Genomic DNA, 116,780 nt, shown 5'->3' with positions numbered 1-116,780 from the left:
ACCTGACTAATCTGCCAGTCTCGCATGGAGGTGGGCTAGACCATTTTGTCGTACTGACAGTTCACTCATGAGATCTGTGTGGTTGTCTAGGTGCAATGCCAAGGGGCTTCTAGGAACAGCTGCTGCTGTGGCTGTGAGCTCAAGGAGGCTTAGAGTTAGTGCAGGAGTTATCTCCAGGCAGAAGGCACAACTTGCACAGCAACCTGGGGAGAGGAATAAGGGTTGAGGTCAGAAGTAAGGTAAATGACAGATGAGCTTGAGGCTGTCATCAGAAGTCAACAGACTAGGTCTTGTGTCTGCAGGGTGATTTGGCATTGGCTTTGATTTCAGACCTATGGGGCAATAATCGGCTCTGCCCTGACTGATCTTGGGTAGGTCAAACTTCGGGTGCCAATTTTTCATCTATGGAATGAGAGAAATGTATTTGTCGCCAAAGATTGTCATTTGATACACATTAAATTGGATCCTGTGAATGGCAATACCTGACAGTCCTTCGTTTGCATTTACGTATTTAAAATGTTCAACATTTTACAGAGGAGACTGCCATACAGGCCAACTGCCCCGCTCTCCACCTCAGGAACTGCAATGCGCAACCATCCTGAGGATCCCGTCGTCCTTATGCCAAGTGAACAGGGGCACCCTACCCTTGAGTTACACCTCGGCCCTTTTTATTTTGACACGGCCCTCTGAGTTCCTGAGGCTGATCTCGAGCTTAGGAATCTTATGACATAGCCTCCGAGTAGAGGGGATTACAGGCGTGGATTACCACACCGGCCTCCCAGTTGAACCTTGCATTGGTGCTCAAGAACCGCAGGAAGCGGGATGCAGGACTTCATCCCTCCAGCCTCTGCCCAAGTCAGAGTAGAGGCGGGCGGGGCGACAGGGGCCGGAAGTTAGCATTCTTCTATCTGCTAGTTCAGCGTCCACTTCAGCCAATCAGATTAAGAAACGTGAATCAGTTAGCCAATGGTAGGTCGTATCCGGTTGCGGGGCCAGAAAGGAGGCGGAGGGCGGGGCGTCGAGGCGCGGCATGAACGGCGGGCTCACTGGCCAATGAGAGGTAGGTCCACCTCCAGGGTGGGTACTTGCAGACGTGGTGACGTGTGCGCAGGCGCAACGCGTCGTCCCAGACGGCGGGCGGGGCCGGGGCCGCAGTCGCAGTGGGCGGTCGAGGCCAGCGCGGCGGTGGGGCTGCCCCGGGACTTGCGGCCGCGGAGGGTGCGGATGCTCTCGGGCCGAGGCCGACGGGCTGGGGAAGCCGGGGTGGCGCTTCGTGGCCCGGGGAGGCGGCGGGGAGCGAGCGAAGCTTAGAGGCTCTGGGGGTCCCCTTGGCTGTCCGGCCGGGCCTGCGAGGGGCGTGGCGGCCTCGGGATGCTGGAGCAGGAACGTTAGGGCTCGTGGACTTGAGGGCGGGTTTACGAAGGGAGTCGCTGCGGTCCGCCCGGGCCTTTGGGGAGGTTGGGGTGAAGACGGGCGCTGCAGCGGTGGGGGGCTGATGGTGAGGGACGGAGGAGGGCCGGCAGGCAAGAGACCCTGCGGAGCTCGGTGCCTGGGGGATTCGGGACTGGGAGAGGAGGCGACTCTGGGGGCTGCTCTGTTAGGAGGGTGGAGGGGCTTGGGTGAGGAGTGGGTGAGGACGAGGAGGGGTTGGGGTGGTAATTGACGGGGGGCTGGGAAGTCGTCCTCGGAGGAAAGGAGCCCTAGGGCTTGGGGACCTGGAGAGTGTGGGGGCTTCGCATGAGCAGAGGCTGGGGCAGCCTGTGGGAATCAGTTATGCGTCAGGGGGAGTTTTGGAGCAAAGGTCGCCCAGTGGGGCTGATCCCCACACCTATTACAAGGATTAAATGAGGGAGGGGTGGAAAGACTCAGCCACTAAATGCAGGGCAGGGCCTCCCCAGGAGTTTGGAACCTTAGGGTGGAGTGATGTGAGCGCTATATTTGGTGAGCAGGTGTCTCCCTTTATCAGGGAGAGATGACTGCCATCTCACCTCCTGCTTTCCCTCCTTGCCTGTCTCCTCCAGGATCCCGGTTCGGGGACTCCCAGAGGTCCTGTCCTGGGGCCTCAGTGCTTTCAACTGGAGCAGAAGTGGCTGGAAGGCAGGCCAGCCACCATGTCCTCCTTCAGGCAGGAAGATGTGGAGGACCACTATGAGATGGGGGAGGAGCTGGGCAGGTGAGCAGCCCTCTTCGATGGAGTGTTGGAATTTCTGAACAGAAACTCTCCCTTCTTGTCCTTTGTCCCACAAAGGAAGGAGTCATTGTCATTTGCTGGAGGAAAGAGTTTGGGCTCTGAAGCCAGATAGCCCTGGCCTTGAATTTTTTCTCTGAGTTGCCCTGTGTGTTTGCTGTAGGGAGAAACGTCAAGTGCCAGGCCCAGACGTGAAAGTAGAGACAGCTATGTGTGTTCTTGGAGTCTTTTTCTGTAATCCTCTTTTGGGGGTCACTGGAGTTTTCTGTCCTGCTGAGGCCATTGTTTAGCACTTGTGGGGAGAAGTCTTCCCTTCCAGGGAGGCAGCTGATTTCCTGCCTGGGTGGACCTTAGAGGGCAGCCCCAGGCCCCGCCCCCCAGACCAGCCAGGCCCCTCGAGGCCCGCCCCTTTTTCTTTTTTGTGGAGCCTCAAACCTTATTTGGTGAGTTTGCTGCTGGCCAGCCTTCCGGTTCCACTCAGGCCTGCCCCATGATGTCACCAGAAGGGAATGTAAATAACTGAGCGGTGTGTCAGGCAGGGTGTTGTTTGGGCCTTTTGAGATCCTGGAATCCTTCAGGAATTTCCTCCACAAGAGTGGTGGAGAGTGCAGCCCCTGCCTGGAGGGAGAAATCTCTGCTCAGTGTATGAACACCTCCTGCTGGAGTTCAGTTTGACAAAAGTCAGTAAAATTTAATGCATATTGGGTCGTCCCTCTGTTGTGGGGGATGGGTTCCAGACCCCTGAGAATCCCCAGATGTTTTATGTAAAATGATGTAGTACTTTTGTGTCACCTGTGCTTGTCCTTCCATATACGTTGTCTTTTTTTTGGTGCTGGGAGGAACCCAGGACCTCGACTGTGCTAACACTCGCTCTGCTCCTGAGCTGCCCCAGCCCCTGCTCTGCATGTCCTTTGGATGTTTGATTTTTTAACTGCATGTGTCTGTTGACTGTGTGCCCTTGCTTCAACGGTATCAGTCCATTTACTCAGGAGTCGTGTACTGCCTACTGCCTGTGGGCCAAATCGGTGGGGTTTTTTATGTCTATTTTCTTCTTCCTGCCTGGCAGTTTTTTTTTTTTTTTTTTTTTTTTTTTAATTGTAAACAAATGGGATACATGTTGTTTCTGTTGTACATGGAGTAACAGCACACCATTTGCATAATCATACATTTACATAGGGTAATGATGTTTGATTCATTCTGTTATTTTTTCCTTCCCCCCCACCCCTCCCAGCCCTCTTTTCCCTCTATACAGTCCTTCCTTCCTCCATTCTTGTCCCCCCCCCTTAAGTGTCATCATCCGCTTATCAGTGAGATCATTCATCCTTTGGTTTTTTGAGATTGGCTTATCTCACTTAGCATGATATCCTCCAATTTCGTCCATTTGCCTGCAAATGCCATAATTTTATTATTCTTTATAGCTGAGTAATATTCCATTGTATATATATACCACAATTTCTTTATCCATTCATCAATTGAAGGACATCTAGGTTGGTTCCACAATCTGGCTATTGTGAATTGAGCAGCTATGAACATGGAGGTGGCTGTATCTCTGTCGTATGCTGATTTTAAGTCCTTTGGGTATAGGCCGAGGAGCGGGATAGCTGGGTCAAATGGTGGGTCCATTCCAAGTTTTCTAAGGAAACTCCACACTGCTTTCCAGAGTGGCTGCACTTATTTGCAGCCCCACCAGCAATGTATGAGTGTACCTTTTTCCCCACATCCTCTCCAACACCTATTGTTGCTTGTATTCTTGATAATCACCATTCTAATTGGGGTGAGATGGAATCTTAGTGTAGTTTTGATTTGCATTTTTCTTATTACTAAAGATGTTGAACATTTTTTCATATGTTTGTTGATTGCTTGTAGATCTTCTTCTGTGAAGTGTCTATTAATTTCCTTAGCCCATTTGTTGATTGGGTTATTCGTATTCTTCATGTAGAGTTTTTTGAGTTCTTTATATATTCTGGAAATTAGTGCTCTATCTGAAGCATGAGTGGCAAAGGTATTCTCCCACTCTGTAGGCTCTCTCTTTGCATTGCTGATAGTTTCCTTTACTGAGAGAAAGCTATTTAGTTTGAATCTATCCCAGTTATTGATTCTTCCTTCTATTTCTTGAGCTATGGGAGTCCTGTTAAGGAAGTCTGATCCTAAGCCAACAAGTTGAAGATTTGGACCTACTTTTTCTTCTATAAAATGCAGGGTCTCTGGTCTGATTTTGAGGTCCTTGATTCATTGTGAGTTGATTTTCGTGCAGGGTGAGAGGGGTTTAGTTTCATTCTGTTGCATATGGATTTCCAGTTTTCCAAGCACCATTTGTTGAAGAGGCTATCTTTTCTCCATTGCATATTTTTGGCACCTTTGTCTAGTATGAGAAAATTGTATTTCTTTGGGTTTGTGTCCCTGTCCTCTATTCTGTACCATTGATCTACCTATTTTGGTGCCAATACCATGCCGTTTTTGTTACTATTGCTTTGTAGTATAGTTGAAGTTCTGGTATTGCGATACCCCCTGTTTCATTCTTCCTGCTAAGGATTGCTTTAGCCATTCTGGGTTTCTTATTCTTCCAGATGAATTTCATGATTGCTTGCTCTATTTCTGTAAGGTACATCATTGGGATTTTAATTGGAATGGCATTGAATCTGTATAGCACTTTTGGTAGTATGGCAATTTTGACAATATTAATTCTTCCTATCCAAGAACATGGGAGATCTTTCCATCTTCTAAGGTCTTCCTCAATTTCTTTCTTCAGTGTTTTTGTAGTTTTCATTGTAGTTTTCACCTCTTTGGTTAGATTGATTCCAAGTTTTTTTTTTTTTTTTTTTTTTTTTTTTTTGAGGCTATTGCAAATGGAGTTGTTTTCCTCATTTCCCTTTCAGATGTTTCGTCGCTTGCATATAAAAATGCTTTAGATTTATGCGTGTTGATTTTATAGCCTGCTATTTTGCTGAATTCATTGATGAGGTCTATAAGTTTTCTGGAGGAGTTTTTTGGATCCTATAAATATAGAATCATGTCATCAGCAAATAGCAACATCTTAAGTTCCTCTTTTCCTATTCATATCCCTTTAATTTCTTTAGTCTGCCTAATTGCTCTGGCTAGAGTTTCAAGGACAATGTTGAATACAAGTGGTGAAAGAGGACATTCCTGTCTTGTTCCCGTTTTTAAAGGGAATGGTTTCAGTTTTTCTCCATTAAGAATGATGTTGGCCATGGGCTTAGCATAAATAGCCTTTACAATGTTCAGGTATGTTCCTACTTTTCCTATTTTTTCTAGTGTTTTGAGCATGAAGGGGTGTTGTATTTTGTCGAACGCTTTTTCTGCGTCAATTGATATAACCATATGATTCTTATCCTTAAGTCTATTGACATGATTTATTGATTTACGGATGTTAAACCATCCTTGCATTCCAGGGATGAACCCCACTTGATTGTGGGGCACAATTTTCTTAATATGTTTTTGGGTATGGTTTGCCAATATTTTGTTAAGGATCTTTGCATCTATATTCATCAAGGATATTGGTTTAAAATTTTCTTTCTTTTAAAAATTTTCTTTTCTTTCCTTGATGTGTCTTTTCCTGGTTTGGGTATAAGGGTGATATTAGCTTCATAGAATGAGTTTGGTAGGTTTCCCTCCTTTTCCGTTTCCTGAAATACTTTGAGAAGTATTGGAATGAGTTCTTCTTTGAAGTTCATGTAGAACTCGGCTGAGAATCCGTCTGGTGCTGGGCTTTTTTTGGATGGTAGGTTTTTAATGGCTTCTATTTCATTGATTGATATTGATCTGTTTAAATTGTGTATGTCCTCCTGGTTCAGTTTGGGAGGAGCATATGTCTCTAGAAATTTGTCAATGTCTTCGGTAGTTTCTATTTTGTTGGAATATAGATTTTCAAAGTAGCTTCTCATTATGTTATGTATCTCAGTGGTGTCTGTCGTGATACTTCCTTTTTCAACACAAATTTTAGTAATTGGAGTTTTCTCCTTCTCTTTGTTAGTGTGGCTAAGGGTTTGTCTATTTTGTTTACTTTTTCAAAGAACCAACTTTTTGTTTTGTCAATTTTTTGAATTGTTTCTTTTGTTTCAATTTCATTGATTTCAGCTCTGATTTTAATTATATCCTATCTTCTACTACTTTTGCTGATATTCTGTTCTTTTTCTAGGACTTTGAGCTGTAATGTTAGGTCATTTAGTTGTTGACTTTTCATTCTTTTCTGGAATGCACTCCATGCAATGAATTTTCCTCTTAGTCCCGCTTTCATCATGTCCCAGAGATTTTGATATGTTGTATCGTCATTCTCATTGACCTCTAAGAATTTTTTTTATCTCCTTCCTGATGTTTTCTCTTATCCATGTTTCATTCAATAGCATATTATTTAGTCTCCAAGTGTTGGAGTAATTTCTCTTTTTTATTTTGTCATTGATTTCTACTCTCAGTCCATTATGATCTGATAGAACACAAGGCAGAATCTCTATTTTTTTACATTTCCTTAGGGCTGCTTTGTGGCAACATATGGTCTATTTTCGAGAAGGTTCCATGTGCTGCTCAGAAGAAAGTGAATCCGCTCGTTGATGGATGGAATATTCTATATATGTCTATTAAGTCTAGGTTATTGATTGTGTTATTGAGTTCTATGGTTTCTTTGGTTGGTTTTTGTTTGGAAGATCTATCTAGTGGTGACAGCACTGCGTTAAAGTCACCCAGAATTATTGTGTTGTGTCTATGTGATTCTTGAAATTGAGAAGGATTTGTTTGATGTACAGGGATGCACCATTGTTTGGGGCATAAATACTTACTATTGTTATGTCTTCTTGATTTATGGTTCCTTTAAGCAATATGAAATGTCCGTCTTTATCCCTTCTGACTAACTTTGGCTTGAAGTCCATTTTATCTGATATAAGGATGGAAACCCCTGCTTTTTTACTGAGTCCATGTGCGTGGTAGGTTTTTTCCATCCTTTCACCTTTAGTCTGTGGATGTCTTTTTCTATGAGATGAGTCTCTTGCAGGCAGCATATTGTTGGGTCTTTCTTTTTAATCCATTCTGCCAGTCTATGTCTTTTGATTGATGAATTTAGGCCATTAACGTTCAGGGGTATTATTGAGAAATGATTTGTATTTCCAGTCATTTGGGCTTATTTTTGGTTTTTAAGTTTGCTTGGTGTCTCCTTTGAGTATCTCTAAGGTAGTTCCTCCCTTTGCTGACCTACATTGTTGTTTTCATTTCCTCCTCATGGAATATTTTGTTGAGAACATTCTGTAGTGCAGGCTTTCTATTTGTAAATTCTTTTAACTTTTGTTTATCATGGAAGGATTTCATTTCATCTTCAAATCTGAAGGTTAGTTTTGCTGGGTATAGGATTCTTGGTTGGCATCCATGTTCTTTCAGAGCTCGAAATACGTCGTTCCAGGCCCTTCTAGCTTTTAGAGTCTGGGTTGAGAAGTCGGCTGCTATCCGTATTGGTCTCCCCCTATATGTAATCTGATGCTTTTCTCTCGCGACCTTCAAAATCCTATCTTTATTTTGAATGTTAGGCATTTTCATTATAATGTGCCTTGGTGTGGATCTGTCGTGATTTTGTGCATTTGGTGTTCTGTAAGCCTCTTGTATTTGATTTTCCATTTCATTCTTCAGGTTTGGGAAATTTTCTGATATTATTTCATTGAATAGGTTGTTCATTCCTTTGGTTTGTATCTCTGTGCCTTCCTCAATCCCAGTAATTCTTAAATTTGGTCTTTTCATGATGTCCCATAATTGTTGGAGATTCTGTTCATGATTCCTTACCATCTTCTCTGTTTGGGCAACTTTATTTTCAAGATTAAATATTTTGTCTTCATTGTCTGAGGTTCTGTCTTCCAAGTGGTGTAGTCTTTTGGTGATGCTTTCCATTGAGTTTTTTATTTGGTTTATTGTTTCCTTCATTTCAAGGATTTCCATTTGGTTTTTTGAGAATCTCTATCTCTTTGTTGAAATGATCTTTTGCTTCCTGCAGTTGCTCTTTCAGCTTATTGGTATTATCATTCATTGACTGCATTTGCTCTCTTATCTCATCCTTTGCTTCATGAATCATCTTAATCATGTATAATCTGAAGTCCTTTTCTGACATTTCTTCTATCATACTGTCATTGGATTCTATTAATATAGAATCTAGATTTGTTTGGATCATTTTCTTCCCTTGTTTTTTCATGTTGTTCATGTATCTTCCCCTCTTGCAGTACAGATCTGGGGTATTGCAGATTTCCCCCTATAGGCTTATAGTGGCCCTATAGGTTTCCAAAACCTTTTCTTCAAGGGGAGATCAATATTAGCAGTGCCCAATTCAGACACTATGCAATCCTAGACCAAATAGCCCCTATGAGGACAATAACAAAATTGTCATAATAAACAGAACGAGTTCAAATATTATCTTCAGTAAAACAAACAGATTTGCAATAAGGTCTGCAGTTTCTAATGGAGGACAAAGAGGATGCAGAGGGATGTAGAATGTGGCTGTTAATGGGATAAGAAAAGAATATATAGAAGTTCTAGATAATAGAAAGGGTGAGAGTGTAATCAAAAGAAATTGGATGTTAGCCTGCAAAAAAGGGAGAAAGAGACTCTGAGGTAACAGGTAAACAAAAGGAAAAGAAAGCAAGAAAAGTAAGGAAATAAAAACTTAAAATTTTTCAATAAGGAGAAAAAAGAAAATCTACACTATAACAGTCATACAGTATTCAAACCTCCCAGTCTTCAGTAGCCTGATGCATGAGAGGTACCTGACAATGAGCTTCCAGTCTCCAGCAGGTGTCTCAGGATGGGATTTGCCCCACCTAAAGATGGGAGCTCCGGCTTCCAGGATTATCCAAGATGGCCGCTCTGGCTTCCAAATGTGTTGGCAAATGGGAAGCTGCAGCTCAGGGTGTGGACGTGGTCGGCTGAAGGTCCTGGAGGCGGGGTGCAGTTGGTCAGGCAGGGGTCCTGGAGTTTGGGTGTGTTGGTGTGGTTGCAGGATCCTGGAGGCCGGGTGCAATCAGTTGGTCTGGGGTCCTGGTGATAGGGCGCAGTCAGTTGTTCTGGGGGTCCTGGCGGCAGGGAGCAGTTGGTTGATATGAGGGTCCCAGAAGCAAGGAGTGATCTGTTGGGCTGAGGGATCCTGGAAATGGGGCTCAGTCTGGCCAGGGGTCCAATGGGACCTGGCTGTTGTCTCAAAATGGCGGCAGCCACGTGTAATCAAACCTGCAGGTACTGTAACAGTGAACTTCCAGGCAACCGCAGGCAGCTGGTTCTCCACTGGTGATCAGCGATCAGTTTGCTGACTGTTGTCGGACGATCGGGAGGTGAACCTCGTGTGTTGGGTGATGGATAGGTGTAAGGCAGGCGATGGACAGGCGAGAGTCAGGCAAATGGCGAATAATAGGCACATGACAGTGAGCAATCTGCACTCAAAAAAGGCATCAATATGCTGGCAGACTGCAGGTGGTCACAGCAGATAAATGGGGTAAATAGCAGGGGATCAGTAAGCAGCAAAAACTGCCTCACCAAGAAACAGATATCCTCTGCTTGAAACCAGAGTTACAGAGCGACAAGGAATGCAGCCTCCCTCTAGTCTGCCATCTTGAATCCCTGGCAGTTGTTTTTGTACAGGCTGCAAACTCAGAATGCTGTGCATATTTTTATTTTTTAATTTATTTTTATTTTATTATTTTTTATTTAATAAATTTTTTTATGCTTGTATATAGGGTGATAATGTCTGACTCATTTTGCTGTCCTTCCTGCCAGCCTACCCCTCCCCTCACTCCCCTCTGCATAATCCAAAGTTTCTTCATTCTTCCCTTCTCACCACCCACTATGGATCAGCATCTGCTTATCAGAGAAAACATTTGACCTTTGTTTTTTTGGGTTTGGTTTATTTCACTTAGCATGATATTCTCTAGTTCCATCCATTTACCTGCAAATGCTATAATTTGATTCTTCTCTAAGGCTGAGTCATATTCCATTGTGTATATATACCACATTTTCTGTATCCATTTATCTGTTGAAGGGCCTCTAGGTTGGTTCCATAGTTGAGCTATTGTTTATTGTGAATTGAACTGCTATGAACGTTGATGTGGCTGCATCACTGTAGTATGTTGATTTTAAGTCCTTTGGGTATAAACAGAGGAGTGGAACAGCTGGGTCAAATGGTGGGTCCATCCAAGCTTTCTTAGGAATGTCCATACTGCTTTCCAAAGTGGTTGCACCAATCTGCAGTCGCACCAGCATCCTTGCCAGCACTTATTATTGCTTGTATTGCTGTGTGTATTTTTAATAGTTCAGGGGGAACAGAGTTGGGTTTCATGACTTGTAACGATGTCAGGAGGTTCTCCTTTCAGTGTTTGCAATAAAACTTAATAATTAGGGGACAGGGTGTGTGGCTTGGTAGGAGGGCTGGCCGGCGTGCACGAGGCCCAGGCTTCGATCCCCAGCATTATCACAGTAAATAAATAGGGCGAACGAGGAGGAGGCTGGGGGCAGCTGTGCTCCTTCTATGATGCTGCTGCGGCGTTTGTCTCTCCGAGTTAAGCAGTGCTCCATGTGGAGACTGGCCCCTTAAAGAACGTGTGCCTGGCCCATGCTCTGGACGTCCCCTTGCTGGCACCCTCTAGCTCCCCCGCTGTTGTGGCCTTGCTGGGCCTCAGCCCCTCCTTCTCACTCTGCTGACGCAGTTTCGAGTCATCTTTGCAGATGCAGCCCAGACTCTCACGAGACCAGAAGCTCCCCGAGTCCTGACAGCCTCAGGTGTCCCTGGACGTGGCCCAGTGTGGCCTGGGGCAGACCCACCTCCGCATGACGCTTGTCAGTTCGGTGCTTTTCATGCTTGTGGTTGGGGGACGTGCTGCTGGGGTCGTTTCTGCCGCAGGGGCTCGCCTGGCCTGCCCATTCACTGTGGCTCTTTCCCATTGGCGTCTGTCCTGGTGCACAGAGGAGCACCCCGTTTTCCCCAGTGGCTGCATACCCAGACAGGAGCTGCCTGTGGGCTTTCCTCTCGGTCCCAGCACTCTGGCATCCCTCTGGTTTGTGGCAGGTCCTTGCATAGCTTCTGTTGGACGGAGGCCTGAAGCCCTGGTCTTGGGCCTCCTGTGGGAGTTACAGGGAAGGGGAGCATGTGGGCTGGGTCTCTTGCAGTTGGGGCAATCAGATGTGGGGAGATCACACGCCCTTTCAACCAAGAGAGAGGAAAGTGGACCCGGGTGTCAGCAACTCACAGGACAGAGGTTCAGTGTGTTGGAGGAAGTTGGCATGAGGACTGTTCAGTGACAAACCAAAGTCCCAGGGGTATAGCGGGATGGGATTCGTTATGGTAATGAGGAATCCTCAGCTGGATGCTGGGGTGCTCCTGGGTGCCCTGTTTTCCAGAGTGTAGGCTGGCTGCAGCCTGGAGGAGGCTGGGGGAGCTGGGGGAGCTGGAGGAGCAAGTGCTGGGTAGCAGGGTCTGGGCTCGGGAGTACCTGCCCTACTTCTCTGGCCTCCTTAGTTCTCTGCAGGCTTTGGTTCTCAGGTGACCTTGCACCTGGCGGCCTCTGCTCGTCATCCCAAGTCCAAGTCCAACAGAGAGGCAGACCATGTCCTCTCCACCCCATTCCTGGGGAAGGTCTGGCCTTTGGCCAGAGTCCCAGGGTCTGAGAGGGAAAAGGTATGACCATGGAAGGACAAGCAGGTCCATGAGCAGATGTGGTGAGCTGGGTGCTGGGCAGGTGTCCATTCTGGACTCAGTTTCGGGTTGAAGTCAGTGCTACTTAATAGCCTGAGGGCTTTTTCTTTTTCTTTCTTGGTTTTTGTTTGTTTGGGGTGCTGGGATCTGAACTAGGGGCAGTTTGTCCCCAGGTTGCTGAGATCACAGGAGTGCACCACTGCACCTGGCACCCCTTTTCATTTTTTTCTTTCTTTTTTTTTTTTTTTTTTTTGCGGTGCTGGAGATAGAACCCAGGGCCTTGTGCTTGCAAGGCAGGCACTCTACCGACTGAGCTATCTCCCCAGCCCCCCCTTTTCATTTTTGAGACAAGGTTTTTCTAAGTTTTTGAGGCTGACCTTGAACTTGAGATCCTCCTGCCTCAGCCTCCTGAGTCACTGGAGTGACAGGGGTGTGCCACCTGACCTGACTGAATAGTAACACTTTTGAAGTCAGCGACTTTTATTCTTTTTTTCCTGTATTTAAAAAAATAATGACATAATATGCTGTGAACATTCAATCAGGATAGCATTGCATCAAATGGAAGGTAAATCCTCCCCCTTTGCCCCACCTCCTGCAGTCCCCTGCCTCGGGGACTGTTGTGAGCAGTTTGCCCTGCATCTGAGCCCTCTGCTTCTATACAACATGGAAACACACAAATGTAGGGCCAGGGCCGCAGCATAGACCTTTTTTTAAACAAAAAGAATCACATTGTACGTATTTTAGTTTCATGTTACTACAATGAAATACCTGAGGTAATTAACTTAATAGAGAAAAGGTTTATTTAGCTCAGTGTTGGAGGTTCAAGCCCAAGATCAGGTAGTCCATGGCTTTGGGCCTCTGGCGAGGTGGGGGCAGCACATGTGTTGGAAAGACTGCTTGCATTTGGAGCTAGGAGGCAGGGGAGCCTGAGGCTGGGGTCCCCAGGCGCTCAGCAGGCTTGGCTCTGGGACAGAGACTCCTGCCAGGCCTCCCTTCTGTGGGTCCCTTGCACCTGCCGGTAGCAGCACTTGGGAGCAGCCTTCAACACATGTGCTCTGGGGAAATTCAGCATCCAGACGGCAGCAGGGCTGTGGCAGGTCCTCTGAGGGTCGCCCGGGTGTGTCCCGGTGCCCTCTCGGTGCACAGCTGGCTCCTTCCTTCTCCTGCTGTTGCAGCAGCACCTGGCGCACGGGCACAGGGGCTCTGCGCCCACCTGCCGGTGCCCCGTACAGTCCTGGAGAGTTGGCTCCGCCTGCTGTCCCAGAGGGCTGTGGAGGCTGCCTGTCCTTGCAGTGGGCTCTTGTCCCAAGTCCTCATAAGTCCCTTGAGGTGCCAGGTGGAGGGCTGTGCCTGGGGACAGGAAGGGGTCCTGGGCGGCCACCCTGCTCACCTCCCCTCCCTGCCTCCCTCAGCGGCCAGTTCGCCATCGTGCGGAAGTGCCGGCAGAAAGGCACTGGGAAGGAGTATGCGGCCAAGTTCATCAAGAAGCGCCGCCTGGCTTCCAGCCGGCGTGGTGTCAGCCGGGAGGAGATCGAGCGGGAGGTGAGCATCCTGCGGGAGATCCGGCACCCCAACATCATCACTCTGCACGACGTCTTTGAGAACAAGACGGATGTGGTGCTCATTCTGGAGCTGGTCTCGGGTGGGGAGCTTTTTGACTTCCTGGCAGAGAAGGAATCGTTGACTGAGGACGAGGCCACCCAGTTCCTCAAGCAGATCCTGGATGGTGTCCACTACCTTCATTCCAAGCGCATTGCCCATTTCGACCTCAAGGTGAGCTCTGCAGGGCCCTTGGGATGGAGCTGGCCATGTGTCCAGCACCTGGGCTTGTCCCACGTGGGCAGGATGGGGGCCTGAGGAGACCTTGACTTCTGCAGCAGAGTGCAGGTCCTCCAACCCGCTGCTTCCCAGGGGTGAGGGGATGGGACAGCTTAGGCCAGGGGCCCGGGGGTGGGTTAGCCTTCCCGTGTGGCAGAGAGAGGGGAGTGACCCGTGGGTGAGACACAGGAGTAGCAGAGGTCTCCCACTGCAGCCAGAAAACATCATGCTCCTAGACAAGAACGTGCCTGACCCGCGGATCAAGCTCATTGACTTTGGTATTGCCCACAAGATTGAAGCAGGGAATGAGTTCAAGAACATCTTTGGTACCCCAGAGTTTGTGGGTGAGTCTGCATGGGGTCTGCCCAGGACCGACAAGGCGGGCGTTTGAGGGTTCCCACTGTGTGAGGGGTTCACTGGCACAGGCCTCAGGCCACCCTCCTGGGCCCTGACATCTCGGAGACTCAGGTTCAGTCAGGGCCATCACGTCCATCCTTCCTGCTGCCCAGGGCCCAGGGCCTGAGTCGGCCCTGCCTGTGTTCACTCACCACCGAGTACAGTGGGTCTCCTAGTGCTCCCCCGAAGTCCATGTCTTAACTGGATGCCATGACACGCCACTCGGAATGGCTGAGGCATCAACTTAGTGAAGCTCAATCTCAAAATAAGGTAAATAAGGGCTGAGGTGTCAATCTGTGCAGAGCCCCTGGATTCAGTCTTCAGTAATGCAAAAAAAAAGAAATAGTCACGAGCTGCGAGGGCAGGGTGCTGCGTCGTCTGTTGACCACTCTGTCCCCAGCGCCTGACCCCGCGCTCTCTTTTCTGTTCCTGTAGCTCCTGAGATTGTCAACTACGAGCCCCTGGGCCTGGAGGCAGACATGTGGTGAGTGTTGTGGCTGGCGGCTGGGGCCTGGGCCCGTGTGCTCCCTGACGCTCAGGAGCTGCAGTGTCGGCGCCGTGGGGGCATGGACAGACGGCTGCCTTAGGATAGGAGTTGGCACACTGTGGCCCAAAGGCCAGGTCAGGCCCCCTGCCAAGAGTGGTTTCCATGTGTCTTTGTTTTAGGGCACCAGGAATTGACCTCAGGGGCACTCGCCCACTGAGCCGCATCCCCAGCCTTATTTTGTACTTTATTTAGAGACAGGGTCTCCCTGAGTTGCTTAGTGCCTCCCTGTTGCTGAGGCTGGCTTTGAACTCGCAGTCCTCCTGCCTCAGCCTCCCAAGTGCTGGGATGACAGGTGTGGCTGCTGCGCCCGGCCCCATGTTGTTTCTTAAGGGTAGTTCGGAACAAAGCCGACAGTCTGAGCTATCTAGTGTCTGACCCATCCCAAACCACCAGCCCCAGGAGGGCCCCATTGTCAAGGTGGGGTTGGTGTGGGGCCACTGTGCTCTGGACCATCCCCCCGTGACCAATTTGAACTTTGACATTAGTAGGCAGGGATGGCCAGAGGTGCCCAGGTGGGAAATTCCAAGTGCTCCCAGAGTGAAATAGACAGGGACCTAGGGACAGGCTGGAGGCTGTGTGAGGACAGTGTCCACCCCTGAAGTTTGGGACCAAGGGTTGGGGGTGTTACCTTGGCTCAGGGCTTCTGGTTTCCCCAGTGGTTCACTTGGCCTGGCTGTGGACCTCTGCCCTCAGGGAGTGGGGTGTGTCCCAGAGGCCCGGCTGACCCTTGTCCCTTCTGTCTGTCCTCCAGGAGCATTGGCGTCATCACCTACATCCTGTGAGTACTGGTCGCGCTGCACAGCAGGTGACTGCCTGGCCTGTGTTGGAACCAGGGCCGTGTTCCTGGGGACTAGGGGTCCCTGCCACCTCTGCACTTGGGGTGCACAGGGAACCCCGGATGAGGGCAGGAGCAAGTGGAGTAGCACAGGGTTCTCTGTGGGTGCTGTCACGGACTTCTGGAAAGTTCTGAGGCTGAGCCCTGTACCCTCAGTGCCAGGGCAGGTGTGCCAGAGGGGGTGTGCCTCCTCTCCACTGTGGACAACCAGCTGGCTGCCAGAAGCAGAATGGGCCAAATCCTGGCCTTTCCCCGCCACTGCCTGGGTCAGCTCTGCCTGGCCAGGTCTGTGCCGTGTCAGCTCCTGGCCTGGCAGGTGGGCACAGCAGGCAGGCTTGGTCGCTCATGTCCAGGTGACCTCAGGGTTATGGAAGACTTGCAGAAATAGCAGACTCCCTTCTGCAGATGAGAGAATGTGCTGTGGACCTTGGTGTGCCCAGGAGGTTGAGTGCCAGCCTTGGCCAGGCACCCTGATTCCACACTAGTGTCCTCTTTTTGGCTGGGGCCCTGGGAATCGCCTGACACTGGGGACATCTCACCTCCCCTAGTCAGAAAGCTCCTCAGTGTGCTCTTGCCCTACGTGACCTGGCTCTCACAGGGCACTATTGGACACTAGAGTGTGTCCGCTTGGGGTTTGACGTGCTCTGTACACAGCTGGGGTTCTGCATCCCTGCCTGGGCCCTGGGAGCATTGGACCAGGAGCTCAGCCTCCTGAGTCTCCACCCTTGTCCACGGAGCCCTGGGCAAGAACTCCCCTGGAAAGTGGCCACTGCGCCCTCTGGGTTGCTGAGCACTTTGGGAGGAGAAGCTTTGAGACTGTGTCCACCCAGACACCAAGTTTCCAGAGACACACCTCTCGGTGTTTGGGAGGTGATCTTTGTGCAGCTTGGTGGGCGGCCGGGGACGGTGCGCAGGAACCTGTAAGGGGCCCAGGTGCACACAGTGACAGGTGTCCCTGTCAGCCCACCCTCTGGCCCCTCGTGGGCCTGCTGGAGTTGGGAGATGACCAGAACGCAGCAGGGTCTAGGGGCTCCCAGCCAAGCCTGCACCTGCCTCCATCTTCCAGCCTTAGTGGTGCATCCCCATTCCTGGGTGAGACCAAGCAGGAGACCCTGACCAACATCTCGGCTGTGAACTACGACTTTGATGAGGAGTACTTCAGCAACACCAGTGAGCTGGCCAAGGACTTCATCCGCCGGCTGCTTGTCAAAGACCCCAAGTAAGAGCAAGCACTGGGGCCCTAGGGGGACAGTCTCAGCCTCTTCTGCCCGTGCCCCAGCCCTCCAGCCACCCACACCCCACACTCCTCTCAGCAGCTCCTCTCTTTCCACTGCAGTCCACTTGGGGCCCCCATGGCCTTGAGGACTGGCTCCTTAGCCGGGCAGAGGGCTAAGGACTGATCTGGCCACACAATGTTTGTTTTGTTTGGTTTGGTTTTTATTTTTTGTTTTTGGCACTGGGAATTGAACCCAGGGGCTCTTAACCACTGAGCCACATCCCCAGTCCTTTTTTATTTTTTTATTTTGTTTTATGTGCTCTGTGAACAGCTGGGGTTCTGCACAGGGTCTTGCTAGGTTGCTGAGGTGGGCCTTGTACTCACGTTCCTCCTGCCTCAGCCTCCTGAGCTGCTGGGATCATAGGAGTGGCCACCGTGCCCAACCACACCATATTTTCAAAAACCTTGAATTCCTTACCAGCATTGGAGACAGGTTTTGTGTAAAATTCCAGGTTCTAGAAAAACATAGCACTCCTGGCCACCTGGCTCATAGGCGGGCACTCCGTCTGCCACAGTCCTCCCTGTGACCTGGCCCCTGTGGATGCCTGAGTTTGTCTGTAGCGTGAGGTTGTGGTTCTGTTAAAAACTGCAGGGAACACGGCCCAGGCCTGCCTGTCTCAGGTCCCTGTCCCTCGTGGTTGGCAGAGCAGAGGCTCGGGGACACTTTGGGGGCTGGGGGCCCTGGGGTGGTGTGTATGGGGAGCGGCTGGAAGTGGGGTCTGAGGGTTGGTGCTGCGACGGGGACAGCCTGGTCCCCGCTGCTGTGGGTGGATGGTGTGGGACGCTTGTGACGGGGGGTGGTCTTCCAGGAGGAGAATGACCATCGCCCAGAGCCTGGAGCATTCCTGGATCAAGGTAAGGGCCTCCCACTGGAGGCTCATAGGTGGGCAGGCCCTCAGCATGTGGGGCGGGTCCCCAGAGGCCTGGGCCTGGGTGGCCAAGGTCCTTGCACTGCGAGGTGGTGCTGGAGCTCAGACCCCTGAGGCCCCGGCAGAGTCCTGGCCCTGCCATGGTGGTGGGAAGGCTGCCCGAACAGACGCTCCACCAGTGGCCCAGAGGCCACAGCCTGCCCGTGGGCTCCAGGCGCCTCCCTGTCCCCTGCAGGCCATCCGGCGGCGCAACGTCCGCAGCGAGGACAGCAGCAAGAAGCCCGAGCGGCGGCGCCTGAAGACCACCCGGCTCAAGGAGTACACGCTCAAGTCGCACTCGAGCATGCCGCCCAACAACAGCTACGCCAGCTTCGAGCGCTTCTCCAAGGTGCTGGAGGAGGTGGCGGCGGCCGAGGAGGGGCTGCGGGAGCTGGAGCGCGGCCGGCGGCTGTGCCGCGAGGACGTGGAGGCGCTGGTGGCCATCTACGAGGAGAAGGAGGCCTGGTACCGGGAGGAGAGCGACAGCCTCGGCCAGGACCTGCGGCGGCTGCGGCAGGAGCTGCACAGGACGGAGGCGCTGCGGCGGCAGGCGCAGGAGGAGGCGAAGGGCGCGCTGCTGGGGGCCGGCGGGCTCAAGCGCCGCTTCAGCCGCCTGGAGAACCGCTACGAGGCGCTGGCCACGCAGGTGGCCTCCGAGATGCGCTTTGTGCAGGACCTGGTGCGCGCACTGGAGCAGGAGAAGCTGCCGGGCGGGGAGTGCAGTCTGCGCTAGTGCCACCCTGTTGTCCTGCCGCGGCCGCGTGAGGCTGGCGCTGACAGCTGGCGATGGTGGACGGCTCCTGGGTCTTGGAGCACTTCCTGGTGGTGGGGTGGCGGCCAGGCCCCAGGACTGCCTCAGGCCCCCGGGCAGGCAGGCAGGAGCCGAAAGCCTCCAGTGGGATCTGCCCGACGGACTTGGGGCAGCAGGCCCACCCTCTCTGTCCAGCAGGAGCCCCTTGAGCCCCACCCAGCCCCGTCCACAAGTGCTTGCCCCACTGTGTGACGCCCCTGGCCTGTGCTGGGTCCCAGTGATCAAACTAAGCTGGTGATGCCCTTAGGGCTGCTCTGGCCGGGCACAGCCCCACACGCCTATAACCCCAGCGACCCGGGAGGCCGAGGCAGGAAGACGTGAGTTCAAAGCCAGCCTCAGCAATGTTGCAAGACCCTGTGTCCAAATAAAAGGGGCTGGGGATGTGGCTCAGTGGTCAAGCACCTCTGGGCTCAGTCCCCAGTGCAAAAAAAAAACCAAAACGTTGGTCTGGGGAATGTGTCAGCACAGGAACTGTTGGTGATGCTGGTCTCGTGTCGCTTTGGGGCCCAGGGAGCCGCCCGGTGCTGGCTGAGGGGTCATTGAGGAGCTGGGCAGGGGCTATAAAGTGGCCACCACCCTCTTGGCCCCCAGAAGCACCTGAGGGGCCCCCTGGTGCCAGGCACACCTGCTCTAAGCCCCAGGGTCCCCACTGTCCCTGGCTGCAGTGCCTGTTGGCCCTCAGGTGGTTCTCGCTCCCGTCTCACTTGCTGCCTTTGACGCTTGGGACTCGGGCTGTGGGTGAGCCCGCAGGGCTGCCTGCAAGGGGCTGGTGAGCCACTTTGGTCTGGAAAGTGTGACTGTACCCCAAGCTGGTGTCCCCAGACAGCCCTCCAGGAGCCTGCTAGGTGGCAGGCGTCGGCTTGGACTGAGGGCTGGGTGGGCAGTATCTCGGGGTGCTGCTAGGTGCCACCTCAGTCCAGCAGGAGGTCGTGGGTGTGGGGGGATCCCCCAGTGTGCAGGCCGAGGCCAGGCCCAAGCCGAAGCCCTCCATGGTCGGGAGCCACCCCTGGGCATGTGGCCCCAGGGTGACTCCTGTGAGCCCTGAGGCTTTTGCAAAGGACCTCCCCAGACAGGGCTGTGCAGAAGGTGCCTGGGCCAGGGGCCCAAGCCTGCATGGTGTGTCCTCTCCCTGCTCCAGGCCACCCTGCCAGGGAAGAGCAGATGCAGCAGCCATGAACTGCACTTACGCTCTGCCTGTCACAGGGGCACGTGGTCCAGCTGGGTGCCCCGGGGAGGGGCCCTCTGGCCTCCACCCCTCCACGCACTGAGGGCAAGCTCTTCCTTAGAAAGGCTTTTTTTTTGCCAGGCGCAGAAGCCACGCCTGTCATCCCAGTAGCTTGGGAGGCTGTGGCAGGAGGATTGAGAGTTCAAAGCCAGCCTCAGCAATGGCAAGGCCCTAAGCAACTCAGTGAGTGAGACCCCGACTTGAAATAAAACACAAAACAGGGCTGGGGATGTGGCTCAGGGGTCAAGTGCCCCCAAGTTCAATACCCAGTATCAAAAAAAAAAAAAACAAAACAACTTTTGTGGGGACTGGGGATATAGCCCAGTTGGTAGAGCGTTGGCCTCTTATGCACAAGACCTGGGTTCAATCCCCAGAGCACCACAAAAAAAAGGGGGGGGGTACTGGGGATTGAACTTGGGGGCACTCTGCCCCTGAGCCACATCCCCAGCCCTGCTTGGCATTTTACTTAGAGACGGGGTCTCGCTGAGTTGCTTAGCACCTCACTGTTACTGAGGCCGGCTCTGGACTCCAGATTCATCCTGCCTCAGCCTCCTGAGCTACTGGGGTGACGTGTGGCCACCGCGTTCAGCCTGAAAGCCACTTCTCGCTGGGAGATTGGACACCATGGGCTGGCCCACGTGCAGTGCTGTTCAGTGGGGGCCCTCACCTTGGCAGTGGCAGCGGCTGGAGGGAAGTGCCGCCCGTCGCCTGGTGGACCGACCCCATGCCCTTCCCAGCTGAGCGTCCCTCGTCACCTGCAGAAGCTAGGTGGCAGCTGCAGTGCTGGTGGACCTGAGGACCCCGTGCCCACTGGGCACTAGACGTGCAAGGCCAGTGTGTTTCCAGGACAGGAGAGTCCAGAGGTAGGGCATGCATTGGTGGTGCAAGCCTGGGCTGGTTGCTTTTGCATTGAGGTGACAGTGAATGTGTCACAGGTGGAATCTGTCACCTGTTTTTTACCATATAGAAAGCATCAAATCAGTTGTGGTCATCCAACTACTTGGGAGGCTGAGGCAGGAGGATCACGAACCCAGGAATTTGAGGCCAACCTGGGAGCATAGCGAGAACCCATCCCAAACAGCAAAGCTAAGAAGCCAGGCTGGCCCTTGTGCCCGCCATGCCAGCCATGCACACCAGGTGCACTGCCTCTGCTGACCCTTCCCCTCCTGCATCTTCTGTCAGGTGGAGGAGGGGCCTGGTGCTCCCTGCCGCCTCCTGCCTTCATGGTCCTGTTAACGGTCCTCCGTGAGGCTTCCAACTTGGTGCAGCCCGAGTGCATGGGAAGGAGCCGGTGGCCACTGCCAGGTTTTTGTGTCCCATTGTCAAAGTTGCCAACAAGTGAAACCCTCAGAGACCAGACCACCCTGAGGCCTGGAGCTAAACCACCGTAGCCACGTCCGTCAGCCACTCTGGCGATGGGTGAGGTAGGCCCTACGGTGCAGTCCGGAGCAGAAACCGGCTCAGACTAGGCCTGGGGGCTCAGCGAGGCTACAGCCTAGGGCACTGGCAGGAGACTGGAGGCCAGGTGGGCTCTCTGGGGGCTACTCCATCATCATAGTGCCAAACCTGCATAGGGAGTATGTAAATGAATGACCCTGACTGAATGCTAATAAAACTTTATTTAAAAAAGGGCCCTGGGGCTGGGGTTGTGGCTCAGTGGTGGAGCACCTGCCTCACACATGTGAGGCACAGGGTTTGATCCTCAGCACCACATAAATAAGAAAGACATTGTGTACATCTACAACTAAAAAATATTAAGACAACAACAAACGGACAGGCCCTGGCTCTATTTGACCTGAGGGCTGGAGTTGGCTGACTTCTGTTCTATAGCCTCCAGCTCCCCAACAGGAACCATGTGAACACACAACCACCAGGGGGCAGCAAGAGACCGGACCTGTCTAGGTGATAGTCCTGTGGCCAGCAGTGGACCCACCAGCTGCCAGAATAAGTACCTCTGCCTGGGACACACGTGTCTGCTGTGTTCACAGTGGCAGGATGACCCACAGCCCAAGGTGGAAGCAGCTCGTGTCCTCACGCAGATGGAAGGATAAATGAAATGCGGAATGTGATTTGGCCAGCTGCTGCCACGTGGGTGGACCTGCTGACACATCGCGGAGTCCACTCACAGGAGTCCCTGGAGTCCTCAGACCCACAGACCTGGGAAGCAGCATGGTGGGCTCAGGGCTGGACGCTGAGGTTCAGTGGTCAGAGGGCCCCTGGGGAGGCGGAGTACTGCAGCTGGGCAGGAGTAAGTCCGGGCACCCTTGCCCCGCACTTGGGCTGGAGTTGGGACCCCTCGTGGTGGAGTTTGAAGACTGGGGTGGCCCTGTCATGGGGGGATAGTGCCTCACAAAGGAAGCCAAGCAAGTGGGCCACATCTGCCACCGCAGCCATGCAAGCCAAAGCAAGAGGCGGCAAGCCCCAGGCCAGCCCGGGCACGTGGCGAGACCGTCCTGGGAAGGAAAGGGCTCCATCCCCAGCACCGGGAAACGCACCTGCCCTCCACATGGCCCCAGGACCCTCAGGGTCAACTCCGGCCTCTCAGAGGCCCCTGGGATTCCAGGGACGAGGACTATCGCTGCACCCCTGGGGTCACTCTGTCTTGGCAGATGTGGCAGGACAGGCCCACACAGGCTCCTCCCAGGCCTGGCCCTGGAGCCAGCAGGAAACACACCACTCGGGTCAAGCGACTCCGTCCAGAAGCCGGGCCCAGGACACGCTGTGGAGGCTGCGTCTTGAGCCCTCCGTGCTCCCTCTGGTCTTCCTCCAGGCTTCTCTGAGAGGGGGCCGAGGCTCCCGTTGCCTATTCTCGTAAAGGACACACTAAGCAGGGGCCACATTGGGTGGCAGTGACATGCATCAGCTCTGGGGACCCCCACTTCCACCTGACTCCAACCCAGCAGCTGTGTGAGCTGAGGTCGGGGGGCACCCAAGGCAAGATGGCCGTTGAGGGCCAAATTGGGTCCCTGCCAAAAGTCATCTTGGAAGTCCTGTGTCCCCAGAGCCGGTGAGTGGGGTCTCATTTGGGAATAGAGTCCCTGTAGAAGTCAGTAGTAAAGACGAGGTCATACAGCATTATGGTAGGACCTTGTTAAAATGAGAACCCCATGGGGCAGCAGAGGCAGAGACTGGACAGGGACAAGCCAAGGGTCGCCCAGAGCCCAGATTCCGGGTAGAACAGGAAGGACCCTCCCTGGAGTCTTGGGCAGGCCCTGCTGGTATCTTGGTTTTGGAATTGCGGCCTCCAGGACTGTGAGAGTGAGGGCCCGTCCTCCTGAGACACCCCGTTGTCATTTGTCAAGGCCACTCTGAAGTGAGCGTGGTGGCTCAGGGGCATCCACAGTTGCAAGTGCCTGACATGGAGCTGGCATTTCAGCAAGAGCCCTGTGACTGTGACGAGAGCCAATGCCCACCTCGGCTCCCTCGGGCTGGACCGGCCGTTTTGATTCCTAGGTCAGGAAAATGCCCGCAGCTGGTCCTGTCTGGCTGCCTTAGGAATCTGGCCAGCGGCACAGCAGCAGGTGGCCCTGCCTGCTGGGAAGTTCTGTAGTGGACTGAAGGCTCTTGGCCACAGAGTGGCCAGCAGAGAACAGGGGCCAGAGGGGCAGGACTTGGGGGAGACTGGGAGAGCGAGGGCGGGTAGGGCCCCCTCAGTCTGCTTTGCATGGGTGTATGGCGATACCCAAGGCTGGGGACCTTAAAAGAAAGCAAATCTGTGCTGGTCCAAGGCCAGCGTCCTGCCTGGGGGCGGTCCTCTTGCTGGCCGTCAGTGCGCGACACTCTCCCTCTCGCCTTCCCTCCCCGCTCCCCTTCGTCTTTCTTTCCTTCTTTTGGTGGTGTGGACACAACCCAGGCCTCCTGCATACCAGGCAACTGCTCCACCTGAGCTTCCCCCTCCTTTAGAAAGTCCTTATCTGGAGACGGGCTGGCTGGGTTGCCCAGCTGGCTTTGCCGCCTGCACAGCTGGTCACAGGTGCGCCCCCGTGCCCTGCTCTGTCTCTCCTTATAAAGCCACTGGGCTCCAGTCCCGGGGCCCACTCTGCGACCTGCCTAATCCTAATCGCCTCCCAGGGGCCTCTCTCAGCACCATGGTCGGCTTATGCTTTCAGCCTCTTTACTCCCCTTGCAGGGGATTAGACCTCTACACGTGCACCCCTGGGAAACATGTCCATCTGGTGGGGTGCTGGTGCCATTCAGAGTGCCCCGTTGTGGGTGTTGGTGCTCCTTCCGATGGGCGGAGGCAGAGACGCCCTTGGGAGCAAGGCCGAACCCCCATCCACTCTGGGGCACCCAGGAAGTCCCTCTGCCTCTGCAGCCTAGTGCCTCCTCAGTACATGGCATGAAGTACTGAAGCCAGGCAAACGTGTTTGGCTGGCTGAGCAGGAAGCTGAGGCTGAGCGTGGCACTGGCTGAGCTCCTGGCAGGCATGGAAGGTTCTAGAACTGAGAGCTCCAGGAATGCTAGCAGAACCTGGGCTACGAACTTGGGGGCCTTTGGGTCAGTGTGTATTGTGGTCCTGGGGAGGGATCCCAGCCTGGGGCTGTGTCTCAATGCCGCACTTTGCCTCTAGTGAAGGGGACCCCACTGCAGGGTCACGGGATGGCCCAACCCGTGATGCCTGGTACCAGGTGAATGAGAGCGAGGAGAACGTGCGCTCACCGTCCAGGGGAGGGGTCCTGCATGCCATGCGCCAGGCCGGTCAGCTACACAGGGCCCTCTGGGAGCTGGGCCACCAGGGCTGCGGGAGGCACTTTGTGGCAACGGACAGGGAGGGGCCGCTGGGACCGCTGGTTCCGGCAGAAGAGGCGAGTGCTTGGCTGACTGGTTTGGCGTTTGCAGAACAGAAACCTCTACTCAGGAATGGGCAGGTGTCCCGGGCCTCTGGGGAGGGCCTGCAGGGAGGGGCTCATTCCTGGGACAGCAGGGGCCAGGGGGACCTTCTGGGTCTCACCAGCGTCAGTGCAGCACAGCACAGCGTAACTGGAGGCTCGTGCCAGGGTTGGAGTTGGTTACGCACCTTCCAAACGGGACTGACTGACAGGGTCCACAAACGCTGCCCTTGGCCAGCAGCTGCCCCTCACGCAGGACAGCCATTCTGCTTGGGTGGAAGGAGGGCGTATTGGCGGCTCTCCCTCGTGTTCCTCAGCGCCAGTCTTGTTGGGCATGGGGGCTGAGCAGCCAGGGAGCAGCGCCACCCAGGCTCTCGTAGGTCAGGGGCCGGCTGTGTGCGGGCAGCCCGGTCAGGGCCAGGAACAGGTGCCAGAAGGTCTGGGAAGGCCAGGTTCACAGGGCCCTGCTCTTGACCATACAGGGCAAGATGCGCGGCTGCTATTAATAACCCGGGCCAGTCTGCCTGGGCTCAGGCAGCAGCTACTATAAAGCTAGGCCTGCCAGCCCAAAGCGGCTCCTCCAGCCCCTGAGACCTTTAGCCCCCCTGTTGTGAGACAAAAAGAAAAGTAAGTACCAAAACCATCTGCCCGCGCCCCTGCGCCCAGCCCCACGCAGAACATGGGCCCCACCAGCGGCCCGAACACTCAGACATGGAACAGTGTGGAAACGAGCGTTCCCCTGCAAAGGCCGAGTGAAACACAGACCCGAGGTGCTGCCTCATTGTGCCAGGCGATTTGGTGGCCTCCAGGACGGCCCAGGCCCTTCCCCACCTGAAGACTAGCAGGGGCGATGGGAGGGGAGGGAGAGGAGGCCAGGCGCTGGACGCTGGGGCCAGGCCCTCCCTCCCGCTGCCCAGTCCCACAGGGGCTGCTTGGGACCCACCCAGGCAGGGGCCCAGGAGTGCATGTGCGTCTTGCTGTGGGGCGATCAGCAGGGATGGAGGTTGGGCCTCCGGAGAACCCGGCCTCCTGGGGTCTCCTGGCCCAGGGGTTTCGGATCTTGAAGGTGTCTTCTGGTAGCCCTGTTGGCACTGATGGAATTCGGAAGTGTCCCCTCCAGGAGCTGCCGGGACCCTGCCACTCCGTCCCTGTCCCTCGGAGGGGATGGCCCTCTCCTCCCCGACACCCAGCTTTCCCCAGACCCTGGTGAAGCTGCACAGGAACGGTGAGGACAGGAGGTCAAACTCGGAGGCCCTCAGCGCCCCCACTGAGCACGCTGGCCGGATCTGGGGGCACCCCGGGCTGAGGCTGAGCTCCTGGGGCACCCGAGGCCATGGGTGCTGTCAGCCCCAGCCCGCTCTTCCTCCTGGCCCTGGCCAGACCCCCAGTTGGCCCTAGGGACCCCCTGCTCGGGGGCCTGGTGGCTGGAAGGATGGGGTGCCCAGGCTGGGTAGCCTTTGGAGGTGACCGCTTTGGCCCTGCTGGGGCCCCGGGGTAAAGGAGGGGGTGCCGGCAGAGTAAGTGCTGATTAAGAGGCCTGTTGAGTGCTACTTGATGTGGGTGACAGATGCTGGGGGTGGGGGAGTCCTGAAATAGAGTGGGGAGGGGGAGGGGAGCCTCCACCCGCCTCCCGGCCTCTGCCTCCTGGTCCCGGGGGATTTCTGCTCTCTCTTCTCCTGTGGCTGCTGGGATTTTAGGAAAGGGCAGAGATCTGCCGGGGTGACCATCTTGGGGCTGGGGGACCCCGTGGAGGGCAGTGGGGCAGGGTTGCTGAAGGGGAGAATCTGCCCTGGGGTTGGCTGGTGGGATAGGGACAGATCTGCCAGGAGGGAGAGGGCAGCATATGACTTCATAGCTGGGGGGCCGCAGTCCAGCCGGGCCAGCCTCGGGGCCCAGGGACCCGGAGACAACCTTCCGAAACTGCCCCCGGGGAAGGGGCCTAGGAGCCCCGCCCAAGACTCTGCTCCTGATGTGCCCGTAACCTCCCACGGAGCTCGGAAGGCTGGTTTGGTGTCCCTGCCAGGGCAGCGGCTCGAGTCCCTCTGTCCTCTGCAGGCTGGGCTCCCTGTTGCCCTGGGGCTTCTCAGGGATCAGTAAGCGGGGGCCCCGGGAGGGGCCACAACAGAAACAGGTCAGGCCTGGCCAAGTTCCTCAAGGCCAGGGGAGGACTTGGCCAGAGAGGTGTTGACCACGAGAGGGTGAGGGTGGGATCGGCCTTGGCGTCATCCTGGGCCCTTATCCCCTCCAGGGTCTCGTGGCACAAGGCGTCCCACTCCGAGCACCTTGAGGGACAGGGGACAGGGTTGAGCCCACTTGTTGCCCTTACAACCAGCCTCTGCCCCTCAGTACTGTGGGACTCGGGCTGGAACTTTCTGGGTGGCATCCTGGGCATTGCAGGGTGCTGGGCAGCCTCCCTGCCTCCACATGTTCCAGGGCAGGACACCCCAGTCGTGACGACCACACGTGTCCCCAGACACGGCCCTGAGTCTCCGGGAGGAAGCATCGCCCCTGGTTAAGAGACCCTCCTGTGCTTGTTCTTGATCTTGGGCAGGAAGGGTTCCCGCCTGAGCAGGTGGCTTCCCTTTCAACGGTGCTTTGGATTATCTCACTGTGCGTCAGAAAATTCAAGTTTCCACAATTAATGTTGCCAAGTTTCCTCTTCAAATGAATTTAGTTCAGATGAATCAAGTCAGTGAACCCAAAGGAGAGCCGGCCAGTGCACCCTGCGGGGTCTGGGGCCCTGGCTCCGTCCAGTAGGAGGGAGCCCAGCCTTCAAGAAGGTGAAGCCCAGGGGCGGCTGGGGCCACTGCCTCTGCTGAGGGTGCTCTCTGGGTGAGGGAGGAGGCAGAGGTGACTGCGTCCCCCACTATTCCCAGCACAGGACAGAGGACAGGCCCGTGGCCCAGTCTCAACAACCTGGCCTTGAATCCTGATTCTACCTTTTGTAAGTGGCCTTGGAAAGAGACTCCGTCCCCCTAAGCTCCATGTCCTTGTCTTCAGGAAGGGATCACGTGCAGGCAGCCCATGGAGCCTGGAGCTGGGCCGGGCCAGCCAGCCAAATACCTGGCAGGTGTAAACACCTGCCGGCCTCCTGGGCTACGGGGTGGGGCCCGGCCTGGCTCCCCACCACGAGGACTCCAGCACCCACTGCAAGCCCCAGCTGCCTCCCCGCGTCCGTTCCTGTCCTTGACGGCTACACCTGGGGATGCTAGTGGCAATGGGGGGTCTATCTGTCATGTCTGTGGGATCCTGAGTCCTGGCTCTATCCAAGCAGAGACACAGGTCACGGAGCTGATGTCATCGAGGGGCCTGGGGCCTCCTGTCACGCTCGGGTGACCTCGCAGCAGGCGGTTCTTTGGGCCCTTGTTCCAGCAGATGCACGGGACGACGGGAGGCCAGCTGGGGTGGGCGAGCGGCCTGGCCGGTCACCTTGACGGGGGCAGACATGGGGCTGGCGTTTGGCAGACAGACATTTGTGATCTCCACCCCGCTCGGAGACCTGGGCAAGTCAGTTTCCTTCCAAGTTCTGAACGCGTGGGCCATGGAATAATCTGGACTCATGACACAGTTGGCCCGTGTTGAAGAGCGACCTCTGGGGACACAGGGCTTGTGGTGAGAACTGGCCAACCTTGTGGAGACCAGGGCAGGTGGTGTCCCAAGCGATTGCTCTGATTCTGGTTTAAAAGCCTGATGACAGGTCCGTAATGTGCAATGCCCCCACGGCCCACCTCCAGAGCTCCCCCTCCTCCCCAGGCGGAAGCTGCGTCCCCTCAACCCGGCCGCCCCGCCCGCCCCTTGCGTGACTCTGAAGCCCTGAGTGGAGCGTCCCTTTGCGTCTGACTCACTCCCCACGCCTCGCCCCAGGCCAGCCATCCGGGCTGCGGGGTGGTCAGATTTGCTTCCTGTCCCCGCTTGCTCTTTGCAGTGCTGGGCATGGGGGCGGCGGCCGGCCTCGGGCACGTCCGGAAGGCCCTGGCTGGCTGCGCCCTTCCTGCCCAGGCTGCTGCTCCCGGCTGTGGATGGGCCCGTCACGGCGATGGTCCTGGTCGTGCCGCTGGGCATCACGTGTGAACGTGGGCCTCCAAACACTCTGTGAGACCCCCGCTTCCCAGGGTTGGGCAAGGCCCCAAATCAGGACTGCAGGGCCACATGGGGACTCCACGTGACGCAGGGTTCTAGGGGCAGGCTGGCCATGGTCCACCTCTCTGAGCTGTCATCCTGTGGCTGCCGCTCCCATTCTCGAAACGATACTGACCAGGCAGGACTCTGGCTGCCCCAGAGTCACCTCTAACTATGTCCCTGTCCCATCCAGTCTATTTTGGGCTTCGTGACCAGCAGATCAGCCTCAGCACCCTGCGTGCCTGTGGCAAAGGGCAAGCCTTGGCAAGTCGTCCGGGTCCCCTCCCCGGCCGCTCCTGCCTGCCTTCCCCCGAGGCTGCCGCCCAGGGCCCTGGGCTCTGGGCCTCACATATACACAGATCAGCAGGTTTTCTGCTGAGGGGCAGATGTCAGTGATTTTGACCCTGTAGACCAGACAATCTGTGTTGTCATGGTAACTCAATCTGCTGCTGACAGCAGGGAGCAGTTGCAGGCTGGCTTGGACTCCAGTGGGTGTGGCTGTGTGCCAATAAAACTTTATTTATAGACTCTGAAATTTGAATTGCATATAATTTGCATGTGTTGGAAAATTTAATTCTTTAAAAAATATTTCCCCTGGTCATTTAAAAATGTAAAACCAGTAGCTCGGTGTTCAAGAACTTGCCCTGCTTGTGTGAAGCCCTGGGTTTGACTCTAGCAGCACACACACAGAATACATAAATAAAAAATAAATAACAAAACTGCATTTAGGTGGGGTGGCCATGCCTGTCATCCCAGCTGTGTGGGAGGCTGAGGCAGGAGGATCACACGTTCAAGGCCAGCCTCTGCAACTTAGCAAGACCCTGTCTCAAAATAAGAACTAAAAAGGGTCGGGGACGTGGCTCAGTGCTAGAGTTCCTGCCCAGCACCCGTGACCTGGCTCCACCCTCAGTCCTGCAAAACCCCCAAACCCACGCACCAACCAAAACCTGTGGGCCCAATTTACTGGTATGACTGTAATGCACTGTAATTTGATTACACTGTGAGCATGGCTTTTGGTTGTCAAGTCCTGAAGGACTTCTTGAAGAGTTGTGTGACGTAGAGTTAGCGCCAGGCACTTTATTCACTGACTGTGTAGACTTCAATTTTTTTTTAGTGTATTCACCAGGTTGTGCCACCATCACCACCACATATTTCCAGAACCTTCTATCACCCCCAAAGGAGACCCTGCCCTCTTGAGCAGTCCCCCGTCCTTCCCCAGCCCTGCACCCATGAATGCACGTCCCGTCTCTGGACACGTATTCCGGACCCTCCTGTCACTGGGTCACACACGGCACTGTGGCCTTGCGTGTCTGGTTCTCACGAGCACGAGGCCCCCAGGTCCATCCACGCTGCAGCTGTCGCCTCGCTCCTGACCAGCTGAGGATGCTGCAGGCGTGCGTGGCCATGCCACTTGTCCGTTTACCCGTGTGGGATATTCGGTTGCTTCTGCCTCAGGCCCATTGAATCTCCTTGCGCGTTTTGGTTGGACACCAGTTTTCAATGTTTTCTTTCTGTGCTGCTGTGGCTGGAGCCCAGGGCCCCGGGCTTGCTGGTGGGCTCTGCCACCAACCCAGTCCCCAGCCCTTCTATTCTCTTGGGTGTATTCAGGAGTGGCACTGGGGGTCCCGAGGTGGTTGGTTCTGTCTGTTCTTAGCCCCGTCATTTCCAGATGTTCTCTGGTTTTGTCCAAATGTATCTGGACTGCAGGGTTTGGGGGGCCCTTCTGCCTGAAACTGCATTTCCACGGGTGGCCACAGGGTGTCACCCTTAGGTCAACCCCAATCCTGGAGTCCCCACCAGTTTAGAGAGCAGGGTTTAAATCCTAGCTCCACAGAGCTGCTCTGGGGCTCAGCCCGACTCCAGGTGGATGGGCCTGGGTGGTTAGGTGCCACAGGAGGGCTCAGGCAGGTGAGTTCCAGGTCCGAGGGGACTGGCTCACGGCCAGGAAGCCGGTGCGGCTGGAGGAAGATTCTGGCCAGTCCTTCACAGTAGGTATCAACTTTAGTCTTGGAGGACAAGGACAGGCAGGAGCAGGCTCAGCCCAGAGAAGGAAACCTCTGGCCGGGCTCTGAGCCCAGCTGCTGATTGAAAGTTCACAGGGGAAGTTTTGCATTTGGGGACACCAGGTCCCCTGGGACCCCCCACACAGCCCACCAGAGCGCACAGGCAGGGCTCCAAACAGGCAGAGACCGTAAGTAGCCAGGGCTCCCAGCACCGCCCCAGGGTCCTCCCTGCCCCTCGAACAGAACACACTGGACCCCGGGGTTATAAAAACAGGACTGAGTTTAATCGTCAGGTTGAGGTGAGGGTGTGAAGGTGTTGGGGCTGGACTCCAGCTGCCACCTCCAAGAGGGTGTCCCTCTCCCAGGTACAGACACCCAAAGGAATCGGCCACGCGGTGCGGGGCCAGGAGGTGCTGGCCTGGCCATCCCGTGCTGCCCCGTGCGCAGTGCCTAGGAGCGGTTCAGGAGCGAGTTCTGAATGTCCTCCAGGGTCCCACGGAGCAGCTCCTCACGGGGCCGCAGGCCGTCCAGGTACACTGACACGGAAGGCCACCGTCAGAGCCTGGCTGGCTGGGGTGGCTGCCAGGAGGAGGTGACTGTGGGGGAAGGGGCAGCGGGACTGCAGATCCAGCCGCGGATTCGTGGCCAGAGGGACTGAGTGGGCTCCGGGGGGGACGTCCAGGTTTCCCAAATGGGAGGGCAGAGGATTGAGGGCTGAAGGACGGGGGCCTTGTCCGGCGCAGGGACTCACCCACTTCCACGCCACTGGCCTCCATCTCTCCTTTGTACTTCTGGTACATGGGCCACACGTGGCCGTCAAAGAGGCCAGGAGGGTCGGGGATGGTGTAGTTGCGGGTGCTGCGGAGTGAGGCCAGCAAGAAAGGGCGACAGCCGGGTCACAGAAGGACGTGCCTGGTACAGACCCAGGCCCAGCAACCCACCCGGGGAGAGCACCCCCCAGGAAGGCCAGGCCCAGCGCAGCTCCTACAGCTCTACCCCGAGGACGTGTGGGCTGCGCTCTCTGGGCCTGGGTTCAGGCCTCTGAGACAGAGCACTGGTCAGCGCCCACTGCCCTCAACCAGCTCGCCTGGGAAGCCTGGGGTCCAGCCGGCGTCCCCTGGCTGGTGACTGTCCCACTCCGGGACCCAGGACTCGGCCCACAGCTCACCTTCTCCTCCACTTGCACTCTTCATACGGGACGGTCAGGAAGTACCTGCGGCTGTACAAGTCCACCAGGGGCCTGGGCAGAAGTGGGGCATGGTCAGCTCCTGTGAGCTTCCCCCACAGCTGTGGCTTCCAGGCACTTTCCTGGTGAGGAAGGCTGGGTTGATCGGAGCCCATTAACTTAGGGGTCAGAGAAGGACCTAGCACTGGCCAGCAGGCCTGCGGCAGGCCCCCGTGATAAATCATCCCACTCCTTCAAGGTAGGTGGGCACAGAGAGGTACACTCTATTGCCCAGGGTCATACAGCAAGGCTGAAGGTCGCTCTGGTGGCTACTCTTCCTGGGAAAGCTGAGATTCTAGATGATTCTCTGGGCCTCTGTGTCCCCCCGCCGCCCGACCTTGGTCTTCTGTCTGTCAAAATAGAATTATGGTGGGACTCAGCCCAGAGGGAAGCGGCGGGCAAGGCACATACTTGTAATTGTATAGCAGGAAGCCTTCCAGGAGGAGGATGTGAATGTCTGGGGCGCCGGGCTGGGTGCTGACCCCGTGGGCGCGGGCGAATTTCTGAGGGTTGCTCAGCCAGGCCTGCACGGTGCTCAGCATGGCCTCCATGTCCAGGGACTCCAGTACTGGGGACGGGAGCACAGGGTCAGGGGGGGCAGGGGCCCAGGGACCGTGGGGGACGTGGGACTGAGGGCAGCGGTGTTCTTACCGTCCCACTGTTTGAAGCCGTCCTCCCCAACTGCTATTTGGTCTTGGGGCTGAAACAGAGGAGCCCAGAGCCAAGGGCTCAGTGCTCGCTCTGCGGGCCCCACCCAGCCCCGGGGCCCGGGTGGAGCCCCTCACCCACCCTCTCCTCAGCCCTCACCCTCCGTGAGGCTGTTTGCAGATGGAATGTGGAGGCGAGGGGTCGGGGCACATCGCAGGAGCCTGCTGATGCTGGACCTGTCTAGCCGCTCTCCATTGGCCTCCTGGGCCCCCACCTGGCAGGTCTGGGCACACAAGGGTCCAGGGCAGCCTCCCTGGCTCTCAGGTTCAGGGTCACCTGGAGGCTGGCAAGACGTGGACCCTGTGTGCAACCTGCATGGGCCCTGGGCAGCAGCGCGTGGGGCTGCGGGGCCTGGCTACCTGCCCCGCGCCCCCTCCAGCCCGGACCACCAGGCAAGGACAGCTACCTTGAAGAAGTCATCCTGGTGGATCACACAGCAGTTGGGCAGTGAGTTGCGGAGGCCATTGGCCAGAGTGGTCTTGCCGCCGTTGGTCATGCTGTGGAGAGAGCGCGGCTGAAGCTGCGGCCCTGTCCCCAAGGAGGCAGGATGGCCCAGAGGCCCTGGGCCTGGGCAGGTGTGCCAGGAAAGAACAGGCACATGCAGCAGGAAAGCTAGAGGCTCACTCCACACCTGGACGAGGCCGAGGACTTGCGAGCCATCCCTGCACCACCTGCCTGTGACCCAAAGGCAGGAAAAGGGAAATGAAAAAGCCTGGTATAAATGGACAGGTGGCCACCTGCCATCCCAAGTCCTTGAGAGCCGAGGCAGGAGGACCCCAAGCTCCAGGCCAGCCCGGGAAGCTAGTGAGACCTCATCTCAAGAGAAAAGAGTGAAGGGCCGGGATGTGGCTCCGCGGCACAGCGCTGGCCGGGCCCGGGCTCCATCCCCAGTGCTGGCGGCGGGCAGCACCAGGGATTGGCACGGTAGGGTGACCTGCTTGTCCTGGTTTGCCCAGGAGTTTCCTGGTTTCAGCACTGAGCATCCCAGGACAGTCCTGCAGGAAACCGGGACAGTGGGTCACCCTGTGGCAAAGAGAAGAGGTCATCTTGATTCCCGGGGCTGACCAGGGACCATTTAGGTGATTTTCAGGACTTCTCTGGAAATCAGTGACACTTTGTACGCTGCCCCTGTTCTGGGGAGTAGGGGTGCAAGGCTGGAAGCGGGGGGCAGAGGGCAGCCCTTGCGGAGGGCTCATGGGAAAGGGGGACCTCTGCATACTTACTACAAGAAAAAGCGAACTAAACACTGCCCACATCCATCAGTCCAGGTGCCGGGGGAGGCACCTTGTGTCTGAGGGCCCCTTGTCCCAAGGCCCCAGGAGTGTCAGAGGGTGACAGCAAAGCCCACAAACCAGGACCAGGCCCTGGAGGGGTGGCGAGGGGAGCCTTCTACAGTAACACTGAGTGGCCAGGGAGCCGGGCTCTTGCCTGGGCTCCTGGCACCACCGGGCTGCCCCTTGGCCTACAAGGCCTTGGCAGCCCTGCGGGACAGTCACCTGTTTTTCTTACTGAATTTTGCTTTTCACCCTGAAAATATTTGGAAAATGAAACCCTGGATCCTGTACCCAGACCCCTGGATGTCCTGCTGAGGGCTCACCCCTCCAAGCAGAGACCCCCCCCCAGGTGCAGAGCTAGGGGGCTGACCTGGGATCCATTCATTCGCAGCCTCCCCGCCTCCCCGCCTGGGTCCCTGCAGGGCCTCTGGCCCTGGCGCTCACCCTCCGATGCCCACGATGAGCTTCATGTCCGCTGGACGGCGGGGACCGCGATGCACCCGCTCCAGGCAGCGCCGCTGGGCAGGAGCGTGCGGGTCCCAGCTTCATTGAGAAAACCCTCCGCCTTTATAGGCCCCGCAGCCCGGAGGCCGCCCCGGGGGAGGCGGCCAGGGCGGGCGCTGCACCTGTCCCCGCAGATGGAAATAGCTCCAAGCTGCCTTTGCCTAAATTAGTCGTGGCCGCTCAGAGCGCGGGGCGAGGCCCCCTCTGCCCCCGGCCGCCTCCCTTCCCAGCTCCTGGCTGGGCAGTCACCCGCCACACTTTCCCTCCCTAAAAATATCACGCCTGTGTGTCCCCTGGCCTGACCCTGACATTAAGCCGGCTTCTCTGGCGCCAAGGAAGGGGAACTGAGCCCGCCTCCCCCCGTCCCCAGCCCAGCCTCCACGGGAGCTTCCTTTCCAGGGGATCAGGATCCGTACTGGTGAATCACGAGACAGTGTCCCTCTGGACACCCGGCCAGCGTGACACCAGGGGCCATTCCTCCCTCATGTGCTCACGGGTGCCCTGACACCCGTGATCCCCCGACACTGGTGAGGGGAGGAGATCGGTCTGGCTCTTCCTAAACAGGCAAGGCCGGGCACAGGGGCCATCCTAGTGACTGGAGGCCAGCCTCAGCATGCCCAGATCCTGCCTCAGAATAAAAAAAAATAAAATAAAGAAGGGCTGGGCGGTAGCTGAGTGCTTAGCATGCCCCCACACCCCCAGGGGAGGCCAGCTCTGTTCAGGGGCCTTTGCGGGAAGGGAGGGGAGGCTCCCTAAATACAGCAGAAGGAAAAGAAACTGGGGATTTAGAGCCCAGGAGGGAGTTGGGGGCAGGAAGTGGTAGGAGCAGAGTATCAGGCCAATGAGAGCCCAGTTGGGGGATGCCCAGGTGGGATCCTGGCTGGGCCTGTCTCACAGGGTCTTGCTGGAACTGAGCCCAAGCCGAGGGCAGGTGGGCACAGGAGCCCTGCAGGGTCTGGTGGAGGGCAGAGAGCTGCAGCCATGGAGCGCCACCAGGTTCAGACAGCCCTGCCCAGCCCAGGCCACAGGGTCTGGAATGTCCCCAAAGGCCTGTGTTGGAAGCCTGGTCCTGGGCTTGGTGCTGTCGGGAGGTGGTGGTGCCTTCCCAGGGCGTGGTGGGAGGTCTTGGGTCACTGGGGGCAAGCCCTCCGGGAGGGTGGAGGGCCTCTGGCTCCCTCCGTTCCCCTTCTGCTGCCTGGTCGGCTGTGAGCTGTTTGTCGGCCAGGAGCTTCCCCTGGGCACTGCCCAGCCGGGCAGGACGCAACTGCAGGATCCCTGAGCCACCGACCTCCCTGTTTCTAAGCCGAGTGCCTCGGGGGTTCATTGCAGTAACAGCCACCAGCTCACACGTGTCTGCTCTGTGTCCCTCGTGACTCCCACGCAGACTCAGTGGGCCTGCGATGCAGTTCAGTGTCCAGAGCTGGCCTGGCGAGCCTGAGGCCTGGCTTCCATCCCCAGGACAGCAAAGAATAACAAGGAGACAAAAACCAAAAGCAAAACTAGACTCAGCAAGCAAGGAACTCTTGTTGAAGTCAGAGTCCTTGGTAATACTGACCACATTCCAAGTTGAAATTGAGAAAAATTTAAAACATTCTTTGATATTTAAAAATAACAACAATCAACCACTACATGTTAACATATATGTGATCTTTTAAATGAAAATATCCATTTCTCATAAAAGTATTTTAAAGATATATATGTGTGTGTGTGTGTTGTGTGTGTATACATACATATGTGTATCTATGTAGAATACTATTATTATTTTGTCCTGGGAATGGAACCCAGGATGCTCCACCACTGAGCCACACCCCAGCCCTTTTTATTTATCTATTTTTTTTGAGACAGGATCTCGCTGAGTTGCTGAAGCTGGCCTTGAACTTGGGATCCTCCTGCCTCAGCCTCCCCAGTAGCTGCGAAGACCACCATGCCTGGCTTGATCTTTTTTAAATGAAAAAAAAAATCCATAGATACAAAGAAGATTCTCGGTTGCCAGGCGCCGGGGAGGGGTGTGGGGCGCTTGGGGAGGTGGAGGAGCCCTGAGGTGGGCCGCAGGTGCCTTGCGCACTGTGAGCCCTGGAGTAGCCCCCAGCGGTTGGCTCTCACATGGTTCAGTGTGCTTTGTGTGCATTTCGGGGCCACTAAACTTTTAAAGGCATAGAACCTTTTCCAGCCGCCGTCAGGAGGGGAGACGTGGAGATGGCAGAAGGGTCAGAATGACTGACTGACCTGCTGATCCGGAACCACAAATCCCGCCATTATGTGCAACGAAAATGCACCAGTTCAAAAAGATGTAGAGGAAAAACTTAAAAAAACAAAGATGCTCCGTTTCCGACTCCGAAGATGAGGAAGGGGACTCTGGATGAGGCGGAGGGACCTGTCGGGAGGGACCGGGACCTGCTGCACCTGGATCCAGCCCAGGGAGGCCGGCATGGAGGGACTGTCACCAAGCAGAAAGGAGCCAGCCCTGCTCTTTTCCTGCAGGAGGGCCCAGGTGACCGCAGGTGCCACCCGGGCTTTCCTGTGCGGAGGCCCCGCGACTTGCGCACAGGCTCAGACCTGCTCTCCGCCTTGGCTTCGCCTCTACCCGCAGGAGCCCGCCTGGGAGCGCCTGGGCGCCTCCCGTCTTCCGCCAGGAAGACAGCCATCTTGCCGCTTGCCCAGTGCTTGGTGTCTGTTACTGACCCCGCGATCCCGGGAAGGGAAAAGGACCTACTTCGGGCTGAGCCCAGGAAGGTTCGCGCACGCGCAGTCCCGGGGTCAAGGGGGCTCTACCAGAGCTGTGCCCCGGCCCCCGCGATCCCTTGTGCAAACCTCTGGCTTCGAGGACAACTGCAGGACTCCCGACCCGCTTCTGCGTTCAGGCTGCTTTCTCTGGTGCGGAGGAGGAAGACACGGCCCCAGACAGATGAGAGGAAGCCGAGTTTCCAGATACCTGCGACCAGGTTTGGGACGCTGGTGTTGGCTTCTGGTCGCTTTTCCCCCTGGTGCTGGGGATGGAACCAGGGCCTCATACCTGCTGGGCACCTGCTCTGCCACTAAGCCACACCCCAGCCCCCTTTTATAAAATTTTGAGACAGGATCTTGCTAAGTTGCCTAGGCTGGCCTTGGCCTTAGGATCCTCCTGTCCCCCGCACCTGAGTCAGCTGGAGGACAGGCATGGCCACCCCCAGGTGATTCTTAAATGTCATCGCAGGGTGCTTTTTAAGAGGAAAAATTGGGGGACAGGTGATGATGGAGGCAGGAACAAGAGTGATGGGTCCAGAAACCAATGGAGGTCATGAGTCCCTGGCAGCGGGGAGGCAAGAAGGACCCTCCCCTGGAGCACTAGGGGGAGAATGACCCCTCTCACCCTGCATTTTGGATTTGTGGCCTCCAGTTGGTGACAGTAGTGCTCTGTGGTTTGCAGCCCTCGTTTCGAGGTCATTTGTCATAGCAATGTTACTGTTGGGGTGTCCAATTTGGGTCCAGGTCCTTGGTGTCCTGAATAAAGGATTGAGCAAGATCTGCCGAAGTGACGGGCAAAGTGCAGATTTACTGACAGTGGAGGCAGAGGTGGCTGGAGAGGCCAGCAGGAGGAGTGGAGGCCGGCCAGTATCTCCTGTTCTAGCGCTGAGCTGCGGGCGTGGAGGGGCTCCTCCCTGAGCGGATCCGGCTCAAGACCTCACCCCACTCGCTTCCCCTTCCCACTTTAGCCTGCCAAACGTGTGGTGGCAGTCATGGGTGGCAGTCATGATTGCCAGTCCTCAATGGCGGGAGTTGTCATGGTAACGGGACTCAATACCTCACCTCCGGGTCCAGTCCTCCACCCTGCCTCCGCCCTCGTGATGACCCTGGACCACAGACACAGCCCGGCTCTCCCGGCCACTCCTTCCTCCGCACAGAGCCCTGCTTCCATCCCCAGCACCACAAAGAAGCAAACGGCGACCAAAACCAACCCCAAGGGCACTGGCCACAGGGACTGGCAGAAGCAGGCTGCTCGCCGGGCGCCGGGGCCGAGGAGCGGGCAGGCTGAGCACACTGACGCTGTGCTGTGCCTGGCACACCAAGCTGTCGCCTGCGCGACCGTGGGGAGTCGAGGGCAGCGTGGAAAGGACGGGTCTCTTGGCCCACTGGACAGGTGCCGTGAGGGGACCAGGTCTCTCTTCTGGGGTAGCGTCCAGAGGGGCGGAGCTGCTGCTCTCCAGCCCTTGCCGCTTTGCATTCCCATAAGCCCGTCCCGGTACCCTCTGCTCCCCGTCCCCGACTCCAGGCGTCTTCCTGGGTCTCGGGTAACCTGCCCACTGCCCCAGCACCACCTGGCCGAGGTGAGCCAGGAGCAGGGCTGCCCACTGGGCAGGTGGAGCTCAGAGGTGACAGACACCTTGCCCAACTGCCACACGGCAAACCAAGGCCCAAAGCACCTTTCAGAGTGATGGGACTGTTCTGGAACGAGATAGCTGCACAGCGTCATGAACATACTCAAGCCACTGGATGTGCTTCCAAAGTGGTTGATTCTGCCAGGTACCCTGGCACATGCCTGTCATCCCAGCCCCTCGGAGGCTGAGGCAGGAGGATCACAAGTTCAAGGCCAGCCTCAGCAACTTAGCGAGGTCCCGTCTCAAAGGAAAAATAAAAAAGGGCTGCGGATGTGGCTCAGCGGTAGAGCTCCCCTGGGCCTCATCCCCAGTACAAAAAAAGAAAGAAGAAAAGGTTAATTTCATGTTAAGCGACTATCACCTCACTTTTAAAAAAGTTTATTTCTGAGCTTGGCTGAAGCTCAGACCCCCAGCCGGACCCTCCAAGCCTTGTCCTGCTCACCCTTTGTGTCCTGCTCGGGCTCCCCCAGCCCCGACCTGCCTTCAGGCCGTGGCCCTGGCTGACCCCTCTGCTGGGACCCTGCCTCTCACTGACCTGGCCCCATTGGGTCTCGAGTCAGAGAGGACTTTCCTCTAGGGACATCTCCTGGGTCCCCAAGGTGAGCTCCCCAGGCAGAATGGGAGCTGCAGGAGGAGCTGGACACCCAGCGTGCTTAAAGAGCCAGCAGGCGAAGGACTTTCAAGAAACTGCCGAGGTACTCAGGCCCGCTGGGGAGGAAACCAGGGCCCCCGCTCAGCCTCGGAGCCATGCAGCCCCCCATGGCCCCAGCTCAGCCCCTCGCTGTCCATGAAGGACCCTCACCCAGTGTCCCAGGAGGACGGTCATCGGGGTGAGCCTGCCCATTCCCACCCCCCACCTGGCAGAGACATGACACAGCTGCCTCGGTGCCTCCGTCACCCCAAAGGCCCCGGGCGTGACGGCAGCATGCCGCGGTTCCGCTCTGACCCTTGGAGTGGCACGGCCCCTGCAGGTGCCCCACCAGGGGAGGGCGGCCCCTGGAGGTGGGCTAGGATCAGGCCTCTGTGTGACCCTGGCCAGCCGCCGCCTCTCCCTGCCTCATTCTTCCTCTTGGTGACGTGGGCATTGTGCCGGGTTGGTCACAGCCGTTATTGGTGTTTCTATTGTATTTATTATTATTTCTGGTGCTAGGGAAGGAACACAGGGTCTCCCACATGCTAGGCGAAGTGCTCCATAACTGAGCTACATCCTCAACCCTTTTTATTTTGAGACAGTGTCTTGCTAAGTTGCTGAGATTGGCCTCCAACTTGCATCCTCCTGCCTCAGCCTCCTCAATAGCTGGGACGATAGGCGTGGCCAGCACACCCAGCCTGTTATTGTTTTATTACCCACTGAATCAGTTTCATTCCAGAGAGGCTTAGGGCCAGAAAGCAACTGGGATCATGGACAGGCAGAGCCAGCGGCCCTGGGGAGCACTTCAGAGGGCCCAAGGCACAAGCCCACGGGAGCCAGGCCTGCTGGGCACCTCCCTCCACATGGTGCCCGCGACTGACCGCTTTCCCTTTAGACACACAAAGGGGCCAGACCTCCTTCTCAGTTAGTTTATTCATGTCACGTAACCCCCCGAGCACATGGAGATGAGGTCTTAACGTCACGACGGCAATCGTGATCGCTCCTGTGGTTAAAAATCACGAAACTTGCCTCTGTAAGGGTGCACGTGCAAACGGCCACTCCGGTAACGAGACAGGGAGTCAACGTCCCCTGGCAAGGAGGCCTCGGGGTTCATTGCCTTTTGGCCATGCTGCTCCCCAGACCCGGATCTATTGCAAAACCCAGGTTTGGACCGTGCGCCCCGGGCAGAGCCGAGGGGACGGAGCTGTCTAAATGACAGGTGGCCCCAGGGGGTGCCCTCTCCTGCCTGGCCCGGGCTTTCTTCCCTCTGGAGGGTCTGCTGTGGCCAGGAGGGGTCGTCGTCCCTCTCGCCTGTCGCCTGTGCTGCTGGTGATCCGAGGAGCGGTGGGTGCGCTGGCAGAGCCCGGGCTCTGGGAGGGCGGGTGGGCCTTCTTCGCCCATCGCCGGCCGCGGTAGGCACTGGGTTGTCGGGTGGGTGGAACGAGCTCGTGCGTCCCTGGCGCCTTGTGTTCCGCTGGGGGAGAACCTGGTCTTCAGTGAAGAGGGGGTCGCTGTCCCTGCTGGGCATGGAAGGTCACCTGGAGGGAGGCTGTGGGGACGTGCCAGGCACTGGGGTGGGCGCAGGGCCTTCCGGGCCTCCTGTGGCTCTCACCCAGCCAGGACCCCTGGCAGAGCCCACTGTGGCCAGGCGCCCATGGCGCCTATGGGAAGAAGAGCTGCCGTCATGGGCAGCAAGGGACAGTCCTGCGCGGCAGGGTCTTGGGGCAGCTGACAGAGGCCCGCCCAGTGGAGCTGCAGCCTCAGGCCCCAGGTGACGCCTCTGACCCCAGGACACCACCGCCGTCCTCGTCTTCTGACATCTAGGAAATGCAACTGTAAAATCTCCACCCCCATGACACATGTTCCAGCGTCCCCAGGACAGGGCTGGGCCCCAGGAATGCCCCGCCCAGAGCAGTGCTGGCGACGCGGCTCACCCACCCATCGCCCACAGAAGCTCCTTCTCAGGTGGGAGCTGCTGGCACAGGGGACCGGAGGCTGAGGTCACCGTCCCGAGCCGCAACTTGTTCTGCAGTCCTACTGTGCAGCCCTGAACGTCACCGCTCCCTGCAACAACGTGGGACTAACTTGGACACGCCTCCGCTGGCCTGGACGTTCCACCTGGCCAAGTCACCCGAACCGCGCTGGCACCTGCTAAGCACCCACTGCAAAGGCGGGAGGCAGGGCCCGAGGAGATGCCCGCTGGGCTTTCTCTTAGATTCATCAGAACAGAGACACAGCCCTGGAGGGACAGCAGGGGCCTGGAGGGCCTGCAGGGGCCACTTTCTGTGGGATGCTGGGGCTTGCGGACGCCTCGTGCAGTCTGGCCCGGCAGGACTGTCCATCTGCCACCCACCAGACCTCGACTCCCTGGAGGAGGCCCACAGGCCCTGGCTGGGAACGCAGGTGGCCGCAGCACTCGCCCCACTGGGCTTCTTCCCTGACCATCTCCGGAGCTCGGTCTGGGACCCTCCTTTTCCCAGGTCTGCATTTCAGAGCCGCTTCTCTGAGGGGAGCCCACGGTGTGTCCCAACCCAGCCTGGAGCCAGGGCCAGGGCCAGGCAGGTGGGCACAGCTCGTCCCCTTGGAAGGAGAGGTACTGGTTGGATTGCCCGGTGGCGTGGCATTGGAGTTAAAGGGACTTGAGAATGTTCTGGATGGGGCAGGGAGGGCTTTGCCACAGTCGGACAAGGCTCATCAGTCGCCATCTCACACAATGAGCTTGAAGTCCCCCAAGGAAAGAGGGTGTCCTTGGAGGTGACGGGGGCGGGGCAAATGCCAACCAGGGTGTGAACGTGGGAAGTGAGGTGGGAGGTCGGGAGTTGCCCCGAGGCCTGGCCTTGCAGGGGACCGAGCTGGGCCTCAGGTCAGGGCTGCAGGGCCAGGCTCCAGAAGGAAAGGCACAGGACAAACCCAGCCCGGTGTCTGTGGGTCCAACCTGGATAGGTCAGGGACAGAGGTACCTGAGCCTATGCCCCGCACTGGCCAGAACCAGCTGGGACAGCAAAGGAGTCCTGCGGCCCAGGGAGCAGGAGCAGAGGTCACCAGGGCCCTCAGTGGAATGGGAAGAGCTTAGAGCCGGGTCTTTGTCCAGAACATGCTAATAATGCGTCGTTTTAAAAAATAATAATAATAAAATAAAATGTTTTGAAGTAGCTGAAAAGACACTGGGTTTCAGCGGTGGATGGAGACGGGCACCTGCAGGAGATTGGGACTCGGGATGAGCAGGTGAGGTCCGGGGCTGGAGGGCGTCTGATGGGTTTCTTGGCATCTGGAATCTTCTGGAGCTCACTCGCTTCAGGACATGCTGGAGGGACACACACAGGCCAGGATAGGAACGTTAGCTTTTTTTTTTTTCCTAACATGGAAAATGCTCTTCCTCATGTGTGCAGTCCAGAGAATGACCTCACCCAGCCCTGAGAGCAGGAGAGGCTGACCACCTGTCACCCACCTACCTATGTGGCTCTGACAGAAGCTTCCCTCCTGGTGTCCTAGAGGAACAGGTCCCAGGGACCGTTGTCCTCATCCAGACTGGAGGGAGGCTTCCATCCACCATCTAGCCACCCATCCACCCTCCCATCCATTCATTTAGCCATCCACCCACCCACCCATCCACCCATCCATCCACCCATCCACCCAACCATCCACCTATCCATCCACCCATCCATCCACCCACCCACCCATCCACCCATCCATCCACCCATCCACCCAACCATCCACCTATCCATCCACCCATCCATCCATCCACCTACCCATCCACCCATCCACCCATTCATCTACCCATCCACCCATCCATCCAACCATCCACCCATCCATCCAACCATCCATCCAACCATCCACCCATCCATCCACCCATCCACCCAACCATCCACCTATCCATCCACCCATCCATCCACCCACCCACCCATCCACCCATCCATCCACCCATCCACCCAACCATCCACCTATCCATCCACCCATCCATCCACCCACCCACCCATCCACCCATCCATCCACCCATCCACCCAACCATCCACCTATCCATCCACCCATCCATCCATCCACCTACCCATCCACCCATCCACCCATTCATCTACCCATCCACCATCCATCCAACCATCCACCCATCCATCCAACCATCCATCCAACCATCCACCCATCCATCCAACCATCCACCCACCCACTCATCCACCCACACATCCGACCATCCGCCCACCCACCCATCCACCCATCCATCCAACTATCCACCCATCCACCCACCCATTCACCTATCAATCCACCCACCCATCCATCCACCTATCCACCCATCTACCCACCCATTCACCTATCTATCCACCCATCCATCCAACCATCCACCCACCCACCCATACACCCATCCATCCAACCATCCACCCATCCATCTATCTACCCATCCACCATCCATCCACCCATCCATCCACCATCCATCCATCCATCCATCCATCCACCATCCATCCACCATCCATCCACCATCCATCCACCATCCATCCACCATCTATCCATCTATCCACCATCCATTCACCCACCCTCTGACCACCCATCTATCCATCTGTCTGTCCATCCTTCCTTCAACATCATCCATCCATCCACCAACAAACAGCAGATTTGACTCTCTCCTGGGGACTTTTAGGTGAAGATGGTAAAAGAAACACATTTAAAAGTATAACAATTCCAAGGAAGAACTTGTAAGGGTGATGGGCTGATGGATGCGACCTGGTCATTGGCAACCTGGCCTGTGTGGCTGCATCCCAGAGTCATACAGGGACAGGCTGAGTGACTCCCCGGGGCAGTACCCCTCGCCCCCCATAAAATCATGATGCAGCTGTCCCAGGGTTAGGCTCCACTTAGAACATTTGGAAAAAGGTCCCAAATCACCCAGTATCACACCCACCTTGTTTCCTGATCTTCTGTGACCAGATCAGACCTGTGGGAGAAAGGACACTCAGTGTCACTTGCCTGTCTGGGGCTTGGTCAGGACGGGGGCCCACAGGGCTGACTCTGCTTGGTCTGGGTCTGGTACAGAGTGTCAGTGCGCACCTGCTGTGTAACAAATGAACCAGGATGGGTGGTGTGAGGAAACAGGCGAGGCCCTTCACTGATGCAAGGAGAGGCCCCTGCAGTGACTTGGGGTTCACAAGCCTTGGGGAGGCTCAATCTGTGCACCAGGACTTTGACAAAGGTCACATTCTGGAACCTTCTTTGAGAGCGAAACTTGATTTCCTGTGCCACGTCTATTTCCCACCTTTCCAGCACATGACACGGTTCTGTTGGAATTGAGGACTCAACATTTGACACGGATCTGTTGAGCAATTATCCTCCCTCTTGGGGGTCCTAGGCATGGCATGTACCTACATGCAGTTGCTAATAATCAATATATCCTTAGATTCAGATTATAGAGAATACTGGAGAGATTTCAAGGTGCTGGGACACAAAATAACATACCATAAAGTTTAATATTAATACTTAGATGAAATCATAAATAAGCAATTATGATTTGCTCAAATTTGTAAGGAGCCTGTGATTTCTTTTAGTATACAAATTCTCTAAAAGTTACATAGGTATATGAGAGTGTATTCCTCTGAGCTTTGATGTGGCGTTTGGTCTTCATTGCTTTCTTGGTGTTTATGATTAAGTTTAAGGGTATTTTTCCTACTTAATAAAAAAGAAATAGGTTAATCATAAGTACAATTTGTATTCTTCCTACGTCTAGTTCTTTAAAGATCAAAATAGAGTTTTAGTCCACCATTGAGTACATGAAATAGAATAAATATTAACTATAAGACAATTCTTCTATTCTCTGTTAGTAATAGCAGAAACTTTCCACTGTTAATAACTAACATTAGAGTTCTTGGAAAGGGTAATTTCTATAGAAACTTAATGATGTATTCTCTCAGGGAAATTAAAACTAAACGGAGCATGGTGCCCTTTACCTTGCTGGGAACTGTTTTTCTTTTTATTTAAGCTATCATACAGTAAGAACATGTTTCTTGAATAAGATCATTAATTATACTCTTTTTTTTTTTTTTTTTTTTTTTGGTGCGGTACTGGGGATCAAACTCAGGGCCTTGTGCTTGTGAGGCAAGCACTCTACCAGCTGAGCTATCTCCCCAGCCCTAATTATACTCTTAAAGATTTTTTACTTAACATTTCCTTGTATGAACCATGAAACGATGTAATCAATACCAAAGAAAAAACATACAAAAAGACTCTGTGAACGGTAAAGATTCAGCCTCAGCCTCAGAACACTGGGCGTCTATCTGTGCTGTTTCTCCACCGCGCCGACGCCTCCCTAGGACCCCCAGCCGCTGCTAGGGCTGGACCCCAGCATTCCTGGCTGATGGAGGGAGAAGGAGGGGACAGTCCCTGGTTAGAGGGGACTGCTTCGCAGGTGACCAAAGAGCTACCTTCACTTACTGTACATTAGTTTAAATTCGAGTGTCCCCCAGAACCTCTAGTGCCTGTCCCTGGTTTGGCTCCTGTGGGTACTGGTGGGACGATCTGGAGAGAGAGCCACTGGGATGGGCCACCCAGTACCGCTGCCCTTGGAGGCCCCACGTGCTCCGGCTGTGATCACCACGTGGGGATCACCTCAGTTGTCATGGAAACCACACCGTGTCCCGCCTGCCCGTAGGCTGGCCCAGGCTCTGGCGACTTGGCAGCCGGGGGTGCGACCTCTCTCCCCGCGGTCACCTGCACACTTACCCGTCCTCCTCTGGTGCTGCCTCTGGCTTCTGCTCAGACCTGGGCACGAGGAACTCTGGCTGGGGCTTTGTGCTGCGGACAGAGAGAGCCGGGTGACGAGCTGGTCAGCCGGGGACAGTTGAGAGGTGGTTGTGCTGTCCCTGGGAAGCATCGGTCCCAGAGGGTGGAGATGGCCGCACTGCCGTCCAGTATGGGAGTCGTGGTCATTTGGCAGCCATGAGAAGTGGGCCTGAGGGGACCCTGGAGGAGGACCCTGGGTCAAGCCCGCAGGGTCTCCAGGACTGGGCAGGCGCTGGTGCCTTTGAGGTCAGTCAGGTTGGTGTGGGTGCCGTGGGCCTGTCCACCTCTCACGTGGGGCCTGGGCCACACAGCTCACGCGGGAAGGACACAGGGAGCGACAGGGAGGGACAGGCTGGGGACCACAGGCACCAGGACCACTGGTGGACCTGACGTCGCTGCTCCTGCACCTAGAAGGCAGTGCCCAGTGAGAACCAGTCACACTGGGGTCTACCCGGAGGTCCCAGAGCCCAGAGCCACCGGCGGCATGGTGGGCGCCGGGCAGGGGGGCCGAGCTGGTGTGGAGGGGACAGAGCTCCAGCCTGGGGAGCCAGGAAGCCTGGGGGCAGTGGGGACGGTGCAGGGCCCTGTGCTGCCCTGTGCCCCGAGCTGTGCTCTTAGACGGGGTGGACGGTCAGGTTCATGTCGTACGTATTTAATCACAACGAAGGCGGGAGGAAAGAGAAAGGGAGGGAGGGAGGAGCCCTGAGCCCTGAGCCATGTCCCCTCCAGCCTCACTGCCCCCACCTGGCCTCCCTGAGGGTCCCACTGCGTCCAGCTGCCGTACTGTCCTTGGGGGGGTTCATCTGCCCAGGGTAGTCTCCACCTGGGATCCTTGTCCTCAGCTACTGAGGCATCTTTCTCTTCTGCTATTTGAGGAAACTTCTGGACCAGGACTCTCTCTTATTTACCTCTGCTTTCCCTGAGCCTACCATTGGGTCCTCGCATGATAAATGCTTTTGACCCACCAACAGCCCCAGCTCATTCACAGACTTGCTGTGTGGCCTCGGGCAGGTGCCTTACCCTCTCTGAGCTGATCCTCAGTAAGATGCTGGTAGGAATCCTCACCCTAGGCAAGTCCTAGGGGTGTGTGGAAGCATCCTGGAGATGGTATAAGAGCTGCATAAGTTGGAAGGGCTGGTCACTCGCCAGTGGAAATGGGGCCCATGGGTGAGCAGGGCCGCGTGCGTGCGTGCGAGCGTGAGTGGCAGGCTCGACACCAGGGCGGCTGCGAGCTCTTTGTCCAGTGTGAGCTCTGGTCACTCTTGCTGTCCAGGGGCTCCTACACTGTTCCTGGTTTCCCAAACAACTTCCAAGGTACTTGTAAATACTTACGTGCTTAATCTCATCCTGCAACTAAGTGGGGGTGCTGGATTCGACCCGGGCTGACTGCAAAGCCCTCTCCAGGAGGGCAGGGTCTCTCCTGAGCCACGGGGGACCTTCCTTGGTCCCCTGAGCCAAAGCCAATGGCAGCCCCGAGCAGCCCCAGCCCCCGCGGCCCTCCTGGAGGCTCTGCACACACCTCTCTCTCCGCGCTCTGAGTCTTTCCTCTTCGTACCTGAAAGAGAGACAGACACTGGCGCAGCGCTGCTTTCCCAGCGGGGTGCCTCCTGGGCATTTCCTTCCCCTTTCTCTCTTTGCTGGGGTGGAGCCCGGGACCCTGCGCAAGCAGGACGATGCTCTGCACCTGAGCCCCACCCCAGGCCCTTCCAGATTTGAGCAGAGAAACAACCTGTGGTTGCATCTGCCCACACCGGGCTGCAGAGCAATAGGGAACCACCCCAGCTGACAGATGGGGGGCCGCCTTGCCTGCATCTAGCCTGCAAGACCCCCAGAGCAGGGAGGGTCTGTTCCGCTGGCCAGTCCAAGCATCTGCATAGACTGGTGCTTGACTGATGTTTCTTTGCACGCACCAGTGATTGGACAGCACCCTCACACCACAAGGTCCCCAGAACTTGACTTAGTGTGCAGGTGCCTGGGTCCTTTATAGTCTTTCTCTGTGAAGGGCCAGGAGTACATATTCTCAGCTTCAAGCCCCTGACAGTCTGTTTCAACTCCTGGACTTGGTCATTGTAGCAGAATGCAGTCAAGAATGATTGGTAAATGAAGGGGTGGGCCCGTGTATCAATAAAACTTTATTTATAAAAACAAGCAGAGGGCTGTGGTTTGCAAACCTCCACCCTGCACTCGATCTTTGTTCTGTCTAGAATTTCTGTTCCCTGACCTCAAATGTGCTTATCTCGCTGTATCTCGGTCTCACCGGGAGCTGGGAAGCCACAGAAGTGACCTTACTAGAATGACACATGCCATAGAGTTGAATATTGTGCAACCATCAAAAATAATATGTGTGGGTGGGGGCTGGGGCTCAGTGATGGAGCGCTGGCCTGGTATGTAGGAGGTACTGGGTTCCATCATCAGCACCGCATATAAATAAATGAATAAAATAAAGGTCTATCAACATCTAAAAAAAAGATTTAAAAAATGATATGTGCATGTGGACCTGTGGAAAGTAATTTGCTTGATTGTTTGCTTTGGGGAGGTAAGCTGAAAAGATTTTATATTTATATTAATATGCATCTGTTTATGGCAAAGAAAAATGCTTTTGTTCATTAAAAATTTTTTTCTGGGCCAAGCATGGTGGCACACGCCTGTCATCCTAGTGGTTGGGGAGGCTGAGGCAGAAGGATTACAAGTTTAAGGCCAGCCTCAGCAACTTAGTGAGGAAGCACTAAGCAACTCAGCAAGAGCCTGTCTCTAAATAAAATATAAAAAAGGGCTGGGATGTGGCTCAGTTATTAAGCACCCCTGGGGTCAATCCCTAGTACTGAAAAAAAATTTTTCTGGCTTATTGTGGATTTTATGTTTACAAATAAGATGAAGCCATGGGAATTCAATAAATATGCATTGCCTTTGAATGAGTAAAATAGATTTAAAGTCACTATATTTTATTTTGGTGTCTATATTTTTGTCTTGTTAAAAAGATCAAATGTCACAGATGCCTTTTTTTGGTGATGGGGATGGAACCCCTGGCCCCCCACATGCCAGGCAGGCTCTGAGCTGCACCCCAAGCCCCAAACCCTTGGTGAATTTTCAATTATCAATGTCTAGGTCACAAAAATATTTTTCGAATAGAGATCAAAATGTGAAATGAGGGTTGGGGAGATAACTCAGCTGGTAACTCACATGCACAAGGCCCTGGGTTCAAGCCCCAGCACTGCAAAATAAAATAAAATAAAAACCTGTGAAAGGAAGGAGATAATGCACACACCACCTGCTCCAGCTAAGCCCGGAGCGAATGGGAACTTCCTTCACATAGGCAGTTTGTCATTGTGCAATCTCAAGTAAGGAAAATAGCGATTTTTTGCAGGGGATTGAACCCAGGAACAAATTGTGGTTTTTAGGAAGTAGCTGGAGACCCTTGTGCGTTGCTGGTGGGAAGGTGCCATGGCACAGCACCCGGGGAAAACAGAACCGTGGTTTCCCAGCAGCTGGAATCGCTACCAAGGCTACCCCGGGCACACCCATGACAGCTGAATGTGGAGTCTCCAGAGAGACGTGCGCGTCCGGGGCCGCGGTGGCCCGGGCTGCAGGCAGCCGCCGCGTCCCCCAGCTTGGGGGTGCTGGAGCATCGCGCGGCCTTGGAGAGGAAGGGTACCCACGGCCTGCTGCCCGTGGGCAGACCTGGGACACAGCGCTGTGATACAGGCCAGACACAAAGGGACATGCTGCAGCCTCCACCCCCAGGAGGTCCCCGGAGTCTCAGAGCCGCAGAGATGGAAGCAGCATGGAGGGAGCTAGGTGGAGGCAGGAGCTGGAGTGGAAGGGGCAGAGCTTCAGCCCGGGGAGCCGGGAAGCTCTGGAGAGGGCGGTGGGGACGGTGCACAGCCCCGTGACTGCACGTGTGGGGGAGCAAGGCCAACTGTGGCTTGCCCTCCCCCGCCCTGGGCGGACCCTGAGAGGGTGGGGGCGGGGCCTGGGGGGCGGGGCGGGGCGGGGCGGGGCGGGGCGGGCGGCACTCACTGCAGCACGCAGTCCGGGATCTGCACATGCTCCAGGGGGATGAGCCGCTCCAGCTCCTCCAGGCTGTGCACGTACTGGATCTTACTCATGAACTTGACGCTGGCGGGAGCAGGAGAGCCGTCTGAGAGCTCCCTCCCTCGCTCAGAGAGCCCAGCAGGCCCTCTGCGGAGTCCCGCCCTCCTCCCGCCAGGCCTGCCCTCAAGGCCCGGGCAAGAGGGGCCAAGCGGAAGGCGAAGGCGGGACCGAGCGTGCAGGTTGGGCTCGCTTCCCCGCCACCTGGACGAACCGCTTCCTTAGGCAGTTTCCCCAAGGATGCTTCTCCTCCCTGCCACTGCCCTGCCCGGAGGGCCTCAGCGGTCACTCGGGCATGGGAAGCTGCAGCCCATTCTGTTTTCTTGTTTCTTTCCACTGCAGGGAGCTGAGCCCCCGCTGAGCCACACCCAGCCCTTTCTGCTCTTTATTCTCATACGGGGCCGGCCTGGCTAAGTCGCCCAGACTGGCCTGGGCCTCGAGTCGCTGGGACTGACTGCAGGTGCAGGTCACCACGCTGGCTGTCACCACCCATCCTTGGGGACAAGGCTTGCTTCCCGTCGGAGCTGGGCTCTGACTGGTAGCACGTCGCTTTAACTCATGGCTTCTTTCTCTCTCTCTCTCTCTCTCTCTTTTTAAATAATTAAGGCTACATTTGATGAAATGCCACGTGAATTCTTTTCAAGGTAAAATAGCAAAGTCAACACTGAGAACTCTGCAGTGAGGGAGGCAGGTGCTGCGAGGCTGCATGTGTAGGCTTCTGTGTTTGGATGTCCGGTGGAAACCGGCTCAACTTTCTGGAGGACAGAAGAGCCCAGGCACGGGCAGAACCAGCCTGTGGAGACATCTCCCCGGATGTGGTTAAGTGGTAGTCCGTGCTGCAGTGAGTGACGGGCACTCCCGTGAACTCGGATGTATCTTGCAGTCAGAAAGCCTCTGGAGCACAGGCCCCAGCAGCTGGCGCCAGAGGGTGAAGGGCCATGGCACAGGGATGGTCTCAGGTGGAAAGGCCATGGCTCTGCCCAGCCACCTTACTGGGCTCTCCCAGCTGCTACTCTGTAGGATGGGCACATGCTACATGATGACAGGGACACAGTGTCACCACTTCATTGCGGGAGCTGACCCTCCATCCCCCGAGGGATGGGGGACAGTTCCACCTGGGGGAGGCACACTCAGCTCAGATCGACTGGAGGGAAGAGCGGTCTCCTCAGCCCCGGGCGCTGGGGGCCACCCAGCAGCTGGCCTTTGGTCTCCTTGACTTCTCCGTGGAAACTCATGCTCCCACACTCTGGAACCAGGTGGGAGAAGAAACCCAAAGTGACAGAATCACCCACATTAAAGGCAAAGGCGAAGCCAAGGCAGCAGGGTGGCCAGCAGTCCCTCCCTGGAGTGTGTGCGCGGGATCTGCGCAACATGCAGAGGACCACACACCATTGGCACGTTATGCCAATACCTGAGCCAGCTGCACGTTATGCATGTACACCGAGCTGTTGGCACAGACAGCAGACAAGCCCCAGGAGCGACTTCACAGGCCCTGCACAGCAGCTGGAGCAGCCCTGACCTGCAGGACGCTCAGGGGCAGGTCCGCCCGCTGGCTCCTCCAGAGCCTTCTCATCACGAGAACAAGGGAACCGAGGGTCTTTGCTTAATTCGGCTTTGGGCTAGCGTGCATTCAGTGTGTGTCACATCGTATCAGGTTGACGGGCATCTAACAGGTAAGAGTCCTTCCACAGGCTGGGGCCACCTAGGTCCCAGACGTCCAGAGGAAGGTGACCTGTGGGCCCCGGAGCCTCCCGTCTCACCACGTGTATTTCTTTACTGGGGGCTGTCCCTGCTAAAGATGGGACGTGCAGGGACCTCGGAGGAGCTGGAGCCTGACCAAGGCCAGCCCCATGGGGGTCCTGCCTTGTGTGCGTGGGCCCCCAGTGAAAGTCCTGGGAGAGTTAGGAGGGTCCCTGAGTCGCCCCAGGAGGGACGCCAGGCCGTGCGGGGGCTCTCCAGGGCTCTCCTGTCCTGGTTTTCGCCTGTGTCTCCTGCTGGGCTGAACCACGACTGAACACAACAGCTCTTCTGTGTTCTCCGTCCTCGACAGTCACAGCCTGAGGGTGGTCCTGGGGCCCCAGGCGTGGATGGGCTGGGGCGGGGACACTGTCTGGGTGACCCAGCAGCCCACACAGATTCTGGAGTTGATGGAGCCAGGCTGGGCTCCTGAGTGCCCTCGCCCGGTGGCTCTGGTGAGTTCTTTGATGCTTCGGGCTGCGGTTTCCTGGTCCCTGAGACTGGTGCAGGGACAGCGGCCCCCGGGGAGTGGGTGTAGCCCTAAGAAGCATGCGGCATTCAGCCTAGAGAGTCGCTTGCTGTTAAGAGCCCCCCACTTGCGGATTGGAGACTGTGCAGACAGGCGTGTGTGGACAGCGCAGTGGAGCCGGGCGCAGTGGCCGCGCCAGACATCCCAGCCGCTTGGGAGGCAGAGGCAGGAGGACAGAGAGTTCAGAGCCAGCCTGGGTGACTTAGTGAGGCCCTAGCAACTAAGCAAGACACAAGGGCTGGGGGTGCGGCTCAGCAGTGGACCCTTGGGTTCCACTCCCAGGGGAGGAAACAAAACAAAAACAACCAAGTGCAAGTTCCAGTGTTCAAACGCCTGGACACTGGCGTGGATATACAAGGGGCTCTTCCCAGGGGCTCCAGACCGCACTCAAAACCCTGGCGCACAGCCCGAACAGAATTCTGTGCATCTACTTCGGGCACCTCTGCAGTGTCACTGCCAACCGTCTGCCCCAGGACAGGGTGGAGCGCTCCGCTCGCAGCCTCCTTCCGCTGGAGTTCAGAGAGCTTCAGATTTGGGGTTTGGGATTTTTGCACTGGGGACGCTCAACGAAAATACAAAACTTAAGGCTGTTTGGGGCAAGGACACGAAGGCGGCCTCGAGAAGCTGGAAAACGCAGCTGGCCCTGCGAAAGCCCCGCTGCGGGTCGCCAACCTACCTGATGAAGGGGCGGGAGATGGCCAGCACGGTGCGAATGAACCAGGAGGGGTGCACGATGATCAGGGATTTCAGGTTCTTCCTCAGTCTGTGTGGAGGCAGAGAGACCAGCTGCCCCGCCAGGCCCACGGTGGCCTGCCCCTGGGGGCCGAGGGTTGGGAGGGACCCACCGTGGGCGCCAGCGGGCCAGGTGCGCAGGGCAGAAGCCGCTGAGGCTTGTCACCACAGGTGCTGGAAGAGGGGCCAGGGCGACCTGGGTGCAGGGGTGCAGGGCTGCCTTGGCGCCAGTCACGCTGGGGCTGTTGGTAGTAACCAAGGGCTGGAGCAGCCCCACCCACTGATGGGCCAACGTTGTCCCACCCTGGAATGCCCCTCGGCTGCGAAGGGGAGGGACGTTCTGACACCTGCTTCGTGTGGATGGACGGGGACGGGGACCGAGGAGGAGCTCTCAGGGGCAGGAGCGCCTACTCAGGCAGGAGGATCCGCCCTGCAGGATCCACCCACAGGAGGCCCCGGACGGGCAGCAGCCGGTGCAAGGTGAGCTCCTTCAGCACCGGGGACGGGGACGGGGAGCGGGCGCGTGGGGGGAATCGTCGGGAAACAGGACGACTGCAGGGGAAACGGCCCCGGCCAGGACCCAGCCGGATGAGCAGCTGTGGGAGCCTCCAGGCTGCTCCCCACGGCAGCCCCGCGAGCCGCCGCCCACCTCGGAGCTCAGGATCCCCGGCTCTAGCACGTCTCCTGCCCCCGAGGGCCACGCCCCTCACCTCCTGTCGATCATCTGGTAGCACTTCTTCAGCCAGCCGATGCCGGGCATCCTCCGCCGCGGGGTGGCGCCGTTCAGGTACACGATCATGTAGTCCTCCGCCACCAAGAGCTCCAGGCTGCTGATGACGTACCTGTCGGGGTGCAGAAGGTGAGCACCCACAGGGAGGCGCCTGCCCTGGCTGGGCTGGCACGGCCACATGCCTGGCCACCGCCCTTGTGTACGAGGGAGATGACCCTGGGCATCATGCAGCAACCACCACTGTTTTATTGAGCATTTACTAGGTGCCAATCACCTCGTGCGCACACTCTCATTTAAGGTTTCCTGAGACCAATCCTGAGAAGGGGTGACGGCCCTGTCCTCCCACAGCTGGGCAACCGCTGCCCACAGAGAGCTGTGGGGGTAGATGTTCCACCTGCTCTGGAAGTTAGCAGGCTGGGGGCCCGTCTCTCCCTGCATGATTTCAGAAGAATGCTCTCCGTTCTCTCAGCCCCAACCTCTCCGCCTGGGGAGACGGGCCGCTTCCTGCTCTGGCCTCCGTGGGCACCTCCGGTCTGAGGCACGCTGCCCAGTCTCGGGGGAGAGTTCGCCAACCCGGCTGGGCAGCAGTTGGGCTGGGAGGAGAGGTGGGAGAAGAAGGGAGGCCAGCTCTGACACCCTGGCCAGGCACCTCTGGGGAGTGGCTGAGTCTCACTTGCCATCATCCCCGTTAGGACCAAGGACACGGAACAGGTGGGGGTGGAGAGAGGGCCGGGTGAGGGAGGAACACCAGAGGGAGGCAGTGAGGTCAGGTCTGCCCGGTCGACGTGGACACTGGGACCAGGTCACTCCCGGGCGGCGTCCTGGGCACTGCAGTGTGTGGAGCAGTGTCCCTGCCCCCCACGCCATTGCACCCTCCAACTGCCCAGGCCACTTTTTTCTTACCAAACCCTGCCTCCTCCTGTCTTGGGCCCAACCTGGCAGCCAAGTCACGCTGTGTGAGGACAAGTCTTAGTAACAGCAGGAATCAGAGCAGCAGTGATTTCCTGCCTCTTCATACCACCTGCCTGTGCCTGCCATGTGCCACCTCTCAGTCACAGTGAAGCTGTGACCATGTGTCCTTAGGTGGCAACATGACCTCTCTGTACCTGGATTCCTCACCTGTAGAATGGTTCCCACCCCTACAGGAAACACCTGCCTGTGTCTGCCACACTGCGGATGCTCAAGAAATGATGCCGATGCTGATGGTGACGATGATGGCTGTGACGGTGGTGGTGGTGACGGTGGTGGTGGTGATGGTGGTGGTGGTGATGGTGATGGTGGTGATGGTGGTGATGGTGGTGATGGTGATGGTGATGGTGATGGTGATAGTGGTGATGGTGGTGGTGGTGGTGATGGTGATGGTGATAGTGGTGATGGTGATGGAGGTGGTGGTGATGGTGATGGAGGTGGTGGTGATGGTGATGGAGGTGGTGGTGATGGTGGTGGTGGTGATGGTGATGGTGATGGAGGTGGTGGTGATGGTGATGGTGATGGTGGTGGTGATGGTGGTGGTGATGGTGATGGTGGTGGTGATGGTGATGGTGCTGGTGGTGGTGATGGTGGTGGTGATGGTGATGGTGGTGGTGATGGTGATGGAGGTGGTGGTGATGGTGGTGGTGATGGTGATGGTGATGGTAATGGTGGTGGTGATGGTGATAGTGGTGATGGTGATGGAGGTGGTGGTGATGGTTATGGTGATGGTGGTGGTGGTGGTGATGGTGATAGTGGTGATGGTGGTGGTGATGGTGGTGATGATGGTGATGGAGGTGGTGGTGATGGTTGTGATGGTGATGGTTGTGATGGTGGTGGTGATGGTGGTGGTGCTGATGGAGGTGGTGGTGATGGAGGTGGTGGTGATGGTGATGGTGATGGTGATAGTGGTGATGGTGGTGGTGGTGGTGATGGTGATGGTGATGGTGATAGTGGTGATGGTTGTGATGGTGGTGGTGGTGATGATGGTGATAGAGGTGGTGGTGATGGTGATGGTGATGGTAGTGGTGATGGTGATGGTGATGGTGATAGTGGTGATGGTGGTGGTGGTGGTGATGGTGATGGTGATAGTGGTGATGGTGGTGGTGATGGTGATGGTGATAGTGGTGATGGTGATGGTGGTGGTGATGGTGATGGTGATAGTGGTGATGGTGGTGGTGGTGGTGATGGTGATGGTGGTGATGGTGATGGTGGTGGTGATGGTGATGGTGATAGTGGTGATGGTGATGGTGGTGGTGATGGTGATGGTGATAGTGGTGGTGGTGGTGGTGGTGGTGGTGATGGTGATAGTGGTGATGGTGGTGGTGGTGGTGATGGTGATGGTGATAGTGGTGATGGTGATGGTGATGGTGATGGTGGTGGTGATGGTGATGGTGATGGTGATGGTGATAGTGGTGATGGTGGTGGTGATGGTGATGGTGATAGTGGTGATGGTGATGGTGATGGTGGTGATGATGGTGAGGACAGGGAGGCTCGGAAAGAAGGCCACAGGATCAGTGGTGACCAGTAGGGGCTGAGGGAGGTCTGCTGGCAGCTATGCCCTTCCCTGGTGCCATGAGGTGCCTCCCAGAGCCTCTAGCTTGGCTCCCTGGTCTGAGCCCCACAGACCTGGGTGTCCCAGCCCCATCAGATGCCGAGGCGGCCCGGCCGGTGGAGACTCACAGGAAGAGGTTCTCCATGACGTAGTGGTAGTCGGGGGAGCTGCTGTCTGGGAGGAAGCAGGCAGCAAAGACGACGATGGCGTTGAGACCTTCGCCGTAGTACCCTGGGGAGAGGCGGTCAGAGTGGCTTCCCAGCCCCAGGCCCAACGGGGCAGTCCTCCCCGAGCTCAGAGCTGCCGTGCCACCTGCTCGGCCCCCATGTCGTCAGCCAGCCCCTTGCCACCCCTGCATGCTCAGGAGGGCGCTGCTCTGAGCCACAGCAGCTGGCATGGAGCTGCAGCCCCGAGCTGTCTCTGCCTTGGGTGGAGAACAGCAGCCACTGTCCTGGGCACCACGTGTGTCTGCCACACCCGCCTTGTCCACAGCCCACCCACCCTTTCCCAGTGAGATGAGGGCTTAGCAATCCCGGGGAGCAGAGGAAAAGTCAGAGGTCCAGAGAGGAACCCTGATGGGCCTCCAGTTGCCCAGCATTCCTGGAGAAACAGGACAGAGGTGGGGTCACGGGTGCCGGCCTCACCTCCATGGGTGACCACCTTCATGTAGGGCCGGATCATATGCAGGTCGATGCGATGCTCTTGCTCCCCAATGATCACTGTCCGCCACAGGCGCCCGTTGGCGGCACTGCCATCCTCTGCTGCGCCATCCCCAAAAAGATCTGCGCTGTCCCCGGGCATGTTCTTGGCTGTGGCCACAGGAGTGTCATCTGGAAGCAGGCCAGGCAGTGGAGGGTGCTGGCGCTGCCGGGGCCATGCGGCCTTTGCTTCTCCGCCTGGCTGCCCTGTACCCATCTACCTCTCCTCCACCCAAGGCCTGGCTCAAACTCTGCCTCCTCCAGGAAGCCTCCCAGGATTGCACCCAGGCACAGGCCGCCCAGGGCCTCCTGCGCCCTGCCAGCCCTGCCCCACCATTTGCTCTTAACAGACGCTTTGTACACATATTTCCTTGACAATTGTAGCAACTGGAAACCAAAGGACACACGTGGGCAGCCCTGTGTCCTCTGGTGTCAGTGTCCAGCTGTCCTCTGGGCATCTCGCTCACTCAGGAAAAATCAAATGTGCTACGTTTTGCTGACTGACCTTGTTAGGTTGGGATTTGGGAGAGAAATGCAGGAATTGGGAATGGAAACGTCAGGTCCGAATACGAATTGACACTAGTTGCTTTTACGCCTCGGAGCGTAGCAGGTGCTCAGTGGATGTCAGGGGAACTGGAGGCAGCCTGGTGCTAGGAAGGCCTTGCTGTGTGACCCTGCACACACGACTTCCCTCTCTGGGCTTCCAAACCGCTCTTAAAACAGCCCCCTCTGTGACACAGTGTGACCCTGTGCCCAACGCTCAGGCCGCACTCCTGGCCGTCACCTTGACCCCTTTTCTCCTTTACACCCCACATGCACCAGCAGGCACTGTGGGCTCCACTTCCAGCGGGGGACCTGAGTCGGCCCGCTCCTCTGCACCAGCAGGGTCAGCACCACACCCTGGACAGCATCCACCCTTCTCTCTGTCCCCACTGCCGCTCCCCGGCTGCGCCAGGAAGCTTTTCCAAACACATGTCAGCAGCTGGCCCTGGACCCTGGCAGGTTTTGACCCCATGGGGGCTCAAAGCCAAACTCCTTGCCAAAGCCACCTGAAGTCGCGCCGCCGCCATGGCCGCGCTGCCCACCCCCGCTCAGCCTCGCTCAGCCCCTCCCCGCGCCAGTCACCACGGTGGCCCGCCAGCCCTTGCTCCTGGCGGGGGTCTCCTCTCAAACGTCCAGCCAGCCAGGCCTGTGCTGGTCCCTGTGAAAGGGACCCCAGCCTGTTGTCCTAGCCTGAGTCACCGCAGGGGTACCGGGGCCCAGGCGGGTCAACGGTCTCTGGGTGGCTCCTGGGGCCAGGAGCTCCCCCTCCTCCAGCGGTGACAGCCATAAGTGTCCCCAGATGAGGCCAAGTGTCCCATGGCAGGGTGGACGTGCCCCTGGGTGAGGGGCCCGGCCACACAGCTTCGCTTCCCGTTCCACTGAGCACCTGCCAGTGCCTGCGGCACGTTTATCTCCTTGCTCAGTGCTCAGCACCCGCTTCCTGCCTTTCTGTCGCCCTCCTCTGGATCCTCAGCACCCCGTCAGGACCCGCCCGGGCAGATGCTCAGAGTCCCCTCAGGGGCGGGCAGGCCTGGGGGGCTTCGCCCTTGGGCACCCGCTGAAAGTCACGTTCCCCAGAAAATCTGAGCCTGCAACAGCTCTGCCCCGGCCACAGGGGCGGGCGGACCTCCCCAGGCTTCCGCCCGGGTCAGCGCCCGTGCAGCCGGCCTCTCTGAGCCGACGGGTGCAGAGCCACCAGCAGGCTGGCGGCCTGATCCGGGGACAGGGTGGGGACCTGGGCGCGAGGCTGTCCCCCCAGAGACCCTCGTGCTCACCTTCCCACTCAAGTTCGTTGCCGTTGCCCAGGAACTCCAGCGAGTCCGTCTCGTCGGGGGTCTCCATGTCGTCCACGTTGATGTCCAGGTCATCAGGGGTGTCCAGGAAGTCGTCGGACAGCAGGGAGCCCTCGCTCTGATCCAGGGAAATGTTGATGTCCGGGGCCACCAGCGTCTTCCTCGTGCGGTGAGCACCGCCGAAATTCAGGGTGTTGGGAGGGGCTGCGGGCAGACAGGGCCCTGTGGCCGCCCTTTCCTTCTCTGCTGCCTCCTGACACGGAGGCTCCGGCCCCTCCCAACAGGGCCAGCTCCACCCCACCAGGTAAAGGGCGGTGCTCAGCGGCCTGCGGCTCAGGGCCTGGCTTTGCTCTGTCCCCAGGTCCCGTGAGCTAATGGCTACCCGCAAAACGGGCCTGGCAGGAGGCGCGTCCACCAGGGTCCGTGGACCGTGTGGGCCCCCACCCCCGGCAGCCCCCCGGCCCCGCTGCTCTTGCCACTCTGACCTCTGCTCAGTGAGTGGAGTGGCCTTCTCCTGAGCACCTCGGCTGGACCCCAGCTGCCCCCCAGGGGCCGAAGCCAGCTGGGGGGCTGAGCAGAGCTGCCTTCTTGCTGCCTTGGGCTCCTGGTCCCTGGACGGAGCTCGCTGCTTCGGCAGGAGGATGGAGCCCGTCTTCCCCATGCCCACTGCCCACATCCCAGAGAGGGGTGCCCACCAGGTCCAGCCCAGGGCCACCTGCCGCGGGGGCAGCGAGGGGCACGCCCGCCTTCCTCCCGGAAGCGGCCTGGGCTCGGGTTGGGGGATTTTGGTGAAGACTGCTTTCCCTGGCTGATCGGGTGACGCCGAGGGTCTGGTCGTGGTGACAGCAAGGCTGGGGTGAGGAGGCGCTTGTCACCGGCAGGGAGGCAGGAGCACGCCACGTGGGCAGAGGTTTGAGCCAAAGAGGATTATTTTCAAGCTTTAAAATCAAGGGGAATTTTCTCTAAAAAATGGAATTTGGGAATTTGCCCTAAGCGGGGAGAAATTCGAATGGCACCTGCCCGGCCAGGCCTCAGGCCTCAGGCCAGCTTGGGGCCCTGGGCGCTTCCCCTCCTGCCTGCTCTGTGCCCTGCTCAGCCTCCGTGCGGAGGCTGCTGGTCCTCTGGTGTGGTAGGCTCGCAGCTGAGACGCCTGCCCCAGGGGCTGGCGCCCGCGACTCCGGGGTTTAGAGGAGATGTGGCTGAAAACGGTGGGCGGCTGGTGGGGGCGCTCGCCTCAGGCACGAGGCTGGCGGACCCTCACTCCTCGGCCTCACGCTCACAGCCTCCAGAACTGAGAGCGAATAAGTCCGTTGCTTCAGCCGCCTGGTCTGTGGGACTTCTCAGCAACCCCAGGAAAGCCACAGACTTTGGTGGCAGGAGGCTGGCCACTGGCTCCTGGCCTAGGCCAGACATGCCCTGGGGACTTGATGCTCTCCTCCTGCCCATGGACCACTGCTCCAGGCAGCCAGGATGCCCGCTGCCCGCAGGTCTGGTCGGCCCCTCCCTCCCCCCTCTCCCCCTCCCCCTCTCCCCCCCTCCCCCCCCTCTCTCCCCCTCCCCCTCACCTTCTTTTTCTCTTTCTTTATTTTTCTCTTTCTTTTTTCTTTCCTTTTTTTTTTTGGGGGGGGGAGTGCTGGGGATCGAACCCAGGGCCCTGTGCTTGCAAGGCAAGCACTCTGCCGACTGAGCCGTCTCCCCAGCCCAGGACCTCAGACACGCTGGACAAGTGCTCTGCCACTGAGCTACGCCAGCCCTTTTGGTTTAATTTGAGACGGGGCCTCACTAAGTTGCTCAGGCTGAACTCAAAATCCTCCTGCCTCAGCTTCCCGAGTCATCGGATGGAAGATGTGATCCAGATCCAGGATAATCTCATGGATTACATCAGAGTTCTTCAGAGAAACAGGATCAGGAGGGTGTGTGCGTGTGTGTGTGTGTGTGTAAGTGTAAGAGAGGGAGACAGAGAGAATATTTCGAGGTATGATCCCTGTGGCCGCGGAGGCCGAGGTGGACGGGCAGAAGGAAGACCCAGGGAAGACTTGATGTTGCAGTTCATCCAGGGCTGTATGCTGGCAAGTTCCCTCTTTCTGGTAATTTTAGTCGTTTTCTCTAAAAGCCCTCAACTGGTTACACAAGGCCCACCTGCACTAAGAAGGGCCATCTGCTTACTCAAAGTCCACTGATCTTAATTATACTCATCTAAAAAAAGCCTTCATAGGAACATCTAGAATAATGCTTGACTAAATATGCAGGTACCTTGGCCTCGCCCTGAGGACACGTGAAATCAGCCATCCCGTCTCTCCCCAAGGTCTGCTCACGCAGCTGGGTGCGGCTCAGTGGCAGAGCACTTGCTGAGTACGCACAGGCCGTGGGTTCCATCCCCAGCACCAGGAATACCGCGTTTTAAGCCCTCAGGGAATCCTCTGGGAGGCACCTAGACAGGTTCTGGGGTTGGGGTCTGGGTGTGCGGTGCGGGGTGTGTTGCTCAGCATCTCCCCAGAGCCAGTGCTGCGGACGACACCATTTCCAGCCTGGTGCCAAGGCCCCCGCTGGCTTGGCCTGGTTCCCAAGTGACCAGCCTCCCTGAACCTTCCGGGAGAACTGAAGCTAACGGGTCCCCTTCCTGGCTCTCGGCTGCAGCATGGTGCAGGGGAGGCAGAGGATTGGGCAGATGGGCTCTCACTGCTGTGCGACCTCAGGGGCATGCACGTCCCTCTCTGATTGACCTCTCCTTGTAGGGTGGGCACCATGATGAATACGTGGGCGAGACACAGGCAGAACCAGGGTCCCAGCAGAACTCAGCATAGAGGAGGAGAACTCAGGACTTGGGGCAGCTACTCCGGCCTCCCAGGACCTGCTGTCCCCAGTGTCTGGGGCTTTGGACCCTCAGAACCCATGAGCCCTCCAAGCAGTCTGGACCGCAGAACCTTCTGGACTGCCCTCAACTCCTGGCATCCCCTGGTTACTTAGCGTGTGTCACCTCATTTCACCCCTACATGCTCCTTCTGCAGGAAGCCCACTACCTGTGTGCAGTAGAGGGGGAATGGAAGGCACAGAGAGGACTAGTAAGCAGTTCCAGGACACACAGCAGGCTGGGTGCTGGCTGTGACAGAGCTCTCGCCAGCATGGCCGCCCCTCCCTGATTGCCCCTCAGAGCGTGTGGCCTCAGATGGTCTTAGAGTGACAGCCCAGGGCAGAGCCGACCCAGACTCCCGTTCCCACTTCCAGGCCCGGGCAGACTTACAAGATGTGTCTTCCACGGGGCTGCCGAGCAACTCCATGCCCGTCTCTTCTGGGAGCGGCCTGAGGACCCAGGCAGGAATGGCCACGAACATCCACCAGCGGCGGCCAGCCAGGCGTGTGCAGACAAGACAAGACGGACAGACACAGTGAGTGCCGGGGCACCGCGGCTCGCTGGGCCTCTGTCGGGGGAAGGAGCAGAAGCTCCCGGCAGCCCTGCCTCTGTCAGAGGCGGCACCAGGTGCTCGGAGGGCGTGGGACACGGCGTCCACTTGGAGAAGTCCCACGCCAGCTCTGGAGGCTGGCAGCCTCCTCAGGAACAGGACGTGACTGCGTTCTGCTTCCAAGTGGAGGATGAGGGACTTGCTGCCGCCCTGGCCCCCGCGGACTGCGAGCAGGGGTGGGTCCCGAGCAGGGGTGGGACCCGGGCAGGGGAACTGCGGGCTGTGGCTGCAGACATGGCCTCCAGGAGCAGCGTCAAGCGGAGGGCGAGGGGCCCCGCCAGACGCCTCTGCCGGGTGGCCGAGCCCCCGCCAGTCCCTCGCTCCTCCTCCCCTGAACCTGTGATCCTGGGAGACGGCTCTGTGGAACCCCAGGGCGTGGCTGAGATGGGGTGACCTGACCCCTGCTGCCCCGGAGCTCGGGAATGGGGTCCCCGCAGGACAGGGACGTTAGGGACAAAGCCAACAAAATCTGAATGGAGGGTGGGCTTGAGAGCTGATAAGGCTGCTGCAGGACGCTGACCACGGGGGAGCCGGGCACTTGGGCGTCGGGAACTCCCTGTACCGTCTTTGCAACTGTTTTTTAGATCCAAGGCCATTCTCAGTTATGCGGATGATTTTAGGAAACGCGGCCAGGCACATGTGTCTCCCTGAGGCGGCCCTGGGCTCCCGGCCACGACCCTGGAGCTGAGCTCAGGTCTGCAGGCGGGTCCTGGTTCTCAGGCACCCCCGCCTGCCCTCCTGGGAGCTGCCCAGGCCCTGGCTCCTTCCCTCCCTGCAGGCCGCGCTGGCCGGTGAGCGGCAGGGCAGTCGGAGCCTCAGGCCTGCAGTGGGACTGTTCAGAGGGCAGAGCTGCCTTGCAGGATGGAGCAGGTCTCTGCGTCTCCCTGGCCCGCCCTGCCCCATCCCTGGTGCTCTGTGAGTGACTGCTCTGTCCCAGGCTTGTCCCTGGCCTGGAGGCCAGGAAGAACCCAAGGCCAGCCTGGCCTCGTGCTGGCTCAAAGCAGGGTGGATGCCCGGAGGGAAAGAAAAGAAGGAAACTGTCCACAGGACCACGCCCAGGGTCCACAGCTGCCCACCTCCGCAGAGCCGGGACGGTGCCATCCAGGTGTGCGCTCGGGCACGAGTGGATGAATTCAGTGCCATCCACCCACCCGGAGTGTCCCTCGGCCAGAGCGGGAGCAAGGCGACACAGCTGCAGCATGGACAGACCTGAGGACCGCATGCTCGGTGAGAGCCTGCTGTGCAGGCCACAGCGTGTGACCAGCGACAGGAGGGTTCAGAACAGAAGAGTCCAGAGACAGGGCGTGGATCAGGAGTGCAGGGCTGGGCAGGGACGGGGGCTGCTCCTGGGCTTCCTTCAGGGAGACAGAATGTTCCGGACCCAGACGGAGCTGGCGTGTGACGCTGGGCAGGTGCCGCTGCCACTGAACTGTGCACTTTAAAATGGTCAATTGACCTTACGTGAATCTCACCTCCATTTTCCTTTTAACAAGAGCCAGTTTTGAGTGACGTTGGGAGGTTTTAGAGAGGCCGATGGAGACTGAAAGGTCAGCCCAGGGCCCGAGCACAGGGACGCAGGGTGGCTCGGAGGCCCAGGACGCATGGACGGCAGCGACAGAGGAGCCCAGTCTTGTCCTGTCTGTGGGTTTGAAAACAGTTCTGCTTCACTGCAGGTCAGAGATGTGGCTCCAGAAGTCTGGGTGTCCCTCTCGTCCTGAGTCAGGAGAACCTTCCTTCCAAGTGGCAGGGGCCACCAGGAGGAACTGGTGTCCACCAGTATCAGTCACACTCTGGCTCCTTCCACATGGTGCTGCCTGTTGGGCACCAGCCTGGGCCGAGCCCACATTTGCTTTTGTTCTAGAATGATCTAGAATCACACTTTAGCCACAGGCATGGTGTCCACTGCCTGCTGGGCACCACACCGGGCTGTTGGCAGCAGGACCCCGTCCGTTCCTCACAGTGACCCCTTGAGGCAGTAGAACCCACTTCACAGAAGTGGAGACTGAGGTGGGTTGAGGGGCTGCAGGCCTGAGTGCCCTGGCCTGCCCAGCGGGGCCTCCAGATCTCTGTCCAGCCACCGACTCGCCCGCTGAAGGAGGAGGCCAGTGTTGTCTGGGATTCTCATCAGGACGTGGTTCCCAGCCCTGGACGGTCCACAGGGGGCCTACGCTGACCAGAGGCTGTGCGGCTGCAGGGCACAGATGGGAAACCAGGCGGGAGCAGCCTGCTCGAGCGCCCTCCAGGCCGGGAGCTCGGGGTCCCCCGCCCCGCAGCTGTCCCCTGTGGTAAGGGGTGTGGGACCCTGCCTTTTGCTTATCCAGCAGACGCGTGTGGGGGTCTGGATGTGGAGCCGACTAGTGCGGACGCGGGTAGCTGCCAGGCGGTTCCATTTGGAGGGCGTGGTGTGTGGTCAGCCCGGCTGCATATGATCCTGGCACTTGGCTCAGGCTGGATGGTGCTGCTGCTCAGTGCGGGAGCATCCACAGTCCGTTGGGTTAAGTGGACACTGCGGGCCCCAAGCCTACGGGCCCCTCCAACAGGAGACCTCAGGGTGAAGGTGGGGCTTTCTGGAAGAAGCGATCTGGCTCTCAACCGGTGTCAGCAGCCACATGCCAGCTGCTCCCGCCACATGGGAGCCGTGCTTCGGTGGGTGGTCGAGGTCCTGTAGGTAAGGAAGTCTGCCCCCAGGAAGCAAGTGCAGGAATAAGGCAGAGGCGACCCTTGCCTCAAAGAAAACCAGCCATGCAGAGGACATTCCATAAGGGGAGAGATCATACTGAACTGGACAGGGGCCCCAGGCCCCAGGAAGGAAGCCCAGGTGGAGCAGATGCCCGTCCCGCCTGCCCGCAGAGCTGGGGTTTCCAAGGCCAGTGACACCTTACTCCCCAAGCCCTAGGAGAGCCTCAAGCTCTGCCCACAGCCCCAGGGACATTCAGACGCCCTCTGTCGCATCTGCTTTGAGTCCACGATGGGGAGCCGAGGTTGAGAGTGGGAGTCTGCCAGGCACAGAGACAGACACCTGTCATCTCAGCTACTCAGGAGGCTGAGGCAGGAAGATTCCAAGTTTGAGGCCAGTCTCAGCAACTTAGGAAGACCCTGTCTCAAGATAAAATAAAAAGCACTGGGGATTTAGCTTAGTGACATGAGCCAGTGCTTGCAGGGCATGTGTGAGGTCCTGGGTTCCATCCCAGTAATTAAAAAAAAAGGAGTCCCCTCTATACGCAAACTGTGCAGCATGGCTTCGGCCTTCTGTACTGGGTGGAGTCGGTCCCTGGAATGTATGTTCAAGCCCTAATACCTGGGACCTGGGGTGTGACCTTATTTGGAACACAGTCACCCTTCCTTATCTGTGGTTTTGCTTTCTGCATTTTCAGTTACTTGCAATCCACTGTGGTCTGAAAGTACTAAATGGAAAATTCCAGAAACAAACATAATAACAAACAGAAAAGATTTTTAAGTTTTAAGTTGCACTTTTTTTCTGAGAAGAATGATGAAATCTTGCACTGTGCGTCTCCAGCACGTGAATCATCCTTTAGTCCAGTGTATCCACACTGTATATGCTACCCTCCTGTTAGTCACGTAGTAATAGTCTCCATTATCAGATTAACAGTTGTGGTCTCATGGGGTTCATGTGCAAGGAACCCTTATTTTATTTCATTGTGGCCCCAAAGTGTCATTATTTAGCCATTCAGATATGTCAAAGAGAAGCAGTAGAGAGGTGCTTTCTTTAAGTGAGAGGGTGGGTTTACCACGGGTATGCAGGCACAGGGAGAATGCACTCCTGCGTACATGGAACTGGGTAGCCCACACTTTTAGGCATCCATGGAGGGTCTTGGAACACATTCCCCAAAGGTAAGGGAACTTGTACAGGGTCTCCACTGACGCGATGGAGTTCAGAGGAGGTCGTGCCAGGTTACAGTAAGCCCTGATCCAAGACTTGTATCTTTCCAAGAGGGAAATTGTGCAGTGAGCTGGAGAGTTCCACGATGCCCCCGGCGCTGTCTGCACAGGGGCTTGCAGAGGGGGTGGGTGGACAGATTCAGGAAGAGCAGTGGACACAGGCTGGGGCGTTCCCCGGGGAGGGCTGGCCGGGCTGGGAGGAGCGGTATGGTGAGTGCCGGGGCGCGGGGTGCACACAGGCAGCTTTGTGGGCTGCGGCTGGACCCTATTCAAGACAGCCTGTGGGTGGGCTGCTGAGTTGGCAAGGCAACCTTGGCCTCCGGGGCTGGGCACACAGCAAGGTCACTGTCCTGCAAACGCTGGGCTGCTGACCCCCAGAGGAGCCCCTGCAGCTGGAGAATTCTTTGGCAAGACACACGCCTCCTGTCCGGTTGGCCAGCCTTTCAGAACTGGCCCTGTTCTGTTTGCAGCTGCGTCCCGCCTATGTTTCCAGGGGGGTTAGAGGGGAGTCGCTTCCCACAGGGAAGAGATAGGAAAAGGGAGACACAGACACGCACGGACGGCAGGCCTGCTGAAGGCTGGGAGCCGGCCACAGCGTCGCAGTCCAGGGCTCGTGCCCTCTCGGTACCCTGGCTGCTGAATCGCCAGCAGGACCTGCGGTTCCGCATCTGCGGACTCATCCAGGCTGCAATGGAAACTGGCTCTGGAAAGCAGGTCCACCCGAGGAGTGTGTCGTTAAGCCACATGGCCAGGCGGCCGTGTCCACAGCCTTCCCTCCTGGGTGTCACCAGTCACCCGGTCATGTCTGAAGTCCTGGTTCTGGGCCAGCGTGGCACCAGCGTAATTGGGGCTGAGCGCCTGTGGGTGTGGGTGTCTGCCGGTCCTGGGGCGGATCCCCGGGTACCCAGGCTGCAGTGAGTGGTGCAGCCTCGTGAGCACTAGGAGGATTACTCAGGTTTGGGATGGTTTGGGGTTTGCTGCCAGGAGACCCGGTGGAAGGAGGTCGTTAAAATCCCGGCTCAGGATGAGGAGATGATGCTTTGGTTTGGGCAGAGACCAGAGTCCATGGGGGCCGGAGGGGACGTGAGGCTGAGGCCTGGTTAGAGGTCCTGAGCCCCTGGTGCTCCCAGAGCAAACTGGGCTCTGACAATCACTTCTTGCCCATTCCAGAATATTCCTTACGGCACCTTGACGTGCCGCTAAAACGTGATGCTTCATCTGCCCCGACTGCTGAGTTTGGGCCATGAAGCCCCTGCCTGGGTGCCAGGCCTGGACGCTGTGCGCGCCGTGGGGCCGCGCGGCCAGTGAGGGCGGGAGCAGGTGGGGAGGCAGCCCCAGCACCACGGCTGCACCCCGAGGCTGGCAGGTGGCACACACCGCCAACCCTCTGCCTGACCCTCCTGCCACCCCCGGAAACAGTAAGGATGATCCCCCTGCCCACGGGGGAGACGGGGCTGTGGGCCCCAAGCTACAGCTGGCTGGGAGCGAGAGGCCAGAGCAGCCGGGGTGCCTGCCACTGTGAACAGTGACAATGTCCTGTGCACTTGGTAAAGCCAGAAGCTAGAGGAAGGGGTTCCGAGCGCGGGCTCGCGGGCGTGCAGTGCTGCCCTGGAGCCAGGGCCTCGTGCACGCCGGGCAAGTGCTGCCCACTGAGCTGCACCCCTGGCCGGAGGCTTGAATGTTTTACCCCAAAGAAACAAGAACGTTTGGCAAGGAAGACGTCTGTCCTGATTTGAACACTGCGCACTGTGGACGTATATTGAGACACCACCAGGTGTCCCAGGAATGTGCGCGACTTTGATGCTTTTATGTAATACCTTGAAATCTTTTCCCCAGAAAGTTTCAAAACTTAAGTGTGCTGACTCAGCTCAGAGCACTTGAGGATGACGTGACAGCGACCAGCCTACCGCAGGGGTCCCAGCCGACCCCACACGGGACGGGTGCTGCGGATCAGGCTGACCAGGCCCTGCAGACAGGACCACCCAAGCTCCCGTGGATGGGACCCCGCAGACAGGAGCGTCTCTGCGGCTCTGAGTCCGGGCGCCCCTTGCTGCCCCACGTAGGTGCATGTAACTTGGGGTCTCGACGAGAGCAGACTCAGCGCGATGTCCTCAGACGTGGGTCCCTCCTCCACAGGCCTGGCTTCTGTTTGGACTTGATGGACAGACAGCTCCAGGTCTGCCTCTGGCCGGTGCAGGAGGTGGTTCTAAAGTCTCCTCTACCTGACACTCAGCCGGTTCTCCTCCAGGCTCCTTCACTCCACCCCACCTGCCTCGGGGACCCTGGCAGACTGAAATTTTTCTGGAGCTGGAGATGCTTTTCAAACCCCCTTGCAGGCTGTCGGCTGGTCCACATCTGGTCCTCCGGATGGTTCCTCCCACCATAGTTCACAGACAAGCTCTTGGGCATCACAGAACCTGCAGTTTCCTCTGACGTGATTTTTTATTCCTATCTGTGAGCATCACCCTTTCACCCAACGTCTATTGAGCACCACCTGTATGCTAGGCACTAACCTTGGACTCGGGTACAGCAGTGACCAAAACAAAGATTCCTGCTTTCGTGGGGTTCCTTTGGGTGGGAGACAGGGTGTAGACCACGTGGTGTTCGGCATACACAGTGGTCTGAGTGCACCCCAAGGGTTCATGTGTTGGGAACTTGGTCCCAGTGTGGCAGTCGCAAGGGGTGGGACCTGGGGCAGATCCTCGGGTCAGGGAGCTGCTCTTGGAAGGGATTAACGTCCCTCCTTGGACCCGTAAGTCCTCAGAAGACGGTTGTTTATAAGACCTGTTGATGAGCCCAGCCCACCCAGCACCCTGGCTGCTTTGAGATGAAGTAACCTCTGCCTCTCACAGACTCTCCCTCCATTGCCATCCGCCATGAGGTGATGCAGCCAAGGAGGGCTCTGGCAAGAGCCTGCACCATACTGTTCGGACATCAGGCCTCTAAAACTATGAGCTAAATCAACCTCTTTTCTCTCTAAAGTACTCAGCTTCAGGTATTTTGTTGTAGCAACACAGAATGGACTAAGACAACATATGGGAGGCTTTGAATATCTGGCAGCTGTGAAGCAGCACCCTGAACTTGGTGTCTTAACACATTAGGCTATCCCCTTACCATTCTAGAGGACGGCAGCAAGTCCAAGATCATTTTCACTGGGCAAAACCCAGTTGCAGCAGGGCTGGCCTCTCCTGAGGCTCCAGGGAGAGCCCGTGTCCTGCCTCCTCCAGTTCCTAAAGCCCCACAACCCTTGGTGCACTGCCCCTTCCACTCAACCCTCCAGTCTGCCCCTTCCATGCTAATGTCTCCTGCTCCTATGGTGAAATCTCCCTCTACCTCCCTGTTCGAGGGACTCGGGTGGTCTTCAGGGCTCAGCTGGGTAGCCCGCGACCACAGGCCCATCCCCTGGTCCTTCACTGAAGCACACCACAACACGGCCCTGGAAGAAACACTCTCGGGTCCCAAAGATGAGGACACGGATGTCCCTTGGGCTTTTTCCAGCAGTCATGCAGGAAAGAAGCCATTCGGGGAACAGGAGAGGGGTAAGGACGAGCCAGGGAGGTCAACGCCGAGGAGGCGAGGAGGCGCCTCTCGGAACAGCATTCCCACTGAGGAAGAGCAGGTGCAAAGTCTGAAGGTAAGAGTAAGCTGGCCACGGAGCGGGAGGAGGCGGAAGCGGCTGCGGCCGAGGGTGTGAAGAGTTTCAAGGGGGACCCCGATTTCCAGAGGGATGGGCATCTGCCCAGGTGGGTTGAGCAGGGCTGGGTCATGGTGCCTCTGGCAGCTACAGGTTAAATATGTGCCGTGGCTTGCCATCACTCAGCATCCGGGGAGAGACTGCTGTCATGTGCAGGAGATGGCTCTGGACATCTGTGCGTGCAGCCCTGGTGACCGGACTAGGGCACCCCAGCACTAAGCTGTGCCCCAGCTTTCTACTGTATCTTGGACATGGTCTCACTACACTGCCCAGGTGGTTTGAACTTGGGGTCTCCCTCAGCCTATGGAGTTGTGGCTTCAGGCCTGTGCCACGGCACCCAGCTCAGATCCTTAAGGTGGCGCGGGCGGGGCTGCTCGGGAGCACTGGGGAGGACATCCATCTTAGATAACTTAGCAATTACTCGCTGCGCGCCTGCTGTGAGGTCAGAGGGGACGCAGGTCTCGGCCCGCAGAGCGGAGCGTGTAGGAGCCGAGGTGCCCCAGAGTTCCCACTGAGAGCCGCCCGACAGGGCAGGTCCAGGAGGCTTCAGGTGCCCGCTGGCCGCACCTGCCACCTGCACCCAGGAGCGTCTCCAGGACCTCGGGCGGCGCAAGGGCCCGGAAGCCTACCTGGGGAGATCCTCGTCCTGCCATTCCTCCTTCACATCCACGCTCTCCATCCGCAGGGTGGCTTCTGTGGTCCCCATGGGAGCCAGGAGGAGGGGCTGGCGGGAAGCAGGGAGCAGCCCTAGAGGAGAGCTGAGGGGGAGGAGCCGGTTCACTGGACAATGATCACAGTAACAGCCCCTCCCTGGCTGCAGCTCTTAGAGCTGGGTCTGCAAAGAGCTCTCTGCCTGTTCTTCTATTGAAGAAGCCTCGGAGGCTTCCCCATTTCACAGAGGCAGAGAGAGCTAAGGACACACGGGGTATGGAGTTTGAACCAGGTGCGGGGTGGGGCGTCCACCCTCCTTAGGGCAAGCCATGACCCAGAAAGTCTAATCCTCCCTCCATCACCTTGGATCTCAACTGGGAAGCAATGAACTCCTTAAAAGATCATTCAGACTAAAGTGTGAATGACTGATGTGTTTAATTTTCCTCACTTTCAAAGAGAACCAAGCCCACACTGACCCCCTCTATCTGCTGCAGTCTACCTGCCTTGCCCCTCTGTCCTCCCACAAAGAAGCAAGTCCTGACAGCCTGCTGACCCCAGGACTGGGAAAGCAGTGTGGAGATATCTGGGGCCAGAACGCAGATAAAAATCATCCTCGACCACAGAATGCGAGTTTTGTTCTTGTTGTTCTGGGGCCAGGCTCTGGACTGGCTCAGGGTCGGGCGTTTGGGGCAGGATGAGGGTTACGGAGGGAGGCTGAGATGGGGTCCTCAGCTTCCTGACTGCAAACGAAAGGACTGGATCAGAGTGAGTGCTACCGGACCCTTGAGCGCTGCCTTCCGGGGTCTCCTGACTCGCCAACACTGCTCGTTTTGGGCTTTTAGATCAGTGGTTTCCAACCGGGCCACCCCCATCCGCATCAGGGGCACCTAGCAATTTCTGCAGGCATTTTGGGTTGTCGCCACTGGGAGGGGGACGTGCTCCCAGGTGGAGGCCAGGGATCCTGCTTGACACCGCACAACGCCCAGGCTGGTCCCCTGGGGCCAAGGATGACCTTAGGCCCAAAGGTCCACAGGGCCGGGAAGCCCTGTTTTAAAGGAAATGGCCATATTCTTTCTATATTTGTGGAAGGTTCCCAGGCCCGAGGTCAGTGGTCACCACGGAGCACGGCTACTGGGCGGCCCTGTGACCTCTCACCTCTGATCAGCTGCTGTCACCCACACTCCAGCTTGGAAGGACCCCGGCCCCCAGCCCTGCACCGGCTGTCCCTCTGCAGAGCTGGCGGCACCTGATGGTTTGGGTGTGTTCCTTAAAGCCCGGTGGGTGTGCGGCTGGCCAGTCTGCCTGTGGCTGGGTGAGGGGGGCCTCAGAGGGAGACTGAGCCTGGTGGTCCCTGACGGGCAGAGGGAGCACCTGGAACTAGACCCTCCCTAGTTTCCAGAGAGCATCTCCATTCTGTCCTGAATGTCGTCATTCATTCATGGAGGAGGGACAGTAAGACGCAGTGCTGGAGGAATACCCCTTCCGGATGCTGCTGGCCACGCGACCCCCTGCGGTGAGTCCTGCCTGGAGCTTCATTTCCTACCTGGAGGGGTCCTAGGAGCTCCATCCCTGTCCCTCAGCTGCCAATGACCTCAGCTCCCTGGGGGCCCCACAACTGAGAGAGCCGCATCCACCCAATATGGGGTGTGGTGGGTCCCAGTGGTCACCTGCTTCAGATGCTGGCTTCCCGTTTGGGGCAGCGAGGGGCAGCTGGGAGGGTGCGTCTGATCCTCGGTGCCCGATTATTAACCCGTCACAGACAAGTTGGGAAGGAGAGGAGGAGTCTCTAGCCGGCTCCCACCCCCTCAGCCTGCCCTTGGCGACACACTTATAAAACCCTTTTTTTTTCCAAGTCCGCAGCTGGCAGAGACCCTGGGGATTATAAATAGGAAATGAGCAGAGGCGGGAGGTCTGGTCAGTGCCCCGGGAGCTCCGGAGAGGGGCAGCCTTCTCCCCGCCTCAGCCCCGCCTGCAAGCCTGCGCGGTGCGGGTGCCGGGCAGCAGTGACCAGGCCTGGGCTCGGGGAGCGTTTGCTGGGACAGGATCGCAGAGACCGCACCCTCCCTTCCCGTCTGCCCGCCTGGGGGTGGGCGGCAGCAAATGCCTCCGGATGACCCCTGGGCTGAGCCAGGAGGAGGGCTCGCTCACCTGGGTGGCCGCTGCTTCTGTCACTGGCAAACAAAGGCGTGCCCTGCCTGTGCCGCACACTCCTGGGCTCCCAGGCCTTCAGAGCATCGCGGGAAGACGCTGGCGGGGAGTCCGCGTCCCGGGAAGGTCACCCAGGGCGACGTGGCCGGCCCACGGCTCTTCGCTCCCGGCGGGCGGGCAGTGGGTCTGTGTCAGCGGCCGGCCCCCGCTGGCCCGGCTGTCATCGCTGCGTGGCCTGCCTCCGAGGGCTGGCCTCTCAGAGAGCGAAGGATGCTGCTTTTGTGTGCAGGGGTGGGGAGTGGCGGGGGCAGGCCTGCCCAGGAAGCTCAGCCCCTGCCGCATCCGCTCCTCTCCATTGGCTGAAGGGAAGCATCTCCGGCAGCCGCGCCGGGGGCAGGTGCAGAAATGGCTTTCTGGTGGCGCATCACAGATGTAAAAGCAAAACAAGGAACAGAGGCATAAGTAAGCGCCCGTTCCTCAGGGCCAGTCGGCGGGCGGGGGAAGAGTCTTCTCCGCGCTTCTCCTTTCAAAGAGCCGGGTGGGGAGCCCTTCAACAGCCAGGACACAGCCCTCTGACGGGAGCAGAGGCGTCCTCACTGCGGACTGGGTGCTGGGGAAGCAGCAGCCTCCCAGACGCTCGTGCTGTGGGCCGCCTGGGGACAGCGCCCCCTGCAGTTGTGAGCCAGGGTAGCTCCAGCCTGGGGGACTGGACTGTGGGGTTGAGCTGAGCTTCTGTTCCAGACCCACCCAGCCACATCCTGGGGCCCTGGGGTGACCGGTCTCGCCTGCCAGGCCTCAGTTCCTCCATCTGTGAAATGGAGACATTACAGTTCTGGCCTGTTAGAATCTCATGAGGGGACGTGTAGACAGACTGAGCAGACAAAGCCTCTATCAAGGTTTCTGCCAATTGCTGGGACTTTTTTTTTTTTTTTTGGATTGCCCTGTAATGGACTGAATGGTGGCCCCCGGGGCACACAGCCACATCCCAGTCCTGGAAACTTGTGCATGCGACCTTATTTGGAAAAAGGGTGTTTGCAGATGGAATTAGGTTAAGGATGCTGAGTGGAGATCATCCTGGATTAGGGGGCCCTACATCCAATGACAGGCATCTTTAGAGGAGAAGGGAAAGGAATCGCATTACAGGGGGTGAGGCCGTGTGAAGGATGGAGGCAGAGACCAGGGCGAGGCATTGACAAGCCAAGGAACCCAGGATTGCTGGGAGTCACCAGAAGGAGGAGAGAGGCAGGTAACAGATTCCCTCCAGAGACTCCAAGAGGAGACACCCTGCACATACCCAAATTTCAGACTTCTGATCCCCCAAACTAGGACAGAATATATGTCTGTCATTTTAAGTACCCCCATCTATGGCACTTTGTCAGGAAACAAGGCACGTGACCTCAAGTAGAACTGAGTTCTGTGTTCTCTCCTGCCCCTCCTGGTCACGGTAGCAGTCTTCTGTGTCCCAGGAACACATTGGGTTCCTTCCTACCACAGGGCCTTTGCACATGCTCTTCCCCCCTCACACGTGCTCATGCTATCCATGTGTCAGTTCAGAAGTGTCTCCTCAGAGAGGCTGCCTCCCACTCACCACCCTACCCCACTGCCCGATTTGTTTTTTTAGTACAATGCACTTTTCCTTAAATGGGGGAGAAATGCACTTAAAGTCGACCACCGTAACCACTTGGGAGGTGCAATTGGGAGGCACTGGGACACTGATGCTGCCACTCAGCCACCTCTACTAGCTCATCCCAGGACTGTTTCATCACCCGCACTGGAAGCCCGTCCCTCCCCTGCTCAGCACCCGAGGGTCCAGGTGCTGTCTCTGAACAATCCTGTCCTGCATGTTTCCTGTCACTGGGTCACACACTGTGGCCTTGTGTGTCAGGTTCTCACTGAGCACAAGGTTCTCAGGTCCATCCACGCTGCAGCTGTGTCACCTCACTCCCGCTGGTGGCTGAGGGACTACTGGGTGTGGGTGGACCTCATTTTATGTATCTGTTCATCTGTCGACTGACACTTGGGATAGGTTCCACCTTCGGGCTGCTGTGAACAAGTTCTTGCTCAGGTGCCTGTTTTCAGTTCCCTCCTGAGTGTCGGAGGAGGGCCATACTGTGATTCTATATTTCACTTACTGAAGAATTTGACTTTTTTCACAATAGTTGCTACTCAGACGTTATTTCTTTGTTTCTTTTACTAGAATATGAATCTCCAGGGAACAAAGACTCTTGGACTCATCCACTGATACATTGTCCACCCAGGGTGGCAGCACCTGACACTAAGAAGTTGTTCAACAGTCACCGTGTATTAGTCAGCTTTGTGTTCTACAACAAAATGCCTGAAGCAGCTAACTTATAGAGAAAAGGTTTGAGGGTTGGGGTGTAGCTCAGTGGTAGAGCACTGAGCATGCATGAGGCCCTGGGTTCCATCCCCAGCGCACACGCGCACACACGCACACACACACACACACACACACACACACATACACGGTGGGTGTTTAGTTCACAGTTTTGGAGCTCCCAGGGTGTGGAGCCTGCATCAGCTCATTTCTGGTCCTCAGTGAGTGTCAATGGTGGGATGGTGTGTGGGAGCAAAGTCAGCAATCTCACCTTAGACAGGAAGCCAGAGAGAACTGGGTGGAGCCAAGCCCAAGCTCTTCTAGAAGCCCTCTGGAGAGAACTACCTCCCAGGACACGTCCCCAATGACCTTAGGACCTCCCACCAGGCTCCACCTCCCAAAGTTCCCCACACCTCCCAATAGCACCCTTGGGATCCAGTCTTCCATCCACCATGGAACCTCAGGGGAACACAAGCCATGTTTCAACCCCAGCACGCAGGCAGAAAGCCTGAGCATGGGCATCAGGCGACACTACTCAGGCTGCCTCCCTCTCTGCATCAGGCTGCAGCCTTCCAAACCAAGGCAATAAGGCACCTTGCCCCCGACAGGGGCAGAAAGGCTGGGTGGGCAAGAAAAGAGCCCAGAGCCTTCAGCACAAGGCTTGGACTTCCCAGGTCCTGGGTGGAGGAAGTGCAGCTTTCAGAAGGCACACTGTGTTGATGGCCAGGGAGACCCAGGCCAGCCCTGGAGCTGAGCGCTGGACTGTCGCAACCAGTGCAACCAATCTCTTGGGTCCGGTGAGGGGCAAAGGTGGATTGGAAAAGAAAGATTCACAGACACAGATCTTGAAGATTAAGCTGGGATCAGGTGGAGCCTGCCCTCTGATGGAGATGCAGGTCTAAAGAGTTACACGCCAGCAATCTTTATTTATATACATCTCATTATCAGGTTAAACACTATGCAACCATTGTTCTTTGTATTCATGGAAGTTATAGAAACTAGGACATCTGTGTAGCTTTTCCACAGTTGCAATGTACAGTTGCAAAGTGCAATGTTAGGCACTCTGTGTGGCTCTCAAGAAAGTTCATTGTTTAAAGTTACTGTAAGGAGGTTGGAACTGGAGAAGTGCAGCTGGTGAAACATTGTGGTTGTCTAGCATAAAAATTTCCTTCCTTCCCTGGAGCTATGTGCCTGAGATCAAGGTCAGAGCTGATAGGACACTTGCACAGAGCCTCCTCATGTAGGGCATTGCCACAACAGCTGAGCATCCTGTGCCCTTGCACAGAAAAACATTCCCAGGAACTGGGTAAGCCACAGTCATGAGGGCATCAGAGCCCCTGATCTCAGTAACTGCTCTCCCATCCTCCCTCACTGCTCTCAACACTGGACATAAAACACAGTTTTGTTCTCACAGAACTTCCGGCAGGAAAGTGAAGAAGGTGGCTGCAGGAGTCTGCATTGATTTAGGGACAGGATCCTTGGGAGGATATCCTGGGGTGGGACAGGGTGGAGCAATGTGAGCTGGGCTCTGAGGAGTGAGTAGGAGTTTAATGGACAGAGGACAGAGAGAGTCATCTGGGGCAGAGCGGCCTGCCTGGATGGTCCACCATCTATGAACGCAACTCCTTTCATTACAGTGCCCTGGAGCTGTCCATGGTGCTGAAGCTATCGCCACTGAGCCTCGCGGGACTCCCCATTTCCTGTCCTTTGTGCTGGCCCCAGTCAGTGCCCAGCCAGTTTTGAAGTGCTGTCTCTAAGCCCAAGAAACCTGTGATGTGCCTTCCATGGAAAGTATGTGACCAGAGAAGTTTTTGTTTTATTCAGGCGTGAGTTACACTGGTGTGAGTTCAAAGATAATGAATAAAAATGCATGCCAAATAAGGGGTCTTCAAGCGAAATACACAAGGTCATGTACTGATCAGTCAACACAAATGTTGTGAACAGACACCACCAGGAACATGACTGGGTTTCCCTTGAGAGCAAAGGTCAGTATTCACTCCTTCAAGGTTCATGGCAACTTTATACAAGAAAAGGGACGAGAATCAACTGTACCCACTTCTGAGGGTTGTTGTGAGGACTGACCAGAATTGGGCATAGAAACCATTTAGCACAATTCTTGAAATCATAATAGGAGAAAAAGTATTATGCAATCTAGAGAAAACATTGCCTTTCTAAAGCGGATGCAGCCTTCATTATCTAATTAGAACTGCAGGGCCTTGGAGGGGGGCCATGTGTAATTACCTCACTGGGCTTTGGCCAGGGCATGGTGAGAGAGTTACACCTGCCAGACCTGCCAGACCACTGCTAGTGGCCACACATGGTCATGATGACACGGAAGAATGCCATTCATTTAATTCACCAATGGGGCTTCCTTGGCACTGGGAGCTTCCATGGTGCTTGTCCAAGAATTAACTAGCCTTGTGTCTGCTTAATTCAGGGGGCAAAAGAACACACCTTGCTATCCTTGGCAAAAGTAGTTTTTACTCCAAGCCCCAATAATATCGCATAGTCAAAAAGCCAGATGAGGGTTGGGGAGATGGCTCAGTTGGTAGAGTGCTTGCCTCGCAAGCATAAGGCCCTGGGTTCAATCCCCAGCACGCAAAAATAAAAAAAGCCAGATGATTTGAGTGGTGCTCATAGTAAGGGAGGGGGCTTGAGCAGAGTCCCCCACACCTGAGTGGTTATAAGGGAATACGGGCATCCAAGTAAGGGGGCGGGGCTTGTGATGGGGCGGGGCTTAGGCAGATACCCTCACATCTGAGTGGCTAAAGGGAATGGGAAACTCCACGTAAGGGGCGGGGCTTAGTATGGGGCGGGGCTTGAGCAGAGATCTGCTTGTCTGAGTGGTTGAAGGGAAGGCAGGCTCCGAATAAGGGGTGGGACTAGAGGTAGGGGCGGGGCTTGATGTGGGGCGGGGCTTGAGCAGATACCCTCGCGCTTGAGTGGTGAGGAGGAAGGCGGGCCCGAGGAAGGGGCGGGCCGGTGACGTCACGGGCCGCCGGCCCAGGGAAGACGCCAAGATGGCGGCGAACAGCTCTTCCGGCTTCGCGCAGGGCGCCGGCCCGCAGTCCAGGTAAACGGCCCGCAGTCCTCCCGCCGCGCGCACCGGCCCTGCCCCAGGAGAACCGCGCGGTGAGGAGGCGGCGGCGGCGGCGTGGTGGGAACCGGCGAGCTGCCAGGCTGGCTGCGGCAGAGGTGGCTACAGATCCGACTGTCAGGGGCGAGGAGGGGGCTCCTGACGTGGGAGGGTCCCCGGGCCTGTGGGGATGGAGCACCGTCGGGGGCGCCAGCGACAGCTGAGGGAGTCCCGGGAGGCACCTGGGCGGGCGGGGAGGCCGCGACCCCAGTTGGGGAGACGGGCCTTCCGGTGCCTGGGGGGCGGAGGGCGCGACCCCAGCTGGGGAGACCCCGGATGGGGAGACGGGCCTTCCGGTGCCTGGGAGGCGGAGGGCGCGACCCTGATGGGGAGACCCCGGATGGGGAGAAGGGCCTTCCGGTGCCTGGGGGGCGGAGGGCGCGACCCTGATGGGGAGACCCCGGATGGGGAGAAGGGCCTTCCGGTGCCTGGGGGGCGGAGGGCGCGACCCTGATGGGGAGACCCCGGATGCAGAGACCCCAAATGGGGAGAAGGGCCTTCCAGGTGTCTGAGGCAGTGAAGGGCGCGACCCTGATGGAGAGACCCCAGATGAGGAGAAGGGCCTTCCGGTGCCTGGGGGGCGGAGGGCGCGACCCTGATGGGGAGAAGTGCCTTCCAGGTGCCAACTCCTGGTGGGACATGGAGAACTGGGAGGGTCCCTGGCGGGGTGTGCGGGAGGAGAGTGGTGCTGGCCCCTGCCGAAGAGGAAGTAAAAGGGGTCTGGGTGTTGGGAATCTAGCTGGGCAGGTGGACAGAGGACCCTGACCGCTTATGGAGAAGGTAGAAGACGGGGTGCCGGGGGAGGCAGAGAAGAGCCAGCCCCTAATGAGGGGGACAGAGGACAGACCCGGGAGGGTCCCTGGCTAGGCAGGGGCTAGGGTTGGTGAGTGGTTTTGGAGAAGAGAAATCAGACCTGGAAGGGTACCAGAAGGAAGGACAGTGCCGGAGCTGGGAGGTTGCTGAGACCTGATTGAGGGGCGAACAAAGTCTTGGTAGGGCAAACTTGCCTGGCGGAGGTCCTGAGACCCAGTGGGCGTGGGTCACCTGGGCTTTCCAGGGAAGGGGACCAGTGGGGAGGGAGGGAGGGAGCTGGGATGTTGAAACCCAGTGGAACCGGTAAGGGATGGAACCCGGAGTTTGAGAGGGGAGTGGGGATGGGAGCCCAGAGGAGAGATGAGTGGGTAGGGTGCAGGGGGCTTGTATGGGCAGGGACACAGGGTACAAACACACCCCCTGCCTGTTCTCCAGGGCCTGCTCACTGCAGCACCTCTGCTGCCTCCTGCCTGTCACCCAAGTCAGACAGCCAGGGCTTGCAGCCCTGGGGAAAGGACGCTGACCCTGTCATTTTTGTGTACTACCCTGTTTCCACCTGGTAGCCTGGTAGAACCTCTTGGGCCAGCTTTGCAGCCCCTGTGGAGCCCACTACCCACGTGAACCGCTCCTTGGGCACCTCATAGATGATTGTTCCCTGAGCCTTTGCCACATGTTTGTCAGGGTCCCAAGCTGATGGTAGCTTCCAGCCAGGGTTTTGGTCTTACACAGTGGACAGACCTGGGCCAATGTTTGTGCTACTGTGGAGCTCCCGCCTATGGAATTGTAAGGAGAAGCCGTCAGGCTTGCCCCTGATGTTTTCTGCACCCCAGTGGTTTCCCCGCGTCAGGCTTGGCTAGCTGTGAGTTTTCCATCAGGGGAAGAATGCTTGGCTGCTGTTTCCTGAGATGGAGCATTTTGCTCTTTGCTGTTTCTCTGCCCCAGGGGCAGTCTGAGGGCCAGGGCCTGGGCTCGGCCAGCCTCCAGCTGAGGCTGTGTGCTCCTGGCAGCAGGCCCCTGCCTGCCCGCCAGCTCTTCCTTTTCCTTCTCTCCCCAGTGTCTCGCTCATTCCCACGTGCACATTCCCTTGACTGTTGGGCTGTTGGCATTGCCTTCCAGAGAGAAGCCGAGCATTTACGCTGTTAGAATAGGTCATTGCTGAGGTCAGTGATGTTTTTGTTTTGGTTTGCGTTAATATACTTACACATTTTAGTGCTGCTCTTTTCTGTCCTGTGGTGGCTCGGGCAATGCCACGTACACATGGCCATGTGTGTACCACTGCCACCAAGTGAACGTCTAGTGTCTTTAGGATGGTCTCTGCGAGAGTGTTACTCTTCAAGAAAAGAATAAATATTAACTAAAACTGAAAGTACCATGGGAGTCAGAGCAAAATAAACTTCAGTCTCACCAAAGTTGAAAACAAGATAATGTGTGTTATTTGAATAATTTTAAGTTGCCCCAGCCCTCCTCTTTTGGGGGAAGCCACTTTTTCTTGGAAACTTGAGCCGCTTTTAAAATATGTGTTTCTTGAGTAACATGCCATAAGGAAACTGACCGAACAGCAGATTTTGGAAGTTCCCACTTTCCAGCAGTCTTTGGACAATAGTATATACAATGCCTGCTTCACGAATTGCCCAAGCAAAGACAACAGTACTCCTCAGGAGTTCTGAGTGGGTTTTCTTGGCTTATAAAGCTGATACCCAACGCCCCAGATGGGGCTATTCCCACAAATAGGGTTGGGGACTGAGCCGTTCTTCAGCTGTTGGTCAGAGTACTGCATGCATGTCCACTCCCGGAGGGAGGAGGAGAGAGGAGGAGAGTCTGCGGTTACTCATTGATGTTCATTATCTTTTTTTTTTTAAAGTGCAAGGATGGAACCTAGGGCCTTGACATGTTACACAGGCACTGTACTGCTGAGCTGCACCCTAGTCCTTTTTTTTTTTTTTTTTTTTTTGGGTGCTGGGGATGGAACCCAGGGCCTTGTGCTTACAAGGCAAGCACTCTACCGACCGAGCTATCTCCCCAGCCCCAGCCCCCACCCTAGTCCTTTTTTAAAAAAAAAAAAATGTGTTTTGAGACAGGGTCTCTCTAAGTTGCCCAGGCTGGCCTAGACCTAGGGATCCTCCTGCCCCATGTCCTAAGTAGCTGGGATTTCAGATGTGTGCCACCATTGGCGTTGGTCATCATTTCATTATTTTATGTAGCCTGGAGTTCCCCATACTCTTTCACAGTTAGGACTGCAGGGATTCAGAATGAAGAAGTGACCCATGTGACTCCAACCGTGCTTTTGCTTGCTCAGGGGTACTGCTTAGCTATGAGGCCAGGGTCTGCTGGGGACACCCCATCTGTGTTTAAGTCTTGTGGGGCACGGGTGTGTGAAGCTCGATGGTCTGCCTGCTGGGCTCCCCCAAGACTGTCCAGGGCAGGCCAGCTTCTGCTGCTCCACAGCTGCCTTCTTGGGGCAGTGTGATGGAACTCTGCGATCACACAGTCGCCTACCTGTGTTCCACACACTCCACACCTGTGGTGCTGGGATTGAGCCCGGGGTGTCTACCATTGACCACCTGCCCCACCCCATTTTTTAATTTTATTTTGGATAGTGTCTTCCTAAGTTGCTGAGGCTGGCCTTGAACTTGGTATCCTTCTGAGCAGCTAGAATGACAGGCATAGCTACAGTGCCTGGCAAGAAAAGTACATTTTTAAGAAAAATTTTTGCATGACAGAATTATGCTTTCTCAGACCCTATCACAAGTGGATTGAATGCACTTAACAAATTTTCAGGGCTGGGGATGTAGCTCAGTGGTAGAGCACTTGCCTAGCATATGCCAGACCCCTGGATTTTATCCCCAGTACTGCCAAAAAAAAAATGTTTTTCAAGTGTAGATTTTGAATTTTCATATTATCCATTTTAGAACCAAAAATTAATTTATAAACATTGGGGCAAAAGTAAATTCCTAGAAGATCTTTTAATTTCCCAAACACGTTTTCTGTTTCTGAATTTTTATAATCTCACTTTATATTTTTGTTTTCTGAGTGTGGCCATGTGTACATTTAGAATTACCAGACTGACTACATCAGACAAAAACTTATCATCATCATTGTCATCATTATTATCATTACGTGTGGGGGGCTGAGGATTGAACCCAGGGGCACTTTACCACTGAAACACATCCCCAACCCATTTTATTTTTTATTTTGAGACAGGACCTCACTAAGTTGCCCAGGCTGTCCTTGAACTTGTGATCCTCCTGCCTCAGCCTCCCCAGTAAATGGGGTGACAGGCGCGGCCACCACGTCCAGCTATAAAAGTATTTTCCCATGACTCTTGGAAACAGTCTTTGTCATGAGTGCAGTTGGTTTTCTTTTATGTGGTTAAGAGATGAGGGGACAAAGACCCTCTACCTGGATAAACTGGAGAAATCTGGAAGTCAGGGAGTGTGGAGAAAGGAGTCCATGTACTATTTGCTCTCCTTGCAGCACCTGTTAGTAAGCTGACCTGGGATTACATGCAGCCTGACCGGGGCCAGAGGTCATCTCAACCTGTCAGCCGCACATGGGGCGGGAGACCAGGTGGCAGGACTTCTAGGGGGAGCCCTCCAGTGCTGAAAGGCCAGCACCAGGCAGGGCTGTGCAGAACTCGCGGAGTTTGCCTGTGGAGGACAGGCTGGGGAGGACAGGCTGGCGGAGACGATGTCGTGACTGTGCATTCATAAAGGGAGCCTGCACGCGCCGCGGGGGCGAGCCCTGCTCCTGCTGTGGTGGCTGCTGGAGGGGCTCTGAGACTTCAGTGTGTATTGTGAGGTCTGGGCCATGTCGGTTGTCATCAGTGCTCGGAATTGAGGTCTCGCTAAGCTGCTGAGGCTGGCCTTGAACTCACAGTCCTGCTGCCTCAGCCTCCCTCCCTAATAGGTGGGATCACAGACTCACCACCATGCTGGCTTGCTTCTCTTCCCTAAGGTAGGTGCAAGGCAGCCAAGGTGCCGTGTGCCAGCTGTCGGCCACGAGGGCTGACAGTTGTGCCTTGACACCGGGCGCTCCAGGGCGACTACCGCCAGCGGCTTCTGACACCTCGGCCTGTTGTCTTCTCAAGGCTGCCATTTCCCTGGCTGGAAGCCTCCTGCTCTGTGTTTGCTTGGCGGGTGCTTTGCCCTGGGCAGCTTCGTCTGCTGTTCTAGTGACCGAGTCCCATCAGTCATTTGTCCCTGTTGGCTGAGACTCAGACTGCTTCCTCCGATTCTGCAGCACTTCTTACCTTGAAAAGTCAGATCTGTTGCACGAGTGGGCTCCTCAGAGAGTTGCTCCCAGAGCAGAGCTGAGCCCAGCCTCAGAGGCCTGGACTGAATGTTCTGGAAGATCAGCGGCCAGCTTTGATTTTGAATGCAGTGGATGCGTCCAGGGCCGCTGTCCTGTCTGTGGAACTTGCTCGTAAGTGCCTGGCTGGCTGGCTTGTGTGCCGCTTCCTTCCCACAGCAGAGGCTCTGTGCTGGGCCTGCGGAGCCCGGGGAAGTTTCCCATCCCCGCAGGCAGGAGAGGGGCGGAGCCCCACACAACCCCTCACTGCTCCTGAGGTGTCCCGAGAGAGGTCCACAGCAGCTGGAAGCTCTTCACCTGCCTGTTCCTGGGGAGCGTGCGCCTTCTGCCCTCCCTCCCGCCCAGCCAGCAGCATCAGTGAGCCGCTGTTCCATAGTGCGTGACTGACAGGCCACCACCCACCAGGCTGCTCTCTGTGGGGCACACTCCTTCAGCTGGATGGGAGAGAAGCCCAGGGGCTGCTGCCAGACACAGCCTGGCCCCTGGGAAGCTCCAGTGCAGCTCCAGAACGTGACTGGGCTCTGTCCCGAGGGGCTGGGCTGGCCCTGGTGTGGAGCTGGCCTCTGACTGCAGCTTCAGGAAGGTTGAGATGGGGTGGGTGGGGCGGTAAAACCTCTGTGGCCTCGGAACAGCCCAAGATCTCTGCGGCGCACTGGCATGTTTTCTGGGGGTATCTGGGCTTGGAATGGGGATTCCACCTGGAGACACTTGTAAGCTTTCAGTCAAAAGAAAGAAAATGTCGGTTCTGCTGAGCCTCATGAGCACACCGTCCAACAGGCGGTCTTGGGGCGGCTCCAGCGCTGAGGCCTAGGGTCCCATCTCAGCCCCAGGAAGGAGCCAAAGTGTGTAGTATGTCTAAACAGAACCTTGGGAACCTGCTGCACCCTGGGCAGCACCGAGGGCCTTGCTCGTGCTGCACTGATCGTGGCCTCCAGCCTTCGCAGCGGACCCTCTGCACCCGAGTCCCCTCCTTCCAAGCTCAGCATTGGGAACCAGAGTTTCCCTCGGTGGTGCTGAAAGAGGTGCGCTTGATGCCCAGGTCTCTGGCTACCCGTGCTGGCATCTCACCGCTGGGGGCGCTGGAGAGGTCAGCAGCAGAAGAACTGTGTCCCCAAGTAAGAACCTCAACAGAAGAACCACTGAGTTTCTCGGCCCTGGGATTCTGGGAGATGCTCTTCCATTTGGTTTTTGTGTCTTGGACTCTGTCTTCTTGTGTCTGTGTGCTTCACTGAGGTGTTCTTTGGAAGCACTATCCAGCAGAACCATCACTGTATGCCACTGGAAGGACATGTCCTCCTTCCTGATGGTCCCTGGAAGGAGGACACCACTGGCCTCCACCTCTGGTTCCACACTGCATTTCATAGCCTGGTCTGCCCTCAAGGTCTTGATCCCTTGAGAATAAGCAAGAGCATGTCCCAAAGGAGAGAGCCCTGGGTGGGGGGACCTGGACTCTGGATCAACCCCTTCCATTCTCAGGACCTCGGTGTCCCCAGGAGTTCAGTGACCTTGTGCGCAAAGCTGTATCAATGGGTTTTGCCCCCTTTGCACTCTAAATCTAATCTAGACTATGTGCCCTCCCTCTGCCTCAACAGAGATTCAGAGCAAAGAGCCACCCAGAGACAACAACTTGAGGCCCAGGGACAGAATTCCAGGCAGGACGTGAGAGCTCGCATCAACAGAGTTGGGCTTAATCTTGGTTTCCCCTGCCAGTGGTGGCGTGAGCATGTCCAGCTTCCTGCCTGAGCTCCCCACCCCCTAGCTTCGTCTCCAGCCCTGGCATTGTTGTCATGGCGACAGCAAGCATGCCGAATTGTAGTGCAGGGGGCCGCTGTCTCTCTGAGCAACAGGTGACTCTGACGGCAGCAGCAGGAGACCGCTGGCTCGAAGACTAAGGGCGGCTTCCCTGGGCGAATCTGCAACATCCTGTTCCTGTTCCTAGGTGGCGCGGGCTGCGTTTGATCTCACACCAGCTCTCTCTGAGTTGGTGGCCAGTACTTACAAGCTGGCAGGTTTCACAGTGAGTCCTGAGGCCTGAGTCCTAGCATTGCTTCATGCAGGCAGCTCTGGCCTCCCTGGACACGGTGAGCACCAGCCCCCAGCTGGCCCAGTGGCACGGACTTCTCCTTCAGTGGTGGCACTGCCTAATACCAGGTTAGATGTTCCCATTTTACAGGTGAGTAAACTGAGGCAAGAAAGAGTATGTGGGCAGCCCAAGGCCCTGCAGGCCACTGCAGATCTCACAGCCTCTGCCGGCCATGGTCCCCACAGTGCCTGAACCCAAAATCCTCTTGGCCATTGCCAGAACCACTGGTGTCCTCAACCCTCCTGTCCCTTCTTGCTCTCAAGTCACATGCACCTGCAGGATTGCCGTGTGGACCGTGTGGTTATGTGGAGAAGCCAGTGCCACAGAAGGACTTTCCTGCAGTTCCTGAGGAGGGGCCATGCCACGCCTGCAGGACCCCAGGGGTTTGGGTGATGTGCAGCAGGCCCCCTGGGGGCTCCTCAGGAACGAAGGGTAGGCAGCCCAGACGGCCAGCTTACGCAGTTCCAGGACCTCGGGCTGGGCTGGAGGGTGGCCCTCACTGCCCGGAACCTGGCTTTGTGGTCTGACCCTGTGCCTTGCAGAGCTCAGGTGCTGACAGTGTGATCATCTGAAGAGGCGCAGAGGCCACAGGGCTCCCCTGCGGGTGGGCCTCAGGCCTTCAGCTATCCGGGAGCACTCCTGCCTCCCGCTCTGCGTGGGGACACAGCAAAAAGGTCCTCCCCAGCCTCAGCCAGCTCCTTGCCTTGACCTTGGGCTCTAGCCCCCAGACTGAGCAATAAACCTCTGTGCTTTACAAAACCCCGTCTGTGGTCTGTTGGAGGCGCGCACAGTGGCTGAGACACTGGCTCTGGGGTGACGGGGTGAGCTTGGTGTGCCTGCAGTGGGGGACTGGTTTGCAGATGGAAGCTGTGCTGCCAGCAAGCCTGTGCCATCTCTGGAAAGCTGCCGGCCCTTGGAGGTATGGCCCTTGGAGCCAGCACCATGAGGTATGGAAAATAAAGCGTAGCCACCGCAGGGAGGGGGCTCTCCCATGGGCACCGCCTTCCTGATCTCCCTCCCCACTGCCTGGAGCAGGCAGGGGACATGGTGTCTCCCTGCTCTTGCTTGTGACTTCCCGAATGAGTGCACCTCCTTGAACCCCCGGCTTTGGCTCTCAGGGCGTCTGATGAGTGTCACCATCCTCCCCTCAGATCTTGGAGGTTGTCCCCAAGGCGTCTCTGCAGAAGCGTTCCTGCAACCACCCTCAGTGGCTATTTCTTCCTGCTGGTGCCCTCGGTCTTGGCCATGCACTCCCGTATCCAGCCTCAGCCCAGGCCCAGCCCTGGAGCTTTGGCTCTGTGTGGTTGTCAGGAGCAAGACCAGGAGCACAGCCTGCGCACGTGGCCTGCAGCCCAGGAGTTTGTGCCCTGCGCGGAGAAGTGGCCAGCCCCGCCTCAGGCCCGAGCACACTTCCTCTGTGAGCCACCGGGCCACAGTGTGGGGCTGGCCTTCTGGGCATCCTTGCCCTAGTCCTTTGGCCTCCATGGACCTCCTGTCCCTGCCAGGCTGCCTGCCTCTGTGTGAGTCCCCTGTGGCTGCTGTAACAAACAGCCACACACTCGGGCGCAGAAACCACACGTTTATTACTTGGCGAATAATGAAGGTCAGAAATCCAAATGGATCTTGCTGGGGTAAAGTCAGGGTGTGGACAGGTCTTCCTGCCTCTTCTGTGCTACCGCTGGGCATCCCTTGGCCCGTGGCCTCGCCACTCCACCCACGGTGGCGCAACTGCAGGCCTGGGCGCCGCCTGGCCCGTCTCCTCTCCTTCTCACCCTCCTGTGCTGGGGCTCTGCTCCTCCTCCTGCCTGTCTCAGTCCCTTCTCACCCTGCTCTGTGTGGGGCTCCCCAGCGTCACCCAGAGTGGAGGCCACAGCTTGCAGCTGCCCCTGAGGCCACCAGTTTCCTCAGGCCTCCCAGTGGGCTCTCCGCCTCCACATTTCTCCTACGGCAGGCTGGCCACCCGCTTCCACCCTTGGTGTGGTTCTGTCCATGTGGTGGCACTTTGCACCCAGCTGGCAGCAGCCAGCATGTGTCCCTGCACTGGACTTGTCCTCCGCTGCTGCCAAGGGTTCTCCCACCTTCCCACCAGGATCTCATCCAGACAGCTCTCAGTGCCACCAGCAAAAGCAGTCACCTTACAATTCCCGAGGTCCTCAGGCACCTCCAAGGCCTGGGTGGCATCAGCCAGCCCGGAGGTGGCTCCCCCCACTCCCTCGTTCTTCACATGCAAACAGTTTTTCATGCTAAGTTGAGACTTAAATAGAAGAGAGCAAGTCACCCTGTAGGAACAGCCCAGTGAAGCAAGTTTGGCGCCCTCCCGTCCTCTGCAGGGCTTCTTCCTGTTCCGCTGCGTCTCATGCTGGGTTTCTGTTCGCTTGCCTTCTGTCCCTGAGCACCTTGCCTGGTGTGTCCTGGCTTCCTGTCACTGTCACAGATACCTGAGATGACCAATTAAAGAGGACTGGGGTGTTCTGCTCAGGTTTGGAGGTTGCAGGGCACAGCAGCACAGCGTCGGGGGAGCCCATGGTGCCCCAAACCCCTTGCCTAGTGGCCAGGGAACAGAGAGTATCCCACTCTCCCCTCCAAGGGGCACCCCAGGGACCGAGGCCTCCCACCAGACCCCACCCTCAGAGGCTTCTCCACCTCCCAGTGGCAGCCCCCTGGGGCCAGGCCTGCAGCACAGGCCTCTGGAGGTGTTCTGGGCGGGCCTGCAGCAGTCACGTCTCCTCTGGGTGTGATGAGAACCCCCCAGTTTTGCGTCCTCATCAGGGGTGAGCTGGGTCATGGCCTTCGGTGGACGGGCTGAGCCCCTGGTGTCTCCAACACCTGCTTCCCCCACGCGTTCCTAATCCTTTAATGTCGTAAGACTTCCCAAACATGACGGCTACTCAGAACCCAAGGCGTTATCTAAGTGCCTTTTAAAACAGTTCCAAACACAGGTGACTGTCCTGCTCACAGGCTTCCCCACCTGTGCCATCAGCGACTCCTCGTTGCCGGCAGCGGTGGGTTTGCTGCATGTTGGCACGCACACACAAGGCCACGACAGTGCTCCCGGTGTGTCCTCTCCCCTCAAAAAGCACACCCAAAACTACGTTTCTTGAGAGTGGCTCACTCCACCGTCCACCCTTTTAAAGTGCAGCAACAGGGCTGGGGAGATGGGCTGGTAGAGTGCTCGCCTCGCAAGCACAAGGCCCTGAGTTCCATCCCCAGTACCGCAAAAAAAAAAAAAAAAGTGCAGCAACAGTGGCTTTCTGACATGCATGGGGTTATGCACCCATCGCCCCTAATTCCAGAACATTCCGTCATCCCAAAAGAAAACCCATGCCCTTGAGCAGTCCCCTGCCCTCCCAGCCCTGCCTCGGTGACTGGCCTGGATGCAGTCGCCTGCTGCCAGTGGAGCCACACTGTCCGGTGCTCCCCCACAGGTGGGGGTACTGGGGGTCCCGCCGCCTGGGGTGCCATCGCAGCTCCCCCGCTCTTGCTGGCAGAAGGTGTCCACTAGAAAATCAGCTGCTTAGCCTGGGCGGTGCTGTCGCAGCTGCCTGGTAGCAGGGCTTCTGCTCAAGTTCTAGTCAAGGTGACCCCAGACAAATCCAGAGGACCCAGGAGATGCGAGCCCTGCAGGAGCGGGTGAAGGCCCACGAGGCTTCTGCTGTGGGAGACTGAGGAGGGTGGAAGCCTCCCATGGGGCCTGGGTAGCTGCCTGTCCCTCCTCAGACTGGCTCCCAGCCCTGTCCTCCCCTTCTGAGTCTCTCCACAGCAACTCTGCACACTAGGGCCAGGTCAGCCTCTGCTGGGCAGCGTCCCTGCCTCCACCACTGCAGCTCAGGAGCTCTCCAGTCATGACAGCCACATGTGTCCCCAGACGTGGCCCATGAGTCTCTGGGGCAGAATTTCCCAGTGAGACCCTTGCTCTCGGGTCCCCCAGCGCTGCAGTCATGGGGCAGTGCTGCAGAGCTCCCCTGAACCCTGCTTTCCTGCCCAGCTGAAGCCGTGGTGTGCTGGGTTGACTGCCACAGCCCAGCCGGTCCTCTCTGTGGCCTCTCGGATCTTGCAGCTGTGCATCCAGGCGTCCTTGTGCCCTGCCTGTGCCAGCAGACGGCACAGAAGTGACTGCCCTTCCTGAGCCCTGGCACTGAGAGGCCTGGCCTGCATCCCCTCCTTCCCCGGGGACCCTGCACGTGATTGACCCACCCTGGCCCACGGAGGAGGCGAGCCACCATAGCCCATCTGACAGCTTTGACCTGAGACGCGGGAGGGAGCCAGCCTGGGTGGGCCTGCAGAGTCAGGAGCAGCAGGCCCCTGGCCTTGCTGTCAAGGGCCACACGGCCAATGGCTTTGCCTCTGCAGCTACTGAACTCCACCACTGCAGCCAGCTCAACCTGCAGCAGCTCAGGGAACGGCTGCTGAGCGCTCGGCCAGCTTTGGTTTGAGACGCTCAGATGTGTGTCTCTGGTCACTTGTGTGTCATTAGATCACACCCTTTTAACTCTTTCCAACCATTTAAAACTGGGAAGACTGTTTTTCCCCAGGGGCCACGTGAAACCAGGCTGCAATTAAAGAACAGAACTGCCAACGGACCAGGCAGCATGGGATGTGGCCACCCTTCTCTTCCACCTCCCCATCCCTTCCTGTCTAAGCTCCCCGTGCGATGCCCTCAAGGGGCTGTGACCCCGAGCAGGTCGCGTGCTCCGCAGGCTGGGAACAAATTTCACACGGGCTTGCTTGCTGAATGAGGCCAGGAGAGACGCGTCTTCCCCAGTGTTGGCCCCAGGCAGCCCCGGGGTGTGTTGGTGGCTTCGTGGCGTCATGACAGTTACTCAGCATGAGGTGGGCCAAGCATTCCCCTTTTGGGTCACTGCCACTGCATCGTCGTCACGAGTATCCCTGACACTTGGCTGTCCCAGCCCTGTGGCGGGCATCCGCGTCTGTGAAGCCCTGTGCCATGGAGCTGTCTTTGAGCACACCTTTGCAGGTGTCCTCTCTCCCTCTCCTTGGTCAGCTCAGGCCACTGTGACAAAATCCTGCAGACTGGGTGGCTTCACAGTAGACATTTATTTCCTTGCAGTCCTGGAGGCTGTTGTCCGAGATCAAGGCGTGGGCAGGACGATTTTCTCCCACGGCCTCTTGGCTTGTAGATGGTGGCTAGTTGCTTTCCATCACTGTAGCAAAATACCTGAGATAACTAACTTATGAAGAGCAAAGGTTTATTTTAGCTGTGGTTTCAGAGGTTTCAGGCATGATGGGGCCCATGGCTTTTAGATGTGTGGCAAGTGGCAGGCACATCATGGTGGGAACACATGACAGCAGAACTGCTTACCTCATGAGCCAGGGAGCTAAAGAGGGGGTCTGGAGATCTGGCCGTGGTGAGCATTGGCCTGACATGTGAGGCCCTGGGTTGGATCCCCAGCATGGCAAAAAAAAAAAAAGAAGGGGCCAGGGTCCCACCAACTCCTTCTAGGCTGCATCCCCAGTCCTGCAGACCCCCTAGGCTCGCCCCTCAAAGGCCCCACCGCCTCCCTAGGGCACCCCTGGGGACCAAGTCTCCGACTCCAGTTCCGCAATACACAGCCTCCTCCTTGCGTGGCCTTGCGTGGCCTATGTGCTGTGTGCCCTGCAAGCCTTCTCTTCCGAGGACCCCAGCCCTGTGGGTTCAGACCCTGGCCCATGGCCTCACTCACTCTGCGTCAGCTCTTTAAAGACCACATCTCCAAATACCATTGTCATGGGGCTTGGGCTCGGGCTCGGCGTCTGACGCTGGAGTGGGCGCAGGTCAGCCTACAGCACAGCCGCGGTGTCCTAAGACGGCTCCGGTCTTGCCGCCACATGCCCGGTGGCTCCCTTCGCTTCCTGGGTTAATCCAGAGCCCCGAGCCAGGTCGTGCTCTGTGCCGCTGGCAGCCGCTGGGGCTCTTCTGTGTTCGGCCGCTGTCAGTCACACCACTATGGACAGGGCTGCACATCCATGTCCCCATTTTCACTTGCTTTGGGCAGACGCCAGGCATGGAGTTGCTGGCTCACCTGGCAGTCCGTGGCCCTAGAGAGCTGCTGGGCGCTCCCCGTTCCCATGGGGCTTCTTGGAGTGACGGAAATGTGCTAAAACTAATGTGCGAAGGTTGCACACTCCCCAGTGTACTGAAGCCTCCACACTTTACACTTGAAATGACTGAGTTGCGTCGGTGTGAATTAGACCTCAGTAAAGCCGTTTTTTAAGGCAGCACAGAAATTATAATTTACTGAGGATCAGATTTTTAAATCACAATGGTTAAAGTGACTTTTTGATTCTAAACCACGGAGTTGCAGGTTCTTCCGTGCCTCTCCGAGGTCAGTTTGCAATCCCAGAGCCCAGGCCCTCTGGCTGCCCCACGAAGTGCCTTCTGCCCCACCCAGCCACACCAGACCCAGTGTGGAGCATCGTGAGCTCACACCATGCTAACACACACACCCGCCTGGAACCTCAGGTGGGACGGACCCAGCACTGTGACTGCAGCGTGGCACTTCCTGCCTTCGCAGGCCTCCCAAGAGCCAACCTGGGCGTGAGCAATGGGCCCCGAGTCCATTGCTCCCAGAGCCTCCCAGAGCCTGAGCCAGGGTAGCCACAGAGTGATCACTCCTCAGTGGGAGTGTCTGCAGTGGCCACCACTAGGCACGCTGAGTCAAAATCTGTATTGATTAAGTTAACAGGGTTGGAAGAGTCTCTGAGCTGTATTGGCTGTAGCGCGCGCGCGTGTGTGTATATGGTGGTGCTGGGTAGAACCCAGGCCTCGAGCATGCTGGGCAGGTACCCCCACCACCGAGCCACACGCAGCCCCTTGATCTACTTTTTTAAAAATGTGTTTTTAGTTGTAGATGGGCATAATACCTTTATTCTATTTATTCATTTTTATGTGGTGCTGAGGATTGAACCCAGCGCCTCCCACGAGCTAGGCAAGTCTGTACCACGACCTCCAGCCCAGCCCTTGGTCTGTTCTTTGACCTCTGAGGTAAGGAGACAAACCAACCTCCCCAGGCTCACCTGAGGAATCTGTTCCTTCGTAGCCGCCAGGGCGCTCCTGCGGTGGCACAGACTGGAGCGTGTGGCTGCTGGCACACTTCACCGCTCTTGGGCTGGGTCAGGAGCCAGCAGGAGCACCTGAGTCGAGAGGGCTTCAGTGAGTTCCAGAGAAGCAGTGTGCAAGGCACTGGCCAAGGCCACGCTGTCCTGCCCATTCCCAACCTATAATGCCAAGCAGTCTGGCACCTGCCGCGGTGCCATGGGACAGAATGCCAGGGATGGGGATCTGGCTGCGCCATTAGGGAAGGCAGTGACGTCTGAGCAGCCACCACAGGAGGAAGAGGTGCTGGAAGGGAACGGAGGGGCCTTGAGCAGGGGAAGACACGGAATGTGGGGCTCTGAGCGGACCCCGTGGCTGCCGGAGGACGGAGGGACGGTGGCAAGGAGGGCAAGGGGCGCAGGCCAGTCAGCCGAGGCTGAGAGAGCATCAGGTCCTCCGGGCGGCTCTGCTCGACCCCTGCTCCTGAGTGGACGCCTCTGTGCTGGCTCCACGCGCCCTGGGTTGAGTGAGTCACAAGCCCAGCAACTCACTTTACACACCTGCTTCTGCTGAGCACTGAGACCTTATTCCCTGACCATAGAGTGACACACCTTGTGGCAGGTGGCAGGAGTCACCTGGAGATGGTCGAAGGTCTACAGCGTGCTGCCTAGCACCCAAGGTTTGGTGTCCGTGAGGTCTTGGGATGTGCTCCCCATGGTCACCGTGAGATGGTGTGATCCGTTCTCGCCCTGCCGCCCCGTGGGGCTTGGCGCGCTGTCTCCTGTGATCCACGGCGTGGGCTGCAATCTCTCCTCTTTCCTTTCCATGGCGAAGGGCCCTCCATTCCCACATTTTCCCCTGAGGGTGATGGAGAGTAGAAGGCCCTGGGCTCAGACAAGCACCTGGGTTGGCTGTCTGCAAGATGGGAGCCCCCATCCTCCTCTTCGGAGGGTCTCCTGGTGACGGCCCTCTCTGTGGGTGAGCCAGGCGATGTGGACAGGGGCTCACTAGAACAGGGGCTCACTTGGCCTTGGGCCAAGAGACGTTCTGTGTCTTAATGACCAGGTGGTGACCTGTTGTGTTAAGCCAGATGGCCCCAATCCAGGGTGATTCCAGCCTGCCTTGCAGTTCCGTCGCGCCGTGTGCGCTGTGCTCAGCTGTTGCTGGAGGACATGGTTCTTCTGCACAGCGCAGGCTTCCTGCATGGCCATTTTGCCCTCGCAGGCTGGCGCTCAGCCGTTTGGGGTAGGCGGGCTGAGCCCTGGCGTCTAGGCAGCAGCTGTGTGAGATACATTTCTGGGTCGTGGTTATTTTGGACTTGGGTCTAATCAGCTGCAGCCCACTAGTACATGGAGTGGTCTTGCTGCCGTGAGAAGTCAGCTTTCATGGAAGAACCCTGACGTTGGGCTGGAACACGGGCCGTGCAGTAGCTTATCCACAGAGTGGCAGAATGGGTTCGTGTCGCCATGGCTACTTACCCTGTCCCGGTTTCCCCATCTGTATATCAACTCAGTAGTCCCCATGCCTCAGGTCGTGGAGATGGTTGAAGAGAATGTGAAACTGTGCCTGGGCCCCAGGAAGGTCAGGAGCACCAGCAGACTCAGTGTCCAGCTCAGGCTGGCTGCAGCCAGGCCCGCTTGCTCAGGTGTGCTGGGAGCTGCGTCTAATCTGCTCGGGCTTTGTGATTCCAGCACCCAGCCTCCCACAGCCTTCCCTCTCCCGGCCTCGGGGGCCAGCTACTCCGTGCAGCCCGCTCCTGGTATGGACCCCTCTGCGAACCTGGCCTTCGCCCCGGCTGCCCAGCCGTCCAGCCCTGGAGCTCCCGCGGGGTATGGCTGCTACCAGCCCCACTCTGGCCAGGAGTTTGGTTATAGCAGCCGACCCCAGGAGCCTGTCCCCGGGCCCAGCTCTGCACCCACCTATCAGGTACCCCAGCGTGGCCATGGCGGGAGACATAGCTAGTGTGGCATGGATGAGTCCAGTGGTCCCTGTGACCCCCTCCTATGGGCCTCTGCACTGTCACCTCCTTTCTGCATTGTCTTGAGGTGTGGGAAGTTAACTTACAGTTTCCCCTTCTAAGGGACAGTCCCCTGCCAGTGGAAGCTGCACCTGGGGACAGTGAGGCTGCCGGGGCAGTGGGGGGGCAGGGGCAGACCTGCTCCGAGACATTCCCTGCCCACAGCATCCAGCCACCGCCAACCTTCCCCCATTTCCACTAGGTGTGACCCAGGTGTCCCGTGCTGGCTGATCAGCCTGCCTCCGGCGCCTGTCCCCACCCCCAGTTCACATCAGTGGACAGCATCACAGGCAGCCAGATACCCAAGCCGCCAGCGCCCATCGGGCCCCTCTTGCTCCCTCTCTCTACTCCTCACCAAGGCCTGGGACGTCTCCCTCCAGCCTGCCCTCCTCCCCAGCAGCCTCCTGAACAGCACATTCAGGCTGTTGGGAATTAGCGTCAGCTCCACTAGGCCACTGCGTCCCCCTCCGTCTTCACTCTGTGCCCAGTTCCCCAATCGGGCTGGCATGGGGGCGGGAGGCATGGAGAGTGAGTGGCGGAGCCCGAGCCTGGCGGGAATGCACCCTGGTCCAGGCCCTGAGCTGCTTCCCTCCTGCTGTCTCTCCCCCGGGGAAACCTCGTGCAGGACACTTACAGCTATGGACAGTCGACAGTCACCAGGAGCTACGAGGACAGACAGCACTACGATCCTGCAGCCTCGGACACGCTCTGCCAGCCAGGTGGGTGTGTGCTGGACCCCGGGGGCGGGACGAGGGGGTATTGGGTACACAGGGAGGATTTCCTTCTAGGAGATCAGTGAGTGTCCCCCCTCAGGGCTGCCTCCCACATATGCCCCAGTCTCAGCAGGCAACTAGGCCTGTGAATGGCAGGGGGAGGAGCCTAGAAACAGAGGTGCTTTGCTAGATGGAGGGGCGAGTTCTGTTGTGGAGACACGGAGGGAGCCAAGGTGGGTGTGTTCAGCCCTTCTGTGCCTAGCACCCGCGGAAGAAGCCAGATCGGATGGCAGTGGTGGGCACAGGCTCACAGGCATGTCACTGCCAGGACCTAGGCTCAGGCTTAAACTGCCAGTAGTCTCCAGCCAGCGGGACCCGGCAGGTCCCCAGGCTCAGCGCCTCTGGAGACCGCAGTGGGAGGTGGGCTCTGCAGGGAACCTGGGCCTGTCCTCTAAGGACCTACAGAGGCCATGGGAGCCTAGGGGCGGTCAACGCTAACCTCAGCCCCCACAAGAGGCAACCAGAGCCAAAGCAAAGTCACCAGCCAGCGCCCGTACTCAGGCCATGAGGGTTTAGCCTGAGGCCTCCTTCTCCACCTGTCCCCACTTACCCAAGGACACAGGTTCATGCGGATAGCCTGTCCCTCCACCCCTGCCATCAAGCGTGTTGGAATCCGCCCCTCCCCGTTTTTCTCTCCTTCTCAGGAACGAGCCCCCCAGGCTCTGGCGCGTCTGTGTATCCGGCAGCCAGTGCTTACTACCCGCCGCCACCCACGCAGCCGCAGCCCTCGCCCCCCCCAGGGCCCTCTCAGCAGCTGCAGCCCCTGCCACCCCAGCAGCCTTCCCCACCACCGACGGCACCAGTGGGCTCAGCCCCATGGGGTGGCCCAGGAAGCAGCCCTAGGGACAACTCTGCCAGCAGCTTCCCCGAGAAGTTCCCCAGCAGGCCACCGAAGCCCAAGGCGGGCCCCAGGCAGCCCCAGCTTCACTACTGTGACACCTGCAAGATCAGCTGTGCTGGACCCCAGGTCAGCCTCCACCACACCAAAGCGGGTACTCGGGCCAGGACCCTTGCCTCTGACCAAGGTCTGCTGGTGACCTTGCACCGTAAAGCATGCGTTAGCATCGCCTTAACCAGGGCCTGCTGGCACCGGTGGAAGAGCGGGAGCCAGCACAGTGTTGTCGGTGGCCGCAGAGGCCCGACCCTGAGCAGGGCGCTCTGCTGGCCCAGGGGTGAGGTGCAGCAGTGGGGGTGTGGGGGTGCTGCCCTTTGCTGGGGCCGAGCAGAGCCCAGGTGGCCACGGAGGCCTGGGATGCTCTGCGAAGCCTGGGTGTGTGCACATGTAGGTGCTGTGTGTGTCCTGTGTAGGCACATGTGGGCGTGCGAGCATGTGTGTGTGCACGCACATGTGAGAGCGAGGGTGCGGGGGGCAGAGCAGTCCCCATCGTGTGCAGCACGGGATCCCGATGCTCAGAGGTGGCCCAGTGGAATCAGGGCCTTCTTCCTGGGAAGCATCGGCTGTCAGGCTGCATCTTGGCAAAGCACACGCCTGCAGGAGCGCAGAGTCCAAACCAGACTCTGGAGACTTGCGAGGAGCCAGAACACTCTGCAGGCCCACCTCTGCCTGCCCTTCCTGGTCTGGGGCCTCTCCCCCCGAGGCTCTGGGCCCCGAGGCTCACTCGCTTCTGCAGAGTCTGGGGCAGAACCCTGAAGTGCACCTCCTCCCTTGTGCGCGTGCCCTTGGCAAGGCCTGCTGAGTGCCAAGGCCTGGGTTCCATCTCCAAGAGACCAGAAAGCAAGAAGAAAGAGCGGCAGGCAGGTGGCCTCTGTGAGCCTCAGTGTGCTCGGGCATCGGGGGTGGCAGTGCAGCTTTGGCCTCCCCGGGTGCAGGAGGCCCAGCAAGCCACCCTGGCCTGGCATCTGGCACGTAGGCGATGTGCTCTGAAGAGCCAGCGCTCGTTAGTCCTGGGGCTTGGGCAGCACGCGCACGCTCTGCGTGGCGCTGTGTGCCCAGCGGAGGACAGACAGCACCTCGCTCCCACCATACTGGCACCGTCTCCCAAAGCCAGCAGCCAGGCCCCAACCCGACCCTGGCATCCACACAGCGCCCCCACTCGGGAGTCCACTTCCACCTGCCCCCGCTGACGATTCCTGCCCATGTCCCTCCGGCACCCTGCCAGGCCCATTACCTTTAGTCCTCAGGCCGCCTCCGCCTGTTGCCCACTGTGGATGTGGGTCCCTGTGGGCCCCAGGGCCCCAGAGGACATCTCTCCTGCATCCCCCTGGTTGTCTAAGTGGGTTTTCTAGGTCAGAGAAGTGGCAGTTTCTGCTGCAGTCCCCCCTGAGGGGCTGTGCCTCCAGGGAACCAGGAGGAGCAGGGCATGGGCTTCAGCCAGAGCCCCTGGCAATGCCCGACCTCTCTCTCTCTCTCTCTCTCTCTCTCTTGCTCTCTCTCTGTCTCTCTCTCTACCTCTCTCTCTCTTACTTTCGTTCTTTCCTGCTTTCTCTGTCTCTTCCTTCCTTAGTTTTCTTTGGGTCCTGGGGATTGAACCCAGAGGGTGTCTACCACTGACCCTCACCCCCCACCCTGTTATTGTGCTTTGAGACAGTCTCTCTGAGTCACCCAGGGCTGGCCTCCCACTTGGGACCCTCCTGCCTCAGCCTCCTGAGCAGCTGGATGACAAGGCGTGGCCCTCCCCTGGTTCGACACACCTCTTTTCTTATGATGCTCCCACCCTCCATCCTTGAAAACTCATGTAACATGTTCACACAGGAGCCTGGCCCTCTGGGGGACACGGCTTCCCTCCCTTGTGCATGAGCTCTGAGCATGTGACATGAAGCATTTAGTCCTGACACCACTCTGGGTGTCTGAGGGAGGGCCATCCTCCAGGAGCTTGGAGTCAGAGTGACCTCAGAGACAGGTCACCCAGCGTGAGCAGAGACGGGGAGAGGGCTGGGTAGCTCCGGCTGGAGTGCTCCCGGGTCCTCCCCAGCACTCCAGGAGCAACTCCTCCAGACTGGTCCTCCCACAGGAGACACTCCCTGGCAGGGCCAGTGCTCCCCTGCACACGCCCAGCCCTGCCTGATGCGCCACGCGAGTCCTGTTTGCTCAGGCAATGCACTCGCAGGTTTCCACCTCCCACCCCTGCCTCCGTCTCCCCCTCCTGTTTTTCCTCCCTAGCATCACGGTGGTACCGTGTCTTGCATGCTTCTGGGGATGTGCTATCTGCAGGGGCGGTCCTTGGCGTGGTCAGTGCGTCCTGGCTGCGTGCCGCTTGCCTCCCTCCAGGGCTGCAGGAACCCAGTGGGTTCCCCTCGAGGGCTGGGTGATCAGACATTTGCGTGGGGCCCCTCCGTGTATCAGCAGGTTCTAAAAAGCAAGTGTCTGCAATGTCATCTGGCAGCTTTCCCAGTCTGGACAAGGCCCAGTTGGCTTCAGGCAGCTCCCAGCCCCGCCCCACCGAACCTGTGATTCTTCGGCAACGCTCTCCTAAGTAGGGTGTATTTTAGCAAGGGAAGAAACCACAAAGACGTCTTTTGGTCCCAGCTTCGGAGTTTGCTAACTGGGCTTAATGAAGGGACCCTTGCTTCTCTCAGTGCCAAAGGGTAGGAGGATGGGGACAGTGACCTCTGTCTCCCATGGGGGTCTTGCCAGCTGTGTCCATGGCCTGCTGGGGAGGGACAGTGCCTGCTGGGATACCAGCTCCGTCCACTTCTTCCTCTTTGCGGCAGACCTACCGGGATCATCTGGAAGGACAGAAGCACAGGAAGAAGGAGGCGGCTCAGAGGACGGGTGTGCAGCCCAACGGCAGCCCATGCGGGACGCCGGCGCAGCTGCACTGCGGCCTATGTGCCGTGTCCTGCACTGGGGCAGAGGCCTATGCTGCCCACATCCGGGGAGCCAAGCACCAGAAGGTAGGGGCCCACACACCACCAACCCACCTGGGACCCAAAGGGCCACATGCTGGGGTAGCTACACAGACCAGCGGGGGTCTGGGGGCCTTCAGAGCATGAGGGCCATGGTCCCCAGGCCCCAAGAGCCACACCACGAACATGACCCTGCCCCTGCACAGACACTTAGGGACCAGGGGCCTTTGCACCTGGGCCACAAAGACAAAACCACACAGCATTTGGGGGCATGCAGAGTCTGCTGGAGTGAGGCTAGATGGTGTTCCCTAGGTGCTGTTTTCTACCCTTCCTGTCTTAACACCAAAGCCTTCCTGTGGCCTGAAAGGTGCTTGCAGGGGAAGTTAGTGCAGCCCCACCTGAGAGAGGGCAGGGAGGCCTAGCCTGCACCCCAGGCCTGCGGGCCTCTCAGTCAGCAAGGTGCTGTGAATATCTGCAGGATGCTCACCTCCAGCAGTGGGTGGGGCAGAGCTGCAGATTCCTGGGGATACTCACCTTGCCCCCACATGGTCACTGAGCAGGTCACCGAGCAGGATGGCTGGGAGTGCCCTGTCCCACTGCCACGGGCCTTCCTGCCCCCAGGGCTTTGCACAGGGCTGACTTCCAGCCACCCTGAGGAGGCCTGGCCCAGGACCTGTTTCACCGCCTCACTCACCTTGTGCTCACCGAGGGCGGCGTTGCCCAGCCCAGCCCAGGGCAGGCTCCCTTATAGCCCATGGGAAACCACCCAACCAGAGCCGGCAAGGGCACAGGATGGACACAAGGAAAGAGCATGGTGGGAGATGGAGGACCAGACAGGGCAGGGTGCAGGTATCCCCTCTGGGCCTGGGGCTCGGTCTGGGCTCAGGGAGGCTCTGCAGCCTGCTGGATGGGGCAGTTCTGAGGGTGGACACCAGGCAGTGCCGGCAGGTGCGTCAGGCGGTCATGGGTGCAGGCGCTGGAGGCCACCCAGCAGGCCTTGCCAACTGGAACCTTCCACAAATGCCTGGACCCGCAAGTGCTGAGGGCTGTGGCCAGAATGTGGGTACCTGCACCTCTTCTGCAGAGATGGCTGTGTCCAGGAGCACATCCGTCTTAGTTGGAGGCCCCGGCCACACAGTCACACACCCTGAGCCCCACATCTGGGGCTCTGGGCAGGGGCCTGTGGGGGAGCCTCGCAGGTGCTGAGAGCGGATACCTCACGACAGGAGGAAGGGGCCTGGAAGCAGGGGACAGCCTGAGAAGGCCTCAGTGGGGAGTGATGTACCAGAGACATTTCAGGGGCGCCTGGGAAGGGTGGGTCCTGATGCTCCCGACAGAGGGACGGGTCCTTCCAGGTCTTTCAAGTTGCACACCAAACTGGGGAAGCCCATCCCCACCATCGAGCCGACGCCCAGGAGCCCCGCCCGCAGCAGCAGACCTGAGGCCCCCCACAGTTGCCCAGCTGCATACTCCAGGCAGGGCAGCCCTGGCCAAGAGACCTTTGGCCTCCAGCACTCCGAGGGAGGGTAGGTGTCCCTGCTTTCCCCGCCTGTGTGCCCCTGGGCAACCTCGCCACCCTCCTCATGTCCCGGGAGAAGCGGACTGTGGGTAAATTTGTGTGCGTGTGTGTGTGTGAGGGTGGGCGACCCCTTTCCAAACCTTTGATTTGAGACCTTTCCAGGAATGGTAGTGTTGCATCTTCCTGTGGCACCGGGAGATGGCTCTGGGTGCTGGCAGGCCTCCGGAGCCCTGGCCCGGCTGGAGCGTGGCCTCCCGCCCTGGTGCTCAGGGTCACACTGGGCCCTGATGAGTTAGGTGGGCGCTGGCAAGCCATGGCTGCCCTGCCCCCGACACCACAAGTCCGGCTACCTGCCTGTGACCTGAGTGGTGACAGCTCCTGTTCTGAGCTCTGCACTCATATCATGCACCCTCCCCAGCAGCTCCCTCAGGGAGATTTTGTCACTTGTCCCAATGTGCAGATGGAAAGACCAAGGTGGGTGCCTGGCCCGGTCACGCAGCAAGTGGCTGTAGCTCCTGCCCAGCTCCGTCCAGTAGTCCCTGCTCAGACATCTGCATCCTACACTGAAGGGTGGAGGTATTTGGGGCCTAAGCAGCATGTCTTCCTGAGTAACAACATGATTTTTAAACTTCTTGCAGTGGGGACAGATCTCAGGGCCCCTTGCAGGACAGCAAGCTCCCAGATGAGCTGCACCCCAGCCTGCGAGGTGGTCTTGAGATGAATCACTAAGCAGCTTCTAGTTTGTTTTTTGTGGTCCCAGGGCCCATCCCGCGGTCTACGTGCTCTACATCTGAGCCACCTCTGCAGCCCTGCTGTCGTGGTTTGAGACAGGGCCCCGCTAAGTTGCTCGCCTTGCTCCGCCTTCCACCCCCCTCAGCTCCTGAGCAGTGGGGACCACAGGCCTGCACCACTGCCTCCGCCAACGTGTCCCCCCCCAGAGGTCCCACAGTGTGCCTCATTAGCATGTGAAGGGAGACCTTTGGTCCGCAGCCTCATCATGCTGATGAACTAAGGGTGGAGGCTTCCAGCAGCTGGTGGGTCCCCGAAGGAGAGGTGAAGCCTGGGTTTTTTCCCCATGGATTCGAGTTGGCCTCATGCTTCCTCGCTGTGACTCGAGCAGGCACGACAGGAACATCAAAGTCAAACGCAGACACAGACGAAGCTCCAGCAGAGGAATCTGTGCAACAGGAAGGCTGGTTCTTGCTGAGCCTGGGAAAACATGTGAAAGCTATTTAGTTATTCTGTGGTGCTGGGGACGAGCCCAGGGCCTCCCACACGCTGGGCAAGCACCCTGAGCTGCACCCAGCCCTTTTGTTAATTCGAGACGGCCGTGCTAAGTTGCCCAGGCTGGCCTGGACCTTGCCATCCTCCTGCCTCCGTCTCCTGAGTAGTTGGGATCGTGGCATGACCACCACACCCAGCCAGAAGTCCTCTTGAAGAGGCCCAGGTGCTTTCTACGCGAGGGCGACTGACAGGGCAGTGGCCTCCTACCTGAGGCAGTTTGCGGGGGTCGAGAAGGGGCAGGTGTTTCCTTGGGCACCGTGTCATGCTGCTGTTCTTGTAAGCGGCCAACTGTGGCACACTGTTGTCCTTCAGATCCTGCCCCAGAGCCCTCTCTCCACACCCCCAGCCGCTCCACCGGTCAGGGCTTGGCCCGGTGACTCCGGTCTCAACCTGACCACTTTGGCAGGAGCACAGCCCACTGTCTGGGAGGCTCTGATCGCCATCACTAGCTGGAGAGGGACAAGGAGGGGTTGGGTTTGCGCACCTCACGCCTGCGTGGCCTGGTGGTTTCTGCTGAGTGGACATGGCTTCTGGTTTCTGCTGGAGTGACATGGCTGTCTCCCTTCAGGGCCTCCCAAGTCACAGGCCACTCGCAGCAGACCCCAGGATGGGCAAACCGACTCGGCACAAGTCTGAGGGGCCAGGAGAGCCAGCCTCCCGGGAGGCCCATGGGAAGCTCCCGGGGCTGCTGTGACGTGGAGCCAGTGGGGCCCACTATGTGGAGGAGGTAGGTGGAGGCTGTCCTGGTCCACGCCTGGTGCACGAGGGCCAGACCCCGGTCGGCTTCGCAACCTCCATGGTTCTCTGTGGGGGATTCAAGAGAACCCCCCTCTCCATGGTGTCACAAGCAGACCTCTCCGTGGGCCAGAACTCCTCCGCCAGACCCCCGACGGCCCCAGCGCTAGCCAAGCGAGGCGCAGGTGTGGGGTTGCCCCTGAGGAACTGTCCATCTTTTCCCCAAGGAAGGAGGGTGGAAGGAGAAGTTGGGGGGGGAGAGAGCGCCAGGGACGGGAGGCCCTCTGCCCAGCCCTCGTGGGGCCTGAGTGCAGGACGGGTCTGTCAGCTCCCTGCCAGCCAGCTTCCAGACCCTGGCCAGCCTCTCCCGGGAGAAGTGGAACTGGGTTTCCTGCAGCTCACCCACGGCCTGGGCTTCCGAATTCCGGCCCAAGATGGGTCCCTGGGAGTCACCATGCAGTTGTGTGGCTGCCACAGATGCCCAGGGAGACGCAAGTCAGCCCCACAGCCCTGCCTGCCTCCAACGCTGCCTCAGTGCTGCAGGCACAAAACAGGGCCCGGGCACACGTTCTGGTCCCAGCAGTCTGGCGTCTTGCATTTTGCCCAGGGCAGAATGAGCGCAGCAGCTGGAGACCCTGCCACTCCGTCAAGGAGCTGCCATCACAGGCAGTGACCAGGGAGGGCCGGGCGCAGGATCGCGTCAGCAACCCTCAGTGAGGTGGCTGCCAGGGTTGGGAACTGACTGGTCACGTGGGCGCCTGTCGGTGACGTCCCTTGCCCTCAGGGCTTTGGCCTGGCAACTGTGCTTCGCGTCTCAGGTGTGCAACGACGAGGGGAAAGTGATCCGGTTCCACTGCAAGCTGTGCGAGTGGCAGCTTCAACGACCCCAACGCCAAGGACATGCACGTCAAGGGGCGGCGGCATCGGCTGCAGTACAGAGTGGCGTCCAGGGGTGCCTCCTGGCTGCCCACCCACCTGCTTGCTCTGGTTACCGGGGGGTCCCGGGGTAGGGGAGGGAAGGGCTTCTGTCTGCCATATCTAGGTCCACATCATGAAGCACATCTTTGGCCTCCATGAAACTGAGCCATGGATAGTACCTCCAGTCCCCTTGGGCCTCCAGACACTCCTCCACCACGGACCTAGCACACCCTGTGCCCGCTGGGAGCCCACCCACCCTGGGCTACTGCCTGCCACCTTCCCACAGCACCTCTAGTGCTGCCCAGACAGGCCGCAGCGTAGACCAACCTCTATGCACTCCTCAGGCCCTCCTCACTGTGGATGCTCCCTTTCAGGGTCCTGCACATCCTTAGAAACAGAGTCCTGTTCCTCTCACCTCAGCTCACGTCTCTTCTGGGTTAGCACTTGCCCTACTGCCTGCACACAACACCTAGAGATGGAACCGCAGATGGATGGATGATTGGATGGATGGATGGATGGATGGATAGATGGGCGGATGGATGGGTGGATGGACAGATGTGTGGCTGGATGGATAAATGGCTAGATGGACAGATGGAGGATGGATGGATAGATGGACAGAGGGATAGATGGATGGGTGGCTGGACGGATGAGTGAATGGATGGGTAGATGGATAGATGGACAGATGGATGGATGGGTGGATGGATGGATATGTGGGTGGATGGGTGGATGGGTGGATGGACGGATGGGTGGATGGATGGGCAGATGAATGGGTGGATGAATGGATATGTGGGTGGATGGATGAATGGCTAGATGGACGGATGGATGGATAGATGGACAGATGGATAGATGGATGGGTGGATGGATGGATGGGTGGATGGACGGATGGGTGGATGAATGGATATGTGGGTGGATGGATGGATGGGTGGATGGACGGATGGGTGGATGGATATGTGGGTATATGGGTAGATGGATGGTGGATAGATGGATGGATGGATGGGTGGGTGGGTGGATGGATGGGTGGATGGATGGATATGTGGGTGGATGGATGGGTGGATGGGTAGATGGATGGAGAGGTGGATGGATGGATGGATATGTGGGTGGATGGATGGATGGATGGGTGGGTGGATGGACAGATGGATAAGTGGAGGAGGGATGGATGGATATGTGGGTGGGATAGGTGGATGTATGGATGAAATGGATGGGTGAGTGGATGGGTGGGTGGAAAAGGGATAGATGGGGAAATCAGTAACAGTTTTGTATCATTTGGTCATGCAGATTTGCAGGCAGGTTTGTAAAACAATGAGGGTAAACCCCCAGGAAAACTATAGAACTCTGTTTGCCAGTTGTCTCGTCTCTTGCCGGATGGCTTTGACTGGGGGTGAGTGTTCTGGCTTAGTCAGGTTGTTTGCACTGTTCAGTGACCACCCGTCACTCACCAGTGCAGTGAGGCTTCCACCTGTGGCAGACAGAACACTGAGGGAACGTAGCCCCTCGAGGCCTGGAGGCCTGTGCAGATGCGCCCTGACCTTCAACAAGCAGCACACTCGCTCAGCTTCTTCTTTGGTCCTCTCATTGGGAGCACAAGCCAGGGGTCAACTCTCATTCTTGGTCACTGTAACTGTCACTCATCCTTGTGCCCCCTCTGTGGCCCCCTTCCCCACCATGGCCTTCGGCTGAGCAGTTTCGGGATGTAAACCCAGCTATAAATGCACGGCAAGGTGGCAGCCCTGGGCTCTCCCTGTGTCCCTAGGCTGCTGTGGCGCCTGTCCTGGTAGGCCGTTTCTCACGACTCGCCTTGCCTTCCCAGAAGAAAGTGGACCCCGACCTCCCCATTGCCGCCAAGCCCAGCAGCAGGGTGCGGAAGCTGCTGGAGGAGCAGATGAGGAAGGAGCGGCAGCGGGCCCAGCGGCGGCTGGAGGAGATGCGCAACTGGTGCTCGGAGCTGAGGTGCCTGCAGGACAGGGGCAGGCCTGCCTTCATCCCCTCCCATGCTGGCCTTTAGGACCAGCCTTTAGGCCTCACTCTGGGCAGGCCTCTGTCCGGTTGGTGAGCCTCAGTGCAGCGCCACCACAGAGGTTCCATTGCTGCTGCACCAGAGGCAACCCGGTGGCCTCCACATTCCGCACATCCCTGACCTCCGTCTTCCCCAGTGCGTCCAGTGGGCACACTTTGTCATTCCCCCTCTTCGCCCTAGAGGAGTCCCAAAGCTGTCCTCTCATACCTGATCTGCGGGCTCTTCTGGCACCGGCAGGCCCGAGTGAGGAGGAGAGAGAGGCTGCGCCCAGGTGGCAAGGCCCAGCCCAGGGCCCACCTGCCCCCTGTGGCCATGGCCAGTCCTGGTCTTCCCCGGCCTCAGTCTCTCCGGGCACACAGCAGGCTGTGCAGGGCCTGTGGCCTCAGTTCCTGGGAGCAGCATGAGCGCCTGGCAGGCCGGGCCGGGATCCCTCAGTGTGAGCTGGGCAGGCGAGGGCGACCAGCGGTGCCCACGTGTGAGCACATCTGTGGTGGCGGGTTCCCTGTGGCCTGGGTCCCTCACAGCCCTCTGCACTCATCTGGCCACAGGCACTACGAGGCGCGCTGCAGAAGGCCGGAGGAGGAGCCGCGGCCCCAGGACGAGGAGCCGCAAGCGGCCTCGCCCGACTGGGCCCCGTCGCCTGTCTTGGGCAGGCTGGTGTGCCCGCTGTCCCGCTCCCGGTAGGTGCCCAGGGCAGTGTGGAGGTGCAGGCTGGCCTCTTCCAGGAGTGAGGAAGTCCTCTGCGGGCCACCAGGCCTGCCGAGGGCCTGCATCTGACCCCCACTCCACAGGCTGGAGCCCAGCCTGCCTGCCCCGCTGCCCGGCCCCAGGAGGCCCTTCAGCTTCCTGCAGCCCCAGGTGCTCACATCTGCACAAGCCTCATCTTCTGTCCCAACTCCATGGCTCCTCCCTGGCCTTGGGGCATGTGTCCTCCGGGCCAAGCACCAGGTTGATGGGAAGCTGAGATTTGCACCTTGCCAAGGGAAAGACCCTGGTTGACTCATGACCCTCTGGCCAGGATATGGCAGATGGGGGGCCTTGGGCCACCAGCTCAGACCTGAGCTTCCTGCAGCCACGGGGAGCCTGCGCTCCTCCTGGTTGCTGCCCTGTGACTCCTGCAGTTCTGCCCCAGGACCCCTGTGAACTGGACACCCACCCAGCTGTGCCCTACCTCTAAGCCTGTCTTGCCATTGTCACCCTGCCCACCTGCACCTGGCTTTTTGAGCCAGCCTGGCTTCAGGCTCCTTCTGAGTCCTCCTGGGGCCTTGGGTGCCTTCTGAATGCTGTGTGCAGCCACAACATGGCCAGCTGTCTTGTCCCTTGTCCACTTGGTCCCACAGACCACTCAGCGCAGCTCTGACAAGGGTGACCTCTCCCCACAGCCCAAGCGGCGGCCAGAGTCCAGTGATGACCGGCACGTCATGTGCAGGCACGCCACCATCTACCCCACGGAGGAGGAGCTGCTGGCCATCCAGAAAGCTGTGTCGCATGCAGAACGGGCCCTCAAGCTGGTGTCTGACGTGCTGGCTGAGGAGGAGGAGGGAAGCCAGCACAGGTATGCAGAGGGCCCGGCCCTCAGGATGGGCAGCTGCAGGGACCACGGGGGCCAGGGGCCCAGGCCCGAGGAGGCCTGGAGCTCGCTCCACCTCTGGTCGGCCTCCAAGGCCCACAGAAGCTTCGCGCCCCGAACAGAGAGACCCATGTCCAAACTCCAGGCTGCCGAGGTCGCTTCCACCTGGGGGCATCACCCTAGGGCCGCACAAGCCACTCGCAGCCTGTGGAGCAGCGGAGGCCTCGGCTAGGTGGCGCTCAGGGAAGTGCTGAAGTGCCACAGGGATGAACCGCTCAGTGAGCCTTGGCCCCCTCACTGCCAAGGAGTCCCACTCACGGAGCTCCGGGTCAGGGGTCGCGTCCGTGTCCTCAGGAGTGCAGGCCCCGCGCGTGCGCATGCGGAGGAGCTGCGCTGAGGGCCGCGGCCTGTTTCTCTCCGTGGTGTTTTTCTGCGTTGGTAAACTGCACGGGACAGCTGAGCACTGGGACTGTGTCCAGGAGCACAGCTCAGCCACAAGCAGCGGCCCTGGGGCTCCCCTGTGCCCGTGCTGCACTGAGCCCCGGTGTCTAAGGCCCACAAGTGCACTTCCTGCCTGTGGGCTGGCCGGTTCCACACCTTATACCAAGCGACCCGCCGCTCTGCTGAGCCTGGGCAGCTCTTCTCGCAGTGTGTGACCCACATGGAAGGCACGTGCCCTGGCATGTGGGTCAGGTGTCCCCGTCCAGGGACAACTGTATCTATGCTCATTCTGTCCTGGCAAGTGGCAGAGAAGGAGACCATAGCTGGGAGAGGCTTGCTGGGTGCTGGGTCCCAGGCTGGTGGTGGGCAGCCAGGTGGGGTCACTGGCACCCTTCTCTGATGGCGCCTCCATGGCTGTCTCAACAGCAGCGCTGTGTCCTCACCCTCGGATCCTGAAAGGCGTCATGCGGGTGGGCATCCTGGCAAAAGGCCTGGTCCTACGGGGGGGACAGGAACGTGCAGCTGACCCTGCTCTGCTCAGAGAAGCCCACACACGCCCTGCTGCGGAGGATCACTGAGCACCTGCCCCAGCAGCTCCTGGTACGCTTACCCGGCAGGCTCCCTGCAGGCACCTGGCAGGGGTAACCATCCTGGAGGACTTTAGGAAGGCAGAGGCATCGCTACTCGAGAGCCGCTGGCTTGTTTTCACCAGCTGTTGGAAAGAGGGTGCTGGCAGCTCCTGGTTCCCTTGTGGAGGCTAAAACAAGGAGGCTGTCTATTGTCCCACCCCTGGGATGGAAGCTGGGTTGCGGACGCCCAGCATCAAGAGGGCGAATAATGAGGAAAGCTATATGGGAAATGTTTCCAAGTCAGGCCTGGGCTGGCGGGTGGGGGTTCGGGGCGGTGGCCGGGGCCTGGGCTCTTCCCTCTGGGGACCAGCAACTGTCCTCGCCTGGGAAGAGTGGGAGAAAAAAGCCTTGGCAACACAGATTGATAGACACGGTTAAAACCAACCCGCCCGATGGTCAGGTCCCCCTGTGCCCCTTTCCAGGGGGTCCAGCACTTGAGGGGAACAGGGCCTTGGAAGTCAAGGGAATAAACCCACCTGAGAAGGCAGGCTCCAGTTTGTCACCTGTGAAGAAAACCCAGGCCAGGAGCCAGGTGGAGCACAGGGCCTTCTTCAGACAGGATGGCGGCTCGGGTGCCCTGACACAGGACCTGCGCCTTCTGGAGCAGCATTCCTCACCGCAGGGCCAGCCCTGCAGAGGCCAGGGTGGACAGGAGAGGGTGGGAGGGACCAGGGCCTGGGCTGAGCCAGGCCTGAAGCGGGTGAGAGGGGCAGAGGGGTAGGGGTGACAAGTGCCTGAGCGCGTGGGAACAGCCAGGGTGCTGCAGAGAGGACCCAGAGGCCGCCCTGCTTTCTGGAAACAGCCTCATGGTAAAGACAAGCCCGAGCCCAGGGTCATGGGAAAGTGGGCAGGGCCCCGCCCCAGAGCTTCAGGCAGAGTCCCTGGGTTGCCCCAGCACAGGCAGCCCTGAGTGGGGAGGAGACCCGGGCAGCTCAGAGTGGACACAGGCACTGGGGGATGAGGATGCACGGGGAGCCTGGGCTGTGGGCAGACCTCTGGAGAGTGTCCTTCCCGTGGGGGACGATGGTGCTCTGTGGTGGTCGTCTGCTCCTCTCTGTAAGAGGCTCCATGTTTCTTTTTCTGCCAACCAGCTGCTGCTTTGCTCCCTGGGGCTTAAAGCTGGGTTATTTGTCTTCTCTTACCGAGTCCTGGGTGTCTTCCTCCTGGGAGGGCTCCTCCTCAGGCCCAGGTGCACCTGCCCACTGTGCCCCTGCTTGACTGCATGGGACCCTCAATGGCCGTGATGTGGCCTGCGTTGTGTTCCAACCCCCAGATACTGACGGATGACAAGTACGAGGTCTCCTCTGACCCCGAAGCCAACATCGTCATCTCCTCCTGCGAGGAGCCCAGGATGCAGGTCACCGTGTCCCTCACTTCTCCCCTGATGCGAGAGGACCCCTCTGTGGACCGAGGTGCGGCCAGGCCCCCAGCCCACAATTCCTGGGCATTGCAAATGCCCATCCTGGGGCCCCACCCACAGCCCTCTGGCACCTCTGGCACCCCAAATTCCACTACTTACCCAAGAGCTGGGTCTTGGGACAGCATAGGACATGAATCGGTGACAGCGTCCCACAGCTCAGCTCCCAGGCCACAACACCGTCCTCTGGCGGCACCCGCCGCCCATAGGCAGGGCCATGTCATCTCTAGCTGCCACGGACTGGGCACTGGCTGCCCCTGCCCAGGTGAAGTGTGGAGGGAGATGGTGGCCACAGGCAGGGCTGAGCAGATTGCCCATCTCGCCAGGACCACTTGTCTTTCTCCTTGAGGCCAGACTTGCCCCCGCTGGAGGAGGCCAGGGGCAGGATGACCTCCAGAACTGGGCACATGCAGGCCAGCAACAGACACGCCCACACATCTGTGTCCACTGGGGCCTGTCACAGAATCTTCTAGAACAGTCTCTGGAGCTGTTCCCCAGGCCCAGCTGTCCTGAGCCTTCTCATGTCACGGCTGAGGCCATAAGTCACCGTTTAAATGGATGCTCTTTACAACTAGAAGGCTCATGGCAGCCTTTGGACCCTGGGGGAGAGCCGTGGGCAGTGGTGTGGGCAGTATGGGGACACAGGGCCACCCCAAGTGGAGGCCGGGATCTAACAGTGGCAGGGGCTTTGCACGCACTCAAGATAGGGCCCCACTCGAGGTCCTGGCCGGTCTGGACCCTTGGAGACCCCAGTGCTCTGACAGGCAGCCCCAGGGCAAGCTCACCAGGAAATGGCACTTCTGCAGGCCAGCCCCTGAAACCCCTTCCCACACACATCCCTGCCAGTCCCATCCCAGCCTGGCAGAGTTGTTGCCATGGTGGACAGGCAGGCCCATGAGGACGTCATGGAGGGCAAGGCTGCGCCCATCCTGGGTGCGAGCCAGCCTGGGCTGCACCGGCCTTGCGAGAGCCAGTGCTGTCCTTTCCCCTCCTGGGTCTTCGTCATCAGTGACCAGACCTGTTGCCGTCCCATCTGTGTCCTCCTTTCTGTGGTGTATTTGGAAGCTTCCAGAAACAGGCGCAGACTGCAGCTTCCCATCTGCACCTTGACTGACTAGTGGAGAGGACTTAGCACCCACCCTGAACTCCAACACCCTACAGCTCGCCCCTGCTGGGCAGATGGGGTTCGTAGCAACCCTGTGGGATGATCTGGGAGGAGCCAAGTACTTCCCAGATCCGAGCTGCCCTCCAGGACAGGAGCAGAGTGGACGGGCCCTTCCCACTCACCCTCCCTTGGGAACTCTCTCCCATTCCTTCCAGAAGGAACAGAGGCGTCTCGGCCAGACCCAGGAGATGTCCTGAGCCCAGAGAGGTGCCTGGAGTCCCTGGCCGCCCTCCGTCACGCCAAGTGGTTCCAGGTCAGGGGCCTGGGGCGGGACGGGGCCTGGCGGCCTCCACAGAGGCTCAGCACAGGGCGCCTCTGTGAGGCCTGCTGGGTTCCGTTGCCCCTTTCCTCCCCAGGACAGACCGGGTGGGCCAGGTGGGCACTGCAAGGAATGACGGCTGCTCCTAGTCCTAGGGACTGGATGCCGCTGCTCTCCGCGGCTTGTGCCCACTGGAGCGGGCCTGCCCTGCCGTGCTGCCCTTGACGCTGGCTGGGTGCCATTCCTGCTGCCCCTTCCCAGCCTGTGCCCTCAAGTCAGGGCCACTGCCCCTCGAGTCAGCCGTCACCCCAAGCAGCCCAGCTGCGTCCCCGAGAGCTGACTGGCATTTCCTCCCCAGGCGCGAGCCAGCAGCCTGCAGCCGTGCGTGATTGTCATCAGGGTCCTGCAGGACCTCCGCCGGCGTGTGCCCAGCTGGGGGGCCCTGCCAGCTTGGGTAAGACCATCGATGTCCTCACAACCCCCAAGGGCCCTGCAACCCTGACAAGCCAGGTCTCATTTCTCCCAGACAAAAATGCCCCTTCCGGGCACGCCCTGCCAAGAGGGCAGCATGAGCATGGACAGGCAAGGGTACGGAGCCGGGGAGGCTGCGGGCGGGAGGACCTGGGCTTGTTATTCTAGAGCCACACTGCAGGCGAGGCCAGGGCCGCATGCAAATGTGGGCACAACAGGGAAACGGGTGGCAGCGGCCCAGACCTGGTGGCGTCAGGGCAGGGAGCCGGGGCCTCGTCCTGGCTCCTCGCTGGTGCTGGGCCACCTGCTCAGAGGGAAGCCCCGCAGCCCCACCCCCCGGTCAATAGACCGTTGGGCCCAGCCATGAAAGGAGGAGAGAAAAGGCCTCCGTGTCCCCAGTGAGACCCTCGGGTCCCCAGCAACTCCCACACCTCAGTGCCAGAATCCGCCACCCAGCACAGGCTCCTCCCACTGCAGATGCCCCTCTTGGTGGCTCAACTGTGCCCTCCCCTACACGGTCCCCACCCCAAGAGCACCTAGAAGTGGCACCTATGTCCTTTCCAAGCTTTTCCACTTGTGAAGTCCTGCAGCGGGCGGCTGCGGGCACAGCCCAGTCCCTCCCTGGCTCTGAGGGAGGCCTGCTGCCTCTCCAAGCCCTGAGCCTGTTCTGGGGCAAGCAGGGCCAGTGTCTGCACGGTGTCTGCATGTCCACTCCAACCCCAGAGAGTCCAGGGCCACATCAGGCTCGGGACCAGCCCCAGGCCTGCCCCAGCCTGCAGAGCTCCCTGCGGGCGTATCAACCCTGTGAACCAAGAAGTCCCACGGTTTCCTGGGGCCACCTCGCACACGTCCCTGCCCTGCTCCTAGCCCCGTGGGTGGACCCTAGCTGAGGCCCTGAGTAGGCCTCTTCCCTCAGGTGGGGCTGACGGCCCAGATGCCGCAGGTGGGAAATGGCTGAGAGAGGCACAGGGAGCCGTGCAGCCATGGCAGGAGGCGGCAGAGGCCCCGGCCCTCTTCCCCGGGTGGGCGGGAAGGAGGGAGGGCCGCAGGGACCTGGCATCCCAGGACCCTGAAGTGTCCCCAGCCCAGCCGTGGTAGCTGCTCTGGTGGGAGAGGGCTGTCTGTGTCCCCCAAAGCACAGCGTTGCCCTCCTGCCCCCAGGCCCTGGAGCTGCTGGTGGAGAAGGCTCTGAGCAGTGCGTCCAGATCCCTAGGCCCTGGGGACGCCGTGCGGCGGGTCCTGGAGTGTGTGGCTGCCGGTGCACTCCTAACAGGTCAGTCACTGGACAGAGAGCCCGGATGTGGGCAGCACGCCACAGAGGCCAAGGCCGTGGCTGGGGAGCCAGGGCCGTCACACACACCTAAGGCCAGGGGCACCCCAGACAGGAAAGCACGGGGCTCGGAGGGGGTGGACGGGTGGAGCAGGGGCTGCTGCTGGGGCGAGGCTGGAAGCAGCCGGTCTGCCTTTGCGCTGGTGCCAGAGCCATCCCTGGTAGCCACACCCGCCAGCAGCACAGAGTGCCCTGCAGCTCACACCAGGTGACTGCCGCCTGCTTGGTCCAAATTTATTTGAATAAATACGTTATTTATTCAAAGGAAACCAGCAGAACCCAGATAGCAGGCTGTAGGGAGCCACCCGCAGCGCTCCGCCAGCCCTGAGGAAGTCACAGGGCCTGGGCCAGAGGGCAAGTGGGCAGGAGGGTGGCAGGCAGGCCCTGTGTGGCACTCGCACCCTCAGGGCCCCAGGGCCCCAGGCCCTCCAGTGTGGCTGGGAGGCCCCATGTGGCCGAGTAGCCCGAGTCACTGCAGTCCCCCCACAGGATATCCTCACATTCTTTGCTGTCCCCTCCTCCTCCCATGCAGATGGGCCTGGGCTCCAGGATCCCTGTGAGAAAGAGCAAAGGGACGTCCTCGGGTCCATGACCCTGCAGGAGCGGGAGGACGTGACGGCCAGTGCCCAGGTAGGAGGGCCAGGCCCGGAGGCGGGGCCGCTACACAGCATCCCCCAAAGAGGCCGCAGCCCGTTCCCTCCCCCTGCAGAGGTGCTGGGCAGAGGTGGCCAGAGGTGGCAAGGCTGCTGCTGGCATGAGGCCCAGACCTTGGGTTCTGCTGGCCAGGACTGCCCTGGGTGCCCTGGGCTGGCCCTGCCCATCTGGCTTCCTTGCGTGCAGCCAGCTGTGAGTGAAGCCTGGCGCCTAGGAAACTCGAATCACGGTCCCCTTAGCAGGGTGGAGGAGATGCGCAGGGCTGGGCCGCTGGGAGGCGATCAACAGCTGGCCACACAGGGCCCTGGGAGAGCCTGCAGCCCATGCTCGGTGCCGGCCGCTCAGCAGAGATGGGAGGGACGCGTCCTAGCCGTGGGGGGCTGGCCAGGAGCTGCCTGCTGACGCCATGTTGCCTGCAGCACGCCCTGCGCATGCTGGCCTTCCGGCAGATCCATAAGGTCCTCGGCATGGACCGGCTGCCGCCCAGGAGCAGGCCCGGGGCCCGCTTCCGGAAGAGGCCCCGAGAGGCAGGCATGGCCGAGGAGGGCGCAGGTGAGAGGAAGCGGGGCCGCCAGGGGGGCGCGGGGCTGGCCTGAGCTTGCGCCTCCCCCGGCCTTCAGGCACATCTGGACATGCACCCACACCTGCCACCGGCCCTCGCGGTGGACAGCGGCCTCCTCTGCAGTGAGGGTCTGTGGCTTCCGCCAACACTCGTGTTACACTCTCCCTTGGCCGCAGGCGCTGCCCCCCGCAGCCGGCCGGGGCAGCCCAGTGGCCCACACGCTGGCACTTCCTCTGGTCTCACACTCTTCCCGTACAAAGTGTGAGTCCACGACTGGCAGAGGCCTCCGGGGAGGGCGGCTGTGGGGAAGGCCGTGCGCAGCCGCTGTGAGCAGGCCTGCCCGGGACCAGGGACACCCCCGGGCCCCACCTCACCTGCTCGGCAGCCTGGGGTCTGCAGGTCAGGCACACGTGCGCCCTCTGCCCCTCCCGCCCAGCACCGCCCCCACCTGAGTGCCTTCTGCAGGGGGCTGCTCTGTCACGGGCTCTGTCACCCCGCAAGGCCTGGGCTTCTCCTTCAGTTCCTCCTGATGCTGTCCCAGTAGGGCCTGAGGCAGGTGGTCCCCAGAGCCCCTCTGGGGGAGCAGGGCCCAGGACCCAGGCCGGGAAAATGCCCAGCAGGTGTGGTTGTCCCATGGGCCCTGGGGACACCACCTGCTGCTCCTCACCCTGCCCCACCTCTCCCTCTTTCCTTTCCCGACGGCATCGAGTGAGGAAAGCCCCTGTGTTCAGACGTGACCTGTGGTCATTTGAGTCCTTTGATTTTATCTCTGCATCTGAAGGACGGCATGTATGGCTCCATGCCAGGGCCTCTGTCGTACTACCTGGAAGTTGGCGGGGAATAAAGGAGACCTGCTTGTCTGCGTGTGGGCCGTGCTCTCCTTTGACTTAGGGTCAGCAACCTCAACATGGGGCCTCGGTCTCCCTTGCAGGGTGGCCTCTCTCCCTGAGACTCTGTAGCAAGTGTGTGTACAGAGGAGCCCGAGGGGCCCCAGTGTCCCTGGCTGCACCCCTGTGTGATGCCCCCTGCTGTCCCCATGCAGGGACCCCTTTGGACACCAAGAAACACCCTGCCATGTGCACCCTTCAACCTGGGACCCCACCTCAGGCCTCAGAGCCCTTGGCCTGGTCCCTACTGCACGCCAGGGGCTAGGAGGCCCTGGTGCTTCCTGGGGAGGGGCCGGGACCCTGAGCTTGGCAAGATGGTTCTGCCCACGGAGAACTTCCCCCGCAGTTTCCGCCAGTCTTCATCGCTAACCTCAGAGGGCGGATGGGGTTCAGATAAGGAGACCTTTCACAGTGGGCAAGAGCGTCAAGCCCCGGGGCTCCCCAGGCAGTGGTTCAGGGGCAGGCAGGGAGCCATGGAGGCAGAAGCCAGGTGGATGTGGCAACCGCCCTGCGGTTGGGGAGTGGCATGTGTACTTTGGAATGGGTAGGAAATGGCCTGGACCCTCTGCCCAGCCAGGGAAGGACACCCCCTGGAGCTTAAGGCCCTGGAGGAGCAAGCAGGGGACACAGGCCATACGTTACCTGTTTCAGGGCTCAGGTCTCCTGAAAAGGCAGGCCAGGCCACTCTGCTCTGCCCTGCCGCCCCTGCCTCTCACAGGCACCCTCACACAGGCACAAGTGGCCCAGTCCTGGGGGTGGGTTCAGGACCCCCCAGGGCCTCCTTGGCCCCCACCCTTGCCGCTGCTTCCCTCAACAGCCCCTCCTGTGTGGGGCTCCGCTCCCTCCCAAGCCCTTAGTCCTGCACCCCACCTCAGGGATCTGCAGACCACTCACCCAGCTTCCAGGCTGGGCCTCCCCACCCCGGAGCCCCAGTCCTCATGGCCAATGTGTCAGGAAAGCCCATCACAGCACTTCTTTCTCCAGCCTCAGCAGCAGTCACTGCTCTAGCCCTGGAGGGGCCTCCTCTGTGCTCAGGATAAAACTTCAGATCCCAATAAAGCCCCCCAGAACCACCTGCCAATCTGTCATTCCACTGTACCACCAGTCTCTTCCTATCCTTGGACAGCCAAACAGACTGCCCCAGGGCCTTGGCACATATTGCTACCTTTGCCTAGTGAGCGCTCCCCAGGCTCTTCCTCCTCCCCTTCTCCAGTGTCACCTCCTCAGAGAAGCCTCCCTGACCACCTCGACCTGCCACTAACCCTGTTCACTGTCATTACACCAGCTCTGGCTGCAAGCAGGAGGCCTGTGTGGGACCCCATGGTCCCAGGTCTGGGTACACACAAGAGTAGCTGAATAAATAACTGTTGAAGGCCAACACCATGTTCTGGACGATGGTAAGGGTGGGCAGTGGCCACGGGGCAAGTGAAGGGCCGCCTGGCCTCTGGGAGGGCGTTTAGCAACGCAGCACAGCTTGATGGGAAGCGCCCCCAGGAAGGGAGACCGTGGTCGTCAAGCCAGGTAGCAGAAACCATCCTGCTGTCAAAGAGTGAACCGGCCGCCTAGCAACTCCAAGGCACGCAGCTGGGGCGACAGCAGGATCCAGCCTGGGCTCGTGAGGGGCTGGGTGCAGAGGGAGGCTCCGTCTGGGCGGGGCCGTCGCTTCGGACAGACCTTCATCTCAGCCCCCGTCCCACCCGGCCGGGACCCCGGCGGGGGCCGACGGATGGCGGGTCGCGGGAGCCGCCGCAGAAGCAGCCCCGAAGCCAGACTGCCGGGGGCGGAGGAGCGTCCGGGGAGAAGCGGAAGAGGGACCGCGG

General features: G+C 58.4%; 4 protein-coding genes and 1 long non-coding RNA gene across 6 annotated transcripts; 3 read left to right on the top strand and 2 right to left on the bottom strand.

Moving 5' to 3' along the window:
* The first annotated feature begins 1,120 nt into the window (after positions 1-1,120).
* Positions 1,121-19,813, top strand: Dapk3 (death associated protein kinase 3). Its single transcript, XM_047532265.1, has 9 exons — positions 1,121-1,218; positions 2,022-2,173; positions 13,265-13,625; positions 13,885-14,014; positions 14,502-14,550; positions 15,365-15,391; positions 16,515-16,667; positions 17,534-17,579; positions 17,829-19,813. Exons 2-9 carry the CDS (start codon positions 2,112-2,114, stop codon positions 18,363-18,365), a joined length of 1,365 nt encoding a protein of 454 aa, XP_047388221.1. The 5' UTR covers positions 1,121-1,218; positions 2,022-2,111; the 3' UTR covers positions 18,366-19,813.
* An 11,068-nt stretch (positions 19,814-30,881) lies between these two features.
* On the bottom strand, positions 30,882-34,441 carry Nmrk2 (nicotinamide riboside kinase 2). 2 transcript variants are annotated; one of them, XM_047530957.1, is made up of 7 exons: positions 34,271-34,441; positions 32,959-33,049; positions 32,496-32,544; positions 32,256-32,412; positions 31,788-31,859; positions 31,371-31,477; positions 30,882-31,155 (listed from the first exon to the last, which is right to left on the bottom strand). In XM_047530957.1, the coding sequence occupies exons 1-7, from the start codon at positions 34,294-34,296 to the stop codon at positions 31,070-31,072; spliced, it is 588 nt and encodes a 195-aa protein (XP_047386913.1). In that variant the 5' UTR covers positions 34,297-34,441; the 3' UTR covers positions 30,882-31,069. The 2 variants fall into 2 exon arrangements, with proteins under 2 accessions (XP_047386913.1, XP_047386912.1); XM_047530956.1 differs by lacking the exon at positions 34,271-34,441 and adding an exon at positions 33,184-33,227.
* Positions 34,442-40,231: 5,790 nt separating this feature from the next.
* On the bottom strand, positions 40,232-73,370 carry Atcay (ATCAY kinesin light chain interacting caytaxin). Its single transcript, XM_047530950.1, has 13 exons — positions 72,801-73,370; positions 70,631-70,759; positions 62,188-62,246; positions 58,929-59,150; positions 57,058-57,243; positions 56,542-56,644; positions 53,870-54,001; positions 53,104-53,190; positions 50,090-50,188; positions 47,592-47,627; positions 46,013-46,084; positions 44,202-44,234; positions 40,232-42,620 (listed from the first exon to the last, which is right to left on the bottom strand). Exons 2-13 carry the CDS (start codon positions 70,705-70,707, stop codon positions 42,611-42,613), a joined length of 1,116 nt encoding a protein of 371 aa, XP_047386906.1. The 5' UTR covers positions 70,708-70,759; positions 72,801-73,370; the 3' UTR covers positions 40,232-42,610.
* On the top strand, positions 58,326-63,691 carry LOC124968473 (uncharacterized). Its single transcript, XR_007105734.1, has 3 exons — positions 58,326-59,115; positions 62,172-62,332; positions 62,992-63,691. It is a non-coding gene; the product is annotated as an uncharacterized LOC124968473 (long non-coding RNA).
* A 4,724-nt stretch (positions 73,371-78,094) lies between the features above and the next one.
* On the top strand, positions 78,095-114,937 carry Zfr2 (zinc finger RNA binding protein 2). Its single transcript, XM_047531763.1, is given in 19 exon segments — positions 78,095-78,208; positions 94,200-94,434; positions 95,151-95,244; positions 95,943-96,265; positions 98,971-99,155; positions 100,464-100,631; positions 103,428-103,515; positions 103,517-103,582; positions 105,369-105,508; positions 106,124-106,217; positions 106,916-107,120; positions 108,013-108,089; positions 108,091-108,186; positions 109,489-109,627; positions 110,956-111,050; positions 111,415-111,510; positions 112,689-112,800; positions 113,390-113,487; positions 113,931-114,937. Coding segments are annotated over 19 exon segments (2,541 nt in total). The 5' UTR covers positions 78,095-78,155; the 3' UTR covers positions 114,108-114,937.
* The last annotated feature ends 1,843 nt before the right edge of the window (positions 114,938-116,780 follow it).

Source organism: Sciurus carolinensis, chromosome 17 (assembly GCF_902686445.1).
Source record: "Sciurus carolinensis chromosome 17, mSciCar1.2, whole genome shotgun sequence".
NCBI classification, from domain to species: Eukaryota; Metazoa; Chordata; class Mammalia; order Rodentia; family Sciuridae; genus Sciurus; species Sciurus carolinensis.
The sequence above is the reverse complement of the archived record's forward strand: the minus strand, read 5'-3'. Positions and strand labels throughout refer to the sequence as shown.

Excerpts from the sequence above, each read along its gene's own strand:
- Dapk3 (XM_047532265.1), top strand. The coding sequence starts at position 2,112 with ATGTCCTCCTTCAGGCAGGAAGATGTGGAGGACCACTATGAGATGGGG. Across the intron at positions 14,551-15,364 it reads GGCCTGGAGGCAGACATGTG|GAGCATTGGCGTCATCACCT; the intron begins GTGAGTGTTGTG and ends TCTGTCCTCCAG. Across the intron at positions 16,668-17,533 it reads CTGCTTGTCAAAGACCCCAA|GAGGAGAATGACCATCGCCC; the intron begins GTAAGAGCAAGC and ends GTGGTCTTCCAG.
- Nmrk2 (XM_047530956.1), bottom strand. The coding sequence starts at position 33,212 with ATGGCTCGCAAGTCCTCGGCCTCGTCCAG. Across the intron at positions 31,478-31,787 it reads GAGTGCAAGTGGAGGAGAAG|CACCCGCAACTACACCATCC; the intron begins GTGAGCTGTGGG and ends CTCACTCCGCAG. Across the intron at positions 31,156-31,370 it reads GGCCAGTGGCGTGGAAGTGG|TGTACCTGGACGGCCTGCGG; the intron begins GTGAGTCCCTGC and ends CTTCCGTGTCAG.
- Atcay (XM_047530950.1), bottom strand. The coding sequence starts at position 70,707 with ATGGGGACCACAGAAGCCACCCTGCGGATGGAGAGCGTGGATGTGAAG. Across the intron at positions 62,247-70,630 it reads CAGGACGAGGATCTCCCCAG|GCCGCTCCCAGAAGAGACGG; the intron begins GTAGGCTTCCGG and ends CTGGGTCCTCAG. Across the intron at positions 54,002-56,541 it reads GTCATGGAGAACCTCTTCCT|GTACGTCATCAGCAGCCTGG; the intron begins GTGAGTCTCCAC and ends GCACCCCGACAG.